Source organism: Helicoverpa zea, chromosome 9, assembly GCF_022581195.2.
Source record: "Helicoverpa zea isolate HzStark_Cry1AcR chromosome 9, ilHelZeax1.1, whole genome shotgun sequence".
NCBI classification, from domain to species: Eukaryota; Metazoa; Arthropoda; class Insecta; order Lepidoptera; family Noctuidae; genus Helicoverpa; species Helicoverpa zea.
In genome coordinates this window covers 6,273,139-6,417,317 of record NC_061460.1, presented here as the reverse complement: position 1 = coordinate 6,417,317, position 144,179 = coordinate 6,273,139, and the positions used below count along the sequence as shown (strand labels likewise).

The 144,179-nt window shown below is 35.5% G+C and overlaps 6 protein-coding genes across 10 annotated transcripts; 2 read left to right on the top strand and 4 right to left on the bottom strand.

Moving 5' to 3' along the window:
• Positions 1 to 11,237: 11,237 nt before the first annotated feature.
• Positions 11,238 to 14,956, bottom strand: LOC124633496. The gene is made up of 2 exons (XM_047168736.1): positions 14,360 to 14,956; positions 11,238 to 13,910 (listed from the first exon to the last, which is right to left on the bottom strand). Exon 2 carries the CDS (start codon positions 13,899 to 13,901, stop codon positions 11,589 to 11,591), a length of 2,313 nt encoding a protein of 770 aa, XP_047024692.1. The 5' UTR covers positions 13,902 to 13,910; positions 14,360 to 14,956; the 3' UTR covers positions 11,238 to 11,588.
• A 9,097-nt stretch (positions 14,957 to 24,053) lies between these two features.
• On the top strand, positions 24,054 to 26,070 carry LOC124632912. Its single transcript, XM_047167922.1, has 4 exons — positions 24,054 to 24,067; positions 24,987 to 25,036; positions 25,153 to 25,266; positions 25,937 to 26,070. Exons 1-4 carry the CDS (start codon positions 24,054 to 24,056, stop codon positions 26,068 to 26,070), a joined length of 312 nt encoding a protein of 103 aa, XP_047023878.1.
• Positions 26,071 to 85,033: 58,963 nt separating this feature from the next.
• Positions 85,034 to 115,010, bottom strand: LOC124633571. 2 transcript variants are annotated; one of them, XM_047168851.1, is made up of 5 exons: positions 114,683 to 115,010; positions 103,124 to 103,253; positions 100,528 to 100,845; positions 89,699 to 89,813; positions 85,034 to 87,518 (listed from the first exon to the last, which is right to left on the bottom strand). In XM_047168851.1, the coding sequence occupies exons 1-5, from the start codon at positions 114,738 to 114,740 to the stop codon at positions 87,378 to 87,380; spliced, it is 762 nt and encodes a 253-aa protein (XP_047024807.1). In that variant the 5' UTR covers positions 114,741 to 115,010; the 3' UTR covers positions 85,034 to 87,377. The 2 variants fall into 2 exon arrangements, with proteins under 2 accessions (XP_047024807.1, XP_047024808.1); XM_047168852.1 differs by having other exon boundaries at positions 103,124 to 103,250.
• Positions 115,011 to 115,265: 255 nt separating this feature from the next.
• LOC124633570 (evolutionarily conserved signaling intermediate in Toll pathway, mitochondrial) lies at positions 115,266 to 117,249 on the top strand. The gene is made up of 5 exons (XM_047168850.1): positions 115,266 to 115,868; positions 115,964 to 116,190; positions 116,308 to 116,515; positions 116,709 to 116,831; positions 117,001 to 117,249. Exons 1-5 carry the CDS (start codon positions 115,478 to 115,480, stop codon positions 117,177 to 117,179), a joined length of 1,128 nt encoding a protein of 375 aa, XP_047024806.1. The 5' UTR covers positions 115,266 to 115,477; the 3' UTR covers positions 117,180 to 117,249.
• A 3-nt stretch (positions 117,250 to 117,252) lies between these two features.
• Positions 117,253 to 118,919, bottom strand: LOC124633572 (TM2 domain-containing protein CG10795). Its single transcript, XM_047168853.1, has 4 exons — positions 118,485 to 118,919; positions 118,196 to 118,277; positions 117,945 to 118,110; positions 117,253 to 117,777 (listed from the first exon to the last, which is right to left on the bottom strand). The coding sequence occupies exons 1-4, from the start codon at positions 118,711 to 118,713 to the stop codon at positions 117,655 to 117,657; spliced, it is 600 nt and encodes a 199-aa protein (XP_047024809.1). The 5' UTR covers positions 118,714 to 118,919; the 3' UTR covers positions 117,253 to 117,654.
• A 2,117-nt stretch (positions 118,920 to 121,036) lies between these two features.
• On the bottom strand, positions 121,037 to 143,537 carry LOC124632991 (nuclear pore complex protein Nup214). 4 transcript variants are annotated; one of them, XM_047168053.1, is made up of 27 exons: positions 143,333 to 143,537; positions 142,739 to 142,877; positions 142,196 to 142,362; positions 139,084 to 139,256; positions 138,271 to 138,482; positions 137,905 to 138,025; positions 137,668 to 137,755; positions 137,294 to 137,396; positions 136,644 to 136,797; positions 136,158 to 136,263; positions 135,512 to 135,638; positions 135,138 to 135,214; positions 134,376 to 134,567; positions 133,508 to 133,677; positions 132,913 to 133,077; positions 132,431 to 132,613; positions 127,009 to 127,289; positions 126,508 to 126,672; positions 125,761 to 125,958; positions 124,880 to 125,470; positions 124,665 to 124,799; positions 123,466 to 124,579; positions 123,065 to 123,264; positions 122,604 to 122,768; positions 121,982 to 122,212; positions 121,600 to 121,726; positions 121,037 to 121,257 (listed from the first exon to the last, which is right to left on the bottom strand). In XM_047168053.1, exons 1-27 carry the CDS (start codon positions 143,369 to 143,371, stop codon positions 121,227 to 121,229), a joined length of 5,454 nt encoding a protein of 1,817 aa, XP_047024009.1. In that variant the 5' UTR covers positions 143,372 to 143,537; the 3' UTR covers positions 121,037 to 121,226. The 4 variants fall into 4 exon arrangements, with proteins under 4 accessions (XP_047024009.1, XP_047024011.1, XP_047024010.1 ...); XM_047168055.1 differs by having other exon boundaries at positions 122,610 to 122,768; XM_047168054.1 differs by having other exon boundaries at positions 123,065 to 123,261.
• Positions 143,538 to 144,179: the final 642 nt, after the last annotated feature.

The following is a 144,179-nucleotide window of genomic DNA, read 5'->3' as shown; positions in this document are numbered from 1 at the left end:
GAAATCGCCGCAATAAGCTACTTTCATACAAGATTTCAATTATGACGAGCGAAGTACGATGCACCGTGGTTACATGTAGGTCCTAAAGTCCTAATTTTACAAAACTCCTATTTAATGGTTGAAACTATGAGCTAGTTGATATCAAAGGTATTCGTGGAATAGATTATACACATATAGTTACAGTATTTAGAAGCCATGTAGACTAGACTGAAGACTGAAGTCTAATATAATTTGATATCACTGAGCTTGATGCAAATACTAAATCTATGAGTATTAGTGAAAATATTACGTATTGAAATTGGTATTTTAGTATCTTCAACACAAAGGACCTCCTAGTTATGAACAAACGCAACAAAGGATTTGTGTCTCGTATACTTTCAATAGTAATAACCCTGTACTTATCTGTGTAACAAGTTTTCGTGCATCTAGTTAGGTATTATATTACATTGTTGGCTATCTAGTCATAGTAATGAAGGGAGAGCTCACAAGCGAATATTAAACCCGTAGGTAGGTATTATACTATATTAAACTTACGCCTATATGGCACGACATTGTCAAAACGTTTACATGATTTTGCGGAACATGGTACAAAGTCAATTTCATGAATGAAAACTAACATTTACTACGTCCACTTACGACTGGCTCTCGCTCTGAACTATGTATTATGCTTTAAAAATTGGTAGGAGATAATTAAATCTTATAATAAGAATCGTATTCAATTTTATTAGACCTAAAATTAATGCCTCTTCTGAAGCACATTTCCTACATATATTTTGAAGTCCAAAAATAGACACCATGATAACCAGAATATTACGAAAAGCGTTCAAATAGAATAATTTACATCTGTGAAGAGATTTCCTTACTATTGTTAAGAAACCCGTTCCTGGCTTTCATATCTCGTGAGGGTCGTAAAAATGTGGTTAGTGATTATGTCAGGTCAATAGGCAGCTAGAGTACACTAAGATGGTAACTCGAGAAACTGTGTATAATAGGTAACATAGAAGACATTTTAGAAAGGTTAAATGGAGAAGTTTTGATACGGTAGAAGTTAAGTAGTACTATAAGTTATGTAATGGGTATGAGGGGTTGAAACTAACAAAATTAAACCATTTGAACAGTACCTACATATCAAAGATATGAACTTTTCAAATGTGTAAACATACTAAAGAATAATTGTGAAAGGTAGGTAATTTTGAGCTTAAAAGTCTAAAATCTGCTCTGAAAAATGTGATGATCCAACTTATAGTTTTATTTTTTTATTTTTCGAGGAAGAAGTCTGTACCTACCCATTTGCAGTGAAAGAATAAGCAAAACTTGATAACAATGCACATTCATGCAAACAACACCCGTAAAATACAAATTGAAATAATAACTAAATCTTGTAAATGTAACTTGGCAACACAAATAAAATGCTTCCAAAGTTTTATGTGGAAGCGCCATTTCATGTTGTTTTTAGGACCAGGACCGAAGTATGTAAAACTTTTTTGTTTGTTTATGATGTTACCGAAGGAGGAATTCCCGTCAGTTTAGGTACACAGGCTTAAAACTTATATTTCGTTAGTGAAAAGTTGCCGGATGAACCTGGCTCGGAACTTTGTTTTCCTACTATATTAGATGTATTATTCATAACGAAGTGACTTATTGACAAGTGTATGTAGGAGTGTATACGTTTCCTTCTTGGGGCTAGGGTTCGTTTGAATAAGTTATAACCTATACTGAAGCTGTTTGTTTGCTTGAACGCAGTAATCAGGAATTACTAGTGCGATTTGAAAATTTATTTTAATAAGCCAAGTAGTTCCCACTCAATCCCTCTTCATTTTAACATTTCTTTGTAGCTGTTAGGTACGTCGCTAAAGCATACCGCACTGAAAAGAAAACAGTCACGCACTCGGTTGAAACTGAAACAATTACCTACTCAATATTCATTTAATTTTTACTTCAGACCCTAAATAGTGTGTTAATAAAACAATGTGACCTCTTTTGACCGTTAATCCCGCCACACAATATAATTATACGCGACTGTTAAGCGGATTACTGATTGCATTATAACATAATCTGTTTACAGGTTAATGTGGCTGTCTATTTACCCAAAATTGAGGTTGAAAAACCTATAATAAATAATTACTGCAAAATTGTTTGTCAAATATGAAGATAAAAATAAAATGTACGCACATTAAATATATCAGGTATTTAGCCGATATAAGACCGACTGAAAACTTTAACTGGCATCAAAAAATTCTGAAAAATAAAATTGCCAACCAACAGGCCAACTGTTAGTCGACTGTTTAGTCTGCACTATGCAGGTAAGCTTACTGTTAATATAATACTAAAAAGGAAAACATTCTTTTATATTATAAGTCCTACTCCGAATTAAATTGTTATGTTCCAGGTAGGCTTAATATTTAGTTTCAGTATCAGTTTTGTAATAAAACAATGTGTTTGTCAGAAAATTTTTATCAGTACTTACAAATTATCTAGATTCTCAGAAAGTGTTCTTTTCAGCAGCTTTATTTTGCAGAGTTAATTTCTTAAAGGTTCATTTATCGGAGCATGATTTGCAGAATTCATATACAAGGGTCCATTGTTTTCCTAGCCTTTATGGACAAGACTGCTTCTGCGAAACAGCCTCAATTATGTACCTAAGTAATTAATAGAATATTCAAGATATAATTCCCGATTATCACAGTTTTGTTATCACAGTAAACATGTTTTTCAAAAGATACACGGTTGGACAACAGTCTATTCATTCTGTAACAGAAAAAAATGACCTTTCAAACATTGAGTATTTCTTTACAGTACCTAAGCCTTGCATTCTGGGTAAAAAAATGCTAGTTCTCGTAGAAAAACCAGTAAGTCTTTAAAATGGTGCAAGTTCACGGACAACAGTAACGTCCATCTTTCACAAAACAGCTGTTTACTTTAAAACTTGTCCGTCAAAATTCATCGCAAACAGACGTTTTATTGTTGGTGATCTTGGGCCATAGTGGGTTATATAGGACCGGGGCTTTATCAATAGATTGTACTCAACTGATATAGGAACACTCATGATTACCTAATGTAGCGCTAATCTCAGGAAGTGCTAGCACAGATTACTATAATAGTTCCGATTTGAAAAAACTATTTAACTGTTAGATAGCCCATGATAGAGCAAGGGTATAGGTATAAGGTAATTTCTATCCGGGTGAGTAAAGAAGTTCCCACGGGAGGAAGGTCGCTACTGAAAGGTAGTTATATCGGGTGTGTCGTTCACAATCACATTAAATGAAATGCGTTAATATACTGGTTAATATATGTCGATTAACACAAAGAAAAAAGAAAAATACGAAAAAATAAAAAAATGAATTTTTCAAACAAAGTAAATAGAATAAAAATGTGCGAAAATTAGAAGACCATATAAAAGTCATTCAAACAACTGTAAAGGCTCGAGCAGACCGGATGCGTATGCGTAACCACGCGCGTAGTCACGCGCGTAGTTACGGCGTAACCATGAGTTGTAATGTATGGAAATGTATGAGACAGGCCACACCGCTTGCGTAACGACGCGCGTGTCTACGTTACGCAAGCGGTGTGGCCTGTCTCATACATTTCCATACATTACAACTCATGGTTACGCCGTAACTACGCGCGTGACTACGCGCGTGGTTACGCATAGGTACGCATCCGGTCTGCTCGAGCCTTAATTCTCCCTTGAAAACTGACAGCTGTCAACTGATCAAAACATTCGATATTCCTAACTTTATCTCTGCTTTACACATGATGTTGTAAATTATAAAAACGAAAAATGACTCCTGTGGTTAAACCACTGAATGGATTAGGTCATTTTTTTTACAATTCGCCATAGAATATCATAAAGTATATGCGATATGATTTAATGTGATTGTGAACGACACACCCGATGTATAAAGAAATCTGCCCATATCACTAGTTGTATAAGGTACAGAACAAAATCATTGAAGCTCAGACGTACCTAAAATACAATACAAGAAGACTATGTACCATTAATCGCGTGTCGGATGTTCATTAATATAGTGGTCTGTACTTGCCACAGTTCTCAGTAGGTACATTCTTCTAACGGCACCAGTAATTATGGTCTCGTGTTCTAACTATTGGTATTTAGTTTAAAGATCGCTGAAAAAAAGGTAGCTGTATGTTTCATACAAGTACATAAGCGGAAATATTGAAAAGTTGTTTTTGTCATTAATAATTTTATATAGGTATCGGGTGTGTCATACCTACATACTTACATACATTAAAGTCTATCACATATACTTTAATTCATTCTTGTAATTAAACATTTTCACCAAATCTATTCAGTGCTTTAGCCACAGGACAGGAATTATTTTTCGTTTTCATAATTAAGAACATTACGATTGTAAAGCAGAGGTAAAGTCCGTAATCAAAATAAAACCTAGTATAAAATTAGCAAAACCTTTAACTAAAAGAACTAATAAATGTTTGAAACTGAAAAATGAAACGTATTTTAATAAAGATAATGTCCATAATCATATGTAGGTACGTCCACGTTATGAGCGAAAAGAAAAGAAAGCCAACCTGACTTTTTGAATATCGAATTTGCCTTTGAATAGATATTGAATTTGGCACTATTTTTATGTTATATGTTGCGATGTGACGTTGCCGCTCCTACAACACAGGTCAGTGAATAGGGTATTACATGCATTTTTGAAATATATCTTAAATAAATTCTTTAGTCTTAATATATCTCTAAAAAATTAAAAATATTTTTTTTTCTCACGTTATGTACGAATATAAATTAATTGTTTTATCATAATTTCAAATTTCGCGCGTATTTCGCGAAAACGCGGCACACAACGGACGCCATGATTGTTTTTTGGTCATGACGTCATTACGTAAGAAAACAAACTACAGCTGTCAGTAATACATATTTTGATATGTATTGAAAATTTTAATAATGAGTAATTATGCTCCGTATCGTTGGTGTGTTGTTTCTGAATGTGAGAACACTAGTGTAAAAACACCAGACAAATTATGGATTCAAGTACCAGTGGATATAAATATGAGAAACACTTGGTTAAAAGTTGTTGACTACCGTAATGACGTCATTAGCATGGCGGCGACATTTCGTAGTGTTCAAAGACAGATAAAAAAACCTATAGTTCGGCCATTCAGAGAATGCGTTCCTGACACGTCGCGATTGAACTGACGACGTAACTTTGCAATGGCGTTGCAGTTACGATAAAAATATTTTTGCTGGTTGTTTACCGTTTTAACAATTGAGGAGCATTAAAACAACATTATTATATCAATAATCAATGAATGTTATTACGTCGTCAGTTCAATCGCGACGTGTCAGGAACGCATTCTCTGAATGGCCGAACTATAAAAACTTTAAACTGCAATAAAAAATATATTTATGTACCTTACGAAGTGAAACTAACATTTCCCGATTGCTTTTCCTCTAAACAATCATTGTAATACACTTTTAATTTTTTTCTCATCTAGACTAAAATACCCTATTATGCAATGTACATACTTATTTAAATGATGTTCTAATTCTTGCACATTTTATTCCATTCACTGTATTCGAAAATTATTATTTTTTATTTTTGCGTTCTTACATTTTTTCTTAGTTTTAATCGTAAATATTATCACCACTGTATACTTATATCGGGTGTGTCGTTCACAATCACATTAAATTAAATGCGTTAATGTACTGGTTAAAATATGACGATTAACACAAAGAAAAAAGAAAAATACGTAAAAATAAAAAAAATATATTTTTTCAAACAAAGTAAATACAATAAAATGTGCGAAAATTAGAACACCATATAAAAGTCAGTCACTACAAACAACTGGAATTCTCCCTTGAAAACTGACAGCTGTCAACTGATCAAAACATTCGATACTCCTAACTTTATCTCTGCTTTACACATGATGTTGTAAATTATAAAAACGAAAAATGAATCCTGTGGCTAAACCACTGAATGGATTAGGTTATTCTTTTTACAATTCGCCATAGAATATCATAAAGTATATGCACGACACACCCGATATAACGTATTTAATGTAATGTTATTAGGTATGACTAGGGTTGCCAGATACAGGTATTTCAGTTCCGGGAAAGAGATTTTCAATAAAAAATAATCTATATAATTAAAATTGAATTGTTGTTCGTTAGTCTCATTAAAACTCGAGAACGGCCGATTAAGCTAATTTTGGTTTTAAAATATTTGTAGAGGTCCAGGGAAGGTTGGAACGATACGAAGTTCGCGGGATCAGCTAGTAGAAAATATAAAAAAAGTATTTTATGTGGCTCAAACTGTTTTTTTTTACATTGGACTTCATCAACATCTACATTGGACAAAATATTTTTATCGATAAATAAACACACTTTTATGCTTTTATGTTCAAATTATTCGTAATTTTATTGATAAACTCGTCTAAACATTAATTACTGGCTTGTTTGTTCAATATAAAAGTTTATTTCCACTATTCCACTAGACGTAGTGTAGTACAATCAAATCGGCAAAACCAACATAGTTTTAACGCTTGTGCATTGCACCATATGCAAAATGTTTGTATTGTTAATTGAATCTGCAGTTACCATCCTTTTTTTTTTGTTAAAATCCAGCATGCCGTGGATAAGGCTTTCTGCTCAATCGAATTATACTGCTACATAATTGGAACATCTATTACAAAAATAAATATCTACAAATATAAGTAGTACACGTTTTAATATTTTTCGAGTTACCTATTTGTTTTGACTGTAATAACAAACAGCTATTTTTACTAGGGTAATTTTAAGGTTCGCAAAAGATTTACGCAGGACATACTTAGTGGAAAAACAAAGTGTAAAATTATTTTATTTGGACGTTTTGAGGACATTATCCACAGTAGAAACCGATGCACGGTTATGCCCAGTAACTGTTGCACGCAAACTGTGAATTGGACACATTTCGAGCAAAGCGTGTTTAGTTCACGCTTGAAAAGGCTCGCGTCAGCTGTTCACATTCTCAATGTAAGCGTCCGTAGGTAACCCAATGTCCGTGTAGGTACGAGTATGAAGCGCAAACGTACGCGGCAGAAAACCAGCTTATTACACCAGTGAATGTTGCAAATATTTCATTTTCCCTATTTTGGTGTGAAAAGCAACTAAAGTTAACACATTACCCGGCTGCGAGACGGAAACGGCCCGTCATCACGGCATGCTGCTCGCGTGCCGCCGGTTAGTCTCACTAATGTGTGTTCGCAACATTTTTATAGCTGTTAAAGGCAATAAATATACAAACGCCCCCGTGTCGGTCCGTAAACGCCTCTAGAGGATTACCCGCTGACGTATTGTGTACAAACTGACCAAGATTGTTACACAGACGGACGCCGCGCGAACATTTCGTAACAACTCCGGTAATATATGGAAATGTTTCACACAATTGGATTTTATTTCTCCGAAATCTTTGTACATATACAACATGTAAGTAGATCACTTACTTACAAGGAAAGCCATAATTCCTTGATGTCTTCAACCGTCACTTCTGACACGAAACATTGTAATTTTACTGAACTCTCAGTTTATCTGCCTACTCGTAGCAACTGACTACGGCGTAGCATTTTGCTACACAATATTCTCATTTGCTTTAAAAAGAACATCTACATAAGTTTTACATAAAGTCTAATAAATATTTATGATGCCCGCAGCTCTAGTAAAATACTTGAAACATGCTTGTTAGCTTTATTTGACTTGGACACAAAGGTGCTATTTAAATAGTAGCTCAGACGGTACTAACTTCCATTAATATTTGAAACATTATTATTATTAAAAGCGATTTTGCATAAATATGTTATTCACTTAAATACTTACGCTTGTTTAAATCATTTCATTTTCGGTACGGTGAGAGATTATTCATTTTGCAGCTGTTTATCTCCGTACGGATTATGTAAAGCTCATTAGCCATCGGAGTTCATTAACGCGATCCGTAAAAGTTTGACGGGAATTTTAGACAGTCGAGAATAATTAAAAGAGTTCGGCTTAGCAGTTTCAAAGCCGACTTTGGGCCCGTGTGTTTCCCGTAAATCCAAGTAACCTCTTTATCCTATGCCGTGAGGGAGCTACCTCGCTTCTTTTGGTTTCAGTTCATTGGTTCCCTTTGAGGGGACTTGATCTAACTGTAATTTGATTTCATCTGATCAAAACGAAAAAGTCGTCGCCCAAAAATCTTTTACTGTAAACAGTTTTACATAACACATTTGCAGTAACATGACGAGTATTCGAGCAATCATTTCATACTCACGGGAGTGTTTGTAACAACATCGTTTAAAGTGTTGACAAACAATAAATGTTTATTAAACAGAGCTTTGATAGTGGCTCTGAATAAAGGACAGCGGTTAATTCACTTACTGACAAAACTCCATTTTATTTCGAGCACAGTAGGACCACTGTACGTCACAAGGCTTCATTTTTCGATGAAACTTTTGGGCTTTTAGTCCGAACGGTAACAACGTGAATGGGGTCGAGTTATTTGATCAACTACACTGTTATTTAGTTTGGTCCGCTCACTTTTTGTTGATTTTAATCCACTGAAAATGGGCTATAAAAGAATTGTAGTATTATTTTGCTGTTAACGCAGATTGGCTGGTGCTGCACAACAATGATTTATTATTTAACAAGCTTGGAAATACATTATTGGCACAATGATCATTAAATGCACAAACTACAGAACAATGCAGTGAAGGATCGTTTTTGTACTACATTATGTTTGTCCGGCGGCTGTACATATAATGTATTTGGTGTAACATTTCCTATTTATTAATTTATGCATAAACTAAACCTAATAATGGTAGGTAAACAAAAATAGAAATGTACGAACGTTTTATTGTTTTATTTTTTCAATAATTTATATTTCGCAATAAAGCATGTACCTATAATATTGATTTAAATATTTAACTTAGTACTAAGAACGTACTGTAGAAATAACGATCATAATACTTGACAACGTCACTACTCTCCCGAGAGTCGTATCTGTATCATAGAGAAAGAAGAACAAAACTATTTTTTAGACATAGGAAGAATATTGTCGGTTTTGTTCACAGTTTGTACCTCACGGGAGTTAAACACAGCTCACGTTATCTAAGTTCACTGTTGCTCACTGACACACATGCCTCAGAATGATCTCGGTCTACTTTTGAACAGTCTGAAAAAAAATCACAAACAAATGAATCCACACTTTTACTTTCTTACCTCTGTTGTGTCCAAAATAAATGTCTACATACCTACAACATGTCTAAGTTTAGAAATGTTACCACAATTTTATTAACCTCCTCGGCTACCTACAGACAGATTTACTTACCGCCTTTATTTTTTCTGAACATAACTTTATACCTAGAGCCAACTGCAAACAGCTTTCAGCTCTAAACTTGAATTTTAAAATAAAATTCTAGATTATTCTTGCTTTGAGTGACCCGAATGATGCATTGTGATATATGAGCCATCAAATTCATTCCGAGCAATATGCGCTGGACGGTCGAGATCGAGCTCCAAAATAAATAACATTATTTGTTAAACGTATTAAAGTTGAAACGGTCCCTGAACAAACTTTAAATTGTCAGTGTTTAACATTAAATTTAATGATTTAAGCTTGGCTGTGGATTGGACAAAAACTTTTGTAACACAGATGTATAAGGGAGACATTTTAAATAATAGCTATAGCAAGTATTTTTTTTTTGAATTGTAGTGATTTTGAAACTCGAAATAAATGTTGGTATGCACGAGTTGAAGCCTTGTTCAAACCAACTTTTTTCTTGTCGTGCTCGATTGACGTGCGCTTGATAAGTGCCCGTAGCTGTCATCCAGATAAAAAGTGGAAAACCAAAAATTCGAAATCAAAGCAAAATGAAAGCCAAACGTTATTTATTGTCTATTTCAATTTAAAAATACATGCGATATGTTATCCTAAAAAATGAATATCAATATCTGAATCAGTTATCTATTTCAAATATGAAAGATCGATTTAGTACAGTAAATACGTTTACAGTCAGTAACCCGAATTCACATTGTTATTTTATATGAATGGTAACACTTACTTTGTGTATCTAAAGGATAAGATGTTTTAAGGGAACGTCGCGACTAAAAGCCATACTTAGCCATGTTATTGAAGATAAAACATTGATATTACAGAGCTAAAATTGTTTCTGCTTGAACATAAACTCATTAATTGTACGAATATCGTATTTAATAAGGAATGAGAATTCGGAGCTAAAGGTTCTGAATTAAATGAATTCATGTATATGTTACTTACTTTACTTTTTTTAAGTCTGCATAGCTAAAATTTTAGGAAGGTATGTAAATAAACGAATTCGTTCGCGCATGGTTGATAAACTTAATTCATCTAAAAATGTTCATCGCATCATTGAGTCGCAATGTTTAATTAAAAGCGAGATAGTTACAGACTCGTTCCTCTTTAAGCCATAGAAACATTTTCACGTAACGAAGCCATAAAACTAACAGAATTAAAACACTCTTTCCTCCCTTTAATTCTTTTTATAACGTTGGAAATCGTCTTGTTTCTGCCGAGCCACATCCAGTAATATCAACATCCCGACATAGGTTGAAGTCCAAGTCAAAGAGAACAAAATGACTGGCAGAACCGAACCTAGGAAGGTGGCGTCACCAATTCTTCGCGAGTTTTCCTAAGATGTTACCGGCGACGTCCCCATACATCCTCTTTGGAACTCGCCTATTTTCTTAAAACCAAAAATGCGTGACAATTTAAATGTGTCAACTACCCCAACCGCCTAGTTAGTTCACTTCTAACTGATCATTATGGTCACGTCCACAGTAAGTATTTGAGCTAGAAGGTGTCTGACCTACCTGCCTTATGGTGTCTCCTCTCATCTTTCCTTCATCCGTGGTCAAAGTACTGAAGGCACTTGTATAAAGCAAACGCTTTAATTTAAAATGTATGAGCGTAATACAAGTACAAAGTGAGATTAATTTGATGTTGAGTCAATATACTTTGCAAAATTGAACTGTTTGGGTTCCTGGAACTTATGTATGATATTATAGTTTAGTGTTTGAGAAATGTTTTGTGAATTTAACGATATTTTTGTTGATTTATGTTTAAATTTTATTACTATGTTTGCTTTTGGAATTAAGTATGTGGGTCATAAACAAACTTGGGTTTCAAAAATAAAAATAAAATCAAAGTCGTATTTTGTTTGGTTCGAATCAGCATTTATTTTGAGAAACATAAAATAATTATAATAAAAATATTCTCAGAGATCAAAGCTTTGATTTTAATTAGTTTTTCAATATTTTAATTTATAACTGTCCACAGAAAAGACTTCACAATCAACAGAAAAGACAAAAGTTGTAATTTGTCTAAATAATTCTAAACTAAATAAAAGAGTTTTATTAAAATTACAACAATCTGGCTGTATTAATCATCTTCACATAAAAAATGTCATAAAATAAACAATCCTCTCGTTTTGAAAAAATAATGAATTTATGTCCACAGAAGGGATTTATTTTCGGTTGACTTAAATCAAACATAATGTCAACCAAACTGAACGTAAAATAATATAGAAATAAACATAATGAGACATATCATATTGTTTTATTCGTCATCGCCACTATCAGTGTAGGGATCGACAAAAGGTTTTTGAGACTGCTTAGGTCGTACAATGAAGTCGCCTTCGCTGCTGCTGTCTGTGGGCAATGGATGACGATAGCGAGGTGTAAAAATAACATCAGAGTCATCAGAGTCTGAAAGGAACTTGGATCTCTCATCCTGCAGAGGTAAAGACACGTCTGAATCATCAGAGTCTGGCAGGAAACCAAATCTTTTACAGGGACGTGATGGGACATTATGAGAAGTACCTCCATCAGGTGTAATCTGATCTGACCTATAAGTTATTGTAGAAGCATTAGCCGTGTCTTCACTTCTCGGAGAAACGTTCCTTGCGTCAGCCATACTCAAGGGACTATGCGTTTGTGTATTATTGGACGGAACCTTTATCTGGCCAATTTCAAAATGCGGGCAAACAGCATTAGATGCACAAGACAGACAACTAAGCCTTCGGGCATGTAAAATATTTGGATCATTTTGATTCCAAGAAAGTTGATGTATCTTAAATGTCCCTTTATAAGCTTTCATCGCATTTTTATCTACTATTTCTTGAATGTCTTCAATATTTGGATCCCCAATTCCGTAGATCTCAATTCCTTTACAGTTCTCTTTTAGACATAACATAAGTGAGTCATAGTCAGACACATCTTTGCCCATCGCAACCGAACTGTCGCACAGCCTTTTTATGCAGCCACCTACTCCGTCTGGAGCACCTTTGCCATGCCCCTTTTCGCTATAGTGCCAAACAATATCGGTCACGTCATTTAATTCTCGACTAATGAATTTAACAATTAAAAGAAACATAGTTTTGTTTCGGTATTGGGTCGTTGGGCCGTCACTCAAAATATGTAGTTCTGTTAAATTTGGACTGAGTTCTTTAATTCGCTGTAGAATTGGTTTAAGGTGGGCACAGATCATAACAGGATCATGGCGTAAATTTTTTGAAATAGAACACATGGATGTAGTTTGGAAACCATTATTCGGAAATTCTGCCGCGCTATAATAAACGCAAGTATGAAGAGACAATTGAGGCTTCGAGCCACCAAAATGAGCCGACTGAACCTCAGCACTATACTTACAATTATAGTTTTCGGAAAAGTCTACATGCAACAAGCCTTTGGTAGACGTTAATTGTTGTTTAAATGTTTGTATTGATCTCATTTGATGAATCATATTAGCTACATGTTGCATGAATACTGGTAAATTTAAATGTAATAACTTCACTAGCGCACCTATCGTAGTTTTAACAGTTTCTTTAACACATTTCTTGCACTTTTTCTGTACACCTTTGATAACTACATCCACGTCTTTTGTAACCCATCTATCATAAGTTATATAATCGTTTTCGGCAAAGTTATTAAAATCAATTTTCTTATAAAGACAGCTCTGACACTCTCTCTCTAAACATTTAGGAGTCAGTGTATTATTACAACACAATGCCTTAGCGGCATCGGATGCAGATCCGTAAGAAACAACTTTCGATTTTTGAAGTGATCGAATTATGTGATCATTATTTTCGTGTAACGTACAGAGACACGTGTTTCTTGAAGCTGCTTTTGGAAACAGAACCCAAAAAGGTCTATATCTCCTAAAAGTCTGATATGAAATATTAAATCCTGTTTTGAGTTTAAATATTATGTGTAAGTTTAAAAGTGTGTCATTTAGTAAACGAATTTGCCTTTTGCTTTTTTTCCTAGTTATTGTTTCATTTTTACCTGCAGTTAATCTACTATATTCGTCATTTATTAAAAAATCATGCACAGCTTTTCTTATATCCGTTTTCAAGACTTTATTTCTAGAACTCGACTTCGATGCTTTCTGTTTTCTTTCTTCTAGTCTTCGTATTCTCATTCTATACTTTTTAATTACCTTCCCCATCTGAAACACCTTTTTCTTTAAAGCCTCATTTTCAGCTTTTCTTGCTCTTTTATTTCGGGCAGCTACTGCACGTCCAGATTCAACTCGCGAGAGTGAGGAAGACGGACTTGCCGGTGGAGTATTTTCTTGTATAAGTGATTCAGTAGCTTTTCGCATCTTTAATAATTGTCGCCGTTTCTTCGATTTTTCGCGCCACATTTTTCTTATTTGCCGCTGTTGCCTCGGTGTAAACTGATCAATTGTTTTAATATCTCCTCTATCCTTTTTCTTATGGTATCTTTCTCTATCTTGTTTGCGTATCTCTTCAACAGCAGCTTCAGTTAACTTAGCCCGAGCTCGACGCATACTTAATTTTTTTTGTTCACGCCGTCTCATCTTTTTTTCTTCATCAGTAAGATTCTTTAGTGTATTTTTTCTAGGCATTTTAATTTACTGAAACAATGACAATGAACCATGTACCCACACCAAGCCAAGCATTAAAAAAGACATAACACGTAAATGCAACACAATATTGGTAAAAAAGTCCCATAATAAACATGACAATAAATATATTATACATGGCATAATATCCTATGCAAAGTAACAAAAACAAATGCTCTAGCTGTTCAACACATAATTTGTTTGCAAAAAGCAAGTTTTAGTCTTAATAGATGTCACTTCTGTGGACACAGTCTTTTCCGTGTCAATGTCCACAGAAAAGTCTACGTCCACAGAAGTGACTGTCTACGGAAAAGTTTGTCCACGGATGAGAAAATCAATCAAATCAAGCGTAAAAACACGTCAAAATTTTAGGTTAGAATTTAAAAAGCAATGCTTGTAAAAATGGCGTCCCATAACAATTGATGTTAATAGATTTCCATAATATTTGATAAAACACTTACCGTGGTATCGAAGTCACAGAAAAGTCGCAATGATCTTTTATATTATACTGAAATAATCTTTGATTTAAGCAATTTTTGTTTTTTAATTGACGGAGCGCATGCAGACCGAAACCAAGGTATCTTAAACTGACAGCGATTGAAATGTTACCAGTTCAAATAAACAATTTAGGCTGCGTTCCAAATATTGAGAATTCAAACATTGTATATATTATGACCACGGAAAGAGTCGCGGACCTAATAACAAATTGTTCATGTATCATAATTTGAAGAAATTTTATTTAAATATTGTATAACAGTGGAAAAATGGATTTTGATTATATTAATAACGGTTAAAAGAGGTGATGTATTAGTATTTGTAAATTATTACATTTTAATTTTGATCATGAAGTTTGAAACCGCGTTTGGAAACGGTCCACGGAGGGGTACAAAAAGGATGTTTATATTTTAATATTTTTAAAACTAATAATTAAAATGTAAAAATTACCTGGTAAATTAATGGTGTACACTCATATTAAATAACTGTAAGTATAAATATGGTTGATTTACATTGTTTTAGTTAAGTTTGAGTCAACGCACACATAATTTTAATGTTCTGTTTATGACCCATGTAGCATCTAAGCGAGATGCTCATAAGCGTACTACGCAGGCCTGAATAGGACTGTATTTAATAAAAACGCTTCAGCAAGATTGTAAAAATATTGTAATGTGTCAGACTATCTTGACGGAGAAAAAATTAATAAAATATAAAATAAAACACACACACAAAAAGGTAGGAAGGTATAAAGGTTTTAGTCCGCCACAAGTACTTAAAAAAATGATCCCAAAAATATAAGCCGCTACTTATCCACTATTAAGGAAAACCTACCACAACGTAAAAAGCAGTGCCTGTCTGTTAAATACACGGCACTGCTTTAAACAGTTTAAAACTTTCGCAAACAGAATAAATACTAAGCAAACAAAACGTTTTTACAATTTTACTTAAAAGACTAACTCGTAGAATTATCACGTCCGCCACGTTAAGTGGAGTCACTCTTAAATTTTAAGCTAAAACACAAGAACTAACACTGAGTAAGCATTAAAATTTAACTACGTTATGCGGTTAACAAAACACCGGTGCAGTTAAAGTATAAGCCATGAATTTATTCCCAGATCGGTGCTAATAAGAACTACGGTCGTGATGCGAACTCGACGGAATTCGCGGCAAAGATCGACCTTCACTTGTTAAAAGTATGTTACTAAATCCTCCTCGTATTCATACGTATTTATTGGGGAGCAATCAATAAAATCAAGCAGCAATAAAATTGAGATTATCTTCCATCATTATAGTGCTCAAAGTATGGATTTTTATTGCGGCACGAGAGTCGTAATTGTCTAAAAGTGACCCTTCACAATATCAAGAGCTGAAATATCCTTGTACGTACACAAGATATAAGTGAGTAGTTTTGTTAGGTAGGTAAGTTTTTAGGCCGAACAGTTAAGTACCTTCTAGTTATTAGTTAAGTACCTTCTTATCATCTGACTGGATATAAAATCAAAGAATTATAATGTGGTATACATTATAATTCATCAAAATTTTATTTTTAAACACGTACCTACCTATTTTTACTTTTCATTTTTTTAAATAAACTTTCATATAACTGAATAAAATAATTATGACTCTTTCGTATTTTGACTGTAAATCTACAAAAACTCTTTGTAAAACCGAAAAGAAAATAAAAGGATTTGGTCGTTCATTAACGAATACGGGTTACACATTTAGCGAAGAGGAGGATTAAAGGTGAGAACACACATTACGGGGAAAGAAGCAGCATTAAACATTTAGCACATATCTGCCAGTTTATTTAACAGACAGCGAACATAATTACTGCATTAGGCGTTGATATTCCGTTATGTATTCCGGACTAGCACGGATTTTGTTGTTGTTGCTTGCGGCCTTTCTTTTTTAATTACCTATTTACTAAGTAAAATGTCACATACAGAAAAGGAAAGATTGGCAATCCTTGATAATCCATACTAATATAGGAGAGGAAAACTTTGTTTGGAATGGATAAACCCAAAAACTACTAGACCAATTAAAAAAATCTTTCTCCATTAGAAAGTGACATTATATGCGAGTAATAGACGCGGGTGAAACCCAATAAAAATCTGTTTTTCCAAAAGTCGATTTTTTTACTAGAAATATTTATTGCTTTAAAAAAAGCATTATAAATTATTTCGGCCCATTACCCGCTTTCCGCCGACTTCTCTCAAAGTGTCCTCAGCTTGGCAGATAAGCTTAAAATGCATCGGTAATGAGCTTGCACGGCCTAACTAACCGGGAGGATATAAGAGGATTTTTCGGTTGCATTTTCATTGTAATTTATAGTCTGCTTCTCTGTGATAACTAGGCGTTTTGTACTTTCCTTTTCATGCAGTATACTTTTTATCTTCACACGTGTTGCTAATTTTAGTACCAGGCAGTTTTAAAGGCTGTTTATTTGGGACACGCCTACTTTATTTGGGAAAGGAAACTGAATATAAAGGTAGATGAAAAATAGATACCTAGAATTATTTCTGTTATCTGTCGTATTACACGGTAACGAAGTCAAAGGAAACGTAGAAGTCTTTTTTATAATAAAACATTTCAATCTTTCAACTTAGTTTTAGCTTTGTGAAATAATGAAATATTTTTCAATAGCCAGTATTTTAAAATAAAATTTAGAAACAGAATTTGTTATTGATATCTAGACGAACTGAATTTATGCTCCATTTATATTTGTGTAAAATGAAATAGAAAAAAAATCACGAATTTCAAATGATAGCAGTAGGTAAATACATAAACTCTATCATTGCATAAAAATAAATTTATTAGCTCATTTCATTTCCCATTCACTAAAACATATCTAAATGCCCATTCACTTGAAAACTATTACTTTTGAAACTGAATAATTTCCTGTACATAAATGAGAAGCGCAAAAGAAATAATTATTCCGTTTGAGAATATTGCGAACGCTTTGAATTTCCTGCGGTAAACGAGGTAGTCGCTTCGGTTTCCCGGTAGCCTTGTGCAATGACGTTCATATGCCAACTATTACCTATTACCGTTTTTAGAAGTAGCTGGTGTCAACTTTGAGAGACAGCGTTTCTGGGTATATTTTATTCTTGCCACATTTATATGAAAATTTTTACGTGGATGTGTAAAATATTTTCTTTCATAATTTAAGGTGGTGGTTAATCAAGCCTGCAAGGTTAAATTCCGCTTTTTATAAATTGGATCGAAACTTTAACGTCTGGCTGTAGCATCTGATTTCCATGGTGACTCATATTGTCATAATTATTATTCTATTTTTATTATAGTTCCCTCCCTAGCGTGACCGATATTATATAAAGATCAATTAACCTACCTAAATAATAATATCCAACAGTAATTGTATTTAAAACGCCGACCGTACCCGCTATGCCCAATAGATCGAAGTCAACTAAAGTGCTAAATAATGTCGCAGTGGACTAAATTAAAAGACGTTAGCACACACGGCCGGCCAATGTACGACGTTAAATGCAATAGGGAACGACCCAGTTACCAGCTAATGAAAACCGTTTAAAACGTATTTATTCTTCGTCACCAAAATTAGCATGAAAACTACATCAAAACAATTGAAAATTTTGTTATGCACGTGAAAATGGTGCCATAATTCAAAAATTAACAAACCTTTGTGCAGCAGTGCACATTTAGTGAATATATTACGCTGTTTAGTTGGCTGTTGTACGTTCAAAGTTGCGCTTCTCTACATCCCCGTGGAAGAGCTAAATCTTCGCGACTCTAAAGAAAATGTCCACTATGTTTCTGGTCCACACTTGAACAAGCTTGGTTTGTACTGGAACGCTCTTTGCATTGGATACTAAGGTTTTTTGTCATAATGTAGTTTCTTTATATATTGGCTTAGTACATACTTTCCTTATCCATTCGCGTGTTATTATCCCTACACTCAGACCCATATGTGCCAGCAGATCTTTAAATGGACTTGTAGTAGACGTACCCCTTGAGAGGTATCTGCTGCCATAAGACGCAATAGTCAGGTAGGTATATTAAAATCAATAAACTTTATTAAGGCGACGAATTGGTCAACAATAATTCCATAACCGGCACGCGCATCTAAGACGCCAAAAGGGGTCGGAGCGTCTGAGCGGGGCGAGGATAACAATAAGCGCGCTAGCTTATAACTAAAAGTCGTAAGCGACAAAATGGTTTTGTAATTTTATTATTTAGAAATGATAATTTGATAAAAATTCCCTCTACAATTTTAAAGAGTATGTATATACTCAACTACTAAAAAAGTTAAGAGGCTTAAATCGGTCCCGTTTGCCCATAATATGTGAATCTCTTTTTAAAAAGAGGTATGTTTGATATATTTTTCTCTGTTATAAAAGTTACCTAATCATGTTTTGACGTCTAACAAAATAAGGTTTATATCATGAACTTTCAGGTAACCAAGTTGTATTTTGATCCGTTTTGTATTTACTGAGAAAAATTGAGATCCTTGGCGCCAAAAATTCCAATTCGTCCTCTTAATACCTCTCAGCAGAAGTGGATGGCCGCCAATCAATCTTTATTCGACAACAATATCAAGAAGATTGCTTTATTTATACCAGTCAACAATAATAATAAAGCCCTAACAAGTATTACATTTTCATATTAACAAGACGGCCTGGATTTCTGAACAGCAAACAAAAGTTAGGGGTTGTATCGTGAAACAATAGCGGGAGGTACCCTGATCGGGATTGTCCGACGATCTCTACACGGGGTAACTAAAACTAACTGATCCTAACCTTGTTACCGGACGAACGTTTTATAAGGTTCACGATACGCCTTCCAACTTCGCGTCTTACTCCCAAAGAGTAGAATAAATACAAACGAACAAATCAAATTTAAACGCTGTGGGCGGAATATTAAAGGTTCCGTTATGTGTTCAAGTAATAACGCCGGACCCTAATTTATACGCGTTGATAAAGGGATTGCTTTGAAAACTTCTTGCCGAAACCTCCTTGTCTAATCTTGAAGTAATTCAATTAAGTAACTATTTTGACCTTACTTCGTAACTAGATATTGTTTTCAATCTTTATGTTACCCTTACAGTGTTATCAGAAACTCGACGTTAGAGTGTTTTAGCTTTATCTATAGAACATACTTACATGAATGTAAATCATTAAGTTCTTTTATTTATTTAGATTAGTCATGAATTCATTAATACAATTCATGTTAAACGCGTTCCTAACATCCCCGGAATGCGCAGCGCAGTAAACAGTTTCCTGAAATAGTTTCGTAAATTAATTAAAGATTGAAACAGTTACACTGTTTCAAATGTTGTGGCGTGTTTGCGTAGTTTCTGAGTTTTATTTCAGTTAAACGCAAAAGGAACATAGGTAGGGAAACATTCCTGTGTGTAAGTAATTGTCGTCTATGAATCCATGGTGAATGTTCAGGTGATAAATATCAGAAGTTAAGTGGCTCAATCGAGTTGAGGTCTCTAAAGTTCAGTCTATTTTTTACTGAAACTACATTAGCATCATAATTTTATACCTTTCACAACTAAACCTCAAAATCTTTGCCATCTTCTTTAAATAAAATAAAATATTCAACTCATTCTAATGGTTATTTTTGCTGGCGTTTATTATTAAAAAGGCTCGCTTTGGCCTCTAAAAAAACACGGCGCCGTCCTAATAATGTCCGTAATAATGTCGAGAACGAAACGTGCATTAAGTTTAAAAAATAAACAGTTCACAGTTACGGTAGCGTTTGCGTTCCCTGTATTATTCAGTCAACTGTCGGGGAACGGCTTTCCTATGAAAGAACTAGTAGATTTACAGTCTGTTATTATTGCCAAAGTTTCTAGCGCTTGCAACGTACTGCGCCAACTTCAAGACTAAATGAAAATTATAATATGTATGAATACAATTGTTTTATTTATTGCGATAGTTTGTACAGTGAAGCTAGACATCTTTGTTGAGTCAGTTTATAACTTTTTCTAATTTATAAAGTTGGTGGATAGCGGTTCTGTTAGATATTGTTTGTGTTATAAAGTAACTTTGTACTACTCTGTTTGTTCCAATTTATAAAATAGAGCTGTCTGAATGTACTTTAATAATTACTTGAATAGCTGTTTGCATGAATGGCAAGTAAACTCGAAATTATTTGAAGTTCGCAGAATTTCTGCATTGCAGTAGATATCAAAGAAGTTTATTTATGCAATTAAAAATTAACTATTGCACATATTATATTCGAAGCTAAATTCAGAAACAGGATTTTATTAGATAAATAATTAATGTGCTTTGTTTACTTTGCAATGATTTGTTTTGACTTGTAAGGTGAGTAGACTACCTACTCTTTTGATAGGTGCCTATCAGATAAGTGTAGTTTCAGGTTTGTGTGGTTCAAAAAGAACGCGCTATTTTTATATATATATACATATATATTTAGGTGTAAGGCTTTCGAGTGGGAATCGACTACAAAATAATATCCAACCCTAAATAATAATTAGGTATAAATAAGCCGTTATATTGGTATTCTCAGCACCCAATTACCATTTACCAGTACCTATATCCAGTACATAAACCAATAGAAAACACACAAACAGAATGATAGAAAATAACTCATATTTTATACGTTAACCGTATCAACAATAACAAAAAGTTTCTCATATAAAAGTTTACAATATCGAAGTTAGAAACTTTACACTTAAGTGGTACTTGATCAAGTTTTTGAAAGTTGATGTTTTATAGTTATCCAGGAGGGTCGTATTTTGCTTGTGGAGACGTAAATATAAACAATATTTGTTTAATTTAAAAAGCGCTGTATCGGATTTGAATAAAATTTACAGATAAATAGATTACCTAAATAAACACAAGTATACTTAAATACTTCGACTAATTTTGATGTTTAAATAATAAGAATTGTCGGTGAAGACTTGGGCACAAATTTACAATATAATAGCTCATTCTGGTAAGTTTACCAAGTTGTAAGCCCCATGTCTGACATGAACAACCTTTACGGAACATGGGCGCCCAATAAATCACTACAACAAACAACTAAGGGATTCTATCAGAATTACCATACTAGTTTTGCGTCATCCGTGATTTCTATGTCATGCCAAAATATTCCTAGCTTCCGTAGCGAGTGCTACGGCGTAGCATTTATTAAAAAGCGTAGTCGTAGGCATTGCGTAGCGTTTTAACTGCTCGTTTCATTTGCCATTTGTAAAGCTCTAAGCCTTGCCTTGAGATATTTCTAGTTTTAACTCGAGCAAAAAAGAATATAGGATTTCATGGGGAATGAATAAGAAAAGTGTGAATTAATATTTATAAATAGACCACAGTTAGAAAGTGTTTGATAAACTTGTTTACGCAAAGTCCCTTTTTATGACGTCATCCTACACAAAAGGCGTCAGAATAAATTGTTGTTTAGACTTTGTCTGAAGGAGTCATGGGTTGACCTCTACTGTCCGATAAATATGAGAAACAACTTTCTATTCTACCTGCCAACCCACATATCTTGCATAGTTAATTTTGGGCTAATTTCGAAGAGACTGACTCAAATTGAAAGCATGACTGGCAGCAATAATTACTTTCATTTAAAAAAAAAGGTTGAATACAGTAACAAAATTCTTCGAAAAGAATACCTAACTACATTCAAACCTTCGCAAGTAATTCTACAACAATTACAACATTTTCCTGTTCTGTTACTCATGTAGTACATTAGAGCAAAAGTATGGGGCCGCCAAATAAACAGTAACGAACGAAGGTATCCTCTCTTTATACTAACTAGTTACGTCACTACCGTCATGACCATTCAGTACTTACATAAATAGAAAACTGGCAAACTAAAAGGTAGCTTCATATACCTACCTAGCACTGTTTTGTAGAAAATGAATTCCTTTGATATATTTTTAGCGGAGCCCCAAGCGATGTGAGTGTAACCTTGATTCCTTTTATTGCCGACTTAATACATATTTTAGAAGGATATTTATACGGCGTAATAGATAGCTATCTTTTACAACATTTTTAGCCTTTTCTTAAGCCTCCCGACGGCTAACTTTTTTAAGCCACCATTCAAGATTCACAATACATTACCTATAACACTTTTGTTCAAGATTCATATTACGTACATTAGCTATAATTTTTTTACTGGATCGATTGTTTTCTTAACGATGAATGATGAAAAGCTTTGCCTAGTAGTTAGATAGTATTGTTATTTTGTTACTTTCCATACGAATGGTGTGTACACCTTTAAGTGACGTTTTTGCACTGTATGGAGGATAAATGTGTTAAAAAATTTAAGCTATTTGTAAAAATGTCGTTGGTGTACCTTACTAAATAAATAAATAAATAGTAAATACCATAGGTAGATTAGGAAAAAGATACCTGTTTTCGCAACAAAACCTTATCAGATTTTAACTAACAGATTCTCATTCTCATGTCCAGTTTACGCAGAGATGAAAATAACCATTTTCTACATTATTTCGCACAAGGCTAAGTCACAACTGTTCTAGTTTCGAATGAAACTGGTCATAAACAAATAAAAACTTCTGAACAAGTAAGACATCTAATAATCCTAAGAGCAAAGTTCTGACTGCTTGAAAAATGTACGTTAGTATATTCTCAGATGAAAGAAATATCCTAGTGTCGAGACTTGAGATAGGATAACATTACAAACTTCTAAATAATAGCATTCTTTATTTTGTCATAATAAAAGAAAAAAAGGCAATTTGGGTTTTTGTGTCAGGGTGTATTAAATGTGTTTATTTATATCATAATGTAGATTAAACATATTATGTTGCTTGGACTGGCCTCAAACAGCGATGAGTAGAGAAAAGTGGAAGGCTTTGGGGGAAGCCTTTGCCCAGCAGTGGGACAGCTATTAATTAAAAAAAAATATTTATTTAAATTAACATTTTGTACTATTTATCAATATTCACCTACTAGCATAATTATTAAAGGAGCAGATAGAAAGTCTGAATTTTCATCACCTTTTATGCAGTGACAGAGACTTGTCAGATATTTGGGCCATGAGATTTAAACATGCATAAAACTGAAATATTAATAAGGCGCAGATTGATCCGTCGAATGAATATCGATTACGATTCAATTACCATATCAATTTCCTCTGTTTACTATCTGCTTCCAGGGGCTTCACTTGCAGTTTGATCTTTTTCCCATTATGTGTCTTTCAAATCCGTACAGACATTTTTGTGTAAATGCGCAAATAAATGGATATTATTTAAATACACTGTAGGAGCCTTAACGGGACTTTATAAATAAAACTTGACGACTGTATAACATAGGCTTTAATGCCGTTAAATGTACAATGATCACACATAGAAAACAAGTAAGTGCCCGGGGTCAAGCGCGTCGCAGAGAGAAGTGAAGGGAGCAGCACTCCCTTCGGTCGCCATCGCGGTTGCTCGATGAGGTGCGCCGACATACACAATTTTTTCAAAACAAACAGCCTGGTGATCATGATGTAAAAAAACTACTAAAGCAAACCTTTATCCGACATTCATTGACCTCTTTTCATTTTTAGACTTTTCTTTGTCTTTGCTTCGAACTCCAATTTGACAATTAAAGTCACTCATTTTGTAATTGTAATTTTCGTATTTACATTTTTATTTTTATTAATCTTATTTTCTGTTGACTTAACAAATATAAGTACCAATTTGGAGCAATGATGAAATTCAGGTGTGTTTTCTTGACCGTTTTTATGATGATCTAATATATGGAAGCTATTTAATATTAATGACTGTCTCTCTATTCATTAGGAACCAAGTACTATTCAGGTAGTCTAATTAAGTGATTCTAGCTTTCAATCAATTATTTCCGAGAAGTAATGTACAGCCTGCAATACCGCTCATTTATTAGACGCCTGGCTTCGTCAAAGAGGGAACTCATGCATTGATGACCAAAGCTTATTTACTTGTGGATTCAAGTCTTATTGCAAAGGCTTTGTTCCTCCTGTCGTTTCAATTGGTTTCAAACCAAAAAACTGTGATTTTTCTCTATATCATAGCTACCACAAGGTTCATAAACTTTAGGTTACTAGGACATTTGTACTCACAAAACACTGCTATTCAATACGAAGCATATCTTCCATATCTATTGTAGAAGCAACTTTGGTACAGAATAATAAACATAGGTAATGTTCTTCGTGAACATAGTTGTGGAGGCACAAGTTATCATTATTATGCTGAATTTTAGCAATTATTTCACTATTTTGAATACGCGTTGTAAGAATTTTAAACCTGGACCACGTTCGTACTTACAAAGTACGTCGTTTCAAGAATATTGTGTAAATTCATAGCAGTATTGTGCTTGAAGAGATTGACGAACTTAACAGCATATCATTTTGTTTGTGTTGTGTCTGATCATGGTTTTTCATAAATTTCTTCGTACCAGAAGTTGGCCTAAAGCTTATAATTAACTGGGCTGTTAAACAAAGCCGCTAACATTCATTCGGCAGACTTGAAGCGACTATTGCTAGACGTAGCCTCCTTAATTATACTCTTGCTCATAAATGGCGTTTTATCTACAAATGCCAGAGCTCGGCATTAAATAAAGTAGTTATTGTAGTAAATTATAATCACAACATTTTCTATTTCAGCTCATTGCTAATTACAACACTAATGCTCGGACTATTTATGCTTTCATCTGGTAAGTTTGTTTCTAATCTTTCTAAATCTTAATAGTTCCTTGTTATTGCTTCAATGTCCTATTTGAACAATAATAGGGGACAATAGGAGTGGCTCATAATTTCCTTGTTATTACAGGCTTGGTTTGCTTGCTCCGAGGTTTGGAATTGTACCAAAAGGAGGAGGCGCATAATGCAATACTGCGGTTTGTGTTCGGCTGTGTGTTCCTTGTGTTCGGACCTGTTGTTATAGGTTGGTTCCGTTTCTTATACTTATGTATAGTAGGTAAGGCTGATGTTCACCCATAGCATTGTTTTAACGGGCGTTTTTTGTAAAACAATTGTTTACTTTGAAAGTTGTACCTACGTGAAAATTCATAGTAAACAGTTATTTCAAGAAAACTGAGGTTCATCCTATCGGTGAGCGTGGGCCTGAATGAGAGTAGAAAATAAACAAATGAGAACCGATATGGGGTGAATCGTTTTTTTTTTTCGCTTTTCGTTGCTGTGAACTTTGTTTAGAATTTTATTTGTGTTACAGTAGAATTTGGCACAAAGTGATCAAATATGATTTGGAATAAAAATTGTGAATACAGATAAATTTTCAACAGCTTTTGATTTAGCTAAACTAATCATTATGCTTATTCTTCTCATTTTTCTCAAGTGTTCTTTTTCCTAATTGCTGGTTTAAATTACCAGAATTGGTAGGTCTTTTTGGTATCAAATCTTCAAATGATCCTTCTGGCTATGGGTACAGCGTGGGGAGTATCAGACTCTTGCTGACTAAAACGCACCATGTTCATTCTGAATCCCTTTGTGTACCACGGCCGCGGCAACTCTTGCCAACAATCCCACAGAATGTATAGGTCTTAAAATTAAATGTTAAATACTTGTTGTTACTGACATACAGCCTCGTTGCCCAGCTGTGGAGCAAAGTCTTCGGCGCTCAAGGTCTTCGTGCAAACGTGACAAGAGGTCCAGAAAGAGACCAGGGCCTCGCTTGAGTCAGCGTTCACAGAACGCCCCCCCTCCAAGATTGAGACGGCGCCGAGTTTAGTATTGAGTATACCTACCATGTATCATTGGGACTGGTGAACTTTTTGCAAAGGATTAGCTTTTCTTTGGCAAAATTTTCCACTGATAATGAATAAATTATTGCTATTGATAATGCAATTTGTTTGAGATACAACTTAGATTAGTTTCCCCATATATTTAAACTTCATATGCGTTCGGGTTACTATACTATTTTAATAGTTGGTAGTATTCTCTATTCACAGTATTTGTTATTTTTTGTATTTTCTCGCTTTAAATGATTTCATGAAAAGGCTATGGCTATGATGAATCAAATTACCGACTACAAATCAACCATATACCTTTGTCATCCATAAATAATTGATTATTCAGTAAATGGAAATCCATTCATTTGCAAAACACTAATAAATAAACGAAATGGTTGCCAAAATTATGGATACTAAATCAAGGGAATCAAAGATATCTAATCGACCGTCAATTATATTGTTGACTTCATTCAATTTGTTTCCGTAGATACACTGGTACAGCCAACAGACACAAGTAAAAAATTACTAGATTAACTCCAAAAATTTAAATCATCATTTCCAAGGGCCTGTGGTGTATGTTGTTTTTTAGAGTTACGTATTTAATTGCTCTTGAAATATTCTCTGTAGAAAAACATTTATCATTTAAGTTTTCTTAGCAGGTGATGACTTTCGAAAATGCATTTTGAGGTCTATTCATTGTGGCTAAGGCAAATTATTACACGTTTAAATTGCAGATCAGAACGGATCTCCAATATTGCAATATATTTTTACCACGCTTTACTTGACGTTCCTTTTAAAAGATTTGTACCTAAGTATTTTGCTTTATCTTGCTACAAATAAGACTGGATGGTGCAAACGTTTTTGCTTTCTGTACCATAATTATTCTGAATGTGATATCAGACACGGAAAATGACAGCGTAATGGATATACATGTTCGGTATCCGTATCTTTATGGCATCATTTCACATTTTCAGCTCTGTACACAAGTTCTAAAATGTTTACATTTACGCTGCGTATTAGCAACGAGGACCGTGCAATGATTAGATACCTACACAGATCTGCATCTGAAATCACGACAAACAACTAGTGAATAAACTACCTAAACCCATTTTTCGATATCTATATATATAAAAGAAAGTCGTGTTAGTTACTCCACTTATAACTCAAGAACGGCTGAACCGATTTAGCTTAAAATTGGCAGGTAGTTTAGAGCCAGGAGAAGGACATAGTTTTTGTCACCATCCGGCTACGAGAAGCAGTTATCTCGGGACGCGGGTGAAACCGCGGGCGGAAACCTAGTTGAAAATAAAAAGCACCCTCAAAACAATAGGGTTGTAAAATAGTATTCACAAAATTAGACTGCAATGTGAATAATGTACTAGGTACATACGTGTACCTAACTAAACTATACATAATATTGTCGGCATCGAGCCAGAATAGTTCAAACAAACAAACTCTTCAGCTTTATAACGTTAGGAGTGTAGATTAGAAGTCGAAGGCAAATAACGTTAAGACAGAACACCCAGTTCTAGAAAGTATACAAACTTATACAATATATTTACCGCTTGAAGATAAACAAAATCATAAATCCGGGAGTGAAATGTGTGCAGCGTCTGACAAACGATTATAGCTGTTCTAAATCTTGAAACGAGATATTTCGCCCTGACTCTGGATTTTGAGATATTTTTGCTAAGTATTGCAAAGAAAATTTATTATAGGTTTTAAGTTTTTTTTTTTTATTTCTTCGGTAAAAAGCACGCATTCATATTGTATGGTTATTTAGCTAACTTGGAACCCCTAAGAACGATGACCTTAGTCTAATAATAACCCAAGTATTTTTGTCGCTAAAACAGTATTACTCGAGAGTCGGCAGTAATTCTAGTCAGTTAACATTACAATACAAGATTTAACTACTACTTTCATATATCATGAAATAAGCATAACTTTCTCCTAGTGATTGAAATTGCTACTCTTAAAACTAACCTATCTATTGTGTACGATTCTCGGGACGGCAGCCTCACCTTTTCCGTCAAAAATTTCTTAGTAGCAGCTCCGAATTTGCATGGTTTTAGTTCCCAGAAAATAAGATATTTAATCAGTATACACGCGTCTCCAAGTACATCTCGGTAGAATACACGCAAATTATTACCTAAACTCAGTACCCGTGATAATATTATACGCCCTATATATTCTAACGAGTAACTAACCCAATAATAAACATGCAAATACGTAACACATCGTTATAAACAGAAGCTTGTTCGTCACTTACGACCTTTGATTATTCAGCTCCAAGTCACAATGTAATTTACATAATATTAAACTTTAGCCCTCGTAAGCTAAAGTATCTTTTTTATTTCTTTCAGTCTGAAACTCCACACAATACTATTCCCCAAAAATAGACAGACATTCTATAAAATTCAGTGTTTAAATATTTCTAAGCTCAAAAGTCCTTTATAACCGTTATTTCACAGAAAAATATAGTAACGTTAAGCTTTTATATTTTGAAATATTACCGAGTTTCCATTTTCAGCATAAGGGTCTTTTCAAGAAAAAAACTTGAATAAAAATAGTAGCCACTACTAATGTGTTAGTGCCGCATAAAATTATATGAAAGCAGTGCAATTTCATCTGGCTTGCAATTTGTTTAAGCCAACCCTTACTTCTCCCTTATTATTTCTTTCAACACAACTTTAGAAGAAAACGTTCCAAGTGACGCATTTTAATAGAAACATGATTATGCAAATGCTTTAGCTTTTATAATGAAAAATACACAAGCGTCACAGTCTAAAAAAGGATGACCAATTAACATGTTAAATAGTTGTAGGAGAGTAAAAAGATTCATGTAATATTTTCTAGACTAGAAAATTAAGCTTTCTTAAAACCCGTCGAGCACGACATGACCACAGTGTTTCATAATGAATTCGTTGAATATTAACAAAAAAATATTCTTTTAAAATTATATAGGTATTTCTTTTTTGTGAATATCTTTCAGTCCCTATATTAAAATCACTTAATTGCTTTGATATTCAGGCATAGAAATAAATCGCTCAGTCAAAACCTATTCATAACGTTTCAAAGCCTGTGCCGTTCGAAATTGGTCATTTTAACATTTAATGCTCGTACTTATAATGAGTGTCCTTTTGGTCTGTAAATATCGTGATTAGCTCCAAAAATACTCACAGGGTAATTTTCAAATCAGAACTTTAGAATCAGAAAAGGATAAGAATATCCTTATTGCTTTTCACAGAGACACGTGAAGGATAGAATGGGATAAGTACAATTTCATTCAATTAGAAATCCTTCAACCAGAATTCCAAACAGTCTTAAACAATAAACATTAAAATAAAACTATTGGCATTGTAAAACAAGGGAACAAAGGGTCATAATTATTCTTAATCAAATATTATTGTCTTCATAAATCTTAGCGCGGCGCAAATTAGAGCCAGTATAAATTTAGGTTTTAGTTAATAGGGCCGTACCTATAGGTATCTAACAATAGGATAAAACCTTCAGCTCCCAGTAAATGTCGTATCTACGCCCACAGATTATTTCACTTTGAATACTAAGCAAAGATATAATTAAAATTGGTAGGTAAGTATGTCCTAGATAAATCTTGCTATATTTAAATTGCTCTTATGATACAGTGAATCAAAGGTAAGACACACTAAAGAAACAATGGAAGGAGTGTGTGAAACACGTATGAAAGACTTATGAGAAAATAAAACTGCAGTTTTTATAAAGAACATTCACTATTCTTATCATTTAACTACTTACTCAAAAATCTTCAAAACAGTTCACAGAGCCAAGAAAATGAAATCTCAAACTTCGCAGTCAGACAAACGGCAAAAATGATATTAAATGCATGAACAACTTTCAGACAATACACGGCATTACAGAGCATGAAGAATTAACATTTAAACTGGTCTAAGCCAAAAGAGGCTTTTGTTAGTCCACATTCATTTGGGCACGAAGGGTAATTAAATAATTTCTGTAACAAAAAGCCCTCGCAGGTCGTGGCACTCTTGAACAAGTTAAATTTTCATCGCGACTTGTAAAGTGACCTTTATATTACGCGACTCCGCGAGTTCAAGCCAAATTGAATATGAATAGTCTTACTCGCGAAGTACCTAAGTGTTTCGTTAGTGTATTCAATTATAAACTTATTTTCGTGTTGCACTCACTTTTTATTTCTGATTTTCGTCAATAGTGACACCTTTATGTTTTTCATGCCTTTGCATAGAGGTATTGCTATAAAGACGTTTACCTATGTATATTTTCAATGTATTAAGTTGGATTTCGAAGAAAATGTGGCAGCAAATGATCACTGCAAAAGCACTCCTTTTGTCTGTAAGCTTGTGAAACTATTTCAAAGAAATACTAACGACTTTTGCAAAATCCTATAAGTATGTACCTACCTACTTATTCAATGGAGGATCTCGTTTAAGAAGGATTTAACGGATCTATTTTCCCATAGAAACAGGAGTTGTGAGGACCGCAACAACAACAATAGAACATAGAAGGTAGCTTAACATGACCCTAAGCACCTTTGTCTTTAAATAGAGATTTGTAATACCCTATACTTTTGCTTTCATCCAAAAATAAGTCAACTCTTTTTCTTTTATAAAGGTCAACAAGAATATTTCAATACTAAAGCCTTATCTCTCTTCGAGATTCTCAAAAGAATCGTATTCCTGAATTAAATAAAGAATTACCTTCCTATACCAACTCACAGTTTAATTAAACTTAAGTACAGGTTTTTATATTATAAACGAAAGTTGGGAAAATGAATTGCCCCTAAAGAATATCGCAATAAATTCATATTCCGTTTTTTTGCATCTATAATAAATTGCTAATTAAAAATAAAATATGCCAATTTAACTAAGTGCCTGTAAATACAGAATACGAGCTTATCCTAATACCTTTCTTAGTTGACGTGAAAATGCACATGTGCTGCACTGTTTAGTACCTAAGCCTCATTTAATTATTCTCTTACACTGGAATTCCCTGAAAGGACTAACTCACAGCTCCTGAGTACATTTCAGATGTATTTCAGGCTCAAACATCACTCGAGTTTTTAATTCTCTTGACTTAAGAGCATTATCCTTAAGTTGAGAACGTATGAAAATATTGTTAGCATAGGATTTTAATGTGTGATTATATTGGAGTAAGGGCTCTTTGTATATTTGAAGTAAACTAGTTAACAGTTGTTGTTCTATTAAATCAAAATTGATCATTTTTATTTATTTTTCTACTCTCATGATAAGATATATGACATGAGGATATACCTAATCCTGTCCGTAAGTAGTCAGGTAAGGATGTGAACAAAACCAGGGGAAAACAGCTAGCAGGTACACATAAGGGTATATTAAATTTGCTGAATTTCATTGCCACGGCGATATTTACATACATTACCTACCAGATTCAGAACCCTTTTTGATTTAATCATATTCTGGGAAAGAACAAGGGGTCGTCAGTCACTTCAAAGTTAACCGGTTTCGGGAAACTGACAATATAAATTACGAACCCGTGATGTTCATAAACTCATATAATGCTGTAAATAAGTACCTACCGTGTTTTACAAGCTTAGAAATGTGTGAGATTCAAAAATTAGGAGGATTAAAATGGTATAATATTTATGCAAAAATAATTAACCATGTCTTGGTGTTTACATCAATCAAAAACAAAATAATAATTTGGGTTGATATTTTTAGTAAAGTATAAAATAAAAAATCATGGAAGCTTAAGAATGTTTACTTTACTAAGCTCTTTGTCAAAAACAACGTCTGTTTAAAATAACCACACCAGTACCACCAAGTACAGTTAAATTCCACTGATTAAGAAACAACTAAACGTAATGGCAACACTAGTCCCACCGCTCACCGGGGCGCCTGTTTGTTCTGTGTACACTTGAACACAGCTATGTACAAGCCTTCACTCCGTACGTTTGATTTATTCATACGGGCGTGTGATAAGGTAGCCGGGCTCAGGTGCCGTACACTCAGCTTCGACAGCTGGGAGAAAAACAACGAGCATTTATTACAAACTTGGTCCGAAACAACCGACTGACGCGAGAGCTACGTAAAATTAAACTATGCCCAACTTTTGTACAAGGATACACTGGGGAGCATGTTGGGCTGTGCCCGTAGTGCTGAATAGCAAATTTGCAGCGCTTAAAAAGATGCTGCTAATATAGTTTGCACCTTTTTGAATAATGGCGGTAAAGACTTAAGTTCTCGTATAAATAAAATTAATTTTGAAAAACTGTAGTAAACATATTCTGTTAATTAAACAAAATACTTCTCTCATCAGCTTACTCATCCATAAAGCAAAAGTAATGACATGCATACAAACCTACATTTCCATAAAGCGAAAATAAAAAACAAAGAAAAAAAGAACAAACAAATGTAAACAAATCAACGTTCACGTGATAACAGAACGCCGCATCAGCGATAAAATTAAAAACGTACAAGCTCAAAGTGCGCTCAACGAATCGCGTGGATTTCGGGAAGCCTCAATTCATTTTATCGTTATCTGAATGACTCACCAGCTCTGATTAATTGGTACATCGCCGAGGTTCAACAAATAAAACTTATTACGCGCCCTTTGTTTTCGGGCTCCGCACATTAGCTTGTAAAAGTTGGAAACATGGACTTATTTATCTAGATTTTACGTCACTCTATGGGGCTTTAGCTCTTGTTTGGCAGAAAGAGTGATTGAATCCATGCGGGCCTGATTTCTTTATTCATTTTGAGACTTACTTACATCCTTGTCACCATTTTCATTCCATGCACCAATCGGAGGTTCTCATTTATGACCGATAACATCGTGAATGCATCGTAAGCGCTTTCAATTACATTTCTAAATTATCCTGCTTTCATATTTTAATTGGAAAGCACAATTTCAATAAATCGCCTGCAGCGATAGGAAGTTAGTGAAATTAAAAAACATTACAAAGGAAATTATTCTCCATTGCCATGTTTTTTCATAACAACATTACTAATTTAAAAAGGTAATATTATATCCGTCTGTACAGATTTCAATTTATTATGAAAAACGTCAACAAAAGCCATCATTAATAAAATTAATCGAAGATTCCCAAGAATATCCTCAGCTTGTTGATAGCAATTCCAATTAAGTACCACAGATAGATATTTATGGATCATTATTGGACACTGAGCAAAAGAAAATACTATTCCGGTAGAACATTTTATTGTACATTGTAAAAACAAAATTCAGCTGTAAACTTTCCTTGCACTGTGAAGGAGACCACTGAATCAGGGTTACATCGAAACTTTAAGTTTGCGACCAAAGGTGTATTGGTATCTATGTTGAACATGTATGTACAAACTAATAACGGTCTACACGTAAACGCGTGTGTGAATTTATCATTGACTCTTGACAAAACTATTATCCTATCAATTATTCTCAGACCAATTTTAGTACAAAATCCAATGATCTCTTAATCCTGCGGGTAAAAGGTCAGAAAGCGATTAGCTAGATCAGGTGGGAGGCAGCTATGTCAATACAATTATTATCTTCGTGTATTAATAATGCTAAACCCACGTCCAAAAATAGTTCTTGTTCGTGAATCTTTGATTTCATAGAAAAACAATTAAGATCGAACAATAAAGATAAACACAGACGATGTATCAACAGAATGTTAGAAAACAAATATTATTTTAACGAGCTCAACATTTTTCACGTCAACAACTTGTAAAGTTGTTCGCACAAAACTTCACAGCTCGATGATTACCGTAATGAGGCACGATAAGTTACCAATCAATAAGACTGAACTGATTAATGGAAACCTTGTGTCAAAAACAGACTTAGAATACGTCACGAGAATAAAGCACGCTTAGGAACCAAAATCCATTGGGCATTTCGTCAACTGTTTTAAGGCGCGGCTCCACCGCAGTGCACGCTGTGCACGGACACGCGGCGCATTTTAGCTGCGTGTATTCATTTGTTTGACAACGTGGGTCTACGTTTCCACTGAAGTACACGAATATGACCCACGACTATGTATAGCGTGGCACGGCGCACGGGTAGACCCACGCTGACATCGTTGAGCTACGTAACCGCTTACAACAACTGCTCTGCGATAACCGAGCTGTACATAGTCGTGGGTCTTATTCGAGTACTCCAGTGGAAACGTAGACCCACGTTGACAGCGTTGAGCTATGTAACCGCCTATTCGAGCAAGCCACGCGTGTATCAATGACGTCAATTCATGCGTAGCCTCTCCGTGGGTTGCAGTGGACACAACCACATACATTTTCTTACAAAGCGAAGCTTAATACACGTGCGTAGCCTCTCCGTGCACCGCGGTGGAGCCGCGCCTTTAAGTAGGTATACGTGCAAGCTGACGTAGTGTATCGCCAGTGTGTTACTTTTCGCCTTCAAACACATTTTAGGAAAGTTATGATGTACTCGTAAAAGTGGGGTGTTGTTGATGGTTTCACAGCGGACAGACCACCTGAGCTCGTTGAAATGTGGACCGTATTAGGTAATGACGGACGCATTACTTACCCGACTTTATTTTGGCAAGTTTTCACACAAAACTTGGTGAAAGCATTTTTTTTAAGAATAAATTGTGGGCTATTTTATAAACAGTAAATGGTTTTGACTATTTATCATTCTGGTATTGTGTTTCTGACATTATGCTGTTAAATATCAATACTTTGATAGTCTGACTTTCGCTGTCTTACTTTAGTATTCAATACTTTAGTCTGAACAATACATTGAAAATCTTTGATTGGCTGTTGTTCTATTCGATGAATAAAACACGAAATTGAATCGCAATAGTTTTAATATTTAAATTATATTTAGACAATATAACTCTATGAACTATTTAGCTAAATAAACAATACCTCAGTATACGTAGACTTATAAAAGCTGGCATAATTCCTACTAACACGAAATTACGAGATAAGTATACCTACTACTGAAAAATAAGTATCAAATTACCTCAAAACTGTATCTAATAAAAGCGCAAAATAAAGCATTATTTGATATCCATTAGCGTTATCCACCTTTTGTAAATAATTAATTAGTGTTCCAGTTTTAGAACTAAGTCTATAGAAGCCTCTGAATTTTCAATAGCTATTTATCTAACATGATTCGCTTTCAGCTAAATATGAAAACATTTTATATAGCCGTACTAGCCGTTTTACCGCGGTTTCACCCGCGTCCCGTGGAAACTACTGCCCGTACCGCGATAAAATATAGCCTATGGTTACTCGGGAAAAGTGTAGCTTTCTAAAAGTGAATTAATTTTTCATATCGCTTCCGTAATTTTGGCAAAACAAACAAAAAATGATTACTTTTTATTATCTTACCTAGTACTTATAGATGAAAATTGTTGTTCTTATACTATTTGATGAAAATCAAATAAACTTGAATCAAAACGTAATACACGTTAGATATTGGTATTGGTATTTCCGAAAAATATGGAAACTGCATCCACCGTGGTTCTGATTTAAATGCAAAGCCTCGGAATGGGATCGCGTCTCTGCAATCCGATCATTTATCGGGACCCTCCATTGTTGAACATCAAGTGTGTTTGCTATTGGAAATTATGATTTCTTCATATTTTCTGTATTGAAATGCGATAAATCAATTCGCATTGTTCAACTCTGCGGCTAGCTCTAGGTTTTATTCTAGAATTTTGAATTGCTTTTGTTCAACATTTTGGATGGTACCTAACGGAGAAGCACTCTTTAAAATCCAATAGGTACAATGTGTGTTTTTTAATAAGTTCTACATTAAAATTTGAAGTACATAACAACATCATTTTGCACATAGTATTTAAAACTGGCTATTGTTAATCCAAACAAACGTGTATTTAAACCGTTTACGCTAGAATATTAATTAAATGCTTAACTAAATTATAGGATAGCGGTATTTATAATATAATCATTAAAAATGCAAACGGCAGAAATAAAACAATAAAATTTAATGGATTAGCACTATATTCATTTGCAAACATTTGTAAATTTTCAATTAATAGTAATTTAAAGCGTAGCTGACGTCTGCCAAACTCATGAATAATGTTGTTAACCGAAGTTAATGCGCTCAGAATAACATTTTATTGCCAGTAATGGCGGTCGGACGCCAGACGCATATTTATTGCAACAACAATCCCGGTTTTGCTTATTTAATAAATAAAAATTATGCACAGATCTTTTTTAAATTGATTTCAGAAGCTTTAACGGCTTTATGTCGATTAAAAGAAGTTATCAAAATATAAGCTAGGTTTTTAATCATTGACGACGAGCATCCTATTACTCGTCTTCAAAATTAAATCAAAGTTGATAACAATGAACAGTTCTGAACAAATTGACACTTGCAAATGAAATCGTTCTCGATTTGATTAATAACTCGATCTCGCAATTCTCATTTTAGAGGTACAAGTAAAATATTTAAGCAATACTTCAATAAGTCGGTAGCATTGGTAACTCATAGAAGAGACTAGATAATAAATAGAGTTTATTTCAAAATGCAGGCATGGCCGCGATCAAAATGTAGTATGAAACAGCCATTTATAAATAACAACAGTAAAATCGAAACCTAAAATAAATAATCATTGCATTTAAATGATTTAGCTTGATTGTGCATTCATGAATCAGTTCCGTTCAATAAATGGAAACATTAAGTTAAGCGTATGTATTTGGTTGAAATAGTACAACATACATGCGTAGATATTTATTTTATAAATACTGAATAGTACAGGTACGTTTACCTACTAGAAGTATCAGGTACAACCTAATATCCTCAATAAAAGAAAATAAGACCCTGAAATATTTTCAATTCGGTAAGGGTTTTCCTCTGAAGCACCTTGGTATTGCAAAAACGGTCATAAAAGTATAAAAAGAAATGAACAGCGACCAAGAGCCCAATTAAAATTCAATAACCACACCATCACTGGCTCAAACAAAACAAGAAAGAAAAAACCACTGAAGGATAAAGGAATCGCATTTCGCAGTCAAAATTCACTGCAATGCAATTCGTATGTAAACGCCGTAGGACAGTACATAACTCAGGACGTCGGTGGGCAGGCTAACAAATGGCCAGCAATCTAATTGAATTATGTCACCTGGACACTAGGTACCGTCTCAATTTAGACTAATTTATAACTACACCGCACACAGATATTGCTGCCGTGCGAAGCAATTGGATAAACGTATGTGCGTTAGTCCGTAAATCCCGGATGTCAGGCAACTTGTCTTAGGTCCCAATTAAGTGACGTATTGCCAGCTTAGTATATAATACACGTGTATCAACGGAAAATCTCAGTCATTTTATATAACCCGATCCATCTTCCTCAATATTATGGAGGATTTTGAAGTCTAAAATACATAATATAAAATGACAGATCGTTGCGTCGTCGAGCAGCTTGACACAGGAATTCCCAATATCACCATACACGTGTCGCTTCTATTTCCGACATAAAGGCGTGAGCATTCAGCGAAATAAACAAAAACATAAATAATACTTAAAACAAACAACAAACATAACGTTTGTTAAAATCTAGTTAGTGACCGGAAACCTCAGTCAGTTTGAATAATAGAGTCAACGAGAAAATATGTGGAGAATATTTGTTATTCAACGGATCCCACCCCTCTGAAATTTTGAATACACGTAGTTTTGTAGCCGAAGTAACTTGCTTGTAGTACATGATACTCCATATCCCGACTCATGGCATAGTTTTAAACTTTTCTAAAAGAACAGAGTGACGAGGATTTTGTGCTAGTTCCATTTCGAGTGCTTCAATATTTTCAAGTATTGGGGTAGGTAACTAACCTTTCGAGTTACTTTTCAACGTTTGCAGATTTAATTAGCATCAATTTCGCATATCAAGCCAATTAATTTTATGAAAAACTCCTAAGGCACAAAGTGGAATATTTAATTCGCTATTAAATAAACTCTAAACAGCCTAACAGCCGGAAAATTTGCACGAAAATTAGTAAAAGCGAAGTTAAAAGTGTCAGCGAAATAATTAAATTAATGTAGTACTTCTCCCATGTCAACCGTTTATGGAGTCCGGGGTAACTTTAAATTACGTTTTATTGCCTTACTTGATACCCGCGCTTTGTTACTCTGGAGTTAGGGTGTTGCCACACTAGCGAGCGGTGACGCGCGAACAAACGACTGTGCAACATTCGCGCGATTTATGACCGACGCTAACCGCGTAAATCGTGACTAGTGGCTGCAGTCTGGTTTTCACTGAGATTCTTTATCCGCATCCACCACATAAAGCGTTTAAATCGTAAATTTACGATTGCGTAGTATGAACGAGGCGTCAAACACGTAGGACGCGAAAACAAACTTTTGCAGATAAGCGTTCCCGCAGTGATAAGACAATTACCAGTGTGATGTCACCTTTATCTGACGTGCAAATATGCCCATTATACTTCCCTCCTAATTATATTTCATTGGCCTGTAAACGCTCTTGGATTAAATAGCTGTTATAAATCTGACGAAAATTAATTGGCCAGTACTTATAAAGGGACTCAAAATGCGTTGAGTGTTTAGTTAAGGCACTTTTCTTGAATGATAAGGTAAAGAAAATAATATAATTTTTGTAGTTTTTATTCTTAAGGCCAAAAGGGTTAAGCTGAGGGCCTCTAGAGCTACACATTTTGAAGACCCGTATCACAGATGGCGTCTCAGAGACCTTACATAAAAGGATCCAACCCTTAGTTGCTCTTTTAGTAAAATCCACTAGAATATTACAAACCCTGGAATAGCCTGAAAATAGAAAGTGTTGCCTTACAATTATAGATACAACATACATGTAGGTATTACAAATTTGTTAAGGAAACAGTTTCCGGCCAGGTCGAGAAAAACTATGGAACGTTTTTTTACAAGATTTCCTCCATAGCCATATAAAATATCTTGGCAGAATTCCAGATATGAATAAAAATCATTGTAGTTACATTTGTATTGAACTCTCATTTTCTTTCGATCAGTAAAACAATGGTTTCTTAGATTACGGCCAGTGTACATACAAGCTTTTGTAGACAAGATTGCAATCATCTTCCCCTTAGTAATGCCAATATTTGTAAGTAAAATAGCCACCGTGAGCGTTTCACCTACATCCCGTAAGTATTAACTAATTACTCCACGTACCCAGATAAAAAAATACCTTAAAAATGATAAAAAATGGGCTATTCTAATGCTGAAAGAATTTTTTAAATCGGTACGATAGGTCCTGAGAGCGATAAGCAAACCTATTATTCTACTTATTAAAATTATAGTATGTATTGTAATAATATTAATTTATGAAAAATGCTACATTATTACATACTTATTATAGAAGAATAAAACTTATTCATGCTACAATATTTCATAGTTGAGTGTCGAAATATCTGTAACGGTTATTTCCGATGCTCCGACGAGTTTCCAAGATGTTGCCTCGGCTTTTAAACAAAGAATAGTTTCTTATTCAAAACTACAAGTTCCTTGGAAACGGGGTATTTTGATAAAGCATTGTTATTTTCAATAGTAATTGGAGTACCTACAATTTATTTAATGGGAATTGTAAAAGTTTTTCTTCAAAACATTTACTTACAGTAATATTATAAAGAGAAAAACTTTGTATTCTTGTTTGTTATGGAAAAAACTCAAAAACGAATGGACCGATAAAAAAATCGTTCATTATTAGAAAGCAACATTATCTGCGAGCATAAAGTAAATAACCGAGTAATCGCTACTAATATTATAAATGCGAAAGTAACTCTGTCTGTCTGTCTGTTACGCTTTCACGTCTTAACCACTGAACTGATTTTAATAAAATTTGGTACAGAGATAGAGTTGAGCTTGAGAAAGAACATATGATAGTTTTTATCCCGGACTTTGGAAGAATTCTCTCGGAAACGCGATATAGCGGAACTCTACGCCGGCGAAGCCGCGGGCGGAAGCTAGTAGCACAGATTATATAGAAGTTTCCACGAGATGCGGGTGGAACCGCGGGAAAACGGCTAGTTACAATGATGATTGAATTTTCGCAGGTAATTGTAGTCTATCAAGAACCGTTCCTATTTTGAATTCGTATTGGTATGGATAGATAGTGAGGACACGATCATCGCGCTTCGAATATCATAGTTTCCCTGCTCACACCGATCCATTTGGGAATTTTGTGAATGTCAGTCTCTGTATGCACTCCTTTTCACATTCATTTCAAGTTTCCATCGATCAGTTCAAACCTACATGCAATAATAAATGGGTGACTTTTATGAACCAAAAAACACGAAAGATATTACTAACAGTAAAATAAATTCGTGTTTTTTTTTTGCAATGTATCTGTATTCGTTTATTAAACTTTTTTTTTATTTATTTATTCTTGCACATATTTATTACATTTTTAAATATTAAATACAAAAATAAAAAACATTTAAAAATATAAAAAATAGGTTGCCACCGATATCGGGCACAGGGTCCAAGGTACCGGTGGTTAGGGTCCCAAAGACAGAAAGCTCCTCACAATACGTGCCGTATCAAGGAGTACTGCCTTCTGAATCAGTCCCTTGATCCAGCCGCCCAACGAGAGCCTCCTGAGGTGTTCGTCGAGGCTCTTGGCTATTAAACCATTGGCCGTAATAATCGGCACAATAACAGCCGTGTCGACACTCCACATGGCGACAACCTCGTGCGCTAAGTCGAGATACTTTATTTGTTTCTCTTTCTCTGCTTTCACGAGGTTCTCGTCATGCGGAACGGCGACATCGATTTATCATCGCGCGGCGCGCTAATCGACCTATCACCACTATATCAGAGTGCTTAGTGCGAGTTTTCGTGAATTTTTTTACGGACTCACATGAGAGCGCGTATACTAAGATTTGTATGCAGTGTTGCCAACTTAGTGGATTTTCCACTAATACTGGTGGTTTAAGTCCCCTATTTAGTGGCGAAATGTTGAAAGTACTGCGGGTCAAGTAGCGAAATGTAAGTTTTGTGGTACAACTTTAAGGAGTTACTATGGAGATTTGAAGTCTCACGGAATGTCAAAAAAGCATCTACAAAACAAAAAGGTGAACGACTACTATATAATTATATTAAGTACTCATTCATTGGTCAAATGCGTAACTAAACAATTTGTGAAACTACTACGCCGATTATAATTTGTGAAGGATTCGGATCGGGTCGGATGAATTGCTAAACAGATGTAATGCTTTGTCTGTTTTAATTTTCTATCGTTGCCGAGTTACATCTTTGGATGATTAAATTGTTTTAGGTTACAATAAAATATAAACAATATTTTTTTAGTGGTGAATTTGGTGATTTTAAGTGTGGGATAAATTTTTGTTAGTGGTTTTCTGGTGGTTTTAAAAGTTGACTCTGGTGGTAAGCTTCTACAACTGTTGGCAACACTGTTTGTATGGAACAAAAACAGGTTCCAATTTTTGACACTAGGTGGAGCTGTTTTTGTTCCATACAAATCTTAGTATACGCGCTCTCATGTGAGTCCGTAAAAAAATTCACGAAAACTCGCACTAAGCACTCAGGCTTATTGACTACAAATAGTCCTGTCAGTTTGATAGATCGATCCCAGTACAACGTGATATGGTCCTTATCGAGAACTGGATCGGGCGCATACTTGTAGTACGGTACCTTAAGGTCTACAAGGTTGTATTGCAGAGCAAGCTGCTGGTGGATGATCTTGGCCACTTGGTTATGTCTGTGCAAATATTCACCATTAGCCAAACGAGAACAACCAGATATAATATGTCTGATAGACTCACCCGGACTCACCCTGGTGACATGCCCGACATATGTCAACCGTCCCGTCTTTCACGATATATCTCCGGTAGTTATTCGTAAGGATAACTTCGTCCATTTATTAAACTTATCGTTATGAATATATTTTTGAATATTTGATTATAAATAACAATAATTCACGGAGGAGGAAAGACTAGCGGAGATGCTTTAAAGCAGGTAGGTCACGCGCCTTCAGGTAGGTCAAATACGTCACGACTACGTCACGGCAGGCGTGGCTGGACACCGCCCATATACCGTCCTTCACATCAAACTGACATCTTGTCATAGCTGTATTTTTACCACAATTTCAACAGATTTTATTTGTTACTCGATTAAAACAATGAAATGCGCTATAATTAATTGTAGAAATTATTTAGGATTTAAACTCAAACATACCGATAGGATAACATTTCACGTGGTAATATTTTAGCTTTTAAACATATTTTTTGCTAGAGACATCTGTCGTCGAATAGCTGCATTTCTAGAACTTCTAAGTGAATTCGTATTATTTTCGTATCAATCTGGTATCATTGTATATTATTGGTATCAATTTTTGCCTTAAAAACAGCTTAATTTTTCATTGCATCCTACAAGCTTTTTTATAGATTATTAACAAACCAAAACATATAATATCATGAAAATTTTAAATTATAAAAACACCATCTTTCGGTAAGTAGTCGATTTAATATTTGAAGTAAAATTGTGTTCATCAAGACAGAGAGACCCGTTACAAAATGAAGTGCTACCAGACACAGGAAATTCAATCACAAATTCTTAAAAAAGATCTTATTTAAAAGCTGCATATTATCTTAAAAATAATCATAACTCTTACTATGTATTTTTTTTGTTTTATCTAAGAAAAACAAAAAGCTAAAAAAGTACTTTTGTAAGAATATTTCTCGATATATGTGAATATGAATTGTTTTTAAGGTGGATGAACATTGAACAAGCATTTTCCGGTCTATCGCTATATAGAAGGAATATTATTCAGTTAAAATATATAGGTAGGTACTGTGTTATTTTAAATATAAGATGTGACTAAGATTTATTTATATTCATCACCAGCAATGTTTTACATGGTTAAATCTCTCTTCCCGTACATACTTTTTGAATGTACCTTTACTCAGAGCAACATCCGACACACATAAAGTCCGCCATTTAGTGGATGCGCCGTTATGATATAGTTGTGAAAACTCTAATTTGATAAACACTGTCCAATTTTAATTCCCATTTTTCTTGGCGAATTTCATAATATGGCAACATCGAAAATAACAACAATCATCATCAGCACGGTTCTAGAACAAATAGAACAAAGTTTCGTGCTTGTGACGCCATAGTGGCTAGTAGACGAACTAACACAATGACACAAGTTGATACTTAAATTACACCATGCGGGTATTTTTGTCCCGTGGTGAATAAAAATGATTTTTAATTGAGTCTCCGTTTAATGATTCCTAGTAGAATTATACCTAAGTATTTCAATTATGGGGTTGTAAAGAAATTGTGGGGCAAGTTCTCGGCACAAGATAATACTTATATGAGTATTATTTTTAAAACTTGTTTATCTCTCTCTTTTTCTTCGTTCATTTCAAATGAATGCTTCTTCAAACTTTCCAATTCAATTACTATTTTTAAAGATTTATTAAGTTTGAGTATTAACTTTACTTTTTAGTATGTCACTAGTGGTCAAAGTTAATTTAGGGTTAGATTTTAATTATCCTATTCCACACTAGATGGATTTACAAAAAATGGGTGGCTTCCCATAAAAGGCGTATAAGGGTGGAGCACGGTCGGAGCCAGTAACGTTCCTCGTCCCCCGCTCACCCGAATTTTGGCGCGCTGCTTTCTTAGGAGATTTTACGTTAGGGCACCTCCGCTAGTCTTTCCTCCTCCGTGCAATAATTATTTTAAAAATATTTAACTATCATCGCTCTGTTGGTTTCACAGGATATAATAATAAGGTAGGTATTAATTAACCATCCTTTTATTTATTAAATGTGGTTATCAAAATGGATTGAGGTTTGGTGTTAATTAAAATTAATCATATTTTAGCATTGTTAAAATTCCGATGATTCCGGTATGTTGGTACTTTATGTATACTAGCTGATTAACAAAGTTTCATCCGTGCCTTATCCACTCAAGCGTCCGAGGTAACAACTGTCACCAAAAAAATTCTTGCCTTAAGCGTCCATGGTGACTACAGTATCCGAACGACATCGTTCAGTTTAAACGTGTAGAGCGCTATAACCAGGTGGTATTAATATAGTTGATTGATACTAGATGGCGCGTTATGAAATTTGTCATCCGTGAGTTGTGATTTTTTCTGTGCAATGGCAACATTAAATTTATAAAAAAATATATTGAAGTGACAGTTCGTCGTTTTTGACAAGTGACTTTTTTGTGTGTGGAGCTCTTGACAAAAATGTGGTAAGTTTCTTGTTTTATACCTTATTTAGATTGTTATTTTATATCAAAATAAACGTGAAGAAATTTCCTTTACGAAATATGTATTATTACGACAATTTCAAAACGTTTACATAGTATAATTTAGTTGGAAAAGTTATACGATCACTACACAATCATCGTTTGATACTTTTCTATTGTTTACAGTGTATTCTAATTGGTTATTTTTGTTAAATAAATGCAAAATATACGAGAATCGTTCACTATTAGCACGTTAATGGCCATTTACAAACGAAATACATTGAGATGGGGTCTATAATGATTAAAATGTTAAGACGTTATTCATGATTTTAGTGTTGGTGAGCCGACTCCCCTTGGACTGATCTACTTACAACGTAAATAATGGTTTGTTTACACGGAGCGTTTTATGATCAATTTGGGAATGTTTTGTTGTTTGTAAAAAATGGGGCTTTACTGAGCTTAGGCCCTTGCGCATTATAATGTTTGTTTATGGTTTTTTTTTTTCAGTTTTACAGTGTCTTTTTTTTACTGTAATACCAATAACCGCTTTCTTTTTTTCTATTTAACATAATTTGTATAATAAAAAAGGATATGTAATAAAATTATATAAAAGTAAACGTTTAATTTAAAAAAAATAATAAAAAATTTCATTAAAACAACCTCGTCGTGTGAACTCGCTATTAGCCGGGCGGCCATCTTGGCACATTTTTACGTCGCCCGAGGCCCAGTGACCGCTTGAGAAACACTTAACTTTGTTTATTTTTTCATGACAGAAAACTAAATATTTATATTAAGATATTGGTATCATTTAAAAGAGTATATCCTGTACTAATATAATAAAAAAACATTGTTACCAGTAACCACTATATTTTTCTTATAAAACTCTGAATAAAAAAAATATACGATATTTTTTTTGATATCCTCAACTTTATACTTTATTATCATCCTATAATATTAATTAAAGTAATTTACTTTTAATCAAATAAAATTTTACGTTCTTTTAGCTTTCCGTGAGTATTTTTTATTCGAATCTAGCTATTGTAGTTTTTCAGTAGTAATCGTTTTTGTTGAAAGAGTCTCGCTTGGTCGTAAAAAAGAAATTGACATTTCATGCGCGGACAGGTGGGCCGAGAATCACCGCGCGGCTTGGACGCTTGAGTGGCTAAAGGAATTATTTCCTGTAACCGCATAAAATATAGCCTATGACACTAACAAATAATGCAGCCTTCTTCTACCTTTTTCTAAGAGACTTTTCAAAATCGGTTTAGTAGTAATATTATGTATCCTTACGATCCAAAATTGTCATTTAATTAGTTTTAAGTTGTATATATATATAAGTTTATTTTATTTTCAATTATTTTCAATTAATGTAAATATTTTACAAAATGTATTTTTTCCTAAACTTAGATAAATAATTATTTCGGCAAACTGATAATGAATGTAGTAGTTTGAAAAAAAAAAAAAAAAAAAATTGTCATTTTATTGAATTGAATTACATTTCAAAGTTTTCATCTTCAAAATGCGAACATTGTACTCAGCATTTTTCAACTCACCGGCGTCCTTAAAAAGTAAATTCTTAAACCTCCTCCACTCGCATCACTAGGACTATTGAAGTGAAAATGCAGCGCCACGACCGTTGCCTTAACATCTAATTAATTCACAATCCAGCATCCCTGTGCCATCCCACAGCCCGAAGCCATCCTAAAACATATGCAGTCCTAATCACCCATTAGCAAAACAAAAGCGGTAACTCTCGTAAACTAAGATTTGCACCGTCATATCTCGTCTTAGCATCTCTTTGGGCGTAGGCCCCTCAGGCGAGTAAAATTACGGGCACATTGTAACAATGGACTAGGAAGCCCTGATGGTCTAAGTAAGGGGTATTGTTTTGCGAAATGCTTACATCGGTTCTGTGGTTGTTCATCATTGGTATATGGACACGTGTGCAGGTATGTATCCTAGATTTATAGAGGCACTGGATCAAACGGTTTTAGGGATTATTAGATGACACTCCAAAATTAAAGCGGATTCCTTTTTTTTCAGTATGATCTGTTCCACTGCTGGCAAGGGCCCCTACCTTTGTTTCCACAGCTCCCAAACCTCCAAGTGTTCCTGTCGTTCTTAGTTGTAGTCTCAGTTCTTCGTGCCGTCCCTCCCGGAGCCTACCTTTAAGTAGTATTCAAGAATTGTAAAAGTATGAAAGAAATATGTACAATAAACTCCAAGTATTCTTAGTATCCAAAAAACGGCCCATTCATTCGCTAACCTACTCATGTATCACAAAGTCCTTATTACGTTCAAATATTTCAAGTATGCGAGTACTTACTCTAAACTTTTGTGAAGATTCTCAAAACTTCTCGTAACACGAGCTCGAGTGGTCATGTTGACATTTTTAAGATATGCTTAGGTTACATCTAGTCCAAATCCGGTGACATTGAAACTCCAAGAACCATGTTACGTACTTGTCTCAAAATGACTTTAAATTGAATACCACCTTTTTAATAAAAAATAAAAAAACATTTCGATACCTACCTACTTTATATATTTATCCTAGTTTTGGCAATGAGATTTTCGTCTCATTGCTATGTTTTCTATAAAAAAAACTGGCAACAAACTTTGACTTATATTATACGTTTATAATCAAAATTGTCACAGAGTATAATACAACGTCCCCGGGAGCCGTCTCAAGTCACAGTGTAAAATTTAATGAGCCTGTCAAGCGTCAAGAAGTTACGAGTAATTCGAATTAAAAAGTTTCCCTGTGAATTAATTTGGAGTGGCGTAATAAAGACATAAGCACGAATCGTGTTTGTATATCAGTGTTACTGTATTCCGTCGAAACGTGATTTACTGAGCGGATTTCATTTGAAAAGTTTTGTTATAATTATTGAAATTACACACGGATATCTCTATTGCGAAATTAAAAAAAAAAACTTGCTTGAAGCTTAAAATTCTAACTCACAATCTTATTACAGAGCTCAGTGTCTATGACATTTAAGGTTTGAATTTTGAGAATTCACCCTAAAATTACCTAAGTAGGTCCTTATTTTCAGTATATTGTTTATAAACATCAATTTCAGTTTATTGTTTTGCAAGATTTGAGTAACTAGACATTTCAAAAGGACCAGAAGAATTTCTGGAAATGAAAAAGGAAATTGGCAATTTTTGAAATGTTCCAATTTATTTTCAATAAATTTTTCCTTAGCAGTGGTACTTGTGACTTTCGAAGTAATGGAATAACAAAATATACGTAGATTAGGTAGTTACGTTACGGTATTTTTAAACAGGAGTTATGAAACAAGATCCGTTGGTTGGTACTATACAACATTACGTAACTACGCTGTCGTCTTTACACACATTATCAACTGGTTCTAACTGCAGGTATCACCGGTTCCTATAACATCCAAAACCACAGACTCTAGCTAAGCAAAGTTGACAAAACTCCCGTCTAGTGGGGTCGAATCCTTGTATCATCCATATAATAGCGGGCCAACCCTTTAGGAGCTCTTCAAACTTGGACGGTTAAATGTCGGCCTGAATTTGCGTGCAAGTTGCATTAAGTGAAGATAATGGTAGCACTCGGTCTTTGGGGACATTATGTGAGCTAAAGAGGAAACTTCGTGGTTTCTCTCCACACTTGCGCAGACGTTTGTTGGCTTAATTAAGAGGACGATATTTACAACTATGTTGAGGGCTTTGTAGAAAGTTTTCATTTCAACGTTGAGATTGGTACGTGAGATGTTTTATTCGTGCTGCTTTTATTTAGACTTTTTACAATTATTTTTTTTTAATGTATAAAGTACGTATCATACATGCACATTATTATAATGTGCATTATTATAATGTGCATGTATGATACGTACTTTATTATTTATTTCAAACATAAATACAATAGAATTTCTCTACATATCCACCTTAGAATGGAATATGAATACCTATTATATAGTTCTTATATCAAATATTCATGTCAATACTATTCTATCAGATATCAAAGTAATCAACACTACACACTGAACTAAATTCTAATTCAGCACACTCAACCAGTGAAACTCAAATATTTAGAGGCATCAATTTAATACTAAGAAATCGTGTTACCACGAACTAATACCTTTCTAGATATTCTTGGAATTGTATCCAATTAATCTTCATTATGTAGTTATACCCCTCCAGGAGGAAATTATTACGTACACAAACGCCTCTTTTTTCCAAATATCTACTGAAAAACAAAAGAATGTGAAACAAATGAGACAGCGTTTGCAATAGGCCCATGAAAGCTAAATTCTCTCCAAAATGCTCATCGAATTTGGTACGCATAGGAATTTCATGGAACGTGCACAACGACCGGGTATCCAACCTATTATCATATTTAATTAAACCCCTCTCCTAGCTATATTTACTGAGATTCGTATTACATCAAAACTAATTTATCTTGATCGCATAATTCATTAACGCCCTAACAGAATCCTCTAAAGAGGTGTTTTAGAATTTATGTAATTATTTTAAGCATTAAAATTGGTGTTGTCCCTGGGCAGAAATAAAGCTTTACATCTTCAGTTTGGGAAGGCGAGACTCAAGGCTTGTTCGTGGGTTATAATAAATTATATCATGTGTATAATTTACTCTAACAATAGACTAGCTTGTGGACTAGCCCTTCTCTTCCCGAGAGTATTATAAAAAGCAGCTAAAGGGTCGGTGACGCAAGAGGGAAGTCCGCAATATAATATTTTTTGCGAATATGGAATATGAGCATATGACATTGTAAAGTCAATTAATACGACTACGTACAGCAAAAATATTTTGTGCTCCTGTGCAAAAAACAATATTCTCAAAATTATTCTATCTTAATGGCGGAGAAAGCTCTGCAAGACGAGATTTTTTTCTCCTGTATGTGACAGTACTTTCAGGATTAGCCACCATATAGTTTCCAAAAATTTTACTACGATTCCTGATTACACAGGGATCAACAATTATTATTTCAACATTGCGGATGTAGACTCTGTAGAATACGTATAACCTACACGAAGACTTGTTCCCGTTAGCTTCCAAATAGTCAATCAAAACAATTGTTAGAGCAAGTTACTACAAACAATTAATAGTCAGTAACTGCTTCCCGTTCAATATTGATTCTACCGAAGAGCTTCAGCTTCTGAATTGTTCCTCTAGCAACTACTATCACATTATAATAGTTAGCTAGACTCGATTTGTACGTTAATTACTTGCAATTTAAAAAGTTTGTTTTGAAAGAGGATTTACAAATTCACTTTCAGAACTCTTAAAAGAACTTCAGTCTGCATCGTTTTTTGTTGAGGTTGATAAATTAAATACGACTACAACTTATGAATCGGAATCGCACTTGACTTTAAACTATAGTTGATACAGGCTATTATATCAGTATTTTGGAACTCCTTACATGTGATTAATCGACCATTAAAATAATGTTAGGTAATTCTTACAAAGAACAAAGATCTGTAAAAAAACAGAGCTAAAACTCCCAAACTAAATACCAACAATAACGTAACCACATTCATAACATAATTTCTAATTAGCTCATTTGGTTTTGAATTTTAGACGGCAAATAGCGCATGTCAGAGGTAAACCGCGACTAAATTGCGGCTTCGAGTGCACAAGATCTGAGGAAGGACTGATTATAATTAGTACAAACGACCTAATTCTCTATTTACTCGGCGTAATTCAATTTACACTGGCTTATATTTGGATCTAGTAAATAGGATAATGGGGATATTTGCTTTATTTCTATAAAGAGCTGATTTTATGGTTAAGTGTGTTTATAAAAGTCATAATCTGCGTAGCTTTTTCGTAACTAAATTTGGTGTTCTCTTCCAGTCTGACTGGTGAATACCAAAAGTAGAGCTAGTCAAATCCATGAGGGCTCAATGAGTTGCGTATTTAGTTTCATCAGAAAATACATAGTTTCAACCAGCATACAAATACACAAAAATCTCATTAAAAAATGTACTTATAATGCAATATTTCATTGCGAGAACACCGATGGAGCGTTAATCTATACATATAATAAATCTGTAAAAAAACTGTGTCTGTACATTGAATATATTAAAAAAATAATAATTGGGTGGGGTTTAGAAACAGTAATGGAGCACAAATCCAAAAAAAAAATTCTGTCTGTATGTCTGTATGTCTGTATGTCTGTATGTCTGTTTGTTTGTACACGCTAATCTTCGGAACTACTGGACGGATTTCAATGATTTTTTCTTTGTTGTATCAGTATTAAGCCTGGTCAACATATAGGCTATAATGTATCTTCGAAACTTGAAGACCTGATGCAGAACACCAACAGACCAACAAAACTATAAGAGATACAAAAATGATGCCATGGCAAAAATTGTTTCATGTGATGAGCATTTTCAGCTGAGATAATAAATTTTAAGATCTGGAACACCTGATGTGGAACCCCAAGAGCCCAGCTTCTCTGTACCATATACAGGTATAGCGTTTTAGCAAAAGTTGTTCAATTTGATAAGCACTTTCTATTGACTTATACAAATTGAAGATCTAAAACACCTGATGTGGAACTCCAGGGGCCCAGCTAGACTATAGCATATAGAACTATGACGTTTTAGCAAAAGTTATTCAATCTGATAAGCACTCTCTAAAACACCTGATGTGGAACTCCAGGAGCCCAGCTAGACTATAGCATATGAAGACATGACGTTTTAGCAAAAGCGGTTCAATCTGATAAGCACTCTCTATTGACGTATAAACATCGAAGATCTGGAACACCTGATGTGGAACTTCAAGAGCAAACTTGAAATGTATAAAAATGAATGTTATGAAATAGGTATGGTGAATCAAAAAAAGTAATTAGTCCGTCTTTTAAGTAACCCTAAAATAACGGACACGTATTTTTCTTTTCTCTCTCTCACAAACAAATAATAACGAAGATGCAACAACGCTTGAATTTTGTGTTAAGTCACTGCTTAGTACAAATTTTACATATCTAGACGTGGCGCCCCGAGCCCCCACTCTCCGACTTTGTTGCGTTATATCTCATTATTATTTTGTATGTCTCTTCCATGCCTCGGGACTACAGAGTTCCGAATTTTTGGGAGGCAAACGTGGGGCCGAAGCCAACACGCTGAAGCCCTTTTGAGACAACTTTTATTAAATGGTGACACAAAACCGACGATTATCCCTTTATACACTATAGAAATGAACCCAAGGACAATCCCCGGTGGACGTCGTTAAAAAAAAGACAATCCCCGGTTCTGTGCTAAACTATTGCTAACTATGGAGGAAACTACTTGGGCTATTGTGATGGGATGTTAGTGGATGACAATGTATTAGGTACATGTAAAAATGGCAGGTGGAGACTCGCCACCTCACTTACTGGGCCCCCGGGAACCAGTCACTGAATAGCAACAAGAGGGCAACAGGGACATGAGCGGCTGAAGGGTGAGGATACCTCGGCGGACTTTAAACGCAGATTACGCGCTCCCTGTGCTTACCATGAGGCACCCACCCTCCGAGCAGGGCTACTAATAGTGCTCTAGCGACTCCACTCTGGACGGCCAAGCCAAACCAGAGGCGTGAGACCTACCCCCGTCATGGTTCACTCCGACCGGCCGGAGATGGGGGCAGTATACTCTCCCTGGAGAACTCAGTATATATGCCCCGCGGGGTCGCTACTCCCCGTCATCAGCCTCAGATGTCCTGCGGTGCTTATATCTCATTATTATTGTAGTTATTATCTCAAGAGCCTTTGTTCCAATTATGTTAGGGTCGACTTCAAATCACGATGCAACTGAGTACCAGTGTTTTACAAGGAGCGACTGCCTTTCTGACCCCCACAACCCGGTTAACCGCTCAACCCAACACCCCTTGGTAAAACTGGTCAGACTTACTGGCTTCTGACTACCCATAACGACTGCCAAGAATGTTCAAGGACAGCCGGAACCTACAGTTTAACATCCTCTCCAAATAACCGTCATTGGTATTCAAAATATACGTAGAAAGTACAAACGAACTTAGAAAATTTGCATTGGCAGGTACTTGCCAGACCTGGAATCAAAGACGCATGCTCATACTTGAGAGATTGGTCCTCTACCCACTAAACCACCACGACTTCCACTAACTCATCACGACTTTGTCATCTCAGTAACATTTAATGTTTTTTTACGTAATAATAATATTTTTGCCACACACAACTTAAATGCGGACTAATTAGAATCACTACTTTTATCCCTATGGTCACGTTTATTGCGGTTCAGTTCTCAGCGTTTTGTTTAGTCTGCTGTGCTTTTGCCGTTAAAGTACAAAAATGAAATATATGGAACGTTTCTAATGGTTATGCGTATTCCGTTGTTTTCAAGTCAACGGGCCCTTAAAATTCAATATCAGACAATTCAGATCTTTGATTTTGCTGACCCCGTAGTCGCTGGCATAAGGGACAGGATCCGCGTACGAAGTCGCGGGCAGAAGCTAGTTTAATAATAAAATATTATAAAATTCACCCCAGTAATTTTAAACGAAGGACTTTTCAGGGACACTGGACAGAATACCATAAAAACTCGAAGTGCCATTTTCACTCGGTTACAATATTCCCTTTTGTGTTGTAATGGCCGAAATTATGTACTACTTTTGAGCCTCTAAATTGCCAGTAAATACTGAGTGGTATATTCTGGCAATGAAGTTACCAAAATGTATTTGTAAAGTAAAATACGCTTTAATACCTAAACATTGACACTATTTTAGTAAAAAGTCTTTGTAAAAAAATGCATTTTAATGTCATCCTAATTTCAACTAGCCTTATGAAAAACTAAAAAACGAGAAGTTCCTTCTTTTTGCCTTCCAAAGAAAATTTAAAAGTAAGAATCTTGAGCAACAAAGTTTTCTTTGTGGAAGTTCACTTTTCTACCTCTCTTTATTAGTAAAATTTTATGAGAACCTTCCGTTGTTGGATATTTTTAGCTAATTGTTCGAACAAGGATGCACAAAGAGGAAAAGGTTGAATGACTATTAGCTGAGAAGCCGCGCAAACGTCGAGCAGGAAATTATAAGCACCATCTCACACAATATCTTAAAGAACTTCCTTTTTCTTATCAGCCAGCATTTTCAAGAACGCTATTTTATATTCAAAAAAGAAAAAAATATGCTGCAAATGAATAAAACGGTTTCGTTGCTCGATGAACGTCTTTACGTGTTAACTTTAAGGGTGCTGAAACTCGCAAAGATGGCCACTAAACTTTTGCAACGGCCCGATGATTTTACAGAAACCCTAAAAATTATGGCCGAGAGTTCATTATGTTAATGCATATCGGGGTAAAGCAGCTGCTATTTTCATTTAACCGTGGTATTATTATGTACAAGTGGCGAAGATAGGGTTAAGTACGGCCATCATCTCGTAACGCGCGTTTCGAACGATTATGAAACGAGTGCCATTAGCAATTAAATAATGTTCCGCGTGAAACGGCTTCCTGTGAGTAGACCTGAAAATGTTTCTAATGTTGGTTGAGACCGTGGAAACTAGGTACTTTGCACATCCGGATGAAAAGTTATATTAAAGCCAAAAAGTTATAGTATGTACATAAAACAGCCTATAGCTTTTCTCAATACATGCGTTATCTAACACTGGAATATTTTTGAATTTGGTTCATTCATTTTCTACTGATTTATGCCGCATTGGATAAAAGTCCAAGCATAAACATTTACTTGGTTGTTTCATGTATTATCAACAGACCAGCTTATTGCCTGAAGGTTCTATTTTATACATAGGTACTGAAGCGATTGGACTAATCTAGAGTTGTTTATATCTGTGATAATAAGCAGACCGGGGTACGCTGTCTCGATAATCCTTTGCATATAGTTGTGCGAGTTAGCTTCCACTTAGCACTCTAGCGTGGCTTATTAACGTGTCATATCGTGAAGATTATGTAAATCTCAGCCATTTAGAGTTCCTAGGGACATTGCAGTTTATCTCAAAGTAACATGGACGACTTTAAGTTCAGCTTGACTAACCAATATCAGACACCATTACTGTAATATATGTTCGTAACGCTTTGACGCTAAAACTACAGAATCGGTTTAAAAGAATTAGTATAAAGATTAATATTAGAGTTTGAGAAAGGACATCTAGGCTTTTTTATCAGCGAGAAACAGTTCCCTTGAAATTGAAACACAGGTAGAACCGCGAGAAAAAGTGTAAGCAAAATGTGTTTTTCATAAGCTCTTTCCTAGAACTTTTGTTTTGTGTCAACCCCAATTATTTCTCCAATCGTTTACTAGATGATCCGTATTTTCATTTTGTCTATTTATTTGAATTGTTAATGTGTATTTTGAACACTGGCGTTCATCAGTTTGTTTGCATTGAATCTTTGTTACAAATTGAATTCCAACAGTAGCTATTGGTTTAATTTAAAAACGGATTTTTATTTCATTTACGTCTGATAAATCAGAAATACCTTGTGCGTATTTGACTGGAAATTATATTTTGTTCACAACTCGAAAAATTCCGTAGTCATTTATGTAAAACGTGAATTAGAATCGTGTTCTATTTTGCCACGTCAAATGAAATTATTCATTTAAAACATGAACAGTGTCGCAAATACTACAAAATATTTCTCATGAATTTCAGTGCGGAGAAGTTTTTGTGCGACGTTCTGTCTTCGCGAACCTCAAAGTGAAGCAAAGTCATATACTTTCAAACAACCTGTAACTGTATGTACCTACTGAAAATTGGCAAAGAACTACGGCAAACAAACTAGTGGCGACTGCCAATTGATCGATAATGGTTGGGACCGAAGCTTAAATAGGTGTATTGTGGTCGAAACACACGGAACAAATCTGTGTGTTGAACTAAAGCTATAACTCACTGCTCGCCGATATTTATAGCCTAGTTGTGAAGCTTAACACGTTCGTATGTTTGCAGCAACTACAATAAATTCTGAACAAATATCCTCGTATTTTCAATTACACGTCACGGCGTCAGTTCGTTTTTGACTTATCAGAGTTTAATTAAGAAAATAAGTGTTGTTTGCTGTGCGAGAGTTAAAATCTTTTATTGTTTCTCTTTTAGTGGCTAGTCGTTTATTTTTGAGAATGATGAGTGATCAGCTTCACTTTAGCTAGCACGAATCTAGTTAACAATCAGATATAAAACCCACACTTCAGTATAAATATAAAGTGAAAATATAAAACATGCTGTGAACGTTTTAAATATTAGTATAATAAAAATATATTTACATCAAGTTACCATGGTAGTGAAAATAAATTGCCTTGTATTTACCATGTAAAGCAACTTCGCATATTGATTCCTCCATTATAGTTTGGTAAGTGAAACGACATCTTTTTAATAATAAATAAACGTCTCAAGTCCCTTGTCTTCGTCAATATTTAAATTATTTCCGATACTACTACCTGCTGCTGTTTTCATAGTCTTTGGGTTGAACCATAAATACATTATGTTGGATAGGATCCTCCTTGGTGGATCTTCCTTAACAGTAGTGCATGTGTGGTTGATTTTGTTTACATACAACCTCCTCAAATCCTCAGAGACTTTGAGCCTTCAGCCCTATGCCATATCAATTCTATATGCTACGAAAAACACCCTACTTAGCAAGACATGATATGGTAGACTCAAATGAAAGTCGAAATCATTTATTGAAACTTGGGTAATTAGATTAGCTATTTTTCACGTCAAAATTACAGATCCAGCAGTCCCAAACCCTCCCCCCCCCCCTTCCACGTCCTAGCCCAGTTAGTATGTCTCTATACTATAATACCTACCTCCTGTGTAGACGGCTATTGTCCCCTGAAATTGATCACCAATTGTAGTCGAGAGTACGTTATTATTTCAAATAGATCGAAACACTCAAAAACAGTGAATGTTACTACCATAAGACATAGATACTCTACTGTTCATGAAAATCTTTTGCAGAAAAATAAATAAATAATGTCTTTTCCATTTGCTAAGCATTTACTAACCTTCGTTATTTATACGTATTTTTCTTATAATCACATTTACCGGTATTTCTCAAGGGCACATTTAGAAGGCCCCTAGCGGCCAGGTGTTAAGTGTAGACTTTATTGTTTATAAGGATACAATAAGTGATTTTACTAAAAGCCTCTACTAAAGGAATATAATTTATGAAGTTTTCGTAAAAAGGAACGAAGAAAAGTTTTTAAGTTAATGTGATTTGTCGAAAATTTGTATGAGCAAGTAATGAGTGATGATGACAGTTCTCAAGAATGTTAATTCCGTGAAACAACGATTAAATATGGTTGACTTTGGAACCTAAAAAATGTTTTTAGAAAATCTAAATTTAACTTTGTATCCTATAACTTCCTACCTACGTCAAACATAACCTATTTAAATGTTAAAAATTGCTATATATGAAGTTGGTATATTTTAACGTATAAATAACGAAAACACATCAAACAAACGCCTACCTTTGACTCAAGAATATTTGTATTAAGAAAATTAGAAATCAATCTATTTACTCGTGCGTAACTTTATATGTATCTTGACTATAATTGTAACACTCTACAAACTGGTAGGTATAATATTATTTCGCTGTAAAAAGTGGTAAGCATGAAACTATTCTACATTTAGCGAGGAACTCAAAGTGAACTAAGACATGAGTTGTTGTATTTCAAGTTCTCTGTAAAATCATAGTTTTAAAGAACAGGAACTAACTTCTTTACTATAATATAGTAACCTGTGAAATGTCAGTACCTCAACCTCCGTCATTATATTATAAATGCATATAAATCCAATATTTTATCACTGAACATTTAAAACAAGTGGCTTCGTGTAACACGCATGGTAATACGAACGAAGAATTGATTTACTGCGCAACTCGCTGGAAGGTACAAACTTCGTCTGCTGAAGGAAATCATGAACGTTAACTTCACCATATAAGAATTCCAAACTATGTATGTTATGCACTAGATATGGCAGTTGCTGAGCTCGCATTTATACGCTACTTACTTGAAATCCCCGGACGGATTTCAGTGAAGTAAAAAATTCAGGAATATAAAATATTTCTCGTGAATGCTGTGGCTCGTTTAAATTTTGAGCATAGCTAGGTCTAAAATGGCATTTCGAAAAGGTAATATTTGAGAGAGCGATTAACACATGATTGCACCTATTTTAAATCCACCAAAAAAGTTATGACCGCTTAAGTTAGATAAAAAATCTTAATCACTAATTGCATGTATGAGATGAGAATAAGCTATCTATAAATCTGCGTCAAACCTGCAAATCAGCTTTAGTAAAAAAGGCAATTTATAAACCACAAATTACGAAAAGCTACTTAAAAAATAATACCCAATAATCATACTCGAACACGCTCAAAAACATTACACAACAAATAAGCCACGAAAATCCGCTACAAAAATTTTTTAAGGCAAAAAATATTCTCATTTTTGGGCACACAATCAGTAGGAATTACGCGGAGCTATTCATCGGACCATGCTTAGCATTCCATCACCAATCACGACGCTTCGAGGGGTGCTCCAAATACTTCATTAGCCTGTTTCACGCGCCTCCAATCCTCCCCTCTCCCCCCCCCCTTTTAAAGGATAGCGCTGATGAGCAACATAATCTGAATTTTGACGATTTGTAAATAAAATCTTTTCACAATTGAGTTTGGCAGGGGATAAAAACATTTTTGTATTCACGGCAGGCTTGAGGGTTTAAATGCGATTTTTATTAAAGAATTTCAATTCAGTTGAAGTGGGAGTTTTGTTATGTTTTATGAAAACTTTTGAGATTAATACGGTTTTAATGGCCGCCATTAACGTGCTGATACTTGGCTATTACGCTGCAAAACTTTTATATTGTACTTTTTCGTAAGTGCTACCTGTATTGATTTAAAACATAAAATGAAACTTTGTACTTCTTTGTGAGCAACCTCGACCCTAAGACACGAATAATTTAAACTTTAAACACACCCTATATATTTTACGTTTTATTATTTAAAACAGCCATCTCCAAACCAATAAACCTTACAACTGGTCTGAAAATTAAAATGTTCCCATGTGTCCCTAGCCTTAAACTGCTACATGTGTGTACTCTTATTCGGAGCAAATAAATGTGGTGTACACCGTACTGTCGACTTCCAACTCAGTACAAACAAGCTCTAACTGAATATATCCTAATTCCGAGACATGGTAATACAACTCCACACTCATTGGCAAGGTACCTTAAGTATACACTTCTAAGAAATACATAATTTAAACCACTAATCTATATGAATTAGAACGTAACTGTGAAAGGTTCTAAATTATATGAGTAATCTGACCTCCTTACTGGGGAAGACATTAATATTTTAAGAAGGATTGGAAACCCAGGAATCTGATTTGAAACATTACCTATATGTTCAGCTGTTTCATAGAACCTAAGAATAGATACTTATCTATAATTCCTCATTAAGCTTCAACTAGTTTATAAGTAAAATATAGGTATTATGATGCAGAGTTTCAGAATACTTCGTACGCCTCAAGAAGTTTAAGGCATTACGTACCACCTACACTGGCAACTTGATATTACATCTTACATATTAAAACTCCTTGCGTGTTAGTAACCATCTTCGAACTTACGCCTTAGGAACTATTCTTGGTATCTAAGAAATACATAATTAAAGATTTGCGTGTTAGGTTGTTAGTATAAAGCTGAGATACGAATGAGCATACATTTGACACGGAATACGCAAGGTTCTAACTAAGTCGAATGAAACCGCAGTGAAAGTTTGTATTACTTTGTGAAATTCTAAGAAATACTTCTCTTAGGTATATGCTCCTTTTCATACCTATTAAACATATATAACATGTTCCTAAGACACTTCACGCTACTCTAGCTGACCATGGTCTTCTAAACGGTGCTACTGATCTTATACATCATCGTCATCAGCCTTTACATCTGCAGGGCAAAAGCCTCCTTTCACACAGAGAAGGATTGAGCGTTAATCACCCCGCTTGCTCAATGCGGGTTGCTCAAGGCAAGTTAATTGACAGCTGTCAAACAACCATGGAGGTTACCTACAGCTTGTCTATGGTAATCAATAACATGATTATGATGTGCATATAGTTCTAAATACACGTACGTTATAACATACAATTTAGTACGTACACAAACATTAAAACAGGCAGTTAACCAATTGTGGTTTTTTGTTTCACTAAAATGTGACATGTTGAATCGAAATCCAAACGCAACGATTTTTCCTGTGAAATGTTAACAAAATAGAATTTTAAATCGGTTTCGTGGTACAAATGTTCGTACCAAATGTTTTTAGTTGCAAGTATTTATTTCCCCGGTCAATCACCTTTTTTACGGCACCATTGGTATCCATTGATGTTAAAGGTAGTCAGTCTACTATGGCATAAACTAAGCTATCAAATATTTAAAACAGGACACTTAATAGTCGAATCTATCATCGGTCTAGAAATTGGTGGCGAAATAACTATATCCACTATACCGACACCGACTTTTAAACTTACGCCCGAAGCAGTTTTTCGCTATTTATTTTTTTTGTGTGTTTTTTTAAATCACTTGTATTTAAATGTCCAACTTTTTCAAAATAATTTTCAGCGGCAATGCAAAATTGTTAATCTCTTTAAGTAGCATAATGATTATGTTGCTAGCCGCGGGCGGAAGAAATTAAACAATATCAGAAATCATTGTTAAATGAACCAAAAAATTCAATCAATACAAAATGATAACATGAGCAACATTCCTAATTATTCAAACGTAACAAAAGCCTAATTCATAATTATAATATATTAATATTAACTAAACACAGCGCACATTTCAGCTAACGATCAGAATTTGACATAACACTAATTAACGGTATTGATAAAGCTGTGCTTATGAACGAATTTATTATAATTTATAGTAACAATGGTACATTATGGTAGTATGCTCAATTCGCGTAATACTAACATGTTTACTAAAATATGATTAGGTATAAATGATTTGTATAAATATACTTAACTAGTTTTTTTAAGGCCACTATTGTTATGTTCTTATGGGTCTTTCAACCACAATAAATATGAGAAAGTCCACACCGATCATTGTGATTATTAAATATTCCTGAAAGGAATTCCTAACGAGGAACAATTACGATAAAACAAAACATCAAAAACTACAAGTCTGATTTGTGTCAAAAACACGTCGAAGCTTCTAAAATAAATTGAGTTCTAAAACAGTATTTAAACTGTTTATTAACAACTAAAACTTAATCAAATTAATTTGAAAAGCGAATTAACCATTTAATAAATTAATGTAAATAACAACATTTAAATATTTTGCTAAACAGTTGTGTCGAGTGATGTTTTCTTTAGATTTCAGGCGACGGTAATTAGGAATAATTGGAAGCTCAGGTGGCTATGAACAATAAGCCATCTTCGTAATTTATCATTATTGTGATGTTATGGTACTTAGGTCTCTTCTTGTTACCATTGAAGAGATTCCTAGAAGACTCGGTATTTACGAAGAAAAATATTTGAAGACGCAAAGGCGCATTTCGTAAAGGCGGGTGCCTGGTGCCTTCGTTATACTGCAAAAAAATTATTTTTCGGGTCATTTCATTACTTCACTCACAACCTCATGCAAACTTTGGTTATTTTTATTTCATTTATTTATTTTTTAATTGGTTAACCAACAATCCATAACACCGGTAAGAACATAAAAACAAGCAATGAAACAGATAAACAACGGTGCAAACTCAACATTCAATTATCTTCACGTATTTTTTTATTCGCGTCCATAGATATTTTTACTCTTTATATTCTACCATCAGTCGTGGTGCATCATGCATAAGGTGAGGAACGAAGGCGAAGTCTCGAGCTATTTTATTTGACGTTCTATTGGACCACTTCCGACGCGGATATCCTTCATGCAGACAGCTTTCAAAAATCGAACGATACAAACACATTTTTCAGTATATCAAAGCTTTTACCTTTTAAAATAGGTAAGTATGTTTTTTGACGGAAAATACGACGTCCATTTTGATTTTTGTTTTTACTAACTTCGAAGTTTAGTTTTGTATTTTTTTCTTAACTGACAGATAGACGTATATTCGTTTATTATCAAAGTCTAGAGTTATAATATCTACGAGTATTGCTAAGCCTCTCTTACGGAGAGATCAAGTCACAAGCGAGAATCAATTACCATTAAAATTGACTTCGATCCCGACTGGCCAATTTTTCATCTTTCGACTTTACTCATTCGATTCCCGTTTCATGAATTTAAATGAAACAGCAACAAGTAGTCGGTGCTATTTGGATCTGAATCAAATCTGAATATTTTTCAGTTTTCGGAATGAGTAAGTTATTAATCAATCAAGTTGGAATTATGGAAAGCAGATGCACGAAATGAATCATATTCGTTATAGCATCTACTTTCCATATTCATATCAAATTATTATGAAAACCCAGCATAACTGAGTTTCGCATTTACACTATTAATAGCAGTTTCACTTCTGACGACGAAGTAACAAATTGACAAAAGGAAACAAGCGTTAATAAGAAGTTGTCAAAAAATACCCATGGCAAAAAGTTACTAACGGCCAGTTTCTTCATCAAAATTTAAAGTTAAAGTAATGTCTAAAGTAAAAGTTACGGTCAAATTCGTTTTTTCAAGGCTAAAGTGACAGCAAAACTAATAGAAAAATTGAATTTGACCGTTTCTTTTGCTTTAGACATTACTTTGACTTTTACTTTGGCTTTAACTTTTGATGAAGAAACTGGCTGTAAGTAAGGCGGCCAACTTTCCGAAAACTGAATGCGGGACTTAACCTTTCGTGAAAAGGGGGGGGGGGCATTGAAAAATGATCGGACGGAACTGATAAAATAAAAACCGTAAGCAAAAAGCTATAATTTAACCTATCAATATCGTGTCACAGCGTGCACTAATGTCTTATTTTCAAAATCATTAGGCCTCACGAGTTCAGTAGAAATAAAGAGAACGAGATTATATTATAGGTAATCTGTGTTCCTGCACTGTTGAGCGTGCGCGCAGGTGGGTGTTGTGTAGAAGCGTGGTAGAAAAATAGGGATGCGGGACATGCGGGACGCATACAACGTTTTGCGGGATTATTTTACTAATAATTTCAAAACGGGATTTCGTCAAGCATTGCGGGACGGTCCCGCAGAATGCGGGACGGTTGGCCGCCTTAGCTGTAAGTTTTTTTACAGTAATTACACCTTTTAGTATTATGTTTATTAAAATCTATATAAGAGTAAGGGAATACTCCAGATGTAATATCATAAAGAAAACCTATTTAATAGATATCGTCAAAACATGAGAAGCTGCCACAAATAAATCACATTTTACGAAACAGTTGCACGTATACATCCTTATTTCAGCGAACTCCATCTAAATCTCTATGATCCATCCAATACTTATTCTGTACATTATAGCAGAGCCGTGAAGCACAAATCTTGAAGTCGATTACCATAAACAACGATCAAGTTTCGATATCTGAATAAAGAAAAACAAAATCTATACCAATATAATAAAAAAGGAACCATTTTTTTGTTGTTTGTTTGTACCTTAAAGGATCCAAAAATACTAAACGGATTTCAAAAATTATTTCACTGTTGGAAAGCTGAACTATTTCCGAGTAACATAGGCTATTTTTTGTTCGGGTTCGGGAAGTAGTTCTCCCAGGACGCAGGTGAAACCGCGGGAAAACAGAGTGTAATATAATTCGATTCTCGCATCATTGGCATAATGGTAGGACGCGGAGGCCTTATCGGAAATGCATATAGGGAGCAGTCATGTATTATGTAGGTACTGATAAAATATTATATGCTTCACTTCACTGTACACTAAAGATATGTAACTCGTAAGTATAAGATGGTTTATGGATAAATCAATAAAGCAACCTAAGCTTGAAAATAAAGTTAAAACGATATCTATTTATTTTACTATAGTAGGTTTTGTATCATCATCACCTGCCTAGCGCGTCCTCATCACTGGGAACTGATTAACATTCGTAATATTCATATTTTCAGAAAGGTGATTGATAAGTACTAAAAACTGTAAAATGTTTAATTTTCATCCTGTAACTGTCGGGTCAACCACTTAAATCCATTCAAAAAAATATTAAGCATTATGGTTTTTTAAATTCAGATATAAAAGTGCCCAAAAGTCAGCTAGGCATTTTACATTCACCGATACCTAGTGGTATTTACGATAACTGCAGTTCCACTGGTACATAATGACTACTGTACAATGAAGGTATTAGGTACAACGCTGTAATTTACTAGATTAAATAGAACTCTACTATTGTCTGCCCAATCAATCAATTAACCTATTTGGCAATTAAATAATTAATCATATCGTTAAATTAACTTCAATTGCAGCAGTAATCACAGGTGGGATAGAATACAATAATATTCATCATATTTCAAAAGATCATACCTTTAAAAGATTATGGTTTTAGGTACCATATTTTTTAAACGATATTGCAAAATTAATGATCAATGAACAAATTTTTGTTTAATGATCATCTCTTTAAAACAGTATATCCAAGCTAAACAATTCCATTTCTGGAAAGCGTCATTCTCACAAAATGTTTGCAAGCTTCATCTACTCACACAGCATCCACAAGGTAAATAATATCTGCTCAATACTTGCACCGTCTCACAAGTAGGTAATAGTTGCAACCCGCAGTTTCATTCTGTTGAAGCCGATTACGAGTTTCCCTAGCTCTTACAATGTCGTCCAATAACAGACTCCACTTGGATTCAACACGTGAGATCGTTCGGAAACATTGTAACAATATACGCTATCACGGACTCGCCGCCTCATACCCTAATATTTAATAAAGCTTTCGAAAATGGAATTGCGATTTGAAAGAAGATTACAAGTAAGATTGTGTTTGTATTACCAAAGTTTAGGTTTTGTGTTCCAAATTATTCTAGTTTGTTCTTTTTTTCTGTGGAGTGTTCATTTGTTTTATTTTAATAGGTTTTGGGACGGTTTCGAATATTGAATGTAATTGGCGGCCCAAGTGTGGGCGGTATGTGTATTTCCGGCGCCTACATAAGGTCACCGGTATGATAAAACAAAACCAAAAATGGGTTGTCATTTTACGCAGTCTCATTTTTCGTTATTTCCTGTTTCAAGTTAGGAGCTACATAAAATAAACTGATCCAAAATATTTAAAAGTACATTTCGAAAAAAAATATTTGGTTGATTCTATCACATCATTCATAAATATACTTACTGTATTATTTTTCTCTGTTATCCAGACCAATGTACACAATCGATAGGTTTACCACCAATAAACAACATCCGTGACAATCGACTGCAGAAAAATCTGAAAAGGGTCGATTCTCTATCTTCAGATTCGTGTAAATCCATTCCTATTTATTCTTATTTTTTGGGTAATTTAAACACTCTAATAATCATTGAACAGAATAGTTAACACAAACTGCACTGCCTTCATTAGAAGCCAACAACAGCCAAAGTTCATTCGATATTGAGCTATTATACCTCCGCTGCTTAAGCCGGTTCTACTTACTAATATGTTCAGCTAACATAAACCGGCCGGGCAGATACCTTGTGTAATAGTGCAGTGTATGTATATATCGTGTTCCCAATTCTATTTATTGGGACATGGTATTAAAACTGATGGTAGATGGGCTTTAAGTTGTAGTTAATGTAGTTATTTCCGTACCTAATGCAGCAATGTTTGAGACATGGTTAGACGGAGAAAAGACCCCAGCATAGTTGGGAAAAGGCTAGGCAAATAATGAATGTTACTGTGATATGATGATTAGAAAGCACATTAGTGAAAAGGTTTTAGTACACTTTGTCGGAGTATTTAAATTGTTTTTTGCATTAAATAAAACTCCTATCTATGATTATATTTATTTACGCTGCTAAAAATTGAGCCCTGCCGCGACAGCAAGTACAAAATTGAGTTACGATTTTTCAGTTTATCATAAAATTTGCCCGTATTCGCTGTCTTTTTTTATGCGAAGCTATTTTTGATAAAACATAATTTTATGATTTTAGCCTTGTCATAGATGTGATGAAACACTTATTTTAAGAATATTATTATAGCTACAAATAATTTGTCATTGAAGCTTAATAATAAGCACATCGTTATATCTTAACTATTAAAATACTAATAATACTACTAGATTAACTTAATCGCCTTAGTGTGTTCAAAATGATCTTTATAAACGAGATAATATGAGAGCCACTAATTCTACCAAGTGCAGTATTTCATACCTAAGTGGAGCTTAATAAAATGCCATCATTTATAACTTAGGCCAACTTACCGACTGGGCTTAAGTTAGCAGATTATTAACGTGTCTGAAATATATTATACCAGTCATTTCTCGCAGAGTCCTATTTGTAATCATTAAAAGTTTTAACCGGTAAAGCAGTCTACACATTGCTTCATCTGTCTGTACATTTCAGTAATACATGTTGTTCCAATTCATTCATTAGATCATTTTTTACTTAGGTTTTAGGCACATTGCACGTGCATTATTATTCAACATGTATTATGCAATAAACAAAAGAAAAGCTTATAAGTAAATGTTAATAACTAAATTAACTAATTTGGATTTGATTACATTTGGACAAATAAAACACCAATAAGAAAGTATCAGTAGTTCCATGTGTCGATCTACTAAAATAATAAGTACTACGCTACGTGGTTACGTAGCTAGTTGCTACGAAGAGCGCTGTATGGCTACGACAACGTAGACACTTGCTACGACACAGTCGTTCCTCACTAGCTTGATAAATCAGAAATAGTTCAAGGCAACTTAAGGTAATAACTACTTACCTAGTTTTCGGAAAACAATTTCATTTACCCGTAAATTGGCAGTTATTGTTGCCTCTTCATAAAATTCACTATTCCAATTACATACCAGTAATATGCAATCTCTAAAAAATATGTTTACATATGACTCAACGAAAAATAAAATAACCAAAAAAATACAACATGAATATTTGCTTTTAAATATTTAAAAAACAAAACCCAAGCATAAACCTTCTTTCGCAACTTACCATAATTATAATTAAACTGTATTCACAATATTTACAATGATCCATTGTAGACCCCAAGAGGAATCAGAGTTTGGAGAATTTAATAATGCCCGAGGACATTCATGAATAGCTGTAATTCCTCAACAGGCCGTCCTTCGTAATAACTTAATACCTTGGAAACTAACGTCGACATGATATGCTGTGCCACGTGTTACACCCGAGGACGGGAAATCTGGGTCAGATAAAAAATCTTAACTATAATGCATTATGAGTCTCTCACCTTTGCTCTAAATGTGGTATCTATCTTTGTAAAAACTGAACGCTTGACATCTTAAAATATAAAGAGTCACTTAATCCTTTATAAATAATTCCTCAATAAATAATGTATGGATGTAAGGTAAACGCGGGTGAAGTCGTCATGCCCCAATAGTCGTCAATTAATCTAAAAACTTTTATTTATTATTTCTACTGAACTTAAAATAGGCTGGTTTATATGTCAACATATTGTTGATAACATATTGCACAATTGAAATGACAACACGGGGTTTTAACGGTCATGGCGTCCAAGATATGTTATTCGAAACGTGTGTGCCCTAACAAAAAAGTTTTTTCGTGAAGTTCAGCTGTCAAAAGTGAAACTCAGCACGTGGTTTTGTGTTTTGATTTACATAACTCCAGTGGGGTCTGTGGTATGTTTCATTGTTTAATTAGATAGTTAAGTTTATTTGCTAACGATGTAATATGCAATTTGGAATACTTTTAACATAGAAGATATATTTTTTTAATGTGACATCTATTGGTACTTTAAAACTCCCATTTGACCCAAAACCCGTCAATTTTAGAATTATTATGACGACTACTGGCACATGCTCAAAAATTACACCTAAACTCGTCATAATGAGGATATTTTGTGTTTTACCGTACAAAATGCGAATAAATAGCTAATATCGGGACTTTTACAAAATTGTTAACTCTCTAGAACAAACATATTTAAGGTTTAGACTACATTTGTTGATAAAACTGCGTTTCTTTTAAGCTTTTTTTTAGGGGTACATTTTACTCTGCTGGTTCTAGATGCACGTACACAGTCATGTTATTCGATTCAATTAATATGTTTCTTAATGGCTAAATCCCCTGTTTTCTATAAGTATGCACTTTCTACGAGTGTTTTTTTTTAGGTATATATTGGCCGCTGTAGGCCTCCGCCATTCGATTAAGGACACGCGATACACATCTACCGCTTTGGGTACAACTACCACTAGCCTTTGTTTCTACTACGCTTGGATTACAATTTGTGGCAAGCAAAAAATGACTGTTCTTACATTATGCTTTTCGTTCGAAATAACTGCATGTCGTCACGCGTATTGTACCGCGTCTCCCTAACGTGCCTTAATAGCGACTGTATAAAAATTATGTCATTCAACTAGTTTCGACGCAAAAAATATTAAAATCAGTTTTAAAACTAAGACATAGCTTCCATCTCTGTCACTTCTTTGCTTGTCGTATTCGATATTGATGGGTAAAGAGTAATCTTAAGTAAGATTTTTATATTTAAAATTGTATGTACCTAGTCATTGCATGATCGTAATTTTAATAGCAGATCATGACTGAAAGAAACTACAAGCAAAAGAGCCTTTTAAAAGTCATAGAAGCTGTAAATCAAAGGGCCATAACATCAGATGCAGCAAGAAAATTTAAAACGCCCTTTTAAGACAACTTTAATGAAATGGTGACACAAAACCGATGATTATCCCTGTATACATATACTATAGAAATGAACCCAAGGACAAGGCTATTGCGTTGAGATGTTAGTGGATTAGGATATAGGAAAGTATAGGAACTATGGCACCTGCCGATGACAATGTATAAAATATATGTTAAAAGGCAGGTGGAGGCTCGCCAGTTCACTTACTGGGCCCCCGGGAATCAGTCACTGAATAGCAACAAGAGGGCAATACATGAGCGGCTGAAGGGTGAGGATACCTCGGCGGACTTTAAACGCAGATCACGCGCTCCCTGCGGGTCCAGCATCACCGGCCCAATCGTCACTTACCACGAGGCACCTACCCTCCGAGCCGGGCTACTAACCCTGCTCTAGCGACTCCACTCTGGACGGCCAATGAAGGCAAGCCAGAGGCGGAAGACCTATCCCCCGTCATGTTTCACTCCGGCCAGCCGGAGTGAAGCAGGACAGGGATAGTATACTCTCCCTGGAGTACTCGGTATATATAGCCCCGCGGGGTCGCTACTCCCCGTCATCCGCCTCAGATGTTCTGCGGGGCTAATTAAGATTATTATTAGATATCTCTTCCAGACCTCGGGACTACAGAGTTCCGGATTTTTGGAATGCGAACGTGGGGCCGAGCCAACACGCTGAAGCCCTTTATTGTGATGGGATGCTAATATAATGGACTAGGAATGGGGAAACTACGGGAACTATGGCACCTGCCGATGACAATGTATTAAATACATGTAAAAATGGCAGGTGGAGACTCGCCACCTCACTTACTGGGCCCCCGGGAATCAGTCGCTAAATCGCAACAAGAGGGCAACAGGTACATGAGCGGCTGAAGGGTGAGGATACCGCGGCGGACTTTAAATGCAGATCACGCGCTCCCAGTGGGTCCAGCACCACAGGCCCACTCGCCACTTACCACGAGGCACCTAATCTCCGAGCAGGGCTGCTAACCCTGCTCTAGCGACTCCACTCTGGTCGGCCAATGAAGGCAAGCCAAGAAACGGGAGACCTATCCCCCTGTCATGCTTCACTCCGGCCGGCCGGAGGTGGGGGACAGTATAAGTAAACTCTTTCTTAAATATTTTAATAGTAATAATTTTACTCGTGCTACATATGCACATGACTGCATGGTTATATGATTGATTACGAAATATATTTTATTTATAGACTGATTTTGTGATTCCAAGCGTTTGATAGATAGGAATATTAATTAAAATGCAACTATGTATCTGTTTTATTGAATACCTGCTCTTCTAACAGATTATGACCTGCTATTCTAAATAGGGGTTTGGTTTTCTATCTATCTACCTAATGTTTAAAAGGCATAAGTATGCTTAACAAATTCAAGCACAAAAAAATGTAAATAACTTGAACCTTATGTTCAAGAGCAGAGAGTTTACATTAGCATTAAAAGTTGACGAGTACTGGGAATATTTGACGAGTATCCGTACAAATCAGAAGACTATTGGTACAAATCGCCCTTTTTTTACTTTTGCCTTAATAAGTACATAAACCCATGAAAATTATTAAAAAAACATTAATTACTTAGAATAACGAATAAATACTCTATCACGTCATGCAAAAATTTTCATTTTCTATTGAATATTTAACACACAGTGGCGCTTCAAAGTCGGTGATTTCCGAAATCCGACGAGTATTGGTACGTTTACCTTATGCTTCTTATTCTTTCACGCAAAAACGGCTGGACTGATTTGGTTGAAGTTAGGCTACTTTTTACAAACACACACCAGGGGGAAGCCGCGGGAAGCTAGAATTTTATACATATATATAGGTTTAACTACACTTATTTTTATAGTGACAGATAGATAGATAGATAGATGGTAAAATGAACCAACCCGCATTGAGCAATGGTTGAGATTAACACTGAATTTTATGTGAGAAAGGAGATCTGTGCCCAGCAGTGGGCAAAAAAGACTGATGATGATGTATGGTGAACGTAAAAAAACCTATTATTTCAAGGATTTGCTACATAGTGTTCTAACTACCAAGAGAGGCATGAAATCTCCAAAAAGCACGCCAATGTTTTTTTCTTCGTTTTCCGTAAAAACTGACATGAGGTGGATTTTAAAAAGGGTTTTCAGAGGAGTTTTTACGGGAAATGTTTGGGAACTTTGTCAGGTATTTTCGGTTTGTATTAGAAACATAAGTTTTCGATGCCGCTTCAGTTTTGAAGTTGTTATTTATGGGCTGAAACTGGTCGTCCAACCTCAAAAACCTCTTTCATTAATAAACATTTAGAGGATGTACTTGAAATGTTACGGCCTTAAACATTAGCACAGTTCCAAAAAATGAACAAAAAAGGTTGCATTAAATATTTTAACCTCCATGCATAATACACACAACCTTTTCACATCACAGACAAAACATATTCAAAAATGGAACACTTATCCGGCTGTCATTCATAATTTTACGCATAGTGCGTGTCGGTACCATTCTCCCGTAAATCTGAGAGTACCTTCTACCCGTGTCACTTTGCTGTTTACTGCCGATATCTGAGCATTAGCTACTACACATAGATTCTTACCCTTCTCGAAATAAGACGAGTTCGGGAACTGAGCAAGAATTGACTTTCCGTTCGACATTGAAATAGGTAGTACATTTTTCGTGATGCATCTTCGTTGAACATATAAATCGTGCAGTTTGCTTCAGTATAAGGAATTTAGTACGTTGTATACCTACGTAATAATATTTTGGTAGAATACAGCATTAATAGTACCAAAATATTTATTTATCAATGTCTTATATACAAACTAGTATCGTGCTAAAAATACCTAAGTACGTCGCTGGAACCGCATCTAATACATAAGTCCTTCCATTCCTTTACGCAACAATAAGGAAAAATATTGGCGAGCACTATTATAAGAATATTTATACCCGAATATTATTTATTAGTGTCACGCTCTGAATGCAAAATCACAATGCTCACACCCGATTCCCAAAAAGCTCCCACTAAGATATTACTCGAGTATTCGCCAAACAATGACAAACCAAGCAAGCGACACGAACATTCTGCCATTACAGCACAGTTTTTACTACAAAATGTAAGCTAAATAATATTTTATTCATGTCACAGAGTCCACTGTTCGAAACCAATGAATTTGTATGACGTAGATAACGCGTTTTATTGTCACAGTTAGTAAATAAATTCTCTCGCATACACCAATCATTGCAATCATGTACAGGACTCACGTCCCGCTGGTCCGATGAAAGGTATAATCCAATCAATTATTACGCCGTGCTCCAATTCTGCACCAAAATGCAAAGAGAAAAGATTTTAATCCCAAAAACGGGGCCCACCCTAAGTGACGTCTATTTATTTTTTCTTTCGTTTTTGTTATTGGCTTCGTAGCAGACGTACATTTGTCGCATCATTACGTCGTATTTGTAATCTGGACATTGTTAGCTGGCCGATTTGTTTGATGACTGAAACAAATAATGAAGATTATGAGAATGGTTTGTAACGAAGCTAATGTATCGAAATATCAGATTTGGTCGAATAAAGCGCTGTATGTTACAAGTTTAATACGTAAATATTTTATAAACTCTGGCTGGCTGGAATTTGGGAACAAAGGGCAACATAAGAATTTATTATCAAAAAAATGTAGTACGTAAAGCTTCACTCGAAGAAGTCTGGAGGGAAAATATCTTTAAAATGAACTTAGTCGTAACTGTCAAAGTTTAGAGGGCGCATTACAAAGTTTGATGTTTGTGCACAACAAAACTGTTTTAATCTGAAAAATGAGTTAAATATTTAATTGGTGGGTAAAAGTTTTGATATTTTATGTATATGTTTATGAAGATTATTCTCGCGGGACTCGTTAGAAGTCCGTTGTCAGCGCAGGACTAGAAGCATTTTTCTCATTTTGTATGACGTCAACTCGGCCCACATAAAATAACAAAGATTAAGTTTTGGAATAGTATCTACCTAGTTAATAAATTTTGCCGCAGAAAAACACATGCACGTACACCTAGGTACTCTAATTAATTTAACACAACATTTTTCTTGGCCATCCCTCCTTGCACCCTAATCTTAATTTCACTTAAGTAATTCCTTAAGTTTACCGATAAATAAGAACAAACGACACACGTAACATGGGTCAACAAGACAGGCATGAAAGATATATTAAGATGGCGGAAAACAAAAATATTTGCAAATCTAATTATAGGGAGGAAATGTAGGTAATATTCTGAAAGTTGTCGGATAACGCGGTACGTGCCGACAGAGTGCACGCAACAAAAGGAGTTTTTCAAGGAAATGAGTTAACTTTCGCAAGCCACTGGGCTAATTCAACGGCGTACTGTGGCAAGTTTAACTTTTTCAGCTGTATCGCCATCGTATAGCCGCTTCGTCATGATACCCACCGAAGTACAAAGACCCCGCTATTTTTTAAGGCTCGTTTTTACAATATCTGGCATTATGCGCATGTTGGAAATTGTACGAAGTGAGTTTTCGACTCGGAGGCGTGTTTTATTTTTGTTCAGGTTAGGAAGTTTTTTACTAGGAGCAGTTTTGCTTTTCGTTGCCTTTTATGACTAGCTTGTATAATCCGAGGAAGATGTTTTTGTCCAATTTACATTCTAGCTAAGTGATTAAAGTTTCATAACCATAAATCAAGATCAACTATTTTACTTGAAAATCGAGGACACTACTACAGCACTTTAATTAAAGTACCTACAGAATTTTCTACCGATCAGAAAGTAATGTATAAAACTGTATTTAAAATTAGTTTCCCACAAACTGATAGACGGCGTGTACTTCTCGATTGTTCTATTATGAAAAATCATGACTTTGATTGCTACCAGTCATGCTGCATTTACCGTTTTCAGTTTCCTAAAGTTCGGCGGTAACCGCAAACCGCGGCATTAGTGACGATGTAGCCGCTGCGGCGACTGTGATTGTGCCTGTTATGGTAACAACCATCTTTAACTACGCTTTTAGCTTGCCACAAAGTATGTTCAAGTGTCTTTTTGCCAGAATTTCAGTTGTTTTTAGTAATAGAGTAATCCAAATGTAAAACACATATCAGTTTTGAAATAAAAATAGTTTAAAAAAAACTAAAAAACACGCTTTTTATAGAAAACCGAACTAAAAAATAGCAAATAAATTTTAATTAATTTAAATTAAGAAAATAGTGTTCAAAATTTCAATGAATATAAATTAATAATAGTGTGAATACAAAAAAAAAATTTAAAAAAAAAATAATAGTTTAAAAAAAAACTAAAAAACACGCTTTTTATAGAAAACCGAACTAAAAAATAGCGAATAAATTTTAATGAATTTAAATTAAGAAAATAGTGTTCAAAATTTCAATGAATATAAATTAATAATAGTGTGAATACAAAAAAAATATTTAAAAAAGCGTGGGGTGCTTTTTAAGGTCATATCGAAATGAAAATCACTCTACTCATATCTGTCAATAAAATATTTATAACTATTGACACCATGCACCCCACGCTTTTTTAAATATTTTTTTTGTATTCACACTATTATTAATTTATATTCATTGAAATTTTGAACACTATTTTCTTAATTTAAATTCATTAAAATTTATTCGCTATTTTTTAGTTCGGTTTTCTATAAAAAGCGTGTTTTTTAGTTTTTTTTTAAACTATTATTTTTTTTTGTATTCACACTATTATTAATTTATATTCATTGAAATTTTGAACACTATTTTCTTAATTTAAATTCATTAAAATTTATTCGCTATTTTTTAGTTCGGTTTTCTATAAAAAGCGTGTTTTTTAGTTTTTTTTTAAACTATTATTTTTTAAATATTTTTTTTGTATTCACACTATTATTAATTTATATTCATTGAAATTTTGAACACTATTTTCTTAATTTAAATTCATTAAAATTTATTTGCTATTTTTTAGTTCGGTTTTCTATAAAAAGCGTGTTTTTTAGTTTTTTTTTAAACTATTATTTATTTTCTACTTTTTAGTTTGAATTATTTATAATAGCTTTTTAATTTTAAACTATTGCACGACTCGTGATGCGAAGCATCAGAGAGTGCTTTACGATCTAAAAAAATCTTTCGCCTTATTTTGGCAACTATTTTTAGTATTATAGCCTTGTTAGTTAAAGGAATCAAGATATTTTGCATTTTCTGTTTTTTAGTTTGTTTTGTTTTTTTAAAGTAGATTTAGTTTTTTTTTAAACTATTATTTGTTTTGTAGAATTAAAATTCTCTTTAATATACAAAAATTTGACAATATTAGAGAAAACGGCTAAAGATAATTATTGGAAATAAAAATTAACAACGAGTCCTGCCTTATCGACTGTTGTTTCCTAGCTAAGCTACTAGGTGATCTGCTGACCTACTAGTACACAAGATGGGGTGATGATAAATAAAACCTCCTCTGTGCACTGTTCTAAGCTGGTATATTAAAGTCTTACAAAAAAAAACATTTTGTCTTAGAGTATCTTGTAACGAAACCATAGCGCGCATTTAAACGCGACAACGCCATCTATCGAGCGAGTAGGAAGCATTCAAATGTTAGTCGCAAACATACCGAAAATGAACTAAGGATGAACTATACTTAAAAACATTTGAACTACATAATTTGCACTTGTACTGTATACATTAAATTCGAACAAAATTTACACATTATGACTCATATACAATGAATATATACATAATAAATATAACAATTTGACCTTATACTAACAAAGTTTAAATATGAATAACAATATTATCTTAAAATAATTAACATAGATATGGAAAGACAATTTAACAATATTGTGATTTTGTACATTTGATCTAAAAGTAAAGTAGTAAATATTTGTTGTATACTTGATTTTAAACATATGTAAAGTGTAAATTTCTTCTAAAATAACATGCGTAAAACATAAAACTTATTCAACTACGGGTAAAATACATATTTTGGATGTTGGTCTCTTGATGGTTGAGGATTTGGTGCGTAACGTGACGACACGGGTGATATTACGAATAGTTGTCACTATCCATACAAGTGGGAAGTTCTCATCAATACAAAGAATATAAGTCCAAACGAGGTATTTTACATATTCAGTTTATTTGTTTATTTACTCAGTTGTCGAGTTCCCTCGACTTTCTCTGGTCTCCATCATCAGGTCTGCTCCAAACCTTCACTGTTGCAAAGGTCTTGTCAATACAAATAATTTAAGCCCAAACACGAGGTAGTTTACATATTCAGTTGTCGAGTTCCCTGGACCCTCTCTGGTCTCCATCATCAGGTCAGCTCCAAATCTTCACAGTTGAATAGTGCTTTTAGGCGTACACCTGAGTGTCAAGTTTTTACCCTATGTATGCCTACAACTTTCGAAGGTTGCCCTCGATTTCTCAGGGTTTCCATCATCAGATCCTGACCTGATGACTATGGGACCAACTGGCAGCTATTCCGAGTCGAACAAAAAAGAATCACGTAGATCGGTCTATAAACCTCGGAGTAATCAATGTGTATGTGTAACCTCCTCCTTTTTGGGAAGTCGGTTAAAAATGGAATAATTTTATCAAATTAGTGTATTGTCATCGGTCCTCAATAAATCTACAAAGTTTGAACGAAATCTGGCCGTTTAAAGTGGGTCAAAATCGCGCCCAAAGAAGTCGGTTACAAACATACAAACATACAGGTGAAGCTAATAAAAAGCGTGTAAAAAGCGTGGGGTGCTTTTTAAGGTCATATCGAAATGAAAATCACTCTACTCATATCTGTCAATAAAATATTTATAACTATTGACACCATGCACCCCACGCTTTTTTAAATATTTTTTTTGTATTCACACTATTATTAATTTATATTCATTGAAATTTTGAACACTATCTTCTTAATTTAAATTCATTAAAATTTATTTGCTATTTTTTAGTTCGGTTTTCTATAAAAAGCGTGTTTTTTAGTTTTTTTTAAACTATTATTTATTTTCTACTTTTTAGTTTGGATTATTTATAATAGCTTTTTAATTTTAAACTATTGCACGACTCGTGATGCGAAGCATCAGAGAGTGCTTTACGATCGAAAAAAATTTTTCGCCTTATTTTGGCAACTATTTTTAGTAAGCCTTGTTAGTTAAAGGAATCAAGATATTTTGCATTTTCTGTTTTTTAGTTTGTTTTTTTTTTTTTAAAGTAGATTTAGTTTTTTTTTAAACTATTATTTGTTTTGTAGAATTAAAATTCTCTTTAGTATACAAAAATTTGACAATATTAGAGAAAACGGCTAAAGATAATTATTGGAAATAAAAATTAACAACGAGTCCTGCCTTATCGACTGTTGTTTCCTAGCTAAGCTACTAGGTGATCTGCTGACCTACTAGTACACAAGATGGGGTGATGATAAATAAAACCTCCTCTGTGCACTGTTCTAAGCTGGTATATTAGGGTGCGTCCACATCTGGCGAATGCGCCGCGAATGCGCAGCACGCGAGCCGATCGCGAGCTGTCCGCGAGCTGCGCGCGTGCAGTCACTGCAATAGTTCGGTGCGCCTCTTTAGCGCAACTCACGCAAGGCTCGTATAGAGCGCGCGATCTGCGCGCAATCAGTTCTCGCCCTTACAGTTCCGTATATTGGCTCAGTACTATCGAAGATGGCAGACGTCGCGCGCCGCCTGCGCGCCGCTCGCGTGCGGCGCTTAGGTCGCGCGCGAGCTGCGCGCGTGCGGCGCAGAAGCGGCGCACGAACAAAAATGCACGCGCGCAGCTCGCGGACAGCTCGCGTGCTGCGCATTCGCGGCGCATTCGCCAGATGTGGACGCACCCTTAAAGTCTTACAAAAAAAACATTTTGTCTTAGAGTATCGCTTGTAACGAAACCATAGCGCGCATTTAAACGCGACAACGCCATCTATCGAGCGAGTAGGAAGCATTCAAATGTTAGTCGCAAACATACCGCCCACCAAGGACGTTACTGAAGGAACGTCCTTGGTGGGCGAAAATGAACTAAGGATGAACTATACTTAAAAACATTTGAACTACATAATTTGCACTTGTACTGTATACATTAAATTCGAACAAAATTTACACATTATGACTCATATACAATGAATATATATGTTATGGACCATGTGATTAATTCGGGCATTATTAATAATGCCCGAGCATTATGAATAATGTCTAGCTTTATCGGGCCAAGTGATTAATAACTATCTTAACTTCATTATTTATCACATTGCACGGGCATTATTATATTGCTACATGACAGTTGGGCAATTTGATAATGAAGCAAAAAATTGAAGTTAGTGACGAAAACGTATCCCACGTAACGGTTGCCCGGGTAACTGGGTTGAGGAGGTCAGATAGGCAGTCGCTCCTTGTAAAGCACTGGTACTCAGCTACATCCGGTTAGACTGAAAGCCGACCCCAACATAGTTTGGGAAAAAGGCTCGGAGGATGATGTGACGAAAACGTATCGCTGCAAAACCGACTCCACGTAGTCTTGTCTGTCCTACCCCTAGAGTGCAATTCAAAACCGCGTAAGTGTGGAGGGGCGAGGCCCGAGCCCCGCAGCACCGGAGCCGTGACAGAAGCCATGCTTGCTTACATTTGAAACGTACTGAGTTAAAAAATTAGAAGCTAAATAAATACATTTTATGATGTCATTTAATAGTATTTTAGAAGTTTACTGTTAGAATGCATGCTACAAATTTAGATGCTAAAAAAAATCGGTAAAAAAACTTTTAAGTTAAACGGTTTTATCTTATGTGCACTGAAAACTAGAAAATAAAAAAATAGTTACTTACCTGTCAACCTACGTAGGTGGTCCCGGTCATATTAAACTAAAATAAAAACGTGGGGCCCATTAACTATTGCTGTAGTACTTTCTTCTAGAGGTATAATAGGTGTGGATTGCATCGACTTACTATAATCGTAACTGGAGATTTTGACAATCAATAATCAGCCGTAGCGGCTTCACCAGCGAACGCCGAGCTCATGATCTACCAAAGTATAAAGATATGCTTTGGTAGGATTTCACAGGGGCCCCACGTTTTTATTTTAGTTTAATATGACCGGGACCACCTACGTAGGTTGACAGGTAAGTAACTATTTTTTTATTTTCTAGTTTTCAGTGCACATAAGATAAAACCGTTTAACTTAAAAGTTTTTTTACCGATTTTTTATTTTCTAGTTTTTAGTATTTAATGAAAATGCGTACCGAATATTCCTCATTCTATCTAATTCATTTAGTGTATCATTATTACACGGTCTCTTACCTGACAATTTATTACAATCTAATTCCTCAATACATAGCCCTTCCAGATACTTTTTTTTTTAACAACCCCAAAAATCATCACATGACCTCTCCTGCTGTGGGTCAGCAGCGGTGAGGGAGTGTCAGACTCTTGACTAGAAACCGTTTTGTTCCGTCGTAGGCCTTTTATGTACCAGGGCCGCGGTAACTCTTTCGAACAATCTCGCAGCCCAGGCAGGCCTTGGCCCTGTTGGGCCCCGCTGGAGTTACTGACAGTTTTCTACTTGTGAAGCCCTTTCATTTGATATCCGTATTGGTGGGATTGATAAAACCTACGTTATCCGCCATTTTGTAGCGGCCGCCATCTTGGATTTCATTTTTTATAGTAAATTGTATTCTACTTGTTGAGTCCTTTCATTTGATACCCATGTTGATGGGATTTATAAAACCTAAGTTATCCGCCATTTTGTAGAGGCCGCCATCTTGGATTTTAATTTTATATAGTACATTGTATTCTACTGGTTGAGAACTTTCATTTGATACCCATATTGATGGGATTGATAAAACCTACGTTATCCGCCATTTTGTAGCGGCCGCCATCTTGGATTTCAATTTTTTATAGTATATTGTATTCTGCTTGTTGAGCCCTTTCATTTGATACCCATATTGATGGGATTGATAAAATCTACGTTATGCGCCATTTTGTGCCGGCGGCCATATTGGATTTACAATGTTATTGATATTACTATATTGTATTGTCATCGGAATTAAAGGTGTATACAAAATTTCAGATTAATCGGTTGACAGGAAGAGGGTGAAATTTGAATTACTAAATTTGACCCAAGAATGAATAAATAATAAATAAAACAAACGGGGTAAGCTAAATAAAACCGTTTAAAAAATAACCATCATGCGGAGTTGTATTTAGAGCGGTTTACTTAGAAGATAACGAGTGGCTGAGATAATATTATTTAGATGCTCGTTAATTGTGGCTGACTTAGTAATTTAGAAGGCAACATACATTATTCGGGGCGAATAATTATATTAAAAAGGAGCCTGTTTAATAAGCACCCTTTAAATATGACTTTCCTTAACCTTTAAATGCAAAAACTAGTGGATTTTTAAGGCAGAAGTCCTTCATAATTAATCCAAATCATGAGGCTGATTATTTAAGTGGTTTAATATTTAGTTTATTTTAAATTAAATGGCAATAACAATAAAAAATTGAATATAAATATGTTATTACTTTGCTTGTATTACTTTGCCCAAAAGGTCACGGGCAATATGGATAGTGCCCGGTCAATTTGATTATTTGAATAATTATTATCAAATTGCGCTCTCATATTGGGCATTTTTCATAATGACCGGGCATTATGTATACTGCTCAATTTATCACTTGGTCCATAACATATACATAATAAATATAACAATTTGACCTTATACTAACAAAGTTTAAATATGAATAACAATATTATCTTAAAATAATTAACATAGATATGGAAAGACAATTTAACAATATTGTGATTTTGTACATTTGATCTAAAAGTAAAGTAGTAAATATTTGTTGTATACTTACTTGATTTTAAACATATGTAAAGTGTAAATTTCTTCTAAAATAACATGCGTAAAACATAAAACTTATTCAACTACGGGTAAAATACATATTTTGGATGTTGGTCTCTTGATGGTTGAGGATTTGGTGCGTAACGTGACGACACGGGTGATATTACGAATAGTTGTCACTATCCATACAAGTGGGAAGTTCTCATCAATACAAAGAATATAAGTCCAAACGAGGTATTTTACATATTCAGTTTATTTGTTTATTTACTCAGTTGTCGAGTTCCCTCGACTTTCTCTGGTCTCCATCATCAGGTCAGCTCCCAACCTTCACTGTTGCATAGGTTTTGTCAATACAAATAATTTAAGCCCAAACACGAGGTTTACATATTCAGTTGTCGAGTTCCCTCGACTTTCTCTGGTCTCCATCATCAGGTCAGCTCCAAACTTTCACTGTTGCAAAGGTCTTGTCAATACAAATAATTTAAGCCCAAACACGAGGTAGTTTACATATTCAGTTGTCGAGTTCCCTGGACCCTCTCTGGTCTCCATCATCAGGTCAGCTCCAAATCTTCACAGTTGAATAGTGCTTTTAGGCGTACACCTGAGTGTCAAGTTTTTACCCTATGTATGCCTACAACTTTCGAAGGTTGCCCTTGATTTCTCAGGGTTTCCATCATCAGATCCTGACCTGATGACTATGGGACCAACTGGCAGCTATTCCGAGTCGAACAAAAAAAGAATCACGTAGATCGGTCTATAAACCTCGGAGTAATCGATGTGTATGTGTAACCTCCTCCTTTTTGGGAAGTCGGTTAAAAATGGAATAATTTTATCAAATTAGTGTATTGTCATCGGTCCTCAATAAATCTACAAAGTTTGAACGAAATCTGGCCGTTTAAAGTGGGTCAAAATCGCGCCCAAAGAAGTCGGTTACAAACCTACAAACATACAGGTGAAGCTAATAAAAAGCGTGTAAAAAGAGATACCCATCAGCATTTTAGCCTTAGTAAAGTAAGTAACCAAATGATATATAGGTAGGTACTACGAAATCTACGAATCTTCTCAACGAAATTGTAGAAAAAGAGCAATATCGCAACTAAATAAATTGCTCCCTGGATATATTGATACGAATAAAATAATGTGAACGACCAAAAGCAAGACTCAGCGAAAATATTATTGGACCGATAAATGTAATTTTTCAGATATTGCGAAAACTCTTTCATTATTTATTTTTGAAAATGGATTTTTACATGACGAATAATTTTTATATCGTTGATTTGATTATACGATGCATACGGCTAAATATTCCTGATTAATTCCAAAGTGGACATGCCGGACTAAAAAAATAAAAGAACTAAAAATACATCGAATGAAATGTCCATAGTCACTGAACAAATGAAAAAAACCACCATAATACTTTTATTATGACACTAGAATAAAGTTCTGAACACGAGCATAAATTGTTTTTTTTGCTGTATGGGAACGGGCAGAGCTTAAAAAAACATTGCGCTCGTATGTACTTCGATAGAAAAAAACAGTGAGTGGGGAATAGTTATTGCAGTTTGAATGGTTAATTCTTGCACTGAAGATATTTTAAAAATATGTGTAAGTTAAACACCATGTAGGTACGTTCACTGAAAGAAAGAACAATATTCGAGATAAAAATACCAATAAATACATAGGTAACCTTATTGTTTTACTTAATAAAGTTTATATTTTACAGTTAATGATTCGTAGAAACTCGTTATTCAATTATTTGATGTATTCTTTTGTTTAACACATCTCTTTGTCAGACTTTACTTACATAGATACATATAAAATTGATCAGGTACGCTCTTTCAAGAGGAAATGTTTCCACATAATAGTCTAAGTAGAAGCTAATTATATTCTGAGAAAATTGCAAACATCAAAAAGGTTGAAGAGCAAATCTAAATAGAAATGTTACAAGCTCGCTCAAGATGCAAATTGTTTCCAGTCTAGGATTTATTGAACATTGTAGCGAATTAATAAGACTCAGAAACTTTAAAAAAGGTACTAAGCGAATATAACCGTTAAAGTATGTTTAAGCCAAATTTCCGAACAATCTGATAAAAATATGCATATATAAAAAAAGTTAAAAATAACGACGACGAATGGTTCTTTAACTGCAACTGTTAACACTACTTTTTATTGAGTGGCTAGTAGGTCCACTAGGACGCAAACAAAACCGTAGGACGAATCTAGTTAATATTCATTAAAGAGGTAATAAAAAACGTATGTTAACATATAGGTTTCGACGAACATTCAAACAGTATGTATATTATATGTAATACCCGTCAAAAGTGTCTATCAGTTTATTTCGCTTATAATTAATTACATTTCATTTGACTTGTCACCACAAACATAATTCATTGTGTGGAATGCTCGTATGAATTCCGTGATTTACAATAACATAGGGGCTTATCGCTTACCGCATGTAGAGTGAGATATTTGGTCGACATAACGTACTATTTTATTTTACTTGCTACATAATTTAGGACGCGGTTTCGGTATTGCTGAAAATAGTGGTACCTACCTTATTGTTAAACGTATTGTTATGTACAAGATTATCAAATAATATTACTATAAAAATATATAAATCTATCGGTTTTTATTTGTTATGCGGTAAGTAGTTTTTTATTGTACTTATTTTTGAAAATAAAATATATCTAATCTCTTTGTAGCGCACAAACACGTTTTCTATTAGGACCTTAGAATTTCTGCTCTTAACACTCACTTTTACATTTTTAGTAAACAACATCAAGCCGAACACATTCCACCGCAACAATTAACACCCTCAACAAATGTTACCCATAAACTTTATATCCGGATATCCCGGTATAAAGATAGAAAATGTTCAGGCTCCTAATTGATTAGCTGTAGAGACCTGGGTGCAACGTAAACCCATTAATTGGCAGCCACTCCGGAGAACGATGCTGCTATTAATACTTTCGCAGGTAACTAGTATTGGTGGCGGTTTTAAGCGTCACTTTGACTTTAGGATCGATATAGGATACTTCAGGAACGGTATAGAACACTTTAGAAACGATATAGGACTTTATGTTATGAAATTTCGTTTGCACTTAAGTTTTATTAAAGGCGATTGGTTTGTGCCGTGGTAGTGACTATGGTGTCATGTTTACCCTGTAATGTATTTTTGGAGACAATTTATAATGTACACTACTTTCACTGTAACTAAACGTGGTATTCACGTTTATTATAGTAAAGATGGGCATTCATCATTATGTTTAGAGTATTATAGCAATATCAGTTTATACACAAAATTCCATTGAAATCGGTTCTCCCGAGAAAACTTAGTAGACCTGGTTATTTTTGGATTTATAACAAGTGGATACAGTACCTAAGATAAGATAGTTTGTAACAAAATTTTCCAAACTTTTTACCAAAGTTTGAAAAGTGCTTTTTCATTTCACGAAGATACATCTTACAGAAAATATAACACGAAATAGAACGTTCCTTCGTATAAAGTTTCAAACGATTTCTCGCTTCGACAGGTCCAGTCTTTCAATGCACTGCATCCCGCTCAGTTGCGATCAAATAAAGAATAATCGGCTTTCATTAGAAGTCGGTACTGATTTCTCTGAGGAAGTGATCAACTCTCGGCTTACGGGATCGACGAAGATTTAAAACGCGGTTCACCAGTTTCGCTTAGTAAGCAGTTCTTACTTATATTGTTTAGTGAAAATATTTCTTGATTTTGAAGGAAGGAAATACGTGGAACTTTCCTGGTATCTTTATTTTTGTATGGTTGAGCTTTGAGTTGTGATAAACTGTCGCCTAATATTACAAGATGAAACTAAGCCTTACTTCATTATTACAACCAATAAACTAGAAAAACTAGCTACAAAAATGGTATAATTAGAATGATCTGTGTACTAATAACTAATTCCTTTTCCATACACAAAGGCCTTAATAACCGTCTAAGTGAATTAGTATCCTTATCCTTAGGATTATTACGACTAAGCCTCACTAAGCCTGTAAGCCCATTGCTTTAAGTACTTACTTGCCTACATGACGTAGTTACTTATGTAAAATACATACCGTACCTATAATGGGTTCACGGTAGAACGCTGCATACAAAGTACATTTCCATTCAACTGCTCGCCAATCTCCGCTGTTTTCCATCAGAATGACTCACTGCTGTCGTCCACTTCACAAAAAGAAGTAAACATAACGGCCATCCCCGGGAAATGAGCCATTCCGCACACAGGTAACAAAGTAGATTAAGAGAGTAATTAATCGACGCCATTTGCATTTTGTTTTATCGATTAGCAAGAGATTATCGATTTAGTGTTCGATTTTTAAATTAACCGACTTTACGTTAAACTCCTGCTACAAGAATAATAGCAAATCGACTTCGCACAACTTATCTTACATTAATCCATTAACGTCGACATCGCTGCTTGTATTTGAAAATGGCAAGATAGTTTAAAAATCTTTGTAAAGAGGTTCCAAAAGGTACCAGTGAATCAGCTTTTTGATAACATTAAATCGTGTACTTTGACTTCAAAGATCTTTGTAGGATCATATCCGTCTCGCATGTTCCTACAGTGAAAACCTCCCGAGCGCTTACCCTAATGGAACTTTGTGTTGTATCAAACTTTGATCCACAAAAGGTCAGCGGACAAAGACACAAAAATAAGAACCACGAGCTCTTTACTTTTTATTTGTAAATAGACTCTAAAGTAGAAACTTTTTGGTCAGATCTGGCCGACTTTTTCGTTTTCACCAGCATCCGATGCACATTTTGTCGTCAGTGTTTTATTTCTCATTTTTTTCACGGAATATTGCGCTGGTGTACGGTCGAGCGTCGCTCTTAGCTAAGAACCTTTTCATTAAGTATTATTCGGAACTCTTTTATTCGGTCTTTTTCAGATTTACATCAAAATGCACTTGGAGATGGAGTCTATTAAGTGTTTAGATAGAAATGAGTGTACTGTTTAATATAACAGAGGCAGTGTTTAAATTTTAACGTAAGTACGTGTTTTTTAACACCGGTTCCTGATGTTGAAGTAAGAGCAATGTTTAACACAAGTATCACGGGAGCGTCTTACTATGTTTCTCTAGTAAATTCAAGGGAAACATTGCAACCTGCTTGTCATACGGCTTATAGGTGTGAGAGTATAAGGCACGATTCTCCGTAGTTAGCTATGATCTTTCTAGAAAACGTGCTCAGTTTTAGTGTAGCTTTTAAGTACATATAGTAACAAAGATTACTTATGTTTCATTTAGATGTTCAATTTTAATGAAATAAAATAAATACGTTCCAATTCTCAACTCATTTATTTTCATAAATGAATAATCTCTAAAAGACTATGTCTTTTACATCCATCGCCTAATTATAAGATACGAGTATACTATTACGTAGTAAAATACTCAATCATTAACAATATCATTGACGAATTAAGGTACAGTATCCATTGATTGGGATCTATTTGCCCACATAAGCAAAATTTAAAGAAGGTACCTAAGGTAAGTAAGTACAGTGAATTCGTCAGAAAAAGATATAAAATTATATATGTAAAATGTAATCATGGTATAAGTACCTACATTAGCTTTTACTTTTCTGGTACTTAATAAAAATTTGCAAGTTTATGCTCATTAAGAAGTCATATTTTATTGCATAAAATAAAAAGTAAAAAGATATAAGTACTCAAAAATTGCGACAGCGTTTATACCTTACTTTCTATTCTTTGTATGATATATCAATGGATACTTTACCTTTTTCGAAAAAACAATGCACTTTAGTCCTTACACTTAGACAGATCTACAAAAATCATAGAGGTAATGATATGTAGATATTTTATATCTATTTGGGTTTACCTGCCTTACAAATCGAAGAAAATTGGGAAGAGATTGGCTAAATAATTTTCTAGATATGGTAAAACATTTTTCCTCCTCTTTCTCTCTCGTCTTAGGTACCCTAAACCCTTTAAAATCACTCATATATTTTTTTTAAATAATAAGCGCAAAGCTACCTAACTTTTAAATTACATTATAATATAAGTAACATATTTGACACAATATAACAATTGAAATTAAAGTTCAATCAACTGTACACAACTTTTAACATCTATAAAGTAAAATATAATTCATTGTAATATTTTCCAAGGATATTTAGATAACGCGGAGAATATAGTAAATATAAAATTAATTTATAATTAAGAGTATATTGATAGTAGTAAGTATATAAAGCAATTAGCTGCCAAAAGTTTTATTAAATTAGGCACATGTTGACAAACTAGTTTTTATGTCAAAAGTTGTTTTAATGATTGCTATGGGTACTTTGTAGTAGCAACGCTTAAGGTATTTACGATTTTGTGTTGACATATTTTTTCCATATGTTCGCTTATCCTACTTTTTCCACGTCCATAAAAAAAAATACAAAACTACACAAGGAATGACTAAAATTATCATAATTAATAAAACAATGATGAAACTACATAAATAAATAACAAATGAATAAAGTTTTCGTAATAATAAAAGACGGTTTCGAAGGTACAGCCATCGACAAAATTGAAAATAAGTATACCTAGTAGGCATCGGCAGTTTTCAGTCACGTATTTACACTGACGAGCAATAAATACTGATCAGTTGCAAAAATCTTACCTTAGATATTCATACATCGTCGTATTTAGTTATAAATATCACTGTGTTCCCTGATTCATTGCACCTAAGTGTAAGTACGTTATGAGTTTGAGTAAAAAGGTTTTGCACTATTGTCGATGGTTGTACCATAGTAGATTTTAAACCAACTTGGAAGAAGGGTTATGTACAAAACGTTGACACAATGCTACTACTTATAATCTATCACAGGATGTTCTGAGCTTAATATAAAGACTGACATCCTTATAAAATATTATCTACAAGCTATATAGTATATCTACACGTAAATATACAGTAATTATTTATACATATATAGTAACAAATTAACATTTAATAATTTCATAAATTCATCATTATTAGACATATTAATTCAATCTGGTAATTTCAAAAGAGAATGCCTTTTTTATGTTTTATTGAGCAATTTTAAGTGTCTGTACTTTTTGCAGCTCTTAAATTAATACCATAAAAACGATACCATAAACATATTGATCCATTTGACCCCGACCACTGATGTTATTAAGGAAAGAACGTTCTTTTAAAAAATTTATGAAACTTATATTTTATAGTCAATCAATGGTAACATTAATAAGTACAAACAATTTGTCTTACATTGATAGACACTATGGATGCTTCATTTCCTTATGTCATAGCCGGGTAATAATGTTAAAAATATAAAAATAAATCTACAAATATCAATGACTACAATTATTTGGCAACAACGCAGTGAAATTATTTACATAAAACACTCAGTGTTCATAATTTACTACTTACACAATTTACAATGGACGACGAAAAAGGCGTAAAACAATGAGATTATAATCTATAATAACTACAATAAATAGTTTCTATCAGGTTTATAACCGAGGAACTCCAACACTCACCCGCATTCATGTCTTACGGTTCATTACACATTGCATCAGTCATTGACAAACTTGTTACTGGCAATTGCACACCGCACAGCGTTCTAAATTCAAATTCTATATTGTTCCTTGCACGAAAAACTTACGTGGCGACGAAGTTATCAGTTGCATAAAATGCTAAGTGCGTGAGAGTGGCAGCACTGATTAAAAGAACACTATGGAGGAGGTGCGATCCCTTGTCGGGTAAACCGCATTCTTGCCTGTTGTATTCGAAGCAGAAATTCTGTAAAATAAAACACATTATTCACAAATTACGAAATATTCAAGGAAAATATGTTAATTAATAAGGGCTTATATTACTATCCGAAAGGTGGTTAACCGCAATAGGAATTCGCTAATAGTTTCAGTTACAAAATGAAACAATGTTCGCCACTGAATATAAAATTTACAACGCGAACCACAGTTTGGGAGTCACGAACAAAATCGGAAGAGTTTTCCCGTCACGACATTGTCTCTTCGGCTTGACTTCGGAATTTCGGAAACTCGTAATTTTGTGAAAGAAATAATGAAACTTCTGCGAGTTCGGAAAGCTCTGCTCTTTTGAAAATGTTTATGTCTCCATATATGTATGTAAGGGAAACCGTACTCTATGTAAGTACACACATCAAAAGTGTCTAGGGATCAAGCATTTTTATGCGGATTTCTTGAGATTGAGATGTGGCTTTGTAATAAATTTATGATTTTATAAATTTATATGGATCCTTTTTGGTGCATTTCATAATTTGAATCAGGAACTGTGAATCAAATTCGAGTAAAAGATGAAAATCAGCTGTCAATATTTTCCCTATAAACACATACAACGCATTGAAGACATTATTAGTGCTACTGTTTCCCTACTACTGATTAAAACCAACGTTATTATGGAGCGGCGACGTCATTTAAGCAGGGAAGAAATGCTCAGAGCCGTGGGAATGATAGAAGCTGGTTCCCGGCAACGTACTGTGGCTTTAGCTCTGAATACAAGTCAGAGTGTTATCAGTCGACTTTGGACACGTTACCGAAGCACTGGTACCGTAGCTGAGCGCCATGGAGGACGGTATCGCTGCACCACACGGAGACAAGACCGATACATTCAAATCTTAACTCGAAGAGCTCCAACAATAACCGCCATGATGTTAGCCGTGAGGCTTCATCACTCTTCAGGGAACTTAATTAGCGACCAAACAGTCAGAAACCGCTTGCATGAAGTGAACCTTCATTCCCGAAGACCGCTACGGGTACCACCTATAGCAATGCACAATCGTAGGATTCGATATCAATGGGCTCTTGAACACAGAAATTGGGCAGAAGAACAATGGCGTTTCGTGTGCTTTTCTGATGAGTCTCGTTTTGGTATGAGACCGGATACAAGACGTATACGACACTGGAGAACCCCTGGACGCCAACAGCGATTAAAATCCTGCCAGGAAGTCCATCCTTATAGTGGTGGAACCATCATGGTATGGGCGGGTATTTGGATCGGCGGAAGAACTGAGTTGATTTGGATCAGAAGCAACCTCAACGCTCAAATTTATGCTGAGACGATTGTATCAGACGTCATCGTTCCTCTACAAGTGCAAATCGGTCCCTTATTTCAGTTAATGCATGATAATGCACGACCGCACACCGCAAGAGTTGTAAGACAGACTCTCGCGGCAGCTAACATCAATGTCCTGCCCTGGCCTGCTCAGTCGCCAGACTTGAACCCGATTGAGCATGCATGGGATATGCTACAGAGAAGAGCTCTGCCGAATATGGAGGGTATCCAGTCGCAAGAAGACCTTTTTTTGTTGTTGCAACGAACATGGGCGGCCATTCCACATCGTGATTTGGATGAACTCATTTTGAGTATGCCAAACCGATGTTCTTGTGTTGTTAGTGTTCGCGGTAGAAACACGGATTATTAATTGTTTAAGTTACCCAATAAACTTTTAAAGAAAACTGTTATTTCAGTCTTTTTTTTCGAACTTTTGTGTTAGTGTTTCAAATGTCAAAAATCCCTTTATTAGGAAAATGGCAAATTTCTTTATTAGTGCAAAGGTGACTTGGTTTATCGTTACTGTGACAAACGAAAACACTTTATTTGATGAATCCTTAAAGAAAATTTTAATTAATATCAATCAGGAGAAAAGTTATTGCAAAAATATATGTTGATCCCTAGACACTTTTGATGTGTGTAATAAACGGAAAACATCACGAAAGTATACAAGAATTTCCTCCAGACATACATTTTGTTTTGCCGATTTTACTGCCCAATAAAAACAGTCTAGTTAGTTACCAGCGCCGCGCCGGCAGTCTTGGCCAGGGTCTAAGAGGCTTACCGTTTTTTTTGTTTTGCGTGTCAGATGGGCTTAAGACACTTGCAGGAGAAATCTTTGCTTAATAGTATTGAAGTTTTCTTTATTAAATAAATGATTAACTAACCTTAATGATATTAGACGCCATCCTCTTAAGGAAAGCGCTAGTGAATAAGGCCGCTTCGTCGCCACAGGACCTCTGCACGGTTTCTTCGGAGCACATCAGGTACTCTTGGAATGAACTGAAAATAACAAACTTTATTAAACATCCCACAAAACCAAAGTAACCTTTAAACTTAAAGACGTAAAGGCCAAAATCGCTGATCACTTTTAATTTTAATATCACTTAATTTGCATAGAAGGGGCTTAATGAATTTCTGTTCGGAATCAGCTACAGTTATTAAAGTTTTTGCTTAAAAGTGAAAATAAAGGGGCCATTATAATTACTCGGTAACACCTTTTTTTCGCAAAGGTAATTAGAGAGAGATGTAGAAAGAGATGTAATATTGTAATTGCTTTCTTAACCGCAATTCTTAAAGATCTTATGTCGATCGCCGCTCAGTTTTTCAGAAGGATAATCTTATTTTGTGAAATGTTGTAATCAACTACTTGAAATTGGGTATTTATTCTAAACTCGTATGGTAGCTTATGTCTGTTTAACTGCTGGAAAACGAGGTATTAATAAATCCCCTCCTTCGCTACTAACAAAAATATCATATTTTAAATTGAATATTAAACTGTTAGAGACTATATTCCTGTATGCCATGTTTAAAAGGTATCAAGGAGGGTTAGTAGCAGGCCAAAATGATATCGTACCGGCCAGCAATATTATAGGTAGTAAACAACAGTTCCAAAATTCAAACTAGGAATAAAGTGACCTTGGAAACAAACGAACGTCAAAGATTTGTTATTAGAATTTAAAATATATACTTAACAGTCGTTTTGAACCACATAAAACATTAGGGTTCTTTTATTTCTTCGTCCAGAGTATTTTTTATGTTGCTGTATTAATTTAAAGATCACTTAACAGGTTCAATGTTAATTTTGTTTTTACATTCATTCAAAAATATATAGTCCGTTTTTTCTATAAAAATAACATACATAGATAACTTCCTTATATGTAGAAAGCTGACGTCTTAAGAGCAGGATCTCAATCACGATCAAACTGACAAGCCGATCTACCTAGTTTGCAGACTGTCTAAACGTTAATCTGTCTAAAGCTTAATTCCTGATATTACCAATAACCTGTTCAGAGCATACGACGTAACATACACATTTACATTTCATATATAAGTAGACAGCAATGAAGCAATAGAATAAAATCATTCAGATGATACTCCACTTCATTATATTTTGTTCATAGTTATTGCAGAAGTGAATACATAATTGTCCATGTCAATCGTCGCTATTGGAGCCAATTGACTTCTTCAATTATTAGGACGACTTTTAATGCATTCATAGAGGTAGTTATGTGTTCGTACCCTTGATGGTCAGCCATTTTGATATTTAGGCCCAAAGAGCTAACCTGATAAACAACTATTAGGTCACGCATATGATGATGTATTAATTTTTAAACAAAGATCTATATTTATAAACCGTATCAATCTATGATACAGACCACTACTTCCTAGCAATAAAACAAAGGTCGAGCGGAGTATCAAACTGAACTAGAAGTTGTAATTTGTAGACAGTTTGCGGACAAGCGAGACCCTACGTTAACCCGCACGTAGACTTGTAAACGATGGCCAATTACCGGCCGATCATGAGAGCCTATTACGTATGATGAGGCCTAATTATCGCCATTATGATGGTAGGCCGTAATTGCACTTATGTTTGAATTGAATGAGATATTTAAACGTCTTAATTTTAGCAATAAAATGTTTGATTATACCGTGACCGTTGAATGATTTGGTTTGGAAGAATAAAGGGGTAGGTTATTATAAATCAAAGCTGACGTGATGAAAAACAAACATGTTTGTTATCTATGCTTTAATTAAATAGAATTAGATCTTCTTACAGCCTAGAATTTGAAAATCAAGTCGAAAGTCCGCCTCGAAATTACTTAAAACAGCAACAATAAAATGTTTTATAGTATAAAAATATTTTTTCAAAGACTTTACAACAGCAGCGAATGTAAAAACTGGAACTAGGAGCACTGTCGTGATTAATTAACTTTCAAAGACGGATCACTGTACTGTTTCTTTTATCACACAGTTTTTTCAGAAACTTTATAAGAACAGGGAAATCTTTCTTTGAAAACTAATTTATTAATTTAGGTATTTTAAGTGATTACTCTAGTATTGTAGATAAAAAAATACTTGGCAACCTAGCCAAGTACCTCTGAATGGGTCCATAATTTGAAGGAAATTAAGCATAAAACTAAAGTACACCGAAAAATTTCCAAGTAAGTATATGTTCAAGAGTGAAACTTTATGACTACCCTATTCTGCTTATATGTCTTTTGGAACAGTGCAGCAGTAAAATAGAAACTAGATATATAGCGAATATTATAGCATATGGTAAAGGTACAGGTACATAGCTGCATAATTTTATTTAAAAAATCTTTATGCGGAAGGAAATCTAAATTAAAATCTCATAAAACCTACTGAATATTACAAATGTGAACATAAAACACTAAAAAACAAAAGGATGCGCGTCTAAAGCACAAAACACATTCGGACATCTTTTGAGACTACTATCAGTGTGTGTTCCGTTAAAATAATGTTCACATATTATTTTTATCTTTGAAATAAAATGCACAGTTTAATTCAGCTAGAGTCACAGTCGGCACAGTTCGCGCAGTTGCTTTTTTCAGTGTGGAAATAGCACTGTTTTTGTTCATCTTTCCATTGTGTCAGTGCATGGCCAGCGATGTATAAATCCTCTGATAGTGTACGAATATTTTAACTAGAAAAAACTGACCAAACGCACCACATTCCAATGCAAATGATATTCTGCACTCTAAAAATAATACTTTTACCAAACTTTGCTGAAAATAACTTGCATTATGCGAACAAAAACTCGTTAGCATCGAGATAAGGGAGAAAAAACTGACAAAGAATACGCCGTTTTCCTTTTTCATAAATCAACAAACATCTGACAAATTGCTGATTCAATTGTATGGAATGGCGGGATAAAGGAATCATTAACACATCGAAAACTCTTAAGTACACCACTTAATCCAAACTGAATCTTAATCAGGGTTTAATGGTGAGAAGAGGGACGCTCAATGTCTCCCGGACAGCCTCCTAACATCAGCTTATCCAGAACATTCTTAAAATTTACGTAAACCCGATGAAATTAATGAACGCGAAATCTTTTGGATGAATACTTTTATAAGAAAAAATTTGGAATTTCGCTACCTCTACAAATACTGCCCCGGGCCGTAAACATCAAGCTTAATTTAATGGAATATTTGACTTTCATTCACTGCGATCTTATACAAAGACACGGTCAAAATCTAAACCAAAAATATTATATTACAAAGTCGACAGGGCCCGAACCACAGGCGGGCGTTGTTAATTTACATGTAAATTGGTACAGATAAGTACTATTATCAGTGGAAATCACGCCTCAGACAAGTAATTAGTTCGTGAGGCTGGGGGAGACTGTTCGATTTGTTGAATATTTTACTAACGCGGACTATTCAATATTCAGGACTCCTCCCGACTCTTTGAAGTACCCACTCTCTAGGACTTCTCTTGATAACTTCCATGACAGTTTAATTTGCGCATCTTGAAACTGAGTGACGCCGTTCGTCTGAAGAGATGCCTTTATAGACCCAGAATTGCAAACAGATCGTGCTTAGTTCCATAATATCGGGTGTGTCGTTCACAATCACATTAAATCATATCACATATACTTTATGATATTCTATGACGAATTGTAAAAAAAATAACCTAATCCATTCAGTGGTTTAGCCACAGGAGTCATTTTTCGTTTTTATAATTTACAACATCATGTGTAAAGCAGAGATGAAGTTGGGAGTATCGTATGTTTTGATCAGTTGACAGCTGTCAGTTTTCAAGGGAGAATTTCAGTTATTTGTAATGACTGACTTTTATATGGTGTTCTAATTTTTGCACATTTTTATTCCATTTACTTTGTTTGAAAAAATCATTTTTTTATTTTTACGTATTTTTCTTTTATCTTTGTGTTAATGACGTATATTAACCAGTATATTAACGCATTTAATTTAATGTGATTATGAACGACACACCCGATATAAAAATAACAATGTATTTATGTATGAAACTGTGTTGATTCTCAATAGATATCGGCCTTGTCGGTTGCCAAAAAACAAAATACCTAATCGCTGAAGCGACGGGCGCACGGCGTTGACTCGATATAAACGAGTTTGTCCTACGCGTTTCGTATTAATGTAGTTGGATTGGATCAGCTCGAGATTTTTAATACATATTAATGTTTTTACTGGAAATCTTTGTAATCTAAAATGATAGCAGCGAATCAAGCCACGTGGGTCGGCAAAGAAATATAACCGATGGGGCAGATAAACTATCTTAATAGCCTAAAATGCCAAAAATGTTAAAGATTACTATCACATCAAAATAAAATACTGATGAAGATATTATCAAGAATCATACGATGACGTTAACTATCTTATCTTGTTTGGCGTGATTTTATTTTCACATATTATGATGCATTATGTAAACATACCAACAAGATTTAAACCTACCGCAAACCCCTAAAGAAAGTTTTCAAGCAAAACAATTTGCAGACTGTTGTCGGCGAATGGCGCACTTTGAGCATTTAGCGAGAAGTCTGCATTTATCAGTATGGATTTTACTGTAAGTGCCTCAACTCAAATAAAAGCGGGACTTGTTGGAAACTTCTAGAGATGTGCTGTGGAAACAGCGGTCTCTGTAGGTTTTGTTACACTGAATTATGCATGCACAGTGACTTTGTAAACAAAATAAACAAGACAGTGATTAAAAGGGATTTAAACATCTCTACAAAGTGTGAACGTCCGTTCTCTTTTACTTCATTGTGGCAAACAGAGACAAATATTTAAAATTATGATTTACACTATGGGAAGTCACTCTTTGTCCCAATCACCTGTCATCGTTGCTGCTCAAGTCGTGTCGTTGTATCTCCTAATCGTAAAAATAGTTAACGCCTGTCGACAAGTGTATTTCTTCTCAAGATACAAACCTGGTGCAGTGAAATTACCTATTAACTGTTTTCAATCCTTTGGGAAATCTACATTGAACAATAATTAATAAACAAACTTTAACAAAAAACTGCCATTTCATAGTGCAAATACGCGAGTGCACGGAAACCTCATGCCTGAGTGAACGTAATAAAGACGAAAGTCCCGTATACCTACATCTGTGACAGTGCTACCAACATCTCAACGTAGAAATTAGCCTAAGCGTTCCAGCGACGTTCACAGTGCTATTAATTTGCATTGCAAGCACAAGCGACTGGTGGCGCCACCCCGACCTGTTTTGAACGAGGATTCCTGAGTAACGATTAATTACGGACTAGCTGTTATGCCTCGACTACGACGTTCTCCACCTACAACCACCTTCCACACACCCACACGCGATGATCACACTCAATCAGACCCAGAATTAAATATGTTAACGCCAAGCGATACGAGTTTTATAAACACTGCACGATACAAGCGCCCTCGCACTGAGCTCTCACCGAGTGAGGTTAACATGTTCGAAGAGTTCAAAGCTGACATAAAGGAAATGCTAGAAACATGGAAGGCTGACCAGGACTATCATTTCTCACAAATTATTGCAAAGCAGAACGATGCAATGTCTATGTTGGTGACTGATATCGCCGAATTGAAGTTGCAAACCTCGGCAATACAGAAATCGAATGCTGAAATAAAAGACTCAATGAACTTCATCAATCAACAATACGAAGATCTCAGAAAAGAGATTGCTGATCTGCAGAACCAACGTCAAGAACAAAGAGCTGAAATGTTAAATCTAGAGAGGAAAATACAAGATCTTCAGCTCAGGACCCGCTCGTCGTGCCTGGAAATTAGGAACATTCCGCAAATGGATAAGGAAGACAATGAGGATTTAATACGGTCAGTAAGCAGTATCGGGAAAGCTGTCGGGATGCCGGTAGTGGCATCTGAGTTACGGGATATTTACCGCCTCCCGGGCAAACCAGGTACGACCCGCCCTATTGTTGTGGAACTTGTATCAGTGAAGGCAAAACAAAATATGTTAGCTGCTGCACGGCAATTCAATAAAAATGCAGGAAGCAAGGAGAAAATGCTGAACACCGAGCATGCCGGCATTCCGGGACAGCGACTTCCAATCTATGTTGCGGATTTCTTGCCGTCTAGCTCAAAAAAGTTATTTCATATAACTCGCGAATTTGCAAAGAACAACGGCTACAAATTCTGCTGGTCTACAAATGGTCATATCTTTATTCGCAAAGATACAGGTGCAAAGCAGATAATTGTCACATCTGAAAAGTGTTTAGCTGACCTGCATAGGGAAGCATGACTTTTACTTTATTATCTGTTATTTTTACTTGTGCTAAGTGTTTGCCTTGTTACATACTTGCTAAACATAACATGTTTTTCTGGTAATCCTCTGTTTTTGCATGCATGTTTCTTAATATCAATCCATATGTTTATACAAATATCACACATACAACTTACACACTATTTCACACATTTAATACACTTGACATCACTCAAACTACGGAATAAAGGTATCAGCATGAGTATAAGTACACAGACTCGTATGGGAACTTTCTTTTGTGTATTTGCTATTCAATAATGACTGATATAATTAAGCTAAACGAAGACCTCGAATCGATCTCACGAGCAAAATCAATTAAATGTACTCCGGAACAATGTAATATCTATCTACCACAACATAACAAATCTATACAAATATTGCACTTAAATATAAGAAGCATAAATAAACACTACGACGATTTAACAATACTGTTATCTACAATAAAAACTAACATTCACATTATCGTTCTTACAGAATGCTGGCTGAGTAAAGTCAGCAAAATACCTATCTTGGATGGCTACACTTCTCACTATACCAAAAACACTTCTAATCAAAACGATGGCATAATCATATACACTGATGAAAAACTGAATTGTACTATTAATGAGCCCGTGTTTACCAACGCTAACTGTCTTATCTGTTGTATAGAAAACAAACTGGCACTTATTACTATTTACCGATCGCCATCCTACAGGCATAGGCAAAATTTTGAAAATTTCTTGGATAGTCTAAATAATGTATATGAAAACCTAACGGGGTATGGTAGTGTTGCCCTAATAGGAGATATTAACATAGATATAAAATCTGACAATGAAGATGAACGAAGCAATGAGTATCTAATATTAAATGCAACATATGGGCTGTTACCAACTCACACCTCTCCAACTAGGCTTGGTAATTGCTTAGATCACATTTTCCTAAAATCTACACTTCCAGCCACATCCATACTAGTTGAAACTTACATCACTGACCATATACCGATCTTGCTGTCCATAGAAAAACTTAACTCAAAACAAAAACCAAACAACATTGTGAATAAAGTAGATTATGAAGCCATTAAAAAAGAGCTCGAAACCTCAGATTTTTCTGATATTCTGCAATCACAAGATGCCAATGTGACCACTGATAAGTTTATCTCATTCTTAACATCGGTAATAAAAAAACATACAAAAATAGTTAAAATCTCTAGAAGAAAAAGAAATATTAAGCCGTGGATAACGCCAGGGCTATTGCGCTGCATTGCAAACAGAGACAGACTTCATAAAAAGACAGCCAAGACTCCTGATAATTTAATTTTAAAGATAACGTATACAAGATATCGCAATTTTTGCAATCGCCTTCTCCGGAGACTAAAAACAGAATACGAAAAATCTGAAATTCGTCGAGCTGGCAACAATCCTAAAGCCTTATGGAACGTAATCAGAGACATAACCCATACAAAACAAAATAAAAAATCGCCTACAGAACTCTTAAATATCCATAACAATCCTGCTACAGCTGTTGGCCAGGTATGTTCATATTTTACTAATATTGGCAAGGACTTAGCACATAAAATAATTTCTGAGAGTCAAAACAGACGGTCAGATCTATCACAAAATGAATCTCCCCCCTCGGTAAACTCATTTGTTCTCCTTGAAACCAATGAAAGTGAGGTGGAATCTGTAATCTTGCAGTTACGTAGCAATTGCGCAACGGGATGGGATAAAATATCATCCAATCTATTAAAGTGTTGTAGAAAATCACTGATAGGACCCATAACTCATATACTCAATCAATCCATTAAAACAGGAGTATTTCCCCAGGCATTTAAAAAGGCAGTCGTCCACCCAATTCACAAGGGAGGAAACAGAGACTGTGTCGACAACTACAGACCTATAACAGTATTATCAGCATTGTCTAAAATACTCGAAAAACTTTTGAATACCCGACTTAACGAATTTTTAAATAAATACAACATTATTGCCGATAACCAGTATGGCTTCCGAAGTGGTGTATCCACTGAAGATGCTGTACTGGACCTAACACAGTTCGTTGCAAGTAAACTAGACGACAAAAACAAATGTTTAGGCATTTTTCTAGACATGGCGAAAGCGTTCGACACAGTCTCTGTTCCCATACTTGTATCTAAACTAGAGACTATAGGTATCAGAGGAAACCCTCTTCTATTATTCAAAGATTATTTAACAAATAGGACACAGCAAGTTCAAATCGGTTCCTACCTTAGCGACGAACAGCTTGTAACGTTTGGTGTGCCTCAAGGGAGTGTATTGGGTCCAACCTTATTCAAAATTTATATAAATGACCTCTGTAAAATCTCCTCACCAAATACAAATATATATACGTACGCAGATGACACTGCGATTGTGATACATGGACCTAGTTGGGAATCTGTTAAAGAGATGGCTGAGGATTGCCTTGCTAGAATGATGGCTTGGTTGAATGCTAACCTACTAACTCTAAATCTAAATAAGACTTACTATGTAACATTCACGATAAGGAAAAATAAAAAACCGTCCAATTCATTTAACATAATAGCACACTCTTGTCCAGATAAGTCACAGAACTGTCAGTGCCAACCTCTAACATCTGCTACTGTAGTCAGATATCTGGGTATTCAAATTGATGAACATCTTCGCTGGGACAAACAACTGAACAAGGTAATGGCCAGACTGAGAACAATGATTTTTCTATTTAAGACCCTCAGAGAATCTGCATCGCCAGAGCTCCTCAAAAAAATCTATGTATCTCTGTGCCAATCTGTTATCAATTACTGCATCCCAGTATGGGGTGGAGCGTCAAAAATCAGATTCCTTGAGTTGGAGCGGGCTCAAAGAGCTGTCCTCAAAGTCATGACTAGAAAGCCATTTAAATATCCAACAACACACCTTTATGCTGACTGTCAGTTGTTAAGTATCAGGCAGCTTTATGTGCTCGCATCTATTCAGAGAAGACACAGGACAGTTTCCCCACTCCAGTGCAACAACAACAGACGCAGGAACCCCCCACCTTGTCCTAGAGTTTCACATACAACATCCTTCGCAGAAAGACATTACTATGTCATGAGTTCTAAACTTTACAATAGAATAAACAAAAACTGTAACATCCAAAATCTAACCACACATGAAGCTAAAAATTTAGTTAAAAAGTACCTATTACAACTAAATTACCAAGAGACTGAAAACTTGCTTACCTTTACCATATAATCATACACATCATCATCATACAATCATACACATACATATTACACCACACATGTACTATATATATATCTTCACAATTACACCAACACACCTCACACATCACATACCAAACACTACTTCTGCATGCATTATTTTTTTAAATTTTGTATAAAAATAGAAAATAATAATAATTTCTCTCATCGTAAATCAATAAAGCAATGACATGATCTGAGCAGTGACACACAAAAGTTAATCAATTATGATTGAGACTTGTACTGAACAAACTATCTCCTGAGATACAGGCTATACCTAGTTCAGGGGATAGGGTGTAACGTTTGTGGCATATGAACCACTATAATATAATGTGAAATTATGTGTTACTATACTAGCTTATTACTTGTATCCTTGTGGTGAGAAATAAAAATGTTTTTTTTTTTTTTTTTTTTTTTTTTTTTTTCATAACTCAATAAACAACAATAAAAGGAAAAAGGATTTTGTTTTATTCGCCTTTGTAATTTGTTTTGCATTCTGATGCAATACGAACAACACGGTGTCCCGAAATCAGTTTTATTTCATTTTGCATATTCCACGAGCAGCGTTCATTCTTGAAGTTCGCAGAATTCACGCGGTGTAAAATAAATAATAAAAACGCGATGATGTTTTTCAGAGAGCCATCGAAATGGTATTTTTTTTACAAATTGTGGTTACAGACACCTATATAGAACCGGTAAAACAAGACACTGACGAGACTGTCCTGAACAAAAATTGAGCATAAAATCTCAATAATGATTGTTAATCATCCCGTCACAACTCACAATAGTTCTGAGAATCAACAAAGATAATATTGGGCAGTTTTGGCACCAACACCTTACTACGACTACCAATTTAGGTGCCAAAACGTACCTAGTAATTACGTGAATGGGATTTTTATGACAGTTCCATGTCTCAAGGTGAATATTACTAGAAAGTGGTCTGTGACAAGAACACTTCTATACATTTAGATGGATCTGCGAAGTAAGTGCACTTTCCACGCTTAAATAACATAATAAATAATGTGAGGTATATGGATGACTATCTAGGAGCTATTAGCCCTTATAACTGGAGGAATTGTCTATGTTTGTCGATTCAATGCTTATTGATTTTGTAGCTCGTCTCCACTGAAAATGGACTTGTTAAATATGTTTTTGAAGGTGTTGAGAATGAGAACGATATTCGGCGTAAAGCCGGTATTATTACTATTATATAAAAAAAAACACACTTACCAACAAACAGTTCTAAGGTGATCCTCATGGGTAGTAACGAGTCCCGTCTGATCAGTCTGGTACTGATCTCCTTGCTGATGACTGCCCAACGTCATCAGCGTCAGTTCATAGTTCTTACTGCAAGTCTCATAGTCAGACCTGACCATTTTGACACAATCTGCGTGTTTCAAGTACTCGTCCTGATACTTTCCTCTGGTACATAATTCTTGGACCACGTCTGTGATGCCAGCGTAGATTCGGCGGAATACAACTTGTTCGTGCTTTTCCATGCAGACATTTGTGTAGTTGTCTATACATTTGATGCCCATACGAAGCTCTCTGTAACAATGTGTCGGTATTAAAAAATAGTAGTGGTTCGAGTGTGTTGCCCTGTGGCATCCCCCCAAACTTATGCTGACTAATAAATAAATAGGTACTTTTTTTTTAATTTTGATGAAAAGAGTTCTTATTATACCAGGTACAGAAGGTAAAAGAGTAGAAGGTAAGGTAGAAGAGTAAGTATATCTACGTAAAATATGGTACCTATAATACCAGCCACGAAGTCAACGGACGCATTTTTTCCTGAGCTCCACATACGTTTTCAATTTCCGTACAAATATGCGAGAACCCACATTATTCCAATACCCGGACGTAGGTACTACATAAAGTATCATACTATATACGTTACGGGAAAGTGAGAATAATCTTCGTGTCTGAATTCAGTAAGTAAGCTATCGTTTTCAATCAAACGTGGTCATGTTAGTACCGATATGGGAGTTAATCTCCCAAAAATATATACTACGGGCAACAAAACATGACTGTACATATTTTTCACCCTCGAGCCACCTGCCCAATCCACTGTTGGGAGTTGTGCGCATTTGTAACTCCCTGTAGATATGTTACGGATGGAAGCTGTTAATTATTTGTGGGAGTAAGATCTTAATGGTTGCTGTGGTTTCACTTGTGTTTAGTTTTCGTACGAAAAATCTAGTTTAGCAATTATCTAACAACTACATTTTAGAATCAAAGTGATAATGAGTTTGTGAGGAATTAAAACCTACTCGGATTATTTCTTGCTAGGTATATTTATTTATTCAGCGTTATAACTATGAAAGTACAATTTACATAAATCTAGTTCAACAGAACTAATAGTGCCAACTAGTACGGCTGTTCGCTCTATTAGAAACCGTTTAGCTGCAGATGAGCTATGCAAAGTAGACAGACACGCTCCGATTTACTATCTGCGCAAAATGTATGTATCTGTATCACATTGGTATCATCAATCCAACTATAGTTAGTCATAGTCACATATGGAAATGACCTAGAGGTAAATAGAGTAGGTTGTTTGTTTAAATTATCACTTTTTATGAAGGTCCACAGAACCCCATCGTGGATCGTAACAAATTCAGTATTTTTTTGTTTTTGTTACGTGGATTTGAACAGGTAATATGAGCTTCCGTAAAATTGAACGGGCACTTTACACAAAAATATGATATAGGACGCGCCAGTTCAAATATCATTCAAATAGAACTCACATTTTATGTTGCGCATAGAAGCGTTAGTGCGCTTGTTAAAAAAGAATTATGGCTTTATCTATCGAATATGACTAATGTGAATTCGCATGATCAATTTGCCGGATAAACACTGATAAAAGTTAATAATTTTACAAAACATGATCGACATAAACAAACCTTATTTTCCTCTATGACTCATACCTTGGAAATACCATGAAATATGATTTCGAATCGTTTTGCATTATCATTCCAGAACTGCATTAAACAAATACGTAAACAAAAACGGGCTAATATCATCACTTATTACTACAAATGCATTAAAGTAAACATCGTAGTGGACCCAAGAATAGCCTGGAGCTTCGCCAAAACAAACGAACATCCCGCCGGTCAAAAAATTACCGCCAGAATTAGGCATGCTAATTTATCGTAATTTCAATGTTTGCCGACCCGACCGCAGTAAAGTGCTTCATTGGCTATTCAGCTCTATGAAGCGCTGACTGAAGTCCGACAACTAGTTTCAAATTGCTATTTACCGCAAACAAGAGTACTAAATTAAGATGAGCTAACTGCGTGCCGACCGCGCCATTCCATCGCTGAAGTTACTCGTCCTTGACGTAGCCAACTCTTTAGCAAAACTTACTTTCGCTAAGTTCTTGGTTGAGCGTAAATGAGAAAGATCGTTGCACCATGATATCGTTGAAGTAAAAAGACTAGCGTCCATTCTTCCGCGCGTTTGGTAATTGGAAATTGAAAGGCTTTCTTGAAGTATTTCCTATTCAATTATTTTTTTTTAACTTAATAGGAAAAATATTCATTCATTTAGTTTTCCTACGTTGATAACGTCTCGTCGCTGTTTAACCCTTCCGGGATAACCAGCTGTAAAATCAGTTGAGGAAAATATAATTTTCTCTCTCATAATTACCGATTACAATATACATAATGTAAATACGTGATATGTTGCGGACATTTTAATTAGTGCCTAATTAATGATTTATTACTGTAAATTACCTTGTCGAGCAAATCTTGCAACTGCTTCATTTACAACTCTTACAGCAATTAAACTAATTATGTCTAAGTCAAGAAATGTTGGTTGAGTAACTTACACACAACTCTTGTCCAATTCCTCTCGTGTGAGCGCAAACGATATTTCTGGTGAACTTAGCACAGGCAGGGCCATCGAACATCTCTGCAGTAGGTCCTCTTCACGATTGCAGTGGCCTTTGACAGCTCCTGCTGACAAAACGAACAGTCAAATATTTTCGTATTCAAGCCGTCGGTACGAGCTCATAAATAAATATTGCAGTGTTTGCACAGGTGGAATGAAATATCGCCCGCCAAAATTTCACTTATTTCGATTTTCAATATCCACTAATTCGATGCTGATTCAGACATGGAATAGGCAAAAGGATTTCATATAAAGTAGAAAAGCTTGAAACAGAATAATTTAATTAGAAAAAATACGCTGCTAAAATAACTTTCTGTTGGAATAGGAGCAATAATAATCTTTCTGACCTCTCGCGGCAAAATGGCAAAGAGAACAACTAAAATAACATCTTTTACAAAATATTTCACTATGTAGCTTGTATTTAGTTAGGTGAAAAGTTTAAATTAACTTTCCTTAAACTCTCTTTGAAGTCTAGAAACTTATAATTCGGAGCCTACACCGGGATTCCTGAAAGGGTATCTTTAATAGGACCCAAGGTAAAATACAATTATAAAACTTTGCAAAGAATTACTTAATTGTCTGGTTAATCCAGGTAAATCTATTGTTACTGCAAAGTACTCATATTCGTTCAAACATGATTCTCTTGGGAAAGAATGATAGGTCACCTGTTACGATTTACAATTCTGCAGTATTACAACTGACAGGGCAAAATGATCCAGTAATCAGATCCCTAAACGTAGCTCCCTTATGATGTCACTTTCCTAGGAATTTATATCGCACATTATTACAATGGCTTTATCAAATAAATCGTATGACTCTTACGTCCATTTATTGAATAAATATTTATCTGATTTACATAATATGACAAATTATCGATCTTTCGACTTCTGACTTTCTGTCATTGATGGTTGTTACAAAGAAATTGATTGGCTTATTAAAGTGATAGATCAATTACATGATGTCATAACAACATTATTGCAATGAGTGATATTTACTTCCGATCAAGTGAGAAATTAGAGCAAGCGCTATCTCTCGGATTCACTTGCACATTACAGAAGATAAATTTAAATTTAATTTATCCGGTCTATTCTTGTGCAGCTGTTCAGTATTACTTTGTCGAACTACTGATAAATGATAGCCCCACCTATTGGAAACTAGTGATGAACGATGGTTCTATTACACAGTGAGAGGCAGCTGCTGAATACTAAAACGAATGGCCAAATCGTCTTCAAAATCTCATCTATCCTTGTCGAATGGTGCTTCCATGATTTTTGTGTTGTACATCACGTTAAACAATATCGGTGTTTGATTGTTCTACATGTTAGCTTAATTTGTTATTTTGCGTAAACAATGAATTAGTAAAATTTCGAGTGACACACGCGGAAGTAACTAAACATAAATGAATGGACATTTTGGCATAACTTACGGCGGAACGATTTTGGGTCCACTAAGAATTTTGCCAAGCATACAGGGCGACTGAGTTGTTTACTAGTTCATTATACAGCTGATGTGTTTTTCTTATTCATCTGTCCTGTTGTATTAGAAAGTGTTGTTATCTAGTCCTATTTGTGCGCATGCTCGCGTCACCCACGCCTGATCGTGTTTCACGTGGCGTCCACGCAATCAGCTGTTTACTCACTTATGATTGGATCGGAAAATTTTAGAGAACCTATTTGCTATACCGCATTGTCCTTTACCCCTTCATTGTCTACTTATTCCGGTTCGTCTAGGAAAGTTCCAATATTTTTCTATGTCAACTGCGTCGCGTTTAATGTGAGTCTTGAAATATAAATTTTTGCTAATGGGGTGATCGGCAAAACATCGGGATTAGTCCCTTCACAAATTGGCAATGGCCTCGAACGTCATCTGACATCGTGTGTATCCTGTCAAACAGGTAGTTATTTTTAACAGTGCCGTTCTTAGCACTATGCATTCCGATGGTGTGGTGGGGAGCCGAGCCCACCACGCCGCTCTCTGCCATTGGCTGGCTCACATCGTACGATGTCTTTGCATGTGTGCGTGTCGTGTACACATTATACCATACGCTCTCACTCAATCGAGCATAATCGTGGAGCAATTTAAGAAGCATAGTATAACACAGCAGCTTGATTGAATTGCTCCGATGCCATAGGAAGTCATTCTTGCCTTGACACGATGACGTAGCTGCTCTATTTGTTTTGATTCATCATTAACCTCATAATGTAGAGTAGTCAGCGCTTGCGTTGTGTTTCTATTTAGCTTAGTAAGATAACATTGTTTTGTAGGTAAGTAGGTGTTTCTCACAGGTGTATGAGTTTCTTTATCGGCACTACCTGGAGGTAAGTTTTCACAGTCGCGGCGGTATGACGATTTCGTAACGTAGGCTAGGGACGGAAAATATCTTAAGGGTCTCATTTGTCAACGTCTTGATCTTACAAAACTTCTAGAAGTTTCTGAGTACTTCATTAGATATTGTAATGACTGGGATAAGGTACAGACAATATAAATTAGTTTCTTAAACAAAGAGACCTTTTAAAGACACTGATGACGGCATCTTACAAATACTTGGGTCTTTATAGGTCCTTATAATTTCATATTGAGATTAGAAACAGAATTCCTCAGACGAACATTAAGATAAGTTTCAAGATTATTAGTCTGGAAAATTCTGCATTTTTAATTTAGAATATGCTTCGTTTGTTTTTCTGCTAAATTAACCGCATTAGTTGAGACAGAAAAACTCAAAAGAAAAATATGGAAAAGATACACGAATAGATTGTTGTCCTGAGGCAAAGTTAATTTCAGAACTACGTTTTAGTTTTGAAATTACTTAATTAGTATGAAATAAGTAGAAATATTAATACAAAAGCTATTAGCTAAAAAATAGACCTGGAAAATATAAACACAACAGTAATTTTCACTAAATGGACGCTACCTTTATTTATAGGAGGTTCGTATCTATAAGGGTGTTCCAACTTTTCTTTAAACATTCAGTCAATTTACAATATTTTAGACGAGAAGTTATTAAGAAATGGGAATTGGCTATGAGAGGGGTAAATGTTCTGAAGAAACAATGAAAATGTACGTCGTTATCTATTTTAGAGGGTTACATTTCTAAAGGAAGACATAAATGACTGCGTTTATTTCACCAAGTTGGTATCTAGTGAGTGATAATGACATTGATAACGCATGTAAACTAATTTGTGTCCACAGTAGGTGAGACGTATAAAATTTGTTTACTTAAATATTTACTGCCCTATTATTTCGTGAAGGTCTTTAAAATATTTCTCGTAATAAACAGTGGTTGTTATGTTCGTTTATTATTATACGCTATAGAATTCAATTCAAGTAGCTGGAAAATTTCCGGACCTTTAAATATAGGTCTCACTGGGTTTGCCTTGATTGATCAATCAATAGGTAAGGTAAAATTAGTTCATTGATAATAATTAGCGCTTATTGTACGTTTTCCACTAATTTGTTCAGAATAGAATGGCACTTAAAGTTACGTATTTATTTTAATATTTTTTTTACAATCTTATTTTTATAGGCATTTTTTACAATGCCTACATTATACACAGTATGTTTAATATCACAAATAACCTATACTCCGCCTTTATATTTTTTATTAAATTCAAGGTTGCTTAAAACAAAATAACTATTTTTGCAAACAGAGTAGAGGTGCGTAGGTAAATCTCATAAAAAAGCAATCAAAGCCATGAAGATAATTGCCGTGTTATTTTAATTTTAAAATATGATAATGGACATAATGTTATTATTACATACAATATAGGTACTAAGTAGTTTTTTTTCTCAATACCTACCTACTCATTTTTAGGATTCCGTACCCGAAGGGTAAAACGGGACCCTATTGTTTTCGCTAGTCTGTCCGTCCGTCCGTCCGTCTGTCACCAGGCTGTATCTCATGAACCGTGATAATAGGCTAGTTTCCTAAAAAATAATAATTAGTCCGTCTTGTAGATTGTCCAAAATTAAGCGATACGTATTTTTTCTTTTTTAAATTGGATCAGAACTTGTTAAGATATAGCGTGTTAAAGTTGAGTGTGACGTCACAAAGTGCTACAATTTTCAGGACACTGTGACGTAAAAGGCCCCCACTCCTAATTTTTGAAGCGTATTATCTTTGTTATTTTATGTTTAATTAAAAAAAGAAAAAATACGTATCCAATATTTTTTGATTATCTAAAAAGCGGACTAAATATTATTTCATTATTTCGACCCTGGACACTACCCTATTAGAGAGCTGAAATTTTCACAGATGATGTATTTCTGTTGCCGCTATAATAACAAATACTGAAAACTAGAATTAAATAAATATTTTGGAGGGCACCCATACAACAAACGTGATTTTTTTGTCCGTTTTATAAATAATGGTACGGAACACTGTGCGCGATTCCGACTCGCACTTGGCCGGTGTTTATCAATATAACACCTTATTTCTGATTCCTTTGGCGGCAAATATTATTGTTTTTTCCAATAGGTTATCTTTTATTGCTCACTTAACTTTTTAAACAGCCCACAGTGTTATCAGCTGACGGGGTGGCGTGATCCGTTAACTGTGTTACTATAGGTGAATAAACGTTTAAACAATGCATGATGGCCAATCTGTTATGCATTTACGGTTATGCAAAAAACGATGATGAAATACTAATTAAGATTTAAATGGTTTAGATAAAAGTTATATACTTCCAATCGGTGTTTTATTCTACATAGAAATAGGTATTATTTTCATCATTAATGGATTCGATTTTGAAAGATGAAAATGGAAGAAAAAACACGTCATATATTATATTTTTTAAAGGAAAAACAAAATTATCAGTAGGTATATCACTAATTCACTATAATCCCTAAAATCTGATGGTCCATATGAAAACATGTACAACGATAATAATATAGGCACTTAATTAATTACTCATAAAATAACACTGATATTAATTGCCAACTTTATATCGCTTATAATTCTAGCTAAGACAAATATTTCCCATTAAAGAAACTATCCTTACAAAACAGTAATATTAGGGTTTTCCCAAGCTCCGTCGTAATTATGTCATCTCTAGTCTGCCAGATTCTAAATATAAAACTTTATACTGATATACTTAGTTATATAAATGGTTATATAAGTTGCGCGGTCATAGAATTTCAAGAAACGTAATTTAGACGACGAAACGAGCGAATATTCTCCGCCCTATGAAGTTCTTAGTAAGCACATAAATCCTCTTTTTGCAGTTATAGTGAGAGACAAAAAGTCATCATGATTTATTTGCTATCATTCCTTTAACCTTATCCAATTTATTTTGACTTCCATATATCTCTATCTGTCCTTATAGCAGTATTCCTGCTGTTACCACCTTTTATACAAACCAAATCTATATGATTTTTAATTTTATTTCCACATAATTTACTTCTAAAAAAACTGATTTTTGAAGTCGACCCTGTATAACACAAATATTTTTACTGAATGCCTGCTACAATTCTACGGGCTTTCAAAAATGTTTTACGATGATCGTGATTTTATGATAAGATCATTACTTATTTATTTTAATGACTCGAAATAGACTTAATAGATTATCTCGATATAATAGAAGCCGATCCATTAATCGCATTTAATTGGTCATAATGCGCACTACGCAGATTTGCAAAGGAAAATTCCTGTGTGATACTAAGTAGGTATGTATCTGAGATAAAAAATCGCAAACAATGTTTGTATCTAGACTTACGACAGCCTTATCAACATTATCTATATCGATGTGTATTAGATATTATACGTTATCATCACACTTTGGTGGCCACTTTATTGAGTAGGTCTAGGCCCTTGACAATCTTGAACTTAATTTCTCATTTCTTTGGTATGTTTTATTTCTAAATTAAGCTTTTCTGTTATTCGTGCTCTTTTGGTAGATCATTGAAATTCATCATAGATCGGCATTCGAAATAATGTTTTTCCAACATCCACACTTAATTAATGTTCATTCTATATGTAAATGACAAATGTGGAGCCGCAATCGTCACGCGCATACTCATTAAAAGTTTCGTTGCGCTCATAAATTACCTGCGTCAAATTGCAGGCAGATAACTAACTAATAATGATCCGACTATCCGACGAACTATGAACGAAATGAAGAAATCCACACAAAACGTTATTATGAAAACATATCAATGTCAGAGTATATAAAGGGCCGAATGATCGCGAAGCAAATCGTCCGTCCCACTGATGTCTCGGCGCCCGCACCGGTCATTTGTCATAGCGCTCAGATGGGGTAACTTTTTGTTCAGACCGCTGACTTCATCCCAACTTTTGAAAGGAAACCGAGCCTTATTATCACACCCCGACACTAATGCCCCTCATTCTTACCGCTAATCGTCTCATTTGCGAATAATAAATTCGCTAAATTGCAATTACGCCTGAATCATCATCTTTCTAAATGACACAACGGGAACATGTAACATAGTTATTTACTTTCGTGGTTGAACTGCGAAGTGCGATAACAAACATACTGGTACCATTCACATCTAGATAAATAACTATTTTCATTTATCTGTACATATCATCAGATTTGCGCGGAAAATGTTTAAGCTAGCCTCCTGTGGGTAATAAATTTGGATAAAACAATTTCATCTGACTGGAATCGCACCCCAAACTATGCGGCTTACCTCATAAATCCCGATTAGCCTTCGGGTGAAAGAATGAATCAATAGATTATCCTGCAATAATATTTGTTCAACAAATAACGTATGTATCTCTTTTACTGAACTGCGAGCTATTCAAACTATTTAATTTAAAGTTAAGCTTCAGTTTTATTTTACTAGAATAAAGTGCTCCTTTGTTCCCGAACTTCTTAGTGGAGTGGAAACAATTAAGTCTTTAAGGAAAAAACTATTTGAGTCAAGTGCTTGGAAAACTCATTCAATTGATATCTCATTAATAAAGAAAATTACATGGAAAATGAACAGGAAAATTGGTTTAAGCTGTGTTTGTGATAACTTGATAAGAGAGGGTGTTAAATGTTTCAGCAGTCCTATCTCCTTTATTTAACTGTATAATCAGAAGATTTTCCTTCTAAGGAAATGCTAAAAGCTGAGCTTTCTGTCCATCAATAAATATAATTACCTTTATGATTTCTCCCTAAATTATTGATATTCACTCGAACACAACAATCGATACAAGGAAGTTTTATATAATAGTGATGTAAGGGCTTATTTATTTTGGAAATCATGCGTAAGTGAAGTTAAAAAAGGCCTATATTTCTCATACTCGATGTCAATGGTCAGTATTTTAATAAGCCTGCCAGCAATGGATGTGGTAGAGTTAAACAACCAGTTTACACAAACAGGAATCTCCTTGCAAAATGAACTGTATTAAACAAATAACATTATTATTTAATTATTATCCGCGATAAACCTTTTAAAACCCTTGGGTACGCCACAATATTTGTTTAACATTAAATGATATTAACTTTATTTAAATTATTTATTAAAGGATTTACATGCAATACCCCAAGTCCATCATTCAGAAATTTAATGAAGGTATTTAATTAATTTATGAATCTGTGGAGTGCTGCTCGAGTGAAAAACTGGTGTGCTAATGAGGTCTACGTCAGTGGTCGGACACTGGCTGAAAACCCTGAAGAGACAAATGAAATAGGTCGTAACTCGTATTACTCTTTTCCCAAAACAAAACGAGCATTAACTTCAAAGTCCTGCGTTTAAAAATATTAACTTCCAAGGGTTTGGGCGCTGTAATTTACGACACAACATACAATGCCTTTATTAATATTGTTTGCTTAAGTGTTTCGCTTATTACGAGTATTGTATAATCTTGCTTAAATTGTGATTCACTTTCAAATACTCCAACGTGACTTCTTCATGTTTTACGGAATATATTTTACAGCGTCAACCTTCTTGAAACCAACCTGTAATTTGATCACTTGAAAATCTGTTGACAATGAACTGCCATTGGAAATTGCCATCCGCTTTACGTGCCACCAGTTGAAATCGAATATTCAATCTATATCGTTTCAAAATTTTGTTTGATTACGTAAAGGCTTCAGGGGCGCCAAATTGACCGAATTCATGCCGCGGGCTGGGTGTAATTTTCCTTTTGCTCGAGCCAGAATCGCACACTGATACCTAACGTGTATACCTAACCTATTTTAACAATTCAACACACAGCGTGCTATCCAATTGTTCGAGGGATTTTTATTCTGGACATAAACACACTGAAATATGAAAATTTTACTTGTTATGTTGCATATGTTGGTAGATAATTTAGCGTTTATACGTTTTCGATTGTTTTTTTTTTTTTATAGGTACAACAAGGCGGAAAGTATAAATGGTGTAATAGATACAGAGAAAAGTTAAATAAAGCAATGGTTTGCTTCTTCAAATTAATGTAACCAAATCCTCCTATTTTTCTGAAAGGCGAACAGCAATCTCTTGAAAAATAAACAACAGTTTACATAAAAGAAACTTGTTCAAAAGAGTACCTAAATCCATTGCTTAAAAAGGGTTATAAGCGTATCCAAGTATACAGGAAAAATGGGTCAATTTTTGGTATCCAGGTACAAAAGTGTACTAAAGTCAACCAGTTTTAGTTGACGTTCATTTGAGTTTACAATTATGTTGAACATAGTATGTATTTACACGAGCGAATAAAGCAGCGCTTTTCAAATGGGTCATCATCGATATTCATCACGGGGCTATTGAATCGAATAGGGCATAATTGCACGCCACTAGCTGGTACTGGCGGAGAAAAAACATTTATGACCGTCCTTATAAATCGAATATTACGATTTACATACAACTGACGACGTAAATACGAGTAGGTATGTTTGAAAATACAGAAGACAGTGTTTGTACATGAATAATTGAACATGTATTATTCGTTTCCATGCCTACAATTTTCAGTAGAAATATGAATGGTCTTTTGTTGAATTAGGCCATTCAATTAGACTTTTTGCGATCTACGCCTTTGTTATATCTTGTATTTTTTTTATTGATTAGGTACTTACTTTAAAAATGTATTAGTGAGTGAAGAAATAAATGAATTAATAATCTCTATAAAACAAAAAACACAATCATTAGTTTAAGCTGATAGCAAGTTAAGAAGAATGAACTAGATTTTAGAATGCATATAAAGTACACTACATGCAGTTGTATATGTGCGAATGTCACAAGTGTAAGCTAAACAAGAAGTAATTGCTGCATTTTGTGTTGCGCACAAATCAATTCAAATCAAATCAATTTATGGGACTCTTCTCATGAATAGATACGCTGATGATACAGGGAACTACACTTTAGTGCATGTTATACGAAATGAGGGCGTTTCAGTTTCATATTAACATACACTCTAGCAATATAGGGTCGTAATATTTTGCTTAAGGTGATAGTCAGTTTTATTAATAGTTTTTAAAGTTGATTTAGGTAATGTGGTAGTCTATACAACATTAACCTAACCTACCACTCTAGAGAGCCAGATCAGTCTGCGACAACAACAGTTTTGGTGCTAATTAAAACTTCACCAGACGCTTCAGTGACAACTGAAAACATGTGTGAAGGTTTTATGAACGACCTTGTATAGACTTCTATTCTAACAACATATTTACTGCACTAACAGAATATTAAAATATATGATCTAGTCAAGCGTATCAATGAGAACGGTTAGCGCGTCACAGACCGTAGGCGTTTGGACAGAAGCCCGGAGACGTTGGTGCCACGCCTCGAGCTATAATAAACAATAAAAAAAAAATCGCGCGGATCGTCTATGCGGTTCCAATGAACTTGTGAAGTGGCGCTAATGTATTTAGAGAGATTGTATCGTCGCGGGCGCCATTATCGTCGCCTTAGAAACCTCGCAAACAGACCATAGTTTGTTTTGCATAATTTAACGACGTATTTTACGTGACGACGTCACGCGTATCATGAGTTAATTTAGTATTCCACGTGTTCTTTCAGGTTTTATTTTTATTGTGTCAGTGCCCTCTGTGATTATGAAATAAATTATAAGTTATTTCCTGTCTTTCTCCGTGCATGTGGTGGGTGGTAAACCATGTTTTATAAAGCCAGAAACCAATGATTGTGGATTTTATTTTTCAAATAATTTACGCAAGCTAAAATGAAGGTGACTTTACTTTTCTTACCAAAAACACGCTTAATTTTTATACATGTTCGGTCCACAAAAATATTGTTTGGGTAAATTTTTCGGGCACTATTTTGAAGTGTTTTAAAAATACATCTACCAACAAACAGTGCCCGCTTACATTTTTTATGTTATTGCACAGAATACTGTTTCTTGGAACCAATCCAGGAACGCCCTCTTGTTTGGATGAAGTCACATAAAATTATATTAAATTTTCTCAACACAGTGTTACGGGAGGAAAATGAATTTCGAATAATCTACACGTGCCCGAAAATCGTTACTGTTACTGTTTGGAATTAAGCGTTAATTCCGTAATAAAGGCAACAGTTGTTACTAAACATACAGTTTTCATGTTATAGAAATGGATATTGATATTGGGTATGGAGTGACGAGACGGGATGCGTAAGTAGGTAGGTATAATGGAGACTACTCTTAAAAATAATTTAAATTATTTAGATTGGCTTTTGTATATAAACCTGTTATAGCTAGAAGGTTTTTAAATGCCAATAAACCTGTCTGAATGAATGTAACACTACTAAAAAAAATACAAATTACCTACTTAAGCAACATTTTTTTTTCTAGTTGAGTGTATGTGTAGTACGTAAGGAAACATAATATACATATTATTAGACTTTCAATTGAAATAAAATTAACTCAGGCCCAGATTCAGTAGCAACGTAAACGGCAGTTTTCTTAAAACTACTGTTAAATATCAATTTTCAAAGTAAACGGTTTTCAATCTATGAAAGGACGTCCCAACCGGTTTCACACACTTACACATTGGTACAAATTGATAAAAAGTAATATAATGAAGGCTCACGCAACCGTATCTATGAATAGGTATTTATTTTAAATTATCCCAAAAATAACGAAGACATCTTAGATATTTTTTGTTTTGTAGTTATGATGTTGCAAAAAAATTTTTCGTCTTTGAAACAAAAAATGTGTTTACTTCTCGCAGGACAAATACAAAAATCAATAAAGACAAAAATAATACAAACAATAGGTAAGACATTTAACTATTTTGATCAAACACATTTTATCAATTACTATGTATGTGCAAATATTGTATCACCTCGTCAGAATACTTATCATAAATGAATAATAGCGTTTCTCACGACCGCGTTAACATCTTACAATTCACTCTTAACCTTGAAACAAAGCAAAACAGAACCTTTATCAACTCATTACTTATTAATGAAAGTTGCTGGCAAACCTTGTTACCCACTTTACTTATTCACATGCTCCACACAAGTTTACACAATCTTCGTAGATTCCCTTTAATCTGTTAAACTTGTTATAAAATTAATTACAAACTCAAGTTAGTAAATACGATTTTGTCACTACAAAAACAGCAAATTATCTTACCGGCTGCACTCAGCATGGCGATAACAAGTAAACAGCATAAGTAAATGTTTTTAGACATCTTGAAGATGATTTAACACTTTCTTCTATAAAACAAGTATTTTTTAAATAACATTCAGTCATTCATAAATTATTTTTTATATACCCGATATTTCACTTTTCATAAAACAATATTACAAGTTCAATGTTTATTTCCATCCAGAATAACTCACTTTAAGTAATGTGCTTGCCACAAAAAGTTAGTGCATGGTTTCGTATTTAAATACGTAATTTAAAAGTTTCTGAGAAGGACGTGTGCTCTTCCACCTACACATCTATTTCAACTGGCTTCGTGAATGAATGTTTTGTGCAGCTATCCGCGCGGGAACTGGGAAGTAGTGAACTCTACGAATGAATGAAAGGAATCACAGAAAATGTAGTTGAATGGACTCTGCACAAAATTTTGAAGATATAGCGTAATGCGACAACATAAATATGAGAACCGATTAGCGCCACATTTTTTTTATAAATAATAATAAAGGTAAAAAGTATTAGATAAGAACACTGTGGATTATAAACGAATGAGTTCTAATGTCAGAATGTGCCAATGTCAACAATTTTCTGCTGTCAGCCGGGACTGACAGTCAGTCAGTATGATCAAATTAGACTAAAATTGAAAAGAATTTTCTTTTATCTGAGGAAACGATATTAATTTGTGTATTTAAGAATTTCTGGGTATAAGTTATGTGAACTTACAACGCAAAGTACACATATTGAGTGAGAAGCAGTGTACCGAAATAGTTATAAACATAACCTAAAATGGCTAATAAAATCTTAGGGAATATTTTGAGAACAAGACCATCTCTTTTGATGTTTAAGCGATGGGAAGGCTCTAACTCAGAGAAAAGAGTCACAGTACACGATCCTTTCTATTCGCAGCCACAGAAAAATAAAAAATCATACTTAGAGGTTGTAAAAATGTTTGAAGGCCGGGACAACCGAAGACGCGGTCATGTCGAATTTATATACGCTGCTTTAGCAAGAATGAAAGAGTTTGGTGTGCAAAAAGACCTTGAAGTGTACAAAGCCCTACTTGAAGTGCTACCTAAAGGGAAATTGATACCAAAAAACATATTCCAGGCTGAATTTATGCATTATCCTAAGCAGCAGCAGTGTGCTGTGGACCTTTTGGAGCAAATGGAAGATAACAGTACTTGTCGTTTTCATTTTGCTTAATTTATAATTAATTTTCTGTTATTCTGTTATATAAACCCTATAATAACATGTTACTCTTTGAAAGTGCAGAAGTAATGCCGGACTCGGAAATGGAACAGATGCTCCTAAACACATTTGGTAGCCGAGGCATACCTCTCCGCAAGTTCTGGCGCATGATGTACTGGATGCCCAAGTTCAGGAACTTGAGTCCCTGGTACTTGCCTGAAGAACTGCCTAATGATACAATAGAGCTGGCCAAACTTGCAATACAGAGGATAACTTCTGTAGATCCTGATATGAAGATAAATATTTGGCAGGTGATAATTTTGTTTATTATAATATTTTAGATTATCTCTTATATTCACGTCACGTTAGCTGCCTAGTAATTTAGTAATAATTTGCATCAACTGATTAACTATCCACATTTTTGTCAGACAGAAGAAATAGAGGCCAGCTTGGACAAGACTTGGATTGTGAGCGCTCAAAGTGATTCCCAGAAGATATTGCTATCAGAACAGCCAACTGATGACCCTCTGGTAGTGAAAGGACCATTTAATGTCTACCTCAAAGAGCAGGTTGTGAACTATTTCTTATTGATTGGGAAGACAAGGCCTGAACCTAAAGATGACAGCGATCCAGATGGTATATATTATTTGTATTAGATTGTATAAATCTTTCATCTTAATTCATAATATGTTGGCAATTTATCCATAGCAAAATAAAATAAAAAAAATTGAATTTGAACAGTAATATACAGATCTCATCATATCTTATTTCCCAACATCTACATAAATTCAGTGCACATGCATGCGTTTATGACACATATTGTTTTCAGATGTTTCAAACGTAAAGAAACCTCTTGGAATACCAGGGTTTGTTGGCAGTACCAAGCTGCCATCAGTAAGGCAAACAGTGCATGAACAAGATGATGGCACAATAGTGGCTGTGTGTGCTACAGGTAAGATTTCATTATTAAAAGCCATCATTGGCTGGAACTTTTAAAATAAGTTACTAAAGGCAAGGTTTTGCTTGACTCTTACTTCTGCAATAAAATTTGATGAACTGGAAGAACTCCCCTGCTGTTTCATAGATAAGTAGAGGAACTAAATACTTCTTGTTAATTTCAGGCACTTCATCAAGAGATTCCTTGCTGTCTTGGATCAGGCTGCTAGAGAAATATGACAACCCACTATTATCTACTATACCAGTCATCTTCACACTCACTGCCCCACCAGACGAGATGGTTATTGCAGAAACTCAGCCAGCCATCAAAGAAGAAAATCTTGAAGAAACTAGAGCACAATAAGTGTAAATTATTTATAGATATTTCTAGATTGTATGTAGAAAAATGTTGTTTTATTAAAATTTAAACTTGATAATGGTGTTTTATATTTTATTTTTAACATAATTATACAGCTGTACAGAATCTGCAGTCATACCCAATATCTGTATAAAAGTTACATAATTGATTTAGTTAGAATATCTAAGTAAATATGTATATGTCCTGGTGGAATTATCCATAACATTTTTTAGGTACATTTACTGAAATTATTATTAGCATCTGGTAAGTTTAGATTACATTATTCATAGAAAGAATCCAAGTCCATATGTATTTGGTACCATTTGAATAAAAACCTCTTTACACAGAATCACTCATGTCCTTATAACATAAAATTGTATTTACACAAACTATATCAAGTCAGTCAATGTTCAAACACACACACAGCTTCTTATGTCCATTCATAGTCCTCATCATCCTCGAATGATATTGTTCCCCACTGTCAAGTGATGTTGTGCCAGTCTGCTTGGGGAAGCAGGTATGTCTCGTTGGTGCTGCGGACTACGGTCACACCAGCTCCGTAGTAAGGAATGACATACGCTGAACCATCTGATGGGCCAACCACCTTTAAAACAGAAATATGAAAATGTATCATACAGATATATTTTTTATAAACTTCTTTTATGGACACAAGTTCTTTACTTTTTTTTAACCGACTTCCCAAAAAGGAGGAGGTTTTGAATTTGTCAGGATCTTTTTTTTTATGTTTTGTGAAAAGAGTATAATACACACCTGAGCAGCAATAAGAATTATATCCAACAGTTGTCCCAGAAACATAAATCCCAAAGTACAGAGTTTAGCCAGTCCAATTCCTGGGTAGCCAAGGTAGAATCTGTCCAGTCCAAACATACCCAAGAACACAGACAGGAGTAACGCTATTTCTAGGGAATAACCATTGCTGAAAAAGAAACAAAATCGTAAAATTAAACTTTATTTATTGGATAGTAATCAAATTGTAGTAAACAAGGGAAAGTTTAACTTACGTCCATTTACATGGCAACTTTCTTGTAAATGTGGAATTGTTTGTCTCATTGCAGATTATTCCTTCCGCTGCTATACATAGCACTGTAAAAAACCATTAACTTGAGAATATTTTTTATTCTAATATAAAACACACAAACTAAACTGAAAATGAAGTCAAAACTAAATTAGCAATGAGTTGTATGGGCATGGTCAGTGGGTTGTCTGCATTGAAGAATATTATAGAAATTGGACAAGGATATCAGAAAACAAGAAAATATTCTGTAGGTAAAATAAAGCACTGTTACTCACCATCTGCTTCCCCCTCTGATGGAATTTCCTTCCCTTTAACGCATCCCTTAAACTGCTGAGTATCGGGATCGATTTGATCAACGTTCGGGTCTGGACAAATGTATTGACCTAACCGCAGGGTACTGCAGTCTACTGTCACTGATTTATCAGCTTTAGCTTCATCTGAAGCCGCCCCAACCCGTGCATATAGAAACAACAAACAAAATTGCACGACATATATTCGTAACATGTTTTTGTTTGATAGATAAGTGGTGAATTTAAAACCCGATTAACAAATTATGAACTGGCAAGTGCGCATTCTCTAAACGCGTTTATAACGCCACACAGCTTTAATTATTAATGTTATTAGAGATATTTATTTTGTTTTTATTCGTGATTCACTTGAAAATTGGCTGCATGAAATACGCCAAAAGAGTAGACCCATTTGACAGTGACTTGACCTCAGACTTGACAGTTATGACATCTTGGCATGCAATGAGCGAAGCCTGCGTTCCATAATAACGGTTATTAAAAAGTTTAACCGACTTCTGAAAACATTTAAAAGCAACAAACAACAAAGTAAGGTGCATCAGCCTAAATTCGTGGAAAAATTAACATAGCTGCATCCTCTAGAAACCAACTTCTAGAGCAATGAGTCTTACTGTTTTTGTTGCTTGCAATTTATGTTCATATATTATTATATTGCACAAATAAATAGACCATCTAGGACCTAGGGAGCACTTAAATAGCTATTTCGTGAACTCTTGTATGAGCCGAATACCTCGCACACAAGGGCGGCTCTGCCCCATGTTTACCAGAGTGGCATAACCACTACAACACTGATTTACTCGTGGTTCACAATTTTTCTGATTCTGTATACTACCCCTATATATTCCCATATAGGTGTACGGTACGCTCTTATGTATTATCCCATATACTACACCTATGTTCTCCATTATACACTCATTTATTTCACTCAACTACTTCATAATGTGTACCCGTTTACAAAAATACCAATAACCATGTAAAAAAATAACGAACGCATGTGCATGTATGTACTCTGTTACATTTTCGCTCAAACATGTAAAATGTTCGTTGTGAGCTGGGAGAATTTAAAGTACAATTTTACAGAGAAAATTGACACACGCGTTCGCGTGATTTGAAGGCTCTTATGTTGATAGAGTGCCCTCATGCTCTAGAGCCGTTTTCATGTTTCAGTTTCGACGCAATTAATTGCATTTGATGGTGCACTTTATTGCAAGAGGGCACGAACTGTAAGTGTATGTAAAAGGATTTTTATTCCACAATAGGATTTGTATGTGGCATGTATTTTTTTTTATGTTAAATCGTATAATAGTAAATACATAGGTATGCTACGAATTACTTAGGCTGTAGTAATATTTTCATGACATTATGACTAGTCCAATTAAAAACGGCACGGTAGCTGAAAATTTTCCTCAACAATTAGGCATTGTCAAAAAAATACAATAAGGCAACGTCTGAAGGTAATGAGTCCAATCTTGAGGTGCTAACAGCTCGGCGTAATTGCAGCCAAGACTAATGTTCCCCATTACAGGGAACAAGTTTTGTTTGCCCGACAACACCTGCAGTGCGAATAAATTGCCTTTGTTAGGATATAATGAATAATGCGGATGGCTTTGTTCGTAGTTTTGTCCGCATGATAATTAGAATGCGCGAGTTTTGGTGTAGTACTAATTACGGAATGGTCATTTAGATGTGCAATTTGTAAAACTTTTATTTAAGTACTTATACATACCTATACAGGTACCTAGATACGTACGAGCTAGTCAAAGCTTTGCGAACTACTTTTCATGGTGGGTTTTATTTTATGGGCACAGAATAAACTTTAGCATCTAGCTGCTTTCGGAGCCTTGAAGAAAATAGAGTGTATTAAAATAGGTTGCAACGAAAATTAAATGTACGCTGGCTTTCTCAACAATTCGAATGTCTCATTAGTAGAAGTAGAACATGCAGAAGTTATTCAACGGACGAAGTTTTTCTAAACTTTGCTCGGACTCATTATACATTCAGGATAAGTCGGTAACAAACCGTGAGATGGCACAGTTCGCATCCGGACATCGAAGTCGCACTAACGAATCAACTTTAACTAGTCCATCGGTTCAACTCGCGATCGAATTGAAATAATTTATTGGTATTAGATTTAAGATGCAAGAAGATGGTAGTGAGAATTACTTTCGGGCAAAGTTTTTTAATTGCATTTTTATTTGCGAGAGATGCATCATTGGTTTGACTATGACTAAAAAAGCATCTACAAGTTCTTCCATAACTTCGGAATACGCATACTCTGCAGTCATTGTGAGGATAGCCTTATTTTCAAGGATCTTGACCTATTTTTATACTCTCATATTAGAAGAATTTCATTAAGCGCTTATGCAGGCAGCGGTGTCTTGGCATACCACATCTTGATAGGTTTTCCTAGTGCTTGGACACGACTCAGATACATGGTAAGTTTATTAGCTGTTACTATGTCGGCAACGAGCGATGCCGACATATTTGATGTGATGTTAGTGAATAAATAGAATACAACAATAAACTGGTTACAAGCTTTATTATCATAATATCATTCATTAATGCAAAATCGATTACAATGATCCGCTATAAACATTAAATACATTACAAACAATATTGGCACTAAAACTATTCTTTTTTATTTTATAGCATTTTTCTGTCCTAAGAGCACTATACTTTTCGTTGTTTGCTCCTTTTCTTGTTAAGTAATCCTCAGCCTCGCCAACCAGTAAAAGATGGGGATCTGTTGAAATACATCACTTAATTAAATCATACGAACTCCCTCAGGGAATTTAACATAGAAAAATATGAAAAAGAAAAAGATTTTTTTACACAGGGTACACAAATTGTGCATTCTCGCGCACGCTACGAATAGTTATTTCAAATCATACGCAACACGATCTATATTTTGATTAATTTACAGTCGACTGATGACTATAGGGGTTGAAACATGGAAAAGTTGGGTTGTTATGTTGAACAACATAACAGGTATACTCTCTAAAACGGTGAGAAATGATCACGAACATACATTACAAGACGAAATAGTGTAAATTATTATAGATATTAATTGATTGTATAAACTCACGTGTTGAAGCTAGGTGCTTGTGGTTGCGGCGCCTGCGCCTGTTGCGCGAGGTTGCCGAATGTCAGCGTGTTCTGTGTCGCTAAGCTCTCGAACGTAGCGTTGGATTGAGTTGGTTGACCGAAACCTGCTGCAAATTGAAACATATCGTTTATTATTTCGTTTCATTAGAATGAAATTGACCACAAAAATCTTATCTGCATTTGCATTTCAAACAAAATCGTTCCGGGAGCTACGATGCCACTAAGTCGTTAAAAAACTAGATTTTTTTTTGTAGAAGCTATTTTTGAGATTCTATCGGTTTGGGATTACAATTTTATCTACCAAGGTGCCGAACAAATTTAACCCTACTGCTGTTGATGACACAATATAAATTCACACTTACTTGGCTGTGCAGCTCCAAACATTTTCCCAGGTGAAGTGCTACCAAAGGCCGCCCCTCCAAAGGTGGCTCCGCCCCCAAAAGCAGCCGGTGCCCCAAAGCCACCTCCAGGACTCTTGTTGAAACCACCGAATGATGAGCCAAAACCGCCTCCACTTGGCGGCGATCCGAAGCCAGAAGGCTGCCCGAATAGTGGCTTAGCACCAAAGGACGCGGAACCACCGAATGCGGGTGCTAGGAATAAAAAGAAAATCAACATAATACACGTTACAAATAGTCATTTTGGATGATTAAAATATTTTCATCGTATTATTTTGATAAGTCTGAGGTGCTAGCGAATACAAAAGTAGATTTTAATAATTATGCTATGAACAGGATATATCCTTATCTTTCAACTCAACTAACGGTAATGTACGGGCCCACTAAACTCGTACAATCAGAGAGAGTCATAGCCAAAAAAAAATTCTAGGGTTCTCTCAACCGCTCTACTAAAAGAAGTGAATGATAGTCGAATATATGCAAGAAATGTTATCTGACATCATCCGTTAACATAAGAAACGATACCAACAATTTTATATACCTATGTAAGACCTGAAACAATATCATCGATATACATAATACATACACTCACCGGATTGCTGTGGCGATCCGAACACGGATGGCTTGTCACCGCCGCCGAACGCCGGCGCTTGTGGGCTTCCAAACGCCTGGCCTGTTGGAGACGGCGTGCTGAAACTACCGCCCGTTGTGTTGCCGAATATTGATGAAGCTTGCGTTGTTGCTGTTTGGCCTATAGAAGTTGATAGTAATGTATTTTTTACTGGTTAAGGTAAAATGTTGACAAATTACTCTCGAAATTCAGTTTTGCATTTCAGTATGTGGGTCAAAATTAAAATTTCTGGAAAAAAATATAGGTGGAATAAATCGCGTTTTTAGAATAAATTATAATTATGTATTCGGAAATATGAAGTTTCACTATCCGTCTAGTCCTTTCCCAAATCTGCGTAGCTTGGTATGCAATCGTGTAAAATCTAATTACAACAGATAAGAAAATATATTATGCAGAAGAATTATAAAACAAATTACCAAATCCAGTAGATCCAAATCCGCCTTCAGTATTACCACTGCCACCAGACCAGAAGTTGGTAGCTGGTTTCTGTTGACCGAAAGCCGTGGCGCCACCACCGCCGAAGATCGCAGCCGCCGACGAATTAGACTGGCCGAATGCTGCCTTACCGCCGAATACATTGGTGCTCCCACCGCCGAATACCGAGCCTGGCGAACTGCTAGAAGTACAAGGGAACAAATTACTTTTCCACTAACCGTATATTGATACAGAAACAGTATAGATGAATTCCAATAACTTTACCCCTTCTAAGTGAGCATCTCTACACTATTGCATATGCATTCAATGCGCGTGAAATTAAATGGTTGATTTCAAGGGGCTAAGTTATTTGAGCTAAGTTAGTTGTAAAATTGCCTCTTACCTTCCACCCCCAAATATACTGCCGCCAGTAGTCGGTGAAGGTGCACTCGTAGTAGATATGCTAGCAGCCGCAAACATATTGGCTTCACCGCCCCCGAATATAGAGCTCTGAGTCGTCGTAGCGGGCTGAGAGCCGAATACCGACGCTTGCGTTGTCGGTGCACTGCCGAATACCGAAGCTTGGGAGGTAGGCGTTGGTGACCCGAATACCGAAGACTGAGTTGTAGCAGTTGTCGCCCCAAACACTGACGCTTGAGTTGAAGGGGCACCGAATACAGAAGGCCCGGTGTTAGGCGATGCTGATCCAAATACGGAAGACCCAGCACCACTAAACACTGACGGCTTTGTTGTAGTTGCTGAAGCAAATATACTCTGTGCACCAGAAGATGGGGTAGTCGTCGATGTGAAAGCGCTTGGAGTAGTCGGCGTCGCACTACCGAATATAGACGATTGTGTAGTAGCAGAAGTTGGTGATCCGAAAACAGATTGCGTTGTAGTCGTCGCTGCACCGAAAACTGACGCTTGTGTGGTCGGCGTTGCACCGAACACTGGTGACGTAGTCGAAGCTCCGAACACTGATGTTGGAGACGACGGCGCTGATGTAGTAGTTGCACCAAAAGCAGGCGTTTGACCGAAAGTGGAACCAAAGATTGATCCCGCCTGTGTTGTTGCTGGGGCTGTTGTCGAACCAAACACTGATTGGGGTGACGGCGGCGCTTCAGAAGTTGCTGGTGCTGGAGTACTAAACACTGAGGGTTTCGTTGCATTGGCTGCACTACTGAACACTGATTGAGCAGTAGAACCAAATACTGAAGCTGCTGTTGTAGCCGTTGGTGATGTGTTTCCGAATATAGATCCTTGAGACGATGTTCCAAAGACAGAGGAAGGCGTTGGTGATGGTTGAGCTCCTGAGGAAAATATCGACGTGGCTGGTGACGCAGGCTTAGCTTGTGACGTCACAGCCGCTCCGAATACTGAGGCCGCAGAAGGACTTGCAGTAGTTGTAGAAGAGAATAGTGAAGGTTTCACTGATGTAGTTGATTCTAATTCTTTTCCAGAGTCTGGTTTCGGTGCTGTTTGTTCAGTGGTAGGAGTACTAGGTTGAGATTTGTTATCTGCAATTAAAACATAATACAGTAAAAGAAAATTGATTAAATGCAGTAAATTACAATATGGTTAAAAATATAATTGATATGATACCTGCAGAAGCCGCAAGATTGACTGCACCGAATATAGACGATATATTGGATGATGTTTTTTCTTCTGTTTTTTCTGGTACTTTCACTGATTCTGCTTTAGTTTCCGATTTTGGTTCTACGGGTTTTTGGGACTCACCTTTAAAGGAAGATTTAATTTGTTGAGAAATTGAAATATCATAAAATAAATCACACTAACTAAAATGATCAAAAACTTACTCGGAGTAGAGGCAGTTGTTTCTGAAACTGGTTGTGGCGCTGTACCAAATATAGAGGTTTTATTTGCCGTCTGCAGAGGTAACGGTTTAGAAGCTTCTTTGTTATCACTAGCCGGCTTTAGCACTACTTTAGGCTCTACTTTCTGTGGAACATTTTCCTTAGATTTCTCTTTCTCAGCAGGTTTAGTTGCATCAGTCTTTACATCTTTACTAGTCTTCAAAACATCAGGTACAATTGGACTAGCAATAGGGGTAGAAGTCTTCAAAGCGAACAAATTTGTCAGTTTATCAGTCTTAGGTTTGAGAGAAACAGTTTTAGTTTCGGCTTCAGGCTCCCCAGTTTCGCTCGATTTTGGACTGCTGAATATCGATGTGGCTAGTTTATTTTCTGCGAAAGGCTTTGGCTCTGCAGAGAAGGCTGGTAGCTTCGGTTCAGAGGTGAATGCTTGAGTTTTAGGTTCCGGAGCAAAAGCCTGCGGTTTAGAATCTTGTACAAATGTCTGTGGTTGGAATTTACTGAACATGTTATCTCCTACGGGTTTGCTTGTGAATAGTGTTGGCGCCGGGGTTGATGTTGCTGTTGTTGTTGTAACTAAAATCAGTGGAACATCCGATTACATTGCATTTCACGAAGAAACAGACGACTTGCATGCATGCATAAAATGTACTAAGCTGCTTATGTTAAATTTTGTCACAAGCACACAGCAGAATCACAAAGCAAAATATTTTATATAAAAAAAATGTACAGCCTTACTACAAAAATTTAAACATCTGTTGTGACCTTATTTCAATTTCATAGTTTGTCATTTTGTTTAGAAAAGTGTTCAACAGACGTTTAAAAGTTTTTGTGGTACGACGGTTTATGTTTAGATAGAAACTTACATGCAAAAGAAGTAGGAGAACAAATAGGTTGTCCCATGAAAGTGTTAGCTTCGTTCTTAGCTTGCTTGTTCTGTAGTAAGTCTTTGAGAACGCTCCTCGTGTCCGCTGAAGCGGGGGTGCTTGAGAAACTGAACGCTGGTGCTACGGGCTTTAATGGTGCCGCTTGAGGTTGTGGCTTCGGTGGCTCTGGTTTAGGTTCTATGATAAAAGAATAATAATTAATTAAACGCCGAATTAAATGCAAATAAAATTGGGAACAGGTCAGGAATAAGCAGAAGATAAAAGAATAATAATAACATTCTACATAAAAGTTTCAAAAACGATAAAGATTTAACTTGGACTGATATCTGTGTTACGGTCTAAAAACTAGAGACTTTCAGGTTGTTTGTGAACTTGTGTGTAGAAACGATGAATAAAACTCGGTACCTAATTATGACGCATAGGATGTGTTTTGCACCGTTCAGTTTACAGTCTTCTAGGTTATTCCCAATGATCCGACATCTCCCGAGTCTTTTCCCAACTATGTTGGGGTCGGCTTCCAGTACCTGTGTTTTATAAGGAGCGACTGGCTATCTGACCTCCTCAACCCAGTTACCCGGGCAACCCAAGGGTATGGGGTTGTTCCCAATGATCAACGATACAATAATTTTGCTAAACGAGAAATTGTGACCCATCATTTTGACCTATCAATATTAGGTACCCCATTCAAATGTCTTAGTAGTTCAAACAGTAACAAGATATAAATACCTTCAGTAAACAGTGTTCGGGCCACACTAGCTAGTCCCGGCACAGTGGGCTTCATGCCACCGACGGGCGTGAACGATGGCACGTTGATAGGCGACGGCTTGAATGGCTCCGGTTTAGGCTCTACTTTCGACTCCACTTTAGGAGCTGCAAATGGTTGAGGTTGAACTGTGAAGAAAAAATGTTTGTATTTTTTTATAATATGTAAAAATCTATATTAATAAGCTGAAGACTTGAAAGCTTGAAAAATAATTTCAGTGTCAGATAGACAATTTATCGAATAAGGCTACTTCTTACCCCTGGAGAAAGCTATATAATGATAAAAGAAAGAGTTACACTTTGCCTTTACTACCCAACACATGCATTAAAATTATATAGTGAAATGAGTTACCCATTATTTCATTATGCATTATTGGATATACTATAGGTGTGTTGACAATACTATTTTCCTTATACCTCATATACTACTAACTATAATAAATTTAACAAAGGGATATAAATTACCTTGTTTAATCACAGGCTTAATTTCTACCTCAGGCTCACTTTTAACTTGCTTCTCCGGCTGAACCTTTTCTTTCAAACTCTTTTCATAATTCATTCTCATTGTTGCTAAATGCTGTCTCATTTCTACGTTAACAGGCTTAATCTTCACTGTCTTATGGTTTGAAAGCATATCTCTTAAGGCATCGAGTTTCTGCGCTGTAAGTAGTGACTCCTTCTTCTTACCGTCGTTGGTATCCAAACTCATGTTTAGAATGTTCTTTGTTAGTTTTGAGAGGGGATCCCTGTGAAATTGATTCGTGATTACTTGAAAATAAGGTGAAAGTATAAGGGGCCGTTCTCTCTTGGCAGAAATTAATCAAGTAATTAAAGACTTAAGTTATAATCACAACAAGGTGTGTTTTTCATCAATGAGAACTTGATAGAGCATCAAAAAATTCATCGATAGCTTTATGGTTCTTGTAATATATTATAGTGATGTGGGTACACAAATAATAAATCAGTCTCGCTTAAACCGTCTTTCAATGTGCATCGATATTCCTCAGTGGCGACGAGTTATAATTAAAATCAGTAAAATATCAAGATGCCAATCGGGAAAATACACGTTTTCGATCTGGATGGCGGTGAAAACTGGCCAGCATATGTGCGTTTAGTGGAACAGTTTATTTTATTAAACGATATAAAAGATAATCTACGCGTGGCCACGTTGGTGACACATGTTGGTGCGCCGACTTACCGGTTAATGTGTGATTTGAGTGCTCCGGACAATCCGGAAAATAAAACATTTACCGCATTAGTGGAGCTTGTGAAAAATCATCTAGAACCCAAAAGGTCGGAAATAGCAGAACGACACGTGTTTCGTCAGCGGCGGCAGGGTGAAGGCGAATCGATCAATGTGTTTTTACAAAAATTGAAACACTTGGCTACCTACTGCAATTTTGGGGATCAGTTAGAAGTGAACCTTCGAGATCAATTCGTGTCTGGTCTTCGTAGCGAAGAGATACGATCTCGTTTATTTGCGGAGACCACGCTCGACTACAAGAAGGCGGTGGGGCTGGCGCTAGCGCTGGAGGCGGCCGAGCAGCATGCGGCTAAGGCCGTGGCGCCGGCCGCGCTGTGGGCAGCAGCCGGACCGGCGGGACTCCAGGCGGACGCGGGCGAGCGGGTGCACCGGGTGAGCGTGGCCAAGCAGGCCAGCGCCGCCGGTCGAGACGACGGGCCGCCGCGACGCGACGGATGCTGGCGCTGTGGCCGGGAAGGCCATGCACCGCACAGGTGTCGGTACAAGTCGTATGTGTGTGAAAAGTGTAAAATAAAGGGTCACTTGAAGTCAGTTTGTGATAAAAAAAATGTGAATGTGTGCCGGTCGGGTTTAAAATATCAAAACTTTATTGAAACAGATTCATCGGAGTCTGGAAGTGAGGAGTTTCAAGGATTGTATGTTATTGAAGGTGAGACAGTCCAAAATGTAAAAGACGGCCCATATTATTGTGAGTTAATTGTTGAAAATCAAAAAGTGTTGTTTGAAATCGACACAGGTAGCAAAATATCGGCAGTATCGAAAATATTTTACGATCAACATCTTTCTAACATACCTATAGAAAAAGATAACATTAAGTTAAAGTCGTACACAGGTGACGCAATAGTACCATTAGGCCGGGTCTCAGTGCGAGTCAGCTGTGCGGGAGCAGCGCATGCTATATTGACATTGTTTATTATTGAGAACGGCGGGCCTCCGCTTATCGGACGCACCTGGATGCGCGAACTTAAATTAAAATCATTATAGTTCGGCCATTCAGAGAATGCGTTCCTGACACGTCGCGATTGAACTGACGACGTAACTACATTCATTGATTATTGATATAATAATGTTGTTTTAATGCTCCTCAATTGTTAAAACGGTAAACAACCAGCAAAAATATTTTTATCGTAACTGCAACGCCATTGCAAAGTTACGTCGTCAGTTCAATCGCGACGTGTCAGGAACGCATTCTCTGAATGGCCGAACTATATATAAACCTATTTAACCTCAAAGAAGATGTAGATCCTGTTGTTTTGGAATTGAAACAAGAATTTCCAGAAGTATTTTCTGACAAAATAGGTACATATAAACATAAGTTGACATTGTACTTGACTGACAGCACTCCGATATTTTGCAAGTCACGTGCCCTCCCGCTTGCGCTGCGCGTACCAGTGGAAAATGAACTTAAACGCTTACAAGACGAAGGTATAATTTACAGAGTGGACAGATCCGATTATGGAACACCTATTGTGCCAATTATTAAGCCGGACGGTTCTATTCGTTTATGTGGTGATTATAAAGTGACTGTAAATAAATTATTAAAAGATGTTCATTTTCCACTGCCGAAAATTGAAGAAATGTTTGCAACGCTAAGTGGCGGGGAGCAATATAGTAAATTAGACTTAAAGAATGCTTTCATGCAACTAGAATTATCCGAGAGCTCACAACCGCTAACAGCGATTACTACACATGTAGGGACATTTGTATATCGCAGGGCTCCTTTTGGACTAAAATGCTTACCCGAAAACTTTCAAAAAATTGTTACCGAAACATTAAGTGGACTTGAATTCGTGGTAGCTTTTATTGACGATATTTGTGTGAGTGGCAGGAACAAATCTCATCATTTGGAAAATTTAAAGAAAGTACTGTCTAGATTAAGAGATGCCGGATTAACAATAAAGTTTTCTAAATGTGAATTTTTAAAAGATGAGGTTTGTTATTTAGGATACCGAATCAACAAACACGGTCTTTATACAGATACATCAAAAGTAAAAGCTATATCTAAAATGCCCATCCCCGAAAATGTGTCTCAGTTAAGAGCTTTATTGGGGTTTATCAATTATTATGCTCGTTTTATTCCCAACCTCAGTACAATTCTGCATCCACTTCACTCTCTTTTAAAAAAGGGAGTGACATGGGTGTGGTCGGAGAGCTGTAACGCCGCATTTGAGGAAATCAAGGTAAGATTGACGAGCGACCCAGTGTTGGCGCATTACTCGCCAGCGCTCCCGCTGGTGTTGGCGGTGGACAGCAGCGCGTACGGCCTGGGCGCCGTGCTGGCGCAGCGTTACCCCGACGGCAGCGAGCGCCTTGTGTGCTGTGCCTCGCGCACGCTCAATGACGCTGAGCGGCGGTACAGCCAGGTGGACAAGGAGGCGCTGGCCATTGTGTATGGAGTCACGAGACACCATCAGTATCTTTTTGGTAGGCATTTTACTCTTAAGAGTGATCACAAAGCTCTTAGTTATATATTCGGACCTAAGAAGGGTATTCCACAAACAGCAGCCAGCCGCTTGCAGAGATACGCGGTACGGCTCGCAGCTTACGATTTTAACATTGTATTCGTCAGCTCTGAAAAGAATAGCAATGCTGATGGGTTATCACGATTACCTTTAGCAAAAACGAAGACAGAGGATCAAGACGACGCGGCATATTTACATTTTGTTGAGGACAATTTCCCTCTTAGTCACAAAGATGTAGCACAAGCGACAAAGGAAGACAAAATTTTATGTAAAGTGTACGGTTACATAATGAGTGGAGGATGGCCTCTTATAGGTGATTCTGAAGATGAGAAAGCATATTTTCATCGACGTGAAAATCTACACATAGATCACGGGTGCATAGTTTGGGGATACAGGATTGTGGTGCCTGAGCGGCTGCGTGCGCAGATACTGGAGGAGGTGCACGCGGGGCACGTGGGCGTCGTGCGCATGAAGAGCATCGCGCGCAACTACGTGTGGTGGCCGCGCCTCGACAGCGACATCGAGGCGCGCGCCGCCGCTTGCGCCGCGTGCCGGGCGCAGTTGGACGCGCCACCGAGACACACTCCTGTACCGTATGTATGGCCATCAGAACCTTGGACGAGACTTCATGTAGATTTCCTACAGTACCAAGGTAAATATTACTTTTTAATACTGGACTCGCACTCTAAGTGGATCGAAGTATTTCTGATGGGGACCGGTACATCGGCCAAGTTAGTAACAAACAAACTAAGAGAATGCTTCTCTCGATTTGGACTGCCAAAGTGTTTGGTGAGTGATGGGGGACCACCATTTCGATCGGAGGAATTTGAGTTATTTTTAACCCGTAACGGGATTAAACACATTCTCATAGCTCCGTATCATCCATCGAGCAACGGCGCTGCCGAGAACGCCGTGAAGACAGTCAAGAAAGTTATAAAAAAAGCTGCTTCTGAAGGTCAGAATATCGAGCGAGCAATAAACAATTTTCTTTTAATATATAGAAATAGTACTCATTCAAGCACACAGCGTGAACCATCTGTGGCACTGCTAGGACGGAGGTTGCGCATGCGCTTGGACTTGCTGCGTGCTAGTACTGCAGATACGGTCGAGGCGGCGCAGGCCAAGCAAGTAGAACATGCACGAGGTATGTATAGAGAGGTACAACCTGGTGAACGAGTGTTGTTTCGAGATTACTCGCGAAACAATCCCAAGTGGATGGAAGGACAAATCGCTGAGCGCACCGGAGCTGTGACATATAGGGTAAAATCGGACCAGGGGGAATATAGAAAACATATAGATCAAATCGTGCCATTACGTAAACACACACGTTCCTCAAATCCTATGATCACAGATATCGATACTGAAACAGTGAATACTGACAATGACACTTGGGAATCTGCACCTAATTCACCGGTGACGTTATCACCCAAGACCTCAGAGGAGCCGCCCGTCATACATGAGTCCATTTCTGGGGATTGGGTTAACAATAAACCTAGAAATAGGAATCACAAAAATACTATCGATAATCATGTGCAGTGAGACCGTGTTTGTAGTTATTAAGATACCTATATTGTTTAAGAATAAGAATTATAGTAATGTTACTATAGTTTTGTAATCTTAATAAGTTAATAATATATTCTAGTGATGTGATACCCTGTCAACTAAGATTACATAGTTACCAGTTGAGTAGAATGTAAGTGTAGGATTCTTCTTATTGTTGTAGTAAGTAGTATTGGTAGCAACTGGCATTGTTAACTGTTATACTTAATTACTTTTTGGTCATATTTCTCGTGAGGGAGGAAATGTAATATATTATAGTGATGTGGGTACACAAATAATAAATCAGTCTCGCTTAAACCGTCTTTCAATGTGCATCGATATTCCTCAGTTCTGTCACCTCTATGTCCTTTGATAAGGTAGTTCTTATTGATATGGAAATAAGCTGCATATTAGTCTAACATCAAACCTACTTATTACCGAAGAAATAGAAGAACGCCTTTCTCCCCTTCATGAGGTAAACTAGTTCTTATTGCAATAGCATTAAAGTCTATGTTAGTAAAACATCTAATTGTTGACTAGTATCTATTGTTTAACTAGTTTTTGCTAGAGGAGATAGTTCTTATATCTATTGCATTAAAGCCTAAATTAGTATAACACTTACTTGTTCCTAAACGGCGTATTTCGCAACAGCGAGGTGGATTTAAACATAGGCGTGACGTCACACTCATTGAGTGTGTTTCTAAGTGTACGTAACACGGCCTGTTGCCGACTCAGTATCTCTTGTTGTTTGACTAGAGGCTGATATACGTCATCTAGGACTGGACGTATCATGTGTGGCCCTGATCTGTTGAAGGACAAGAAAATTAGTAAGTTTAATGTGTAATATTGTAAATATTGTTCTACACAATCTTTCTTTATTCGCTTTATATGATTACTAGCGACACAATTTTAGAAAGTAGATATGAAATGACTGAGTATGTATGCCCTGTAAACATATAATATGATTTTATAATCATTGTAGAAATGTAGATTGTCATACATCATTTTCCTTAACAATTTCACAGCAAGGATAATCATGGTTTATCAAGCTTATTATCAATATATTTACTTTTGACAAGTTTTCATAGATCTTGGAAAACTTACTTATTAGACTGTGAATCCCTCAACACAGCTTCATTCCACTTATAGTCGAGAGACTTCTGAGCTTGTTCGAGTTGATTTTGTACGTAATACGCTAGCTTCTTCACAGATGCTACTCGTTTTGTTGTTAGAGGATCCGCTTGAGTCCATTGATGGTTATCCTTCGCTCTGGAAGAAATATATTGGTTTTGTGATTAAAATTGATGGCATTAAATATTTGATATAATATATGATAGCATATTTGATAAAACTCTTAACACGTAGAAACAGGGTCAATCATTAGCCTATTTGGCATTGGTATAGTTATTGATAGTTATACAAGAAACGCGTTTTGACTGATTTATAGTTATAAATATGTCAGTCAAAACGCGTTTCCAATTACTTGGATTTGAGCCATATGAAATCGGACTGACTTCTGACAAGTTTTGAATTTTTGTCAATAGCATTTTGTTATTATTTTCTAGAATTTTTAGGGAAAATATTTGTCTACTGCTTTGCCAATCCTCTAACTTTACACCAGCCAAGTTATTTTGAAATTACTCTATTAAACTGATATTCAAAACATACAAAAAAAAGTCATAATCATGACGTAACTTACTCAGCATGCGTCCTCGCCTCAGCGACTACAGCGCATGCGCGAACGAGCTCTAACTTGAGTTGCGCGATGGCGTTGCGCAATTCATCGGAGGAACATTCTTTTCTTAGTTGTTCCGCGTCTTGAGAGTTGTAGTTGAAACTGGCGTTGATTGAGTCTATGTCGCGTTGTAACTGTGAAAATAATTATTACTTAAGGTTGATTTTTCAATCATCAGTTAGCTATTAACAGACACATAAAAATGGTGGTTTGACAAATTCTATACAAAAGCTGTTAAAATGTCAAACATTCTTCCGATAAAAGTTATCTGACGATTAAAAAATCGGCCCTTTATATATATATTTTTTATTTGAAACAAGTAACCTTACTGAATGTACAAGATATTCAACTGGTATAATCCTAACTAATATTATAAATGTGAAAGTAACTCTGTCTGTCTGTCTGTCTTTTCTTCACGCCTAAACTACTGAACCGATTTGTGTGAAATTTGGTACAGACATAGTTTGGAACTTGAGAAAGGACATAGGATAGTTTTTATTTCAAAAAAAAAAAATTTATTCTAGACATATAGCGCCATCTATTGGTCAAACCAAAAATATGCCGGAAGTCTCTATTCCATGCGAACGAAGTCGCGGGCAAAAGCTAGTAATGGTAATAAATGACTTATGGTTCATACGTTTCTTTTTATAATTTGGCAAAAAAATATAGTGGGGGCAACTGGGTTTGAGTTGTTCACACATCACAAATACCTACACAATGAAGAATAACATTAAAAGTAATATTAACATTAAAAGTACATTTACAAGAAAAAAATCTCATACGTAATAATGCAACAAAGGAACACGTTAGCAGGTACATTTTAAAAGCTCACCTTAGCCTGTGTTTCCCTAGTCTTCACCATAAACTTATAGAGCTCCATTTGGAAGTCATTAACTTCCTTGACGAGCATATTCTTGAGTTCCTGATTGGCTTTCATTTCGTTGATCTTCTCTTGTTCGGCTTTTAACGCTGCATTTTCTTGTATTTGTGCTGGCGTCAGTTTGGGCGCTGCGGGTGTTTGGGCCTGAAAGAAGTATGAAGTATATTTATATGGGCTTTATTTGTTTGTTTGTTTACTGAAAGCTCCGAAATTCCTCAACCTATTTGGAAAAATTCTTCCCTGGTTAATACAGGCTATATTTTATCTGGATAGTAATAGTCGCTTTTATGAGAAAAACCGCAGAAAACAGAGAGTGAAGTAAATAATTGTTGTCTTTTATATATTACTAGCTTCTGCCAGCGGTTTCACCCGCATCCCGTGGGAACCTCTGCACGAACCCGAATAAAAAGTAGCCTATAGCCTTCCTCGATAAATGGGCTATCTAACACTGAAAGAATTTTTCAAATCGGACCAGAAGCTCCTGAGATTAGCGCGTTCAAGCAAACAAACAAACTCTTTAGCTTTATAATATTCGTATAGATATAGCATTCGCATACATATAGCATTTGAAAACTATCTTGGGGTCGGGTTTCAATCGAACTGGCAGCTAGTGTGACCAGTGTTTTACAGAGAGAGACTGTCTATCTGATCTCAACCCAAATCACCTGGGCAACCGAATTTGTATGACAATATATAATGTAAAATATCACTTACCACTGAAGCTTGCAGCTGAGCTATGGGTGATGGTTTAATATCTACCGGCGTTGGTTTCTGTTCTAGTTGTTGCGGAGCTGAAATAAAATAACAGACAAACATTATGGAAAAACTTCCGATTTCATTATTATTCGCTGTTGAGGCTGGCCGCTCTTGAGAGCTTCTTGGGTGTTTTTGTCTCTGGGCTGGGAGTCAGTGTGTAACATTTACAGATACTTTGTCTAAGGAAAATGGGTAAGCCATACTTGTCTAGCTAACATTGTACTCAAAAATAATTATTTACTTATGCAGTATTTACTTACACTTGAGAAAATTATATAACTAAATTAAATAAAGCCTAGCTTTAAATCGGCAGCGAAATCAATATTATTTACCTGCAGCAAACAGTTGAGTCTGAGCCTGTACTCTGGGCGGTTTCGGTTGGTTCAGTATGTTGTACTGTGGTGGCGGTCCTTGTGGCTGGGCTGGCATAGATTGTACTTGAGGTTGTATTACTTGAGGCTGAAATTATTATAATATCATTATGTTTCTTATAAAAAAAAGTATCAATGTTATGTTGCAATATTACAAATGCAGCCTTAGAATTCGGTAAAAATAAGTAGAAACGCATGTATGCATCAAATTTTAATGAATTCATATTAACTTAAGAACAAAAAGTATATCTTTCCAATTATATCTTGAACACCAATGCCTGATTAAAGATGAAGGAAAACATCTTGAAAAATCCTGGACTATAATGGTCTTACTACAAAAACTTAAACATGTGTCAAACACTTGTCTAAAAAAAGTGTGGCTGCAGAATGGACTTTATTTCAACTTTACGTCATAATCTGTCATTTTTTTAGACAAGTATTAAACTGACGTTCTTGTGAAGTTCTTGTGGTAAGACGGTTGAATTTTAAATCACTAACAAGGATTGGTTCTAGTATTGGCATCAAATTAATTGAATACTTATGTGTCAAAGGAGGCCTGATCTAACTTTTTTAACAAATACATATTTTTACTTAGGATTTAGCTTACTTTAGGTTGAGCGACAGGCACAGCGACAGGCACAGCCACAGGTGCAGGGGCGGACGCGGGCGTCGGCGCAGGCGCAGCTTGCGGCGGAGCCTCGCCGGGGATTGAACTGCATAAATATAGTCATTCAATTATTTAGCGTCAATAAGCAAGATAGGTGGTATGTTTTTTTCTCTAAACTCTTGACTGGTTTGGACACAAAAATATTTCGGCAGGGTGAACCATGCTTCGACCGATGTATCTGTATAAATAAATAGGTAAATCCATTAAATAAATAACGATTACATTGCAAAGGGGAGTGTTGTGTGTGTGTGTGTTTCTTCTTTACACCAAACGGATTTTCGTGACACTTTTCAGTAACGAAGCTTATGTATCAGAACAACATACGGGCTACTTTTCCTCCTGTTTCAGGGAGAAATTCCTTCAGGACGCAGGTGAAACCGCATGCTGAAGCTTATACTAAAAAAAAAGGTTTACAAAAACCCTTACGTAGTCATAGCAGCAGCCGGTAATACAATCTGCTGCGGTGGCGAGCATACTTGAGCCGCTTGTTTATTCAAGTTAATGACGTTAAATATTGTGAGCAGACCGCTTTGTGACACCACGTGTAAGAGAGGCATGTGTGGGAGAGTTGTATTCTCATCTGAAATGAAAAAAAGATTATCCGCCTTACTACAAAAACTTAAACATCTGTTGAACACTTGTTTAAAGTGTGGCTGCAAAACGGACCTTATTTCAACGTCATAATCTGAATTTTTTTTAGACAAGTGTTAATAGACGTTTAAAAGTTTTTGTGGTACAACGGTACTTATATGTTTTTGGGTTTCAGAGCAATTTTTAGAGAACTGTTGGGTAAGACTGACATTATTACCGAGACATAGCTGTAATAGTGTAATTCTGGTACCAGTTTATATCTTAAGAAGGTAACTTTTTGCTGTGTTACAAAAAATACCGTTTCACGCGGGTGTGACACATATTGTAATTCGTATTTTTTTAATGTCTATTTTTTTTTTGTATTTTTCTTTGATTTTTGTCCTTGTGTCACTCGTGTGAATAAAATGTTTTTCTTTCTTTCTTTCTTTCATAATGGAAGACTTGGCGCGCGAGTCTAACTGGTCAGAACGGTAAGTACTACTAACCCCATTGAATTTGGTGCGCAGCACAGGTATCGATGCACAGTCCGACCGGATAGTTCTCCTGTTTCTTATCAGTCAGAGGTAGTTCCGGTCTTGCTTCATCAGGCTACAAACAGATAGTATAATTAAACAATAAGAGATATAAATCCATGAAAATTATGATTTATTTAAATATGACTAATATAATAATAATAATATCTTTTTAATTACTATTGAAACTATTCTGTTTAGATAATAAAATAATTCTTCACCGCGCTGTTTCATCCGCTTCCTACACTCAGATACAAATTATATTTTTAAATTCTGGCTTGAATCTACATTTGTCCAGCTCATTTCGTTAGCTCTTTAACATTTATAAAATTAGTGGAGTATCTTACCTGGCACCACTGCACCCAATTAGCTCCATCAGCTGATCCAAGGGAAGCTATCTCCATGCCGTTTGATGAAGACGCCATTATTATGTTCCTAAAAAAACAAAGTGTAAACTAAATGTAAGTTCATACTTTTATATATTCAGAGAACTTTCTACATTGTTGTCATTAGTTAGTTGGCAATAAGTGGAGTTTTACAAAGTCATATGTTATGAGATAGCCAGGTATAAACAGTGTTCTTACCATTGTGCCAAGCCAAGCAAGTAGTAGTACCAAGGTCTATTTGATCCCATACTGTAACAAATATCTTCATAGTTCTGACAGCTAGCCTGCCCAGCTTTCGGAGTATTTATGATGGTCACCGCTGCAAGAAATAAAAAAGCAAATTACTCACAATATTAGCCATTATTTTCCAAGTCAAATCATTTTATGTATTCTGAGCCTTAAGAAGCACATATAGACGTCAAAAATGTAAATAAGTTCTAGTTGCCCTATTCCAAAAGCAGTTTCCAAGGTAGAAGAATCGGTTAAACCAATAAATGTATGCTAAAACGCTTTCAACAAAAATGTATGAAAATAAATTAAAGTAAAAATACACACGTTACATACCTGGCCGACTATTATCTGTAGCATTCTTATACACAGCGGCAAACTGAAACGTAGATATCCAGTAGACTGCCAATGCTTCTACAGGGGCGCCTTCAATCAAGTTGGGTGCGGCAATGGTCTTAGCTGGAGTCAGATCCGGTTTGTACTGGCTAAGGGTTCCATCACTGTTGCCAGTCACTATTTGTTTGCCTTTAGGACTCCAGCATAGGCATCTGATGGGAGGGAATAATTTATTATTTTGAGGCGGCAATACCTTGGAAGAGTTTGTAAAATAAAACGGTATGTTGAAAAAAAAATGTTTCAATGGGTTCTATTCATTAGAAAACAAAAGTAGGAACAATAGTTTCAGTATATGCTTAATATGCTGCTTTTTACCGAAAACACAAACTCATTGTATTTGACCAAGAAGGCAAGAACTAATTTATATATGTGTGACTGGAAAATACTCCAACAACGACTCAACCAACTTTCGGAAAATATTAAACGGCAGTTGAAATGTACTATTTAACGCATTGAATTTCAGCTTATTCGTCAACTTATGGTACCTAGCCGTAACTTAATAATTAACTATATTGCTATAAGTAAAATCATCCACAAATGGACCAATCGTTGCCCAGTGTATTATTTGACGGTACACTATTATCCGTCACTTAATACACTTTTCTCCGATTGGTTGACAGCATTAATTATAAGCATTTGGCAAGTGAAAGCACGTAAGTCTTTTAACCAATCAACGCACACCTCGCCTTTGTTGAATATGCACAATGAATATATAATTTGTACAACAATATGTAAAGTTTTAGAAATACATACCTCGCCTTAGATGGCACTTTTTTGAGTTGAGATGTGCTAACTTGTGACACTAGCAGGGTGCCGTCATAGTAAGCTATGGCAATTGTATCAGGAATGCAAGGGTTCCATTGTAAAGCTGACACAAAGGTGGATGGGTTCACATCACACCTTAGAGTAAGTGCTGGTGATACATTCTGAAATTAAAATGAATCTATGTTTATAGATGTCTTTACTTAGCTAGAATTAGATGAGATTACATGTCTTTATATATTATTATCTTGTATGTCTCTACCAGACCTCGGGACTACAGAGTCCCGGATTTTTGGGAGGCGAACGTGGGGCCGAAGCCAACACGCTGAAGCCCTTTTGAGACAACTTTAATGAAATGGTGACACAAAACCGACGATTATCCCTGTATACACTATAGAAATGTACCCAAGGACAATCCCCGGTTCTGTGCTAAACTATTGCTAACTATGGATGAAAACTACTTGGGCTATTGTGATGGGATGCTAATGGACTAGGAATGGGGAAACTACGGGAACTATGGCACCTGCCGATGACAATGTATTAAATACATGTTAAAATGGCAGGTGGAGACTCGCCAACTCACTTACTGGGCCCCCGGGAATCAGTCACTGAAAAGCAACAAGAGGGCAACAGGGACATGAGCGGCTGAGAAGGGTGAGGATACCTCGGCGGACTTTAAACGCAGATCACGCGCTCCCTGTGGGTCCAGCATCACCGGCCCACTCGCCACTTACCACGAGGCACCTACCCTCCGAGCAGGACTAACCTTGCTCTAGCGACTCCACTCTGACCGGCCGATGAAGGCAAGCCAAGAGGCGGGAGACCTATCCCCCGTCATGCTTCACTCCGGCAAGCCGGAGATGGGGGACAGTATACTCTCCCTGGAGCACTCGGATATATAGCCCCGCGGGGTCGCTACTCCCCGTCATCCGCCTCAGATGTTATTATATGTACAGTGTGTTCTACCACAGAAGTGCAGCAGATTTTTTTCATATGCTACTAAGGAATAGAAATGGTGCAAACTCTATGTTTATGTATTGTCGAATGACCAGTTATATTAAATGTTGTTATTTAACATCATTCGCTCAGGAAATTCACGAAAACGTTGGACCAACCTCAAGTACCAAAGCCACCTATAAGATCAACTCCAAATGGCTGGGCTAGAACAAACCAGGACAAAGCAAACGCATTTGCGGAACATCTTGCTACAGTATTTACTCCAAACGACACTGGTGATGTTGCTTTTGATAAAAGTGTTGAGGACACTCTCAACCAAACTCTACAACTGGATCTACCACCAAAACCAACCACAACTCGGGAGGTGTGGGGAGTAATAAAGACACTCAAGAATAAAAAAGCACCAGGGTTCGATCTGATAACCAAAGAAGTACTGAAAGAGCTACCGAAAAAGGCAGTAACTTTTCTGACGACACTTTATAACGGCATCCTGCGCGTACAATACTTCCCTCGCCTGTGGAAAATATCGCAAATTGTAATGATCCACAAATTGGGCAAACCTGCTCATGAAATTGCCTCTTACCGTCCGATTAGTCTGTTACCCACTCTCTCAAAACTATTCGAGAAAATATTGCTGAGACGACTCTTGCCTATACTTGCTAGCAACCATACAATACCTGATCACCAGTTTGGCTTTAGACTACAGCATTCCACAGTAGAACAAGTGCATCGAGTTTGTGATGTAATAAGGAACACACTTGAAGGGAAAGAATATTGCTCTGCAGTGTTCCTTGATATCCAGCAAGCATTCGACAAAGTCTGGCACAGTGGATTACTCTATAAAATCAAATGCAACATTCCTCACAGCTACTACTTGCTACTGGCTTCGTATCTGTCAAATAGATTATTCCAAGTCAGAGAGGGTGATGCCACATCGTCATTCCATGTCATTAGAGCGGGTGTACCCCAACGTTCTATTCTTGGTCCCATATTGTACACCATGTATACTGCCGACCTGCCAGAAGTACCAGGAGTTATGACTGCCACCTATGCTGATGATACAGCCATTTTAGCCCGAAACAAGGACTCTACTGCTGCATCAGATACGTTACAGAGGGGTCTTGACGAAATAAATGTCTGGTTGGGCAAGTGGAGAATAAAAGCCAGTGTCAACAAATCGGTTCACGCGACATTCACCCTGAGACGCGGTGACTGTCCACCAGTCACTCTTGGTGATAATATCTTAACCCACAACGATAGCGTACGATATCTCGGTAATCATCTAGACCGCCGACTAACTTGGAAGAAACACATAAAATGTAAAAGAGACGAGCTTAACATCCGCCATAAAAATCTGTATTGGTTAATGGGAAGAAACTCTAAACTCTCTGTGGATAATAAACTCCTAATCTACAAAAGCATACTGAGACCAGGCTGGATGTATGGTATTCAACTGTGGGGTAGTGCTTGTGACTCCAACATAAATATCTTACAACGACTTGAAAACGTTATCCTAAGATCAATAGCAAATGTTCCATGGTTTGTTACGAATGCGGAGATACATGAGAACCTGAATATTAGCACAATAAAAGAGGAGATCCGACACAATGCTGAAAGCTACAAAAAGAGGCTAGAAAATCATCCCAATGATCTAGCAGTCCAGCTAATAAGTACCGGGCGTGAAACCCGTTTAAAACGGCGTGTGATCCTGGGGCCATCGTAGACCAGGTCTAGTCAATCACGATGAGGAGCTATCTCCGCTGGGAGATACACTCGACATGACACAGTGCACTCAAAAAATTTGCTCATAGTCTACGACTGATTGCAGATATACCCAGAGAAGAGAAAAAAAATTTTACATCAAATAATTACATCAGGGCTATTATTTATGCATACAATCCAGCATTGTTCAAAAGAGGTAGCGCGGCCCTGCTATATAAAGGGCTTCAAGAGGGATCATAGGTTTTAGTCAATATGAGTCTGACACTCTGTCACGTTGCTAACCCACAGTGGGAGGGATCATTCGATGATTTCCCATAAAAAAGGCCTATTATTTATTGTTGTTGGTATACTATTATGCAACAAAAATTTTGAAAAAAGAATTATGCCATAAATAAACATGAATCATAAAGCTTATAGACTATACCGGATTCTGAAAGTCAGTAATCTTGTAAATAGACAGCAATTGTCCTCCAGTGACTGCTAACATTTCATGGTCACAACTCGCAGCAATATGAGTTGGCTTCTCTTGTAGTTTGATAGTCATGTGCTGCGGCTCACTCTCCTTGTCAATCAGTTGTTGTAAATAGTATACTGGAAACAAAAATATAAATAGTATATAGAAGTTTTGATAAACAATGCCTTTTAAATAGCATTTACTATGATTGTTCTAATTGATACTACATAACTGGCATTACTCAGAAATATTTGAAGTTATTGGAATGGATGATAATGTTTTGAAGATGTAAGTAATTGTATTTTAAAACAACTGAAAATCTTTAAGCATACTTCAACAAAGTATTTAGTAAATCAAATAGTGCATTTTAGAGGTAGTATTTGTCTCTTCAGCTGGCAATTTTATGACATACTTATTAAATATTATACCTTCAACTAAATTATCAAAATCACATTTTGATAATTTCATTCATCATTTCATCAATTTCACAATGTTATGTAAATCATTAGTTACCTGTTAAGTTGCCATCGGGAGAAGCAAGAAAAACAAGTCCATACTTGCTGGCACAGGCAACCAAGTTGTATCCCCTGTTCGGTAGAGGATCATTTGTGTTGAACACTTTGATTTTACGTTGTAGTTTATAGAGTAGGCTCTGTAAATGTAGGTAGTTAATAATATTTTTTACATCTAAAAGGTCACAAATTTATTAACTATTTAGTGAAGAAAACATAGTTTAGGTCAGTAGGTTGTCTCAGGTGGGTATACATATTTTATTTTTATGGTTTCAAAAACAATTGTTTCTGCCAAGTAAGTCAATGATAGCATCAAGACAAATTCTTGATAATCCTTGGTAATCATTATTTGAGAGTGGACCACGTATTTGTATGAATTTCATGGTAAAGACTTGATGTTGACATCTGCCCTGGCTTAAAATTCATACAAAGGCACTGATTATGATTCAGATTATGGCATATAACCTATAACTGTAATACATATCTACGTTCTTTAATAAGCATTTGTGCACTGAATCGAAATAGTTAATATTACTATATTAAGAATAATAAATTGAAATAAAACCAATAAAATTGTATAAAAACGGTTACGTACCGGTTCGTCAACCGAATTCGGCCCAAACAACACATCCATTGTGGTAGAATTTGAGTGCGTCGCACTCAGATGCACACTGTTTTTAAGAACTGTTTATTTTTACACTTTATTTTAATTTTTGCACTGTGTATTGGGGATTATATATGAATAAAATTGTTATTTCTCAAAATAGTCGATACTATCTCCAAAATCTGTCAAAACTTAATATGCCACTGATGTCAATTTTGAAAATGACAATGACACGTAACTGTCATGTTACCGCTTTTTTAAGAATTCATAATGTTGGATACTCAATTTTTAAGACCGTTTACCGTAGACTAAAGAAGCAAGGCGCCCCTAGACGGTCGATATAAATAAATAAATGAGAAATATTTGATAATAACCCTGCACAATATCATTACCTTTGTATTATGGAATTTTACTGTGCGGTCTAATGGTCTTAGGGTCAAATGACTCTCTGTGTTGGGCGATACCATAAGTACTTAATTGGTTCTCGGGATATTACCTATTTATTACATTCTCTGAGATACTTAGGTAAATTGTCGGTTTCGGAGAAAAACTAGGTAGGTATAGAAATATTCTGCAGCTGTAAAATATAAAAGAGTTTACACCAAAACTTTAAACCAAATACATGAGCTACTGTAGACAGCGGCAGTGAATCGGTTCACTCAATAAGCATACATACATAGCTGGGCACCGTTAACAAACTTGTTAACTTCGTTAATCGTTAATCCGCTACAAAAAAAATTAGCTTCGTTAAACGTTAAAGCGTTACATTTCGGAAGAATTAACGCAAGTTAAAGTTAATCGTTAATCCGTTAACTACGTGTAAAATTGCATTTTATAC

Coding starts and splice junctions, on each gene's coding strand:
- LOC124633496 (XM_047168736.1), bottom strand. CDS start 13,901: ATGCCTAGAAAAAATACACTAAAGAATCTTACTGATGAAGAAAAAAAG.
- LOC124632912 (XM_047167922.1), top strand. Junction 25,037..25,152: donor ACTATTTATGCTTTCATCTG/GTAAGTTTGTTT, acceptor TTGTTATTACAG/GCTTGGTTTGCTTGCTCCGA. Junction 25,267..25,936: donor GTTCGGACCTGTTGTTATAG/GTTGGTTCCGTT, acceptor CTCGTTGCCCAG/CTGTGGAGCAAAGTCTTCGG.
- LOC124633571 (XM_047168851.1), bottom strand. CDS start 114,740: ATGTCTAAAAACATTTACTTATGCTGTTTACTTGTTATCGCCATGCTG. Junction 100,846..103,123: donor GAATTGGACAAGAGTTGTGT/GTAAGTTACTCA, acceptor ACATTGTTACAG/AGAGCTTCGTATGGGCATCA. Junction 89,814..100,527: donor CACCTTAGAACTGTTTGTTG/GTAAGTGTGTTT, acceptor TGTTATTTTCAG/TTCATTCCAAGAGTACCTGA.
- LOC124633570 (XM_047168850.1), top strand. CDS start 115,478: ATGGCTAATAAAATCTTAGGGAATATTTTGAGAACAAGACCATCTCTT. Junction 115,869..115,963: donor GGAGCAAATGGAAGATAACA/GTACTTGTCGTT, acceptor TTGAAAGTGCAG/AAGTAATGCCGGACTCGGAA. Junction 116,516..116,708: donor AGATGACAGCGATCCAGATG/GTATATATTATT, acceptor TATTGTTTTCAG/ATGTTTCAAACGTAAAGAAA.
- LOC124633572 (XM_047168853.1), bottom strand. CDS start 118,713: ATGTTACGAATATATGTCGTGCAATTTTGTTTGTTGTTTCTATATGCA. Junction 118,278..118,484: donor ATCAGAGGGGGAAGCAGATG/GTGAGTAACAGT, acceptor GGTTTTTTACAG/TGCTATGTATAGCAGCGGAA. Junction 117,778..117,944: donor TAATTCTTATTGCTGCTCAG/GTGTGTATTATA, acceptor TCTGTTTTAAAG/GTGGTTGGCCCATCAGATGG.
- LOC124632991 (XM_047168053.1), bottom strand. CDS start 143,371: ATGGATGTGTTGTTTGGGCCGAATTCGGTTGACGAACCG. Junction 138,026..138,270: donor TACAGATAATAGTCGGCCAG/GTATGTAACGTG, acceptor TATTTCTTGCAG/CGGTGACCATCATAAATACT. Junction 124,800..124,879: donor AACAACTGCCTCTACTCCGA/GTAAGTTTTTGA, acceptor CTTCCTTTAAAG/GTGAGTCCCAAAAACCCGTA.